The 124,968-nt window shown below is 31.3% G+C and overlaps 12 protein-coding genes and 4 pseudogenes across 24 annotated transcripts; 5 read left to right on the top strand and 11 right to left on the bottom strand.

The window, feature by feature from the left end:
- Positions 1–12,634: 12,634 nt before the first annotated feature.
- On the top strand, positions 12,635–17,583 carry LOC111274700 (linoleate 13S-lipoxygenase 3-1, chloroplastic-like). Its single transcript, XM_022859552.2, has 8 exons — positions 12,635–13,182; positions 13,430–13,710; positions 14,358–14,595; positions 15,025–15,357; positions 15,515–15,708; positions 15,827–16,128; positions 16,226–16,492; positions 16,705–17,583. The coding sequence occupies exons 1-8, from the start codon at positions 12,792–12,794 to the stop codon at positions 17,459–17,461; spliced, it is 2,763 nt and encodes a 920-aa protein (XP_022715287.2). The 5' UTR covers positions 12,635–12,791; the 3' UTR covers positions 17,462–17,583.
- Positions 17,584–27,907: 10,324 nt separating this feature from the next.
- On the top strand, positions 27,908–30,408 carry LOC111274698 (trimethyltridecatetraene synthase-like). The gene is made up of 2 exons (XM_022859551.2): positions 27,908–28,855; positions 29,534–30,408. The coding sequence occupies exons 1-2, from the start codon at positions 27,950–27,952 to the stop codon at positions 30,161–30,163; spliced, it is 1,536 nt and encodes a 511-aa protein (XP_022715286.2). The 5' UTR covers positions 27,908–27,949; the 3' UTR covers positions 30,164–30,408.
- Positions 30,409–34,071: 3,663 nt separating this feature from the next.
- Positions 34,072–36,540, bottom strand: LOC111274697 (EPD1-interacting receptor-like cytoplasmic serine/threonine-protein kinase; annotated as a pseudogene). The gene is made up of 6 exons (XR_016334034.1): positions 36,161–36,540; positions 35,684–36,070; positions 35,456–35,591; positions 35,185–35,321; positions 34,947–35,070; positions 34,072–34,860 (listed from the first exon to the last, which is right to left on the bottom strand). The product of XR_016334034.1 is annotated as an EPD1-interacting receptor-like cytoplasmic serine/threonine-protein kinase (transcript).
- Positions 36,541–39,917: 3,377 nt separating this feature from the next.
- On the bottom strand, positions 39,918–48,704 carry LOC111274696 (exportin-T-like). 8 transcript variants are annotated; one of them, XM_089755353.1, is made up of 15 exons: positions 46,392–48,535; positions 46,171–46,260; positions 45,893–45,982; positions 45,649–45,753; positions 45,156–45,215; positions 44,893–44,955; positions 44,713–44,808; positions 43,983–44,147; positions 43,433–43,606; positions 43,258–43,323; positions 43,075–43,173; positions 42,184–42,330; positions 41,520–41,696; positions 41,389–41,437; positions 39,918–40,151 (listed from the first exon to the last, which is right to left on the bottom strand). In XM_089755353.1, exons 1-13 carry the CDS (start codon positions 48,111–48,113, stop codon positions 41,607–41,609), a joined length of 2,967 nt encoding a protein of 988 aa, XP_089611479.1. In that variant the 5' UTR covers positions 48,114–48,535; the 3' UTR covers positions 39,918–40,151; positions 41,389–41,437; positions 41,520–41,606. The 8 variants fall into 8 exon arrangements, with proteins under 8 accessions (XP_089611479.1, XP_022715275.2, XP_022715276.2 ...); XM_022859540.2 differs by lacking the exon at positions 39,918–40,151 and adding an exon at positions 41,053–41,260 and having other exon boundaries at positions 46,392–48,634; XM_022859541.2 differs by lacking the exon at positions 39,918–40,151 and adding an exon at positions 41,053–41,264.
- A 6,524-nt stretch (positions 48,705–55,228) lies between these two features.
- On the top strand, positions 55,229–59,913 carry LOC111274695 (putative GTP diphosphokinase RSH2, chloroplastic). The gene is made up of 6 exons (XM_022859539.2): positions 55,229–56,575; positions 56,667–56,852; positions 57,437–57,897; positions 58,541–58,699; positions 58,789–59,140; positions 59,431–59,913. Exons 1-6 carry the CDS (start codon positions 55,868–55,870, stop codon positions 59,737–59,739), a joined length of 2,175 nt encoding a protein of 724 aa, XP_022715274.1. The 5' UTR covers positions 55,229–55,867; the 3' UTR covers positions 59,740–59,913.
- Positions 59,914–60,593: 680 nt separating this feature from the next.
- LOC111274693 (transcription initiation factor TFIID subunit 9-like) lies at positions 60,594–62,801 on the bottom strand. Of its 2 annotated transcripts, none has more exons than XM_022859537.2 (3): positions 62,650–62,801; positions 62,211–62,483; positions 60,594–61,079 (listed from the first exon to the last, which is right to left on the bottom strand). In XM_022859537.2, the coding sequence occupies exons 2-3, from the start codon at positions 62,466–62,468 to the stop codon at positions 60,810–60,812; spliced, it is 528 nt and encodes a 175-aa protein (XP_022715272.1). In that variant the 5' UTR covers positions 62,469–62,483; positions 62,650–62,801; the 3' UTR covers positions 60,594–60,809. The 2 variants fall into 2 exon arrangements, with proteins under 2 accessions (XP_022715272.1, XP_022715273.1); XM_022859538.2 differs by having other exon boundaries at positions 62,211–62,472; positions 62,650–62,789.
- A 394-nt stretch (positions 62,802–63,195) lies between these two features.
- On the bottom strand, positions 63,196–63,799 carry LOC149511268 (uncharacterized). The gene has a single exon (XM_089755981.1). It carries the CDS (start codon positions 63,671–63,673, stop codon positions 63,293–63,295), a length of 381 nt encoding a protein of 126 aa, XP_089612107.1. The 5' UTR covers positions 63,674–63,799; the 3' UTR covers positions 63,196–63,292.
- Positions 63,800–65,500: 1,701 nt separating this feature from the next.
- On the top strand, positions 65,501–68,486 carry LOC111274692 (E3 ubiquitin-protein ligase SPL2-like; annotated as a pseudogene). Its single transcript, XR_016334147.1, has 6 exons — positions 65,501–66,199; positions 66,284–66,373; positions 66,561–66,728; positions 66,864–66,985; positions 67,441–67,560; positions 67,767–68,486. The product of XR_016334147.1 is annotated as an E3 ubiquitin-protein ligase SPL2-like (transcript).
- Positions 68,487–69,630: 1,144 nt separating this feature from the next.
- On the bottom strand, positions 69,631–71,822 carry LOC111318621 (protein NODULATION SIGNALING PATHWAY 1-like; annotated as a pseudogene).
- Positions 71,823–73,386: 1,564 nt separating this feature from the next.
- On the bottom strand, positions 73,387–76,622 carry LOC111274182 (uncharacterized). The gene is made up of 4 exons (XM_089755371.1): positions 76,518–76,622; positions 76,295–76,373; positions 76,093–76,212; positions 73,387–75,822 (listed from the first exon to the last, which is right to left on the bottom strand). Exons 3-4 carry the CDS (start codon positions 76,103–76,105, stop codon positions 73,730–73,732), a joined length of 2,106 nt encoding a protein of 701 aa, XP_089611497.1. The 5' UTR covers positions 76,106–76,212; positions 76,295–76,373; positions 76,518–76,622; the 3' UTR covers positions 73,387–73,729.
- Positions 76,623–83,031: 6,409 nt separating this feature from the next.
- LOC111274181 (uncharacterized) lies at positions 83,032–85,568 on the bottom strand. The gene has a single exon (XM_022858812.2). It carries the CDS (start codon positions 85,419–85,421, stop codon positions 83,196–83,198), a length of 2,226 nt encoding a protein of 741 aa, XP_022714547.2. The 5' UTR covers positions 85,422–85,568; the 3' UTR covers positions 83,032–83,195.
- Positions 85,569–90,053: 4,485 nt separating this feature from the next.
- On the top strand, positions 90,054–93,871 carry LOC149511267 (uncharacterized). Of its 2 annotated transcripts, none has more exons than XR_016334398.1 (2): positions 90,054–92,301; positions 92,395–93,871. XR_016334398.1 is itself a non-coding variant. In XM_089755965.1 (2 exons), exons 1-2 carry the CDS (start codon positions 92,066–92,068, stop codon positions 92,576–92,578), a joined length of 315 nt encoding a protein of 104 aa, XP_089612091.1. In that variant the 5' UTR covers positions 90,054–92,065; the 3' UTR covers positions 92,579–93,871. The 2 variants fall into 2 exon arrangements, 1 of the variants encoding a protein (XP_089612091.1); XM_089755965.1 differs by having other exon boundaries at positions 92,500–93,871.
- A 1,364-nt stretch (positions 93,872–95,235) lies between these two features.
- Positions 95,236–99,012, bottom strand: LOC149511266 (uncharacterized). Its single transcript, XM_089755569.1, has 2 exons — positions 98,655–99,012; positions 95,236–97,850 (listed from the first exon to the last, which is right to left on the bottom strand). The coding sequence occupies exons 1-2, from the start codon at positions 98,665–98,667 to the stop codon at positions 95,752–95,754; spliced, it is 2,112 nt and encodes a 703-aa protein (XP_089611695.1). The 5' UTR covers positions 98,668–99,012; the 3' UTR covers positions 95,236–95,751.
- Positions 99,013–106,725: 7,713 nt separating this feature from the next.
- Positions 106,726–110,330, bottom strand: LOC149511265 (uncharacterized; annotated as a pseudogene). The gene is made up of 3 exons (XR_016334208.1): positions 110,201–110,330; positions 109,776–109,922; positions 106,726–108,979 (listed from the first exon to the last, which is right to left on the bottom strand). The product of XR_016334208.1 is annotated as an uncharacterized LOC149511265 (transcript).
- Positions 110,331–114,669: 4,339 nt separating this feature from the next.
- On the bottom strand, positions 114,670–119,804 carry LOC111274178 (uncharacterized). The gene is made up of 3 exons (XM_022858809.2): positions 119,688–119,804; positions 117,935–118,016; positions 114,670–116,951 (listed from the first exon to the last, which is right to left on the bottom strand). Exons 2-3 carry the CDS (start codon positions 117,945–117,947, stop codon positions 114,733–114,735), a joined length of 2,232 nt encoding a protein of 743 aa, XP_022714544.2. The 5' UTR covers positions 117,948–118,016; positions 119,688–119,804; the 3' UTR covers positions 114,670–114,732.
- Positions 119,805–123,515: 3,711 nt separating this feature from the next.
- LOC111318620 (auxin-binding protein ABP19a-like) lies at positions 123,516–124,334 on the bottom strand. Its single transcript, XM_022921495.2, has one exon. The coding sequence runs from the start codon at positions 124,262–124,264 to the stop codon at positions 123,635–123,637; it is 630 nt and encodes a 209-aa protein (XP_022777230.1). The 5' UTR covers positions 124,265–124,334; the 3' UTR covers positions 123,516–123,634.
- Positions 124,335–124,968: the final 634 nt, after the last annotated feature.

The raw sequence follows: 124,968 nt of genomic DNA, 5'->3' as shown, positions 1-124,968 counted from the left end.
GAAACTATAAAAAAAAAATTGATAATTAAAAAAAAAATGTAACTAAAAGTTAATAATGAAGCCGATTAAAAAAATAAAAAAATTTTAAATTTAAGATAAAAATGTGATTTAAGAAGTCGAACCAAGAAAAATTTGTCAGATTCTAAACCATTCCTCAATCCCCTAAACATTTTATTTTTTCCATGTGTACATACATTTTTCATTCATTAAAAACAATAATGATAAGAAAACTTCAATTTAAAATTTTTATCACCATAATAGAATAGAGTTTAGAGTAACAGTAATAGAATTGATATATATTAACAAAAAATCATATGAAAATAAAAAAAAATGAAAACCTTTAAAATATAAAAGCACATACTCAAGGAAACAAAAAAAAAAAAAGCTTTTTTTATGAAACATCCATTATTTATTTTTATTGATCGTATAAATTATTGTAAAAAGAAAATAAGAATAGGAAAAATTAAGGGAGAAAATAGAGTTTAAAAAAAATATGAATGAAAAAAATACTTTTAGATAAAGAGTTTGAAGAAATCTAAAATGGAAGGAGTAAAGAAAAGAGTTTTAGATAGATAAAATTTACGTAAGTAAATTTTATCAAATTTGTATATATGTTACAATATAATATTATATGATTATCTTTTATGATTTTTTTATTTTTGACATTAAAAAATATAAAATCTTAATTTTATAAAAATTTTAATTTTAATATTAAATATATTAAAATTAAAGTTTTTTTTTTAATTCCTTGAAAGTCAATAAATCATAAATAAATTAGGATGGAAGGAATATGAGATATTAAATGCTATAGTTTTTAATATTCCCTTTAAAAAAAAACAACAACAACAACGACGACATAAAAAAAAACAATTGATAGACCTGTTTGTGACCTAATTCGCCCTAAGAATAAGTGTCAAAAGAAACGAGGGCCACCCTCTATTTCCACCACTCATTTATTTAAATTTTTGAATGGTTACATTAAATGGTATAGTTTCACCGACTAAGAATATTTTACCGAGAGATTTCTACAACCACGTTATATTACCAAAAATAGATTAATATATCATTTTTTTATTTAATGATTAATTATTAAGAAAACAATAATTTTTTTATAAGATAGAATGTTACGATCCAAACCTAAAATCTTTATCTTAATATCAATGAATACTTATCACTCGATGTAAATTAAATGGTTAAATAATTCGAATTTATCATTGAATTATTATTATTATTTTTTAAATATATTTATTCTTTTAATATAGCATAAGCTTACAATCATCGTGATACTTATTTTGACGAATATGAAAAAGAGAATATTGATGGTCTTGGTCACGGGAGATATCATATAATAAGGAATGATATATATTGATTACCAAATGATATGGATTTTGGATTTGTACAATATTTAGCCAACATAATTTAATGATGAATGCATTCTTTTTTCTGTTCAAATTAAGAATTGCTTCAAATATTTTATGATTGATGTATTTTTTTTTCAAATAATTGAATTTAAATTCTTTAATATAATAATTATAGAAAAAAAAGGATAAAAAATATTTTTTTTGAATTTATTGTGCACCTAATAAAATTCAAAAAAAAAAAATCAACTAGAAAGCAACACAAAAAACAAAAAAAAAAAAAAGATTAACAATCAAGGAGAACAACAATTTCAAAATCAACACAATACACAATTCGGCAAAATACAAAATTTCAACAACACAATCAACAGATTTGAATTTAACAATTCATTCAGCAATTCTCAATGCTAGCAAACACAATGAAAATTTTCAGCAACCACACACATCAACAGAAGCAATAAAAAAAAGATATTAAAAAATGGAAATGGGATTTTAGTTTCCCTAAAGCTTAGACTTGTGGGCTTTGAGGATTTCATTTGGGAAATTGAAGTAAAAAAGAGACAAAAAAGAAGAGAGGCAGCTAAATCAATAATGGTGGACGATGACACACGACGATCGAAAAACTTTTGAACTTCTAAGTTTAAGTGAATCGTAGTGGTAGAACTATAAGTTTTAGAGTTTTAAATCGCAAACTGTTTTTACAGATTTAAAAAAATCTACGAAAATTTAACTTGACAAAAAAAAAAAAAGAAGAGGAACATTTGGACGAAATTTGAAAGCAAACCAATTTCAGGGAAGGGCAATGGACAGCGTCGATAACGCCCGACACGGTGGCCAATCGTCGAAATCTAGGTAAAGTTGACATTTTTTACGGGTTTTGATTTTTGGAGAGAGAAAATCAAACGTGTAGAGAGAGAATAATGAAAGGAAAAGCTTGTAAATGGGTATTTATATGATTATACCCGATCCAAAATGACATTACTTTGATAGTTTTAAGTTTAATTATGTGGATTTTTTTTGTTTGTTATGTGTTTCTTTTATTTAATTATTCTAAATAATTTAATTTAATTTGTTTAATTTTATTCGTATTTAATTCTTAAAATATAAATGAATAATTATTATTTAATATCATTTAAATAAATTAATATTACTTAATTTAAAATTCATTTTAAAACTAAATTAATAAAATAATTTTAAAATATTAAAAAAGAAAAAAGAAGCAACATATTGAAACTGGACGGTGAGAGAGAGATGATGAATTTGATTATCACATCAATCATTGTAGGGCCGTAAAACCGTTGTGGCTGCTTCTGGACAAGAAAGGCCTTAGGCCGGTGGTCTAATCAACTTTCGATGTAGTGGACCGTATCGAAGAGCGGCCCTCGTACGAGAGCAATTCGGTCATTCTAGTAGACAGTTGTGACATCGGGTAGCCGGTTTTTATTTTTTTTGGTCATTCCCACGGCTTTATTGGACGGTAGTGTTTGGTATTAGTTTGACTTTTCTGGGTTCTGTACAGAATTTGTCAACTTCATTAAAATAAGACCTGAATTGGTCGTTTTGCACAAGAGTTTTCACGGCGATTTTATTTTGACGAATAAATGGGAGGCAGCCACACCATTAAATAAATGAAAATCTGTCATTGACTCATTGGAAATCAAATTATATGGTCCAAATTTTTGAATTGTCGTTTTTTTTTTTTTGCCTATGAACATCAATTTAAAAAATAAATTTTAATCTTCAACATGGAAGAGGTTGACAGAATTGCAAACATTCCTAAACCACAAATTTCATCATAAATATATTTATTATTTTTTAATTATATTTATAAAATGCATTATACTAACATAAAATTAACATTTTATACGTGTGCAATGTGAATGAAATATCTTGACATCTTGGTGATGATGACTTTATCAGAATGACCAGATGAAAATTTGAAGACAAATATTCCAAGAAAAAAAATAAAGAAAAGAAAAGTAATATCAAATTTGACCATAAATAATTTTTGGTCCAAAAGTCAAGAATACCTAATGATTATATTAATGAAGATTAATTAGTCAAATACCTTTGGTTATTTGTTTGCACGGCGTTAGGTTTCTGCTTCATTTGTGCCGTACAAACTATTGATCTTGTGCTACACGCTGCGACCAAGATGGCATCTTGACAGCAAATATAGAAATCACGTACGGTTGCCGATTGGGCAAGCTAATTAAAGAAACTAAGTCAAAATTTTAATTTGAATATTAAGAGAAAAACTGAAGATGTTATTTTTTTATATACTTTAAACTATAAAAAATTAAATTTTAATTACAGTAAAAAATTGAGTTCAATATTTTACCAATAATTCATTCGATGATTCTCCGTTACTTTCCTCCTTGATTCTTTTTGTTAGCCAATTTATAATTAGTAACAGGATTAATTGGAAAGGAAACAAACATTAGTTAGGTTTCCTTGTACAATATCTGTGGACGGCGGTCGGTAATCAGTGGATGGATATGTATGCTGTGTTCTGTCAAACCTCTTTAGTTAATATCAGTCAAAGGGAATTTATAGCAATAGACCAATAGCATATTAGTCGACTATTCTGTGGGGAAGTTATTAATTAATTAATACAGCAAAAGATTTGTTGGGTAATTGAATTTTATATATCCACATACGTGAGAAAACCAGTGGATTGAGTCCAACAGATTTTCTAGTTTATTTGCTTCATACCGGGTCCAAATCAAAGATTTGCAACCTGTCTCCTTCAGATCTTAACCGGGACCGGGTGCCTGCCTAATATGTTACCACTTAATAGGTAAACCAAAAATACTTAAAAAGTAAAATATCTACAAAAAGCCGAGACTTAATTCTTCTTAGTTGTTCGAACGAATAATTAATTATCAATTCATTAGTTAAAAAAAATTATATTATCTTGTTAATTAAAAAAATAAAAAATCTCACTCTATATCATAATTTAAGGTATTATAATATTAAATTTGATTATATAATTATATAATACTATAAAATATTACTTTAATATGATTCACGTATTAATTTTTATAAAAAATAGTACATGATAAATTTGATATTCAAATCATATCTTTTTTATATATTTTAAATTACGAAATTTTTTATATAAAAAATATTTATATTTTTTTCATTATTGTTTTTTAAATTTAAATGTTCTTTTATCTCTAGCGAAATGTTCTAATTTGGTTATGGAAGGGAGGAAGATGATCTAGGATCGAACAGACATTTAAAGCTGGCAATTGATCAAATTATGAAAGAAGATTCTCGTTGGGGATTGAGATAGTCGAAGGACTAAAGACATTGAAAAGAAAAATAAAGTAGGAAATAAGGAATTGCATGTTTTAATGGTGCCTCCTATCAGCCACACATAGCATCTAGCTTCTAACAAATTTTTTATTATTTTATATCATGCGCCATTAATTTGTTTGGGTTTTTTTTTTTTTTTTTTTTTTTTTTTGTCGTTTAGAATAGGCCTTACCTTTTTTTTGTTTACTTTAAAGATTTGAAGCAAAAATTATAGGCTTCCTCAATAAATTATTATAGTTATTTTTATATGATACTATATATAATTTACAAAATTATAAATAGAATCGAATCAACACATTAGTGAAACTTGAAATGCAAATATGAATGAGAAAAGATTATGATAAATATTTAAAATATAATGAATTGAAACATTCCGTTTTATATATATTAGATATACAAATAAACATAACAAAACTCCCACTTAATTTACAAGATATTAACATGATTATATTTGCAATTAAAAGTTACTAAAACACTAAATCAAAAATAATTTTTATTTTATTTAATTTTATATACAACTTATCCTTTTGTTTGAAATTGTATATACATACTAATTTTAAACTCGTACAATGCATGAAAATATATTCATATATGAATAAATCTTATATAAATATAATTTTTTAAAATAATAATATAATTTATGAAGTTTACGAACAACTCATAATTTATATAATCATTTTTATTTAAATTTATATATTTTAATATAATAAAATAAATTAATTACATATTGAATATACTTATACAATTGTCATCAGTTCTAAAAAAAATTAAAACTATAATTTATTAAATCCAAATAATCTCTAAACAAAAGGTAATAATGTTTTTTACTTCAATAAATTAAAAATTTAAGCCTTAAAATCAATTTCGCACATAAACTTTTTTCATGAGAAATTCTTACATAAGTTGTTGTTAAAGTAAAAATGCAGTAATTGTTTCTCTAGTATTTATTGTTATATTTGAAATATGTGTTATTTTACTTTATGAACCAATAGATTTCACAGATGGAGGTGAAGAGATAGATAAAACAGTAATTTATAATTTGACAATAGTTGAGTTATAATATAACCTATACAACTTTATAACATACATAATCATTATAATAAGTTTATACTTATCTCTTCCAATAATTTTTTTAGATTCAAGCTTAAAATCATAATCATACACCTTATTTATTATAAGTTTGATACTACTTATTTTAAGATTATATTTAGTTACTCTCATCTCGAATACACAAATTTTATTTCAAAGATCTTCAAATATCTCTTGGATTTTATAATCTTCATTTTTCTAAATCATAAATATAAATATATCATTCAATTAATTTGAATATTAAATAATATTAAAATAATTTTAACTCAATACATATTTTATAAAGATTATCAATATTTCTATTAATTAAATCTTTAGCTTCTGTATTGAACTATACTAATATCACCATTTTAGAATTATCATAGACATCAATATTTAACTTGTACCTATAAAAAATGTAAAATTTTACAGTTATAAATATAATATAATAATTTAAAATACTTTTGTTATTATCATGGAATAATAATTTTTTATGTATTAAATATAAAAAATATAAATATAAATTACCTTATAATTAGATTAGGGACGTCAACATTGCATAAATAATATTGAAATTTCTCATCAATTTTAGATAATTTATTGTTACACCCAGGTGACATATAGTACCAACAAAAAGTGATATCAACTTTTATGATAGTGACTCCACTGATTAAAGATTTTCCCCTTATAAGTATAAAAAGAGAATAACATTTAAGTAGCATAGACCAATAAATGATGTAAAGTGAAAATTAGAGAAAAATCGAAGTAGAGTTGAGTAGTAATAAAATATATATAAAATTAATAAAAAATAGTTAAAGATGCATTATACTTAATTTATAGCTTCTTATATAAAAGTTGTATTGTAAGTTAATTAATAAGATAATTTTAAATTATGAAAATTAATATTGAAATATTTTATCATATGAAATCAACCATGCATTACTATTTTTATCAAATGAAATCATATTTAATGAAATATAAATCTATCAATCAAATATAAATTAATAAAATATTTTATTCCATTGATTTAATTATGGAGAATTAATTTGATATATTTGCTTTCTGTATTTACACATAAAATTCATCAATTACTTAAATTGATACTATATTTAATCAAATATAAACATATCAAATAATTAATTAGAGAATTAATTATTTTATAATTGTAATTGTAGTATTTATTAAATTATTAATTAATTATATATTGATTGATTTAATTTGTCAAATTAAGAAAATTTTCAAATTTTAATACTTTTAATATGAATGAAATTGAGAATGATTTAAAGTCAATAATAAAAACATAAATATAGTAAATTAATAAGATAATTTTAAATTATGAAAGTTAATATTGAAATAATAAAAATTATGAGTGAATAATGATCTAAGAATATTTAAATATTTTATTCTGCCGTTAATATTTAAAGAGCTCTTAATTTAGAATAATAAAATAACATAAATTTATTGTATTTAATAATGGCAATGAAACAAATTAAATTTTAATTAAATCAACGTGCATTAATATTAAATAATAAAATTATAAAATGTTACAAATGGAAACAAATTAAATCTGAATTAATATTTTATCAATGAAATCAAATGAAATAATATTTAATGAAATATAAAATGTATCAATTAAATATAAATTCATAAAATATTTTATTCCATTAATTTAATTATGGAGAATTAATTTGATATATTTGCTTTATATATTTACATACATAATGAAATCCATCAATTACTCAAATGAATATTATATTTATTTAAATATAAATGTATCAAAAAATTAATTAATTAGAGAATAAATTATTTTATAATTGTAATTATAATATTCATTAATTTATTAATTATATATTGATTGATTTAATTTTTTAAATTAAGAATATTTTAATACTTTTAATATGAATTGATTGAGAGTTATTTAAAATCAATAATAAAAATAAAAATATAAATGTATTACTGATTACTATATTTAATCAAATATAAATGTATTAAATAATTAATTAGAGAATCAACTATTTTATAATTATAATTATAGTATTTATTAATTTATTAATTTATTAATTATATATTGATTGATTTAATTTGTTAAATTAAGTAATTTTTAAAATTTTAGTACTTTTAATATGAATTGAATTGAAAGTGATTTAAAGTTAATAATAAAAACTTAAATATAATCAATTTATATTTTGAATTATATTTAAATTAAATATGTATTAAATAAAATAAAATGTATTTATTAGATGTCCGGTAATTTTTAAGACTATCCACATCTTAACATTTTAACCCACCTATATATAATTTTTTCATTTTTGCCAAAAGCTTTAGCTTTTATATATTTATATAATAAAATCAAATGAAATCATATTTAATGAAATATAAAGGTATCAATCAAATATAAATTAATAAAATATTTTATTCCATTAATTTACTTATGAAGAATTAATTTGATATATTTGCTTTATATATTTACACATAAAAATACATTATGATATACATCAATTACTCAAATAGATACTATATTTAATCAAATATAAATGTTTCAAATAATTAATTAGAGAATCAACTATTTTATAATTGTAATTGTAGTATTTATTAATTTATTAATTATATATTGATTGATTTAATTTTTTCAATTTAAAAAAATTTAAAATTTTAATATTTTTAATATGAATTGAGTTGAGAGTGATTTAAAATTAATAATAAAAACATAAATATAATGAAGTTGGTTTTTTAAATGATATTTACTTTCTATATTTACACATGAAATGCATTAATTATCGGATACTATATTTAATAAAATATAAATATATCAAATAATTGATTGATTAGATAATCAGCTATTTTATAATTGTAATTGTAGTATTTATTAATTTATTAATTATATATTGATTTATTTAATTTGTCAAATTAAAATTTTTTTAAAATTTTAATAGTTTCAATATGAATTGAATTGAGAGTGATTTAAGGTTAATAATAAAAATATAAATATAATCAATTTATTTTTTTAATTATTTTTAAATTAAAAATATATAAAATAAAATAAAATATATTTATTAGATGTCACGTGGTGATTTTTAAGTCTATCCACATATCAATATTTTAAGGCATCCACATAAGATTTTTTTCATTTTTGCTAAAAGTTTTGGCTTTTATATATTTATAAAATAAAATAAAATGAAATAATATTTAGTAAAATATAAAATGTATCAATCAAATATAAATTAATAAAATATTTTATTTCATAAATTTAATTATGGAGAATTAATTTTATATATTTGTTTTATATATTTACACATGAAATACATCAATTACTTAAATGGATACTACATTTAATCAAATATAAATGTATCAAATAATTAATTAGAGAATCAACTATTTTATTATTGTAATAGTAGTGTTTATTAATTTACTAATTATATATTGATTGATTAAATCTGTTAAATTAAGAAATTTTTAAAATTTTAATACTTTTAATATAAATTGAATTGAGAGTGATTTAAAATAAATAATATAAATATAATCAATTTATTTTTTAAAATTATATTTACTTTATATATTTACATATGAAATACATTAATTACTGGATACTATATTTAATCAAATATAAATATATCAAATAATTGATTAGAGAATCAATTATTTTATAATTGTAATTATAGTATTTATTAATTTATTAATTATATATTGATTGATTTAATTTGTCAAATTTAAAAAATTTTAAAATTTTAATACTTTTAATATGAATTGAATTGAGATTGATTTATGGTTAACAATAAAACTTAAATATAATCAATTTAATTTTTTGAATTATTTTTAAATTAAAAATATATAAAATAAAATAAAATACATTTATTAGATGTCACATGATGATTTTTAAAATTATTTACATGTCAATATTTTAAGCTATCCACATAGATTTTTTTTTTCTTTTTTGTCAAAAACTTTAACTTTTATATATTTATATTAGATATGATATAAATGAATTTTCCTTCCTCTAAAATTGACCAAATAATTTCACCATTTGGGGAAGTTCCTCATTAAATAAGAGAAAACTAGAGTGATATTGACAATTACATAAACACAACTTTTAACATAAAGCATGATCTAATTTGGTAATACAGAATCTCTAAAGAAAAAAAGAAAAAAAATAATTTCTCCCCTAAATTAATTATCTTATAAGTTATACCAATATTCCAACCGACAATGAAAAATAATATTTTATGCTTTCTTATCTTGGATGCGGGCCCAAATCAATCGAATGATGTAGAAGTTGCATATTAGAGAGTTAGACTTAGCTTCTTTTTATTAAATGACACATTCCTATTCCAATAAAAAAATCAGTCACACATATGTACATGAGACATATGAATTATGTTTCAATCTCGACAAATTCGAACCAAACCCCAGAAAGTGTATATATATATATATATATATATATATATATTTAAATCTATCAACATTTTATTTTTTAATAAAACTTATTGATACTTTTTTATTTTTTTTAAACTCATTAACGTATCCAAGAAAAATTTATTTGTTTTTAAAAATTTTTTCTGACAAGTTAATTTTTTATTTATTATATATTCAGAGTTGATTATCAAGCAATATCTTTCAACCAATCAAAATAATGTTTATCTTATCAAAGTTACAGCAAGTCATATCATTTGACCAATCAAAAACTTTTTGTATCTATCTAATAAATATGTTTACTAAATGTGATTACCTAATAATATTATCGAAAAGGGTCTTGAAGATATACTCAAAGTTAAAGATTTTTGTGTATCAAATAAATTTAATTACAACATAAAACTTTGATTATGAAGAATCTATACCGGCCAATCAAAATCCAACTATTTAGATAATATTTTTAGTTAAACCGACAAACCCAAGCTTAACGTTGCTATAAAAGGAGACAAACAGCAACACTTCTTGCAAAGTTATGCGATATTTTTTTCCTTGATTTACACGATGAAGGCTCCAATATTTCTACACAGAGTTGACTCCACTGTGTTATGCGATTCCTGTCCAAATTTGTGTTTCCTCAAGGTAAATTTTATTGTTTCTTACAGTTTTATTAATGTAACTGAAGATTTTCGATCATTGCTCAAATTTGGCTTAATTATTTCATGCTATACTGTATCTAGCATCAGAGTGATAATGCTATCAATTGTCTCTCCTAGCTAGTTGGTAACTTTTCAATAAAATATTAAATTCATCACTTACTCTGTAACGATAAAATCACTCATCAAATTATTATCCAATTATATGTAATAGGTTTTACATTGAATTGTATTAAAATAATTTCCCTTAAATTTATAGGTATAGTTAATATATATATATATATATGATAGTAACAAGCTTTAATGTAATAGAGTTAGCATAAAAAATACTAATTTACCAATTGAGAAAGATACGAATTTTGAAGGCTAAAGTTTAATTGATTATAATGATATACAGATTGCTAGGATTAAAAAAAAAAAAAAACAACTACACATTAGTTATTCAATCATGTAAAATTTAATACTTGAACCATACGTTTTGATACATAGGGTTGTATTTAATGATGATGTTCCAAAAGATAAAAAAAAATAAAAATACTCCTATATATATATTTTATTTTAACCGTTGAGATAACTCAAAACTTCCAAAAAGACAAACCCATGCCATGTCTAGGGGCCAAGGTGTTTGTTAATATTTACGTTATAATAAAAATCAATAAATAAATAAAATTTGCCTGCCTGTAGGGAAATCAAAGGGAACTTACTGAAGGGGGACAAATATCATTATTAAATAATAATAATAATAATAATAATATAACTATAGCCTCTATCACATCATCTATGTCAATGGAAGCTGTTCTTTTTTCCTCTTGAATTGTCAATCTGTAGGTGGGAAAATACTATTTAAGTAGAAACATTTTTTTTTCCAATTATGAAAAATATATAAAAAATAAGTATTAAGTGTAAAAAGTGTTTTTTGATACATTAAAAAAATATATTAAGACAAATAGACTGTATAGTTTTTAGCAATATATTTTTTTAATGCATATAATATTGTTGTTAACAATTTTAGGTTCCGGTTGGTTTGAAAAAAATATTTTTTTGTTTTTAATTTTTTGTTTTATTTTTTAAAAAATATATTTGCTAAGTAAAAATAAAAATTATTTTTAAAAAATGTAAAAATAAATAAATAAAAAATATTTAATGATATTATTATTGATACCATCTAATAATAGATATAATATTCATTTATTAATTAATGATATTAAAAAATATTCAAATATGGTAACTTAAAGAATATAAGGAAAAATAATATACATTCCTTATTTTCATAACTGAAATTTTTTTTTTGTTTTTATATTTTAATTTTTTAAAAATGTATTTTAATTTTTAGTTATTAAAAATATTTTTACATATATTTTTTATTTTAAAAAATAAAAAAATAATTTTGTTTTCTAAATCCAAACATTACTTTATAATTTGCTAATAAAATAGTTTTTATTTTTAATAATTATATGATTTAATATTTGAAATATAAATTTAAAAAATATTATTGTTATTTTTAAACAAGACAACAGGATAAGTGTCCTTTCAGCGACCCCACCTTCACATTGCTTTCTCCCAAGCGCGTCGTTTACGGGTAAAGCTGAAACTCGTTTTGACTCAGTAACCTACTGCCTTTTATTTTCTCTATTAAAAAAAAAAAAAAGGAAAAATCAGTAACTAAATATAGTGTAAAAAAAAAAAAAAGAAGGAAAATAGCAGCAGCTACTGTTAAATTCACAACCAAATAAAAAATTTTAAAAACGTGTGGACGGTGTAATTGTTCAGACACTTTTTCCTCTCTCTTTTTGTATATAAGTAAGAGACTGGTCACAATTTGTTTCTGAAATCTTCAAAGAAGAAAGAGAGGAATCATCACCCTCTTGACAAAAAAAAACCCAATTTCTCGTCTGCAAAAACAAAAACTCTGACAACAGAAAGTAACTGTTTTAGGCAGAGAGACAGAGAGGATTTAAGAGAAAACAAGGCACTAGCTAAAGAAATGATGTGTTGTTCTTTGATTGAGAGATCATCATTTCTATCTTCATCAAAAGTGTTTCTGAATTGTTCCAGTAATAATATTACTTCTTTCCAACTAAAGCAGACCCGGTTCCTGGTTAAACCTGTCTTGGTTCCATTGGAGCAAAGGCGGGTGAATTTGAGGAAATTTGCCAAGGCTCCCGTTGTGGCTGCTGTTAGTGAAGATTTGATAAAGGCTGTGCAGCCTGATCAAAAGGAAAAAACAGTTGAATTTAAGGTCAGAGCTGCTGTAACGGTCAGGAAAAAGAACAAGGAAGATTTTAAAGAGACTTTAGTTAAGCATTTAGATGCTTTCGCTGAAAAGATTGGAAGGAAGGTTGTTTTGGAACTTATTAGCACTGAAGAAGATCCTAGTAAGTCCTTCTGCTTCTTCTAGATTTGTCTTTAATTGTTCATAGTTTTTTTGCTAAAAAAAAGTGAACATTTGTACCGATCTCTGGTTTTTCTTCATTTGTTTGACTCCCCTTTTTCATCTTTCTGATGCTAAATTTGATCCAAAAACCGTCCCTTTCTCTTGTTGTGTTTACTGTAAAAAGATCTGTTGTTTAATGCTGGGTTTTTTTTTTCTTTTTTTTCTGTTTTAATCTTTATAATTTGCAGAAACGAAGGCTCCAAAGAAAAGTAGTGAAGCAGTGCTGAAGGATTGGTCTAAGAAAGCAAACGTTAAAGCTGATAGGGTTCATTACACAGCTGAATTTACTGTGGACTCAAACTTTGGGGTACCAGGGGCAATCACAGTGACAAACAAGCACCAAAAGGAGTTTTTCCTGGAGAGCATCACCATTGAAGGATTTGCATGTGGTCCAGTTCATTTTCCTTGCAACTCCTGGGTACAATCCAAGAAAGATCATCCCGGAAAAAGGATATTCTTCTCTAATCAGGTGTAACGCTCTCTTGCCTTTTTTTCTCGGTAACGCTTGCTTATTTTTTTGTATTCATTAAAATATTTTATTCATTGTTTCCAACTATATCCATATCCCTGTTCATTTTTTTTTCAAATGTTTAGACTTTTTTGTACAATGCCAGCTAGATTATCCTTTTTGTGTTCTTGACAACTGACATTTATTCAAGGAGAAAGTATCCAAAAAGGTCAAAAACGTATGTTCCAGCTTTTGAAACTTTATCAAAATACAAAGTTGAAACAATCAGAGCTAGCTGATATTGAAATTTCATTTCATTCCTTTTTCTTACTTAGATTTTCAATTATTTTTATAAGTCAAAGCAAGGAAATTACTTTTCGAACCAAGAAAATGAACCGTGACTCTTTCATATATATTTACGGTGGTAGAATTGGCAATTGGTTGCAATTGAATATGAGTGTGAATCTGGAACAGAAAGTGAAACAAGAGAATAACAGGTTGACTAATTTCCTTAAAATTTGATGGGCGTCGGAATGGGTCATGGTCCGAAGCCATCAACCAAAAAAATTTAGTCAAATCGTTGGCTTTGACGGGCATGACCGGTTCCATAAATGACCGAAAACCACAGTTCCATGATTTCTGATATTTGATTGCCCTTTTTTGAGCAGCCCTATTTACCGAGCGAGACACCGAAAGGTCTTAAAGCATTGAGAGAAAAGGAACTAAGGGATCTCAGGGGCAATGGCAAAGGAGTCAAAAAACTCTCAGACAGGCATTACGACTTCGATGTATACAATGACTTGGGAAATCCGGACAGGGGAATTGATTTTGCCAGGCCAACGCTCGGAGGTGAAAGCATTCCTTACCCAAGACGGTGTCGCACAGGGCGTGTTCCTACTGAAACCGGTAAATATACATGTATAGTGACCATTTTCATAATCTGATGCCAAATCTAGATAGCTTGTATGCTTTAAGAATTACTATAAAAAATCGAAAAAAGGCACGTGATAAACAAGGCTTCGGATTCTTTAATTACAGGAAGAAAAAAAGTGGTTTCGTTGTGGGAAATTTCTTTATCAATTATAAATGGGAATGGAGCACCATTTTTTTATTGTCTATTTCTGAAAAAAGTTGGTGACCCGAATGAGTGGTCGAGAGTCACAGTTTTTTTCTTCACTTTTTTCTAAAGATTATTTTTTTCCCCTTCGGATATGGAATACATAACTTTTTAATCTCAATATCTTATTTTCAACTAAAATAATTATAATTAAAATTAAAATTTGGGATTTACTGGTATGCCTTTCCTAAACTACTATTCTTCTTTGTAAATGGCAGACATGACAGCAGAGAGCAGAGTTGAGAAGCCATTGCCAATGTATGTGCCAAGAGATGAACAATTTGAGGAGTCAAAGATGAACACTTTCTCTGCGGGGAGGTTTAGAGCAGTGCTTCACAACTTGCTGCCGCAGTTAAAAGCCAGCATTTCAGCCTATAACCGCGATATAAACTCGTTTGCTGACATTGATAGCCTTTACAAAGAAGGGCTCCTCCTCAAATTAGGTTTACAAGAAGAAATCCTGAAGAACCTTCCACTGCCAAAAATAGTCAGCAAAATACAAGAAACTGGTGAAGGACTACTCAAATATGAAACCCCCAAAGTTGTTTCCAGTGAGTAAATTCGTTAACCTATCAAAATTTTTTTTCCATATCCATACAATTTTTTGATGATAGCAAAGTGCACTATAGTACGTACACATTTTACATGTGGGTCAAGAAGTTATTTTGAGAATACTTTGCTAAAGCAACATGTGGGCCACATATGCAGAGGACAAATTTGCTTGGTTGCGAGATGACGAATTTGCCCGTCAAGCATTGGCAGGTGTCAATCCTGTCAACATCGAGACACTTGCAGCTTTTCCACCAGTAAGCAAGCTGGATCCTGAAATCTATGGTCCACAGGAATCTGCCCTCAAAGAAGAGCACATAGCGGGCCAGCTTAATGGCATGACCGTTCAACAGGTAAATTTTACTGGTAATTTAATGAAATCATAGCGTTCTTAATTACCATATATAGTTCACTATCTTTTTCTAATTGCAAAAGCTGTTAATGTTCTTGTATTTGGTGAACTGAATTCAGGCTTTGGAAGAAAACAAGCTGTTTATAGTGGATTATCATGACATTTATATACCATTTCTTGATGGGATCAATGCGCTTGATGGGCGAAAATCATATGCTACTCGTACCATATTTTTCTTGACTCCTACAGGGACTCTCAAGCCAATCGCCATTGAACTAAGCCTTTCACACACTACACCGCGTTCCCGATCCAAGCGTGTAGTCACACCTCCTGTTGATGCAACTACAAATTGGATTTGGCAGCTCGCCAAGGCTCATGTTTGCTCTAATGATGCTGGTGTCCACCAATTGGTTAACCATTGGTAAGCAAAGCTTGAATTTCTTAACATCAAATTATATTGGTTTTTAACTTGTTTCTATTTGTAAGCCAAAATAAGTGAATTGTTTTGATGATAATAGGTTACGTACACATGCAAGCATGGAGCCCTTTATACTGGCGGCACATAGGCAATTGAGTGCAATGCACCCAATTTTTAAGCTTTTGGATCCACATATGAGATATACACTAGAGATCAACGCTCTAGCTCGCCAAAGCTTGATCTGTGCTGATGGTGTTATCGAGTCTTGCTTCACTCCCGGTCGCTACTGCATGGAGATGAGTGCTGCAGCGTATCGGAGCCATTGGCGCTTTGACAAGGAGGGCCTACCTGCTGATCTAATCCGCAGGTAAATACTGAGCAATCTTTAATTTTATGAACATTGAAAATAGGGAAAAGAAAACAAGTAATTCAACTCCAACAGGAGATCAGTTGTAACAAATGGACATTTTTCTACAAGATCATGAGTTCTTTCTTAAGATGGAATTTATTTTTTGCTACATTTGGCACAATAAAATCTTGAAGTGAATCTAACAGAAGAATTGTCCCTTCATTGTACAGGGGAATTGCAGTACCTGACCCAACACAGCCACATGGTCTAAAGCTCCTAATTGAAGACTACCCATACGCCTCGGACGGGCTACTAATATGGGATGCGGTTGAGAATTGGGTTCGAACATACGTAAACCGTTACTACCCAAATTCAAGCGTAATTTGCAATGACAGAGAGCTACAATGCTGGTACCATGAGTCCATCCATGTAGGCCATGCTGATCTCAGCCACGAGGACTGGTGGCCAACATTGAACACCCCGGATGATCTAGTCTCCATCCTCACCACCATCATTTGGCTTGCCTCCGCACAACATGCTGCCCTGAATTTCGGGCAATACCCTTACGGTGGTTACGTGCCTAACCGTCCACCTCTAATGAGAAGATTAATACCCGATGAAATTGACCCTGAGTATGCTAATTTTCTTGCTGATCCACAAAAATATTTCCTATTAGCATTGCCTAGTTTACTCCAAGCTACAAAATTCATGGCCGTGGTTGACAACTTGTCGACGCACTCACCTGATGAGGAGTACCTAGGGGAACGACAGCAACCATCGACTTGGTCGGGTGATGCTGAGATAATTGAGGCATTTTTCGGGTTTTCGGCTGAGATCAGACGGATAGAAAAGGAGATTGACAGAAGGAATGCTGATCCTAGCCTCAAGAACCGATGTGGAGCTGGGGTGTTACCATATGAGCTGCTTGCACCTAGCTCAGACCCTGGGGTAACATGCAGGGGCGTTCCGAACAGTGTCTCAATATGATCCAAAATTGGAATCATGATGCTCAAATTTAAATTTTTTGTAATCAAACTTAGGAATGTAATTTATTAGACCTTTGAGCTGGATCCCAATAGCGGTTGGTAATGGATATAATTATTTTTAAACTAGGTGGTATATAAAATAGAGCTTGTAAGCATACTTTTGCATCATAACATTATAAATATTATGCAATCAAATTAAGGTTTGGCTGGTTCAAACACATTAGTTATCCCTAAAGTTTTAATTTAATTTCAATTTCTCTTCTTTTTTTTTTTTGCAAATGCAATATTTAATTCAATGACTTTTACAAGCATGTCAAGTTCATCTTTTTGTTTGTGACATGTTAGTAGGTAATAGAAATTACAAGGATATTGTTTGAAATGTTTTGGCTTCATTCATTTGATATAAGTGCACGTATTAAAGAAAACAAAATGTATATTTACATTTGATATGGATAAAAAAATCAACACTGTTATCTTTCATAAAATTTAAAATGTGATATGATTAGTTTGAAAATTCAACTTGAATTCGTTTAAATCCAAAAAATTTGACTTTTAAATTATCTAAACCCAAAAATGATATGGCTCAAAATGTTCTAACACAAACCATGCGTTTGTCACCTTAATTGAGACCGACAAGACACCAGGGAGGTAAAGGAAAATCGATTTCCACGTTGGTGCATGTTTTCAAAATATAATCATCCCAAACTTCAAAATTTTTGACATTGCTAAACATATTCCAACCGTTTACTTATGGACACTACTCGATGCTCGATGCTCGTGTTATCGGTGCATTGTTCCACAACGTATTTATTTAGATGAATGATGAAATTAATTATGATGAAATTAAAAATAATAATTAAATTATTATAATTATAATTAAAAATTTTAATAAAAAAATTATGCTGAATGAATTTTATTGAAATTAATATTTAAATTTAATTAATAATATGATAAATTTAATCATATTATATCTAAAATGTGATTAAATCCAAACGATCGCTTAACTAACCCTCACTCAATGAATAATACAAAACAAATCATGCATTAATAAGGTTCGAGACCAAAACCATTTTTCGTTGAATTGGATGATTTTATTGATTGAGCTAACTTGCAGTCAGTTTGTCTGAATAATATGGAAGTTGCAAAGCCCAGGACCATAAGATAAAAGTTGGGCCAGTTTGGGCCAAGATGCTTGGCATTCGGCAAATGGTGAATACTTTTTCCCTCATTTTACCGTTACATCTGTGGAGGATGGAATTGATAAAAGATTTGATTATGTAGATAAATATTTTTTGGAAAGAATAGAAAACAAAAACTTTATAATTAACTTAAAATGCAAAAGTGATTAAAGGTGGATTCATTATATGCAAAAATTTTTAAAATGAAATAGTTAAAATTGAGTTTTTGAATGGAGTTCATTTTTTATAATTTAATAGCAAAATTTTTTTATTTTATAAACAAGATTAAAAAATTATACAATTTTCAGTATATTTTAAAGAATATGTATCACTTATGAGTCTAAAACCTCAATATATGAGATAATGAGATAATTTATAAAAAAAATAAAAGTAGTTCCCAACTTATAATTGATGGCCATGTCATTTATATCATAAAAATAATTAAGAGGAATAATTTAGAAAGAAGGTTACAATATGAATGCAGGGATGTGGGGCTAAAAAGATCTTTTACCTGTGTTTATTATAGTTTTATACTCTCTTTTGGATTTTTACAGCTTTCTTTTCTCTCTTTTGGCTTCTTGGTGTAGTGTCTTTGTATTGTTGTTTCCTTTTTTTTTTTTTTTTTAAGCTGAGTTTATAATTGTTGTTACTTCATTTTACCAATCTGTAACGTTTGAGACGATTGAAATTTTTATTTCTATTTTGCACACGTTTGTTTCATTTGATTTCCAATACTTCATCTACATTTGTTTGGATTTGTTATGGTTTTTAGGTAAGATTTTTTTTTTTTTTCATTTGGTTTACATGCATGAATTTAATTGCATGCATTCGGAAAGAATTATCCAGAAGCTATTGGTTGTGTGAATGTAGTTTTATTTTGGTGTTATATTTTGTTTTTGAGTTTCTACTGTTTTGGTGAATGTAATATCGTAGCTTACAGTATTGAGGTTTACCCCTTTTGATATGTTTTTTTTCAAAACCTTTATTTAAATAGCCATTTCTAAATTAACTATACATCCAACTGCTATAAGGAATGACATCAAAAGCTAGCCTTTCTTTTTTTTTTTTTTAATCCAAGAAACCAAATCACAAAGCTCATTAAATCTACTCAATATATTAAAGTGCTTAACATAGTAGTATAAGTAACAACATTAGACCTTAAAGCTCTTGAATTTTAGCATTTTTTAAAAATCCAAGTGCAACTTCATGTTTCCCAATCTTACCAAAACCAGCAATAAGATTTGGATTTGAATTTGTTTGACTCCAATTAAGAGAAGAGATGGATAACTGAGCTTGTTAAGGTTTATTTGACATTGAAACATTATATTTGATAATTGTGAAGGAAAAAGGGTATTTATGGTTTTCCTCTTTTAAATCTTACTTAGTATCAGGGGATATTAAGGATGCAAATGTTTGTAACGAACTTAATAGGGGAAATTAAAATTAAAAATGGTATTCGCTAGTGCTGTATTTTAATGAACTTGATAGTCAAGAGCAAATTCAAATAAAGTATAGTGGAAATTATGTTTTCACTACCAAATTACAGCAACTAATTTTATCCCAAAGTCTTTGTTTGAGCAGTTTAGAATGGTTTCAAACATATACTTTCTTGATATAGCATGTGTTTCATTTAGTCCATTGGCACCGTACTCAGCACCTTGCATTATTTTGCTCTTGACTGTGGTGATTGGAGCTACAATGGCCAAAGAAGGTGTGGAAAATTGAAAGTGACGCTTGACTTTTTCCTTTTGATGTTATGGCTTTGAGCTTCAACGCCCTTTTCCCTCTTTTTTTTTTTTTTTAATTTATTACTGTTAGTTTGCTTCCTAATGAATGCGTTAAGTTCAAGTTGTATTCAGTAAAAGAAAAACAAAAAAGAAATTGACTCTTTTGTATTGAATGGAAATAATTGAAATAGGAATTAATTTAAAGTAAAACATATGCATTTAATGAATAGGAGAAATTATGCTATAAACTAAGTCAAAAATTTTCACATTGTGATCGGTAAATTTGTTGCATCACATGATATGCCATCAAATTTCATGACTAAGGTCTTGGTCTTTATGTTGTTCCTGAAAATATCTGCTACTATTATTGTCATGGGAATTTTAATTTGCTTTTTCATATTAATAGTGGGAAGATGACTTTGCACTTTTATTTGTTATTAATCTGATTCCAAAGTAGATGCAATATGATTGACTTAAGCACTTTAATTCAACACGTACAATGACTTGATCTATAAATATTAAATTTTAAAAAATAAAAAACAAGTTCAAAGGTATATACATCGAATTTTATCCAAAATAATCCAATATTATTGATCCGAATTTTTTTACCACGAAATCCAATATCTTTATTTTTCGAACCCTTTACACAATTAATTTTACGAAATTCTAATACATAAACCAAAATTCATAATTTAAAGTGGTCCGTTTAAAGCTCAATGGGTAGCTCTTTTGAAAGATCCGTTAAAGGCCTAAACAAAATCCATTTCTTAGCCCGAAATGAGGCCCAAGATATTCTTGGAAGCCCAAACCGAAATTGAAAAAAAAGAAAGGGGAGAGGAAGTCATCTGGTTTCCTTCACGTAGGGGTGTAATCGAGCCGAGTCGAGCCGAATAATGAGAAGCTCGAGCTCGAGCTTGACTCACAACTCGAGGCTCGATACTCGGCTCAAACTCGATCGAGTTTTATTTTTCAAGTTTGACCTCGATTCGTGATCAAATTCGAGCTACTCGAGCTCGCTCGATTAGGCTCGATTAATATGTAAAGATAAGCTCGATTCGTATACTTGACAAGAGTTCAATTATTCATGCTCGAACTCGAACTCGGACTCGAAATATTTTATTAATTAAAATAATAAAAATATATTTAAATATAAAAGCTCGATTAGGCTCGTGAGCTACTCGAATCGAATATAAAAATACTCGAATTCGACTCGATCGATAAGTCGAGCTACTCGAGCTACTCGAGCTCGAGCTTAACTTGATAATAATCGAACCGAATTTAAGTTTTCTTCGAATCGAACCCGAATAACTTGCGAGTATTAATGTATCATTTACAACTCTACCTTCACGTTAACGCATGAGCATGTACGTATGGGTGAGACATCCAGCTAAAGACAAGCTGGTTTGCTGCAGCAGAGGGTAGGACGATCACTCCTGCAACAGACAAAAGACAATGGTCAGTGGGTTGATACAAGTAGTGGAGGAAAGCACACGAGAAAAAAAGCTGTAGTTGTTGGGAGGAATCGGTAAGAAAAGGTAATCCCTCGTGTTTCCTTTCTAGTTTGCTTTCCTACATGTAAACTTTGTCATTTCCGTGAATAATGCTTCTGTGTCCTTTCTATCATTCACAAAGGTTAGGTTTCCGTGATTAGATGCATGTGTTTTGTGTTAAAATGACAAAAAAAACGTACATTTCTTAAAAAAAAAATGATTATCTTCGTGAAACGTTAAATAAAGAAAGGTAAGAACACTTTTGGGGTTCAAAAATCGATTTCTTAGTAAAAGTTTATGAAACAAGAGAAGCCTGAACATCTAACAATGAGGTTTTCTTTTGAAACTGCAAGCCACATGTGGGAGCATTTTTTTTTTTTTAGAAAAGTCTGAAATAATAGGGAGTTCCATCCCAAGTTTGCTAAAAAAAATTTTGTGTTTTCATCTTTGCTAATATGGTTTCGTCTAAAACGTGGAAGCTTTTTTTAGCATCTAAAAACTTCCAATAAATAAAGGGAAAGGTAGGAGTTTTGAAGTCTATGGGCTTGTTTCGGTTATGCATTTCTTTTGGCTGTCCATGTGGGTCCAAGGTTGCAGCTTTGTCTCATGCCTGCTAGTTTTTTTGGATAAAGTGTCTTCGAGCTTACTGTTTTTTTTTTTCTTAAACTGTAATGCATACAAATTACGTCACTCTTGCTTTCTACACGTAATCTATATGCAAAAGCACGACGCTCCGTTATCTTGGTACCTCACTGTTCGTTTTTTTTCCTACAAACGGTCAAAGTTTGTTCCTTTTGTTTCCATGATCACTATTCTTGTAAAAGGGTTTGCTCGCACGAGCCTGAGGCCTCGTTTTGCTTTGGAAAACTTCAACCCTCCCTCTATTCTTGGGTGTGGCATGGCTCTAACTTTCTTTTATTACTTTCGGCTGCTGCAATGTTTTGGTTTTTATAACTCACTTATCAATGTGAATGGTCCAGTGTCAATTGAGTTTGTTTCCTTTTCCTTTACGCGCCATGTCCATTTTTAGCTTGATGCCATGGATATTGTTGTCCATACAGTTCCAAATTTGGTTATTTGATGCTCTATTGTACTGGGTTATTGATCTTTAAATAGTCATTGGTCTACTAGTCCTTGTTGCGCGATAGCTACTTGTGAGAAAACATGAGTGTTTTTTTTTTTTTTTAATAATGCTGTCCCACCTAGTTCAAAGCCATGTCTTATTCTTTTTTTTAGATTGTTCACAACTTTACAAAGGTTTGAAAAGATGATGAAAATTCGTTTATTTACCATATAGCTTATTTCCATGCATGTTTTATATCAACTTCGTATTATTTGCAACTTATTATAGGTTTAATTAAAGTTGAATTCCATGCATTTTTTTATTAATGAGCTGGTTAATTTTCTATAATTACTTTAATTTTTATGTAATTTAATTTCCATACTTTAGTTGATCTTAAATGTAAAATAGTTCCCATGCACTCTTGGTTCATGCATAACAATAATAATAATAGTACTAATAATAATACAAATGAAAATTTTTTAAGATGAGATTTTAAGAAAGTCAAAGTAATGGTTTTTTAAAATCTATAGGTGAGAATATTTTTTTAAAAAAATACTACCAAAGTAATTGAGTATTTAAGAAAATATTCAATACATAAAATTTTCATTATTTTATCTTCCTAAAAATATTTTTTTAGTTAAATGATTTTATAGATAAAAAAAAGAAAGGATAAGGGGAGAATAATAAAGCATAATTATTCTTCTTAATAATGAAATTAATATAACAATGCATGAATGTTATTAACTATTTTTGCTTTTTAAAAAATATTAATCATTAACAATAATAGAAATTAAAAAATTTTAGGATAAATAATAATTAAATAATTACATAAGAAAGGAAAAAGTAAATGCAATATCTGAAAATAGGATTCTAAGGAAGTTTAAATAGATATTCTTAAGAAATCTTTAAGTGAATTTTTTTTTTTAAATACCACCAAAGTATCAAGGTATCTAAAAAAATTTTCAATTAAAAGATTTTCTTTACTTTGTTTCTTTTAAAAATTACTAATAATTAAAAATATTAAAATAAAATTAAAACAAGTAACGAAAAGTGTAACATAAAGAAAAGTAGTATATGTTTTTTTTTCATGTGCATATTCTACTTTATTGTTTTGTAATACATGATTTTAAATGTAGATGAAATTTTTGATGATGAGAATCTAAAAAATACGAGTAGTGGTTTTCATGAATTTTTAATGTGAGAAAAGTCTTTTAAAAATTACTAAAGTATTGACATATTTAGAAATTTCTCTTCAATATGAAAAATCTCTATTTTATTATTATTTTCTTTAATTTGAGTAGCCTTTTTATATAAAACTATGCATTTTTTTAAATAAATTTATTTATGGATAATAATACTATTACATGATTTTTAAATATCAAAGCAAATGAAAAATCTCCAAGGATGATATTCAAAAGAAATCTGAGTAATGATTCTTTAAGAATTTTTAGGTAAAAAAATTTATCTAAAAATTCCAAATAATTAAAACATTTAGATTAATTATTAATAAAGATTTATAGTTTGTTTATAAATGGCATAGAATTGGTTTTTAGAAAATATTATTTGATTTTAAATAATAGAGATTATACTTTAAGAATTTTTTAAAATATAAATAATGAAAATAAATATGAATTGCAGATGATAGAATTTTTAAGAATTTCAAATAACGATTTTTAAATATTCCTTAAGTGAAATGGTTGCTTTTAATATTGTTAGAGTATTTGAATATTTTTAAAAAAATTTTAATATATAAGGTTTCTATTTATTTTTCAAGTATACTAAAAAAATAGAAATATATTTTTAAAGAAAAATAAGGAAATTAAATTTTAAATATCAAAATTAAAACTCTTTTTGTCAAAATTAAAAGATAACTATAATTAATTAATATCATTTTTAATGGGTGCTGTGAGTATGTTAATCATTTCTCGTACGTAATCGATTTTTAAATTCAAATTATTTCATAAATAAAAAAATTATCTTTTTAATAAAATTTAATTAATTTTAAAATTTTTAGTAAAAAAATAAATTTTAATAGGCGATTAATCACATTTACTAAAAAAAATTAATGATGACTTTTTTTATTTTTAAATTTGTTTAATAACTCTCAAAACCTTTGCGATAAAAAAAAATTCACGACAAAAATGCTATATTTGATGGTTTAAACTCTTGAGCTTCTCAATAATAATTAATGTTTTCTTACCTGTAACGAGAAGTTTTTTTTTTTTTTTTTTATGTTTTGTTACGATTATAAAAATGAATATGCATCAATTTTAGAATTTGTGGAAAAAAATAATTTTGGTGTGAAGATCGAGATGGTTTCTTTATTTATTTTTTTTTTTGAAATTGTTTATGAAATGATCATTTGCATTCATGTCAAAATCATGGTTCGGATTTAAGGCATAGCAAAAACACTTTGGCAAGTTGAGGTATCCATATGAATACTTTAAAGTCTTGGTGATCATATTATAATAACTAAATAAATCATTAAATCATTTTTTTTACTTTACATTATTTAATATTTAGATTAACACCAATATTTATTTTACTTCCGTAGTAAAATGGGAACTTAAAACCTAATTTATATTTAAAACACGTCTCTCATTTAACATATTTTCTCTCCAAAATTCAATGATAGAAAATTTTATATAATTTAGAGTTTTCTCCTCAATAGGGACTTGCCCATAAATAAATTATTTCGTTGATGACACAATTAGTTGATGTATCACCATATAGATGCAATATATATATAAAAGTAATGCTATAACATTTTAGTTTTTTTTTTTTTTTAATCTTTTGATGCAGTAACATCTTATATAGTTATTTTTAAATAATGACAGAAAATTTGATATTAAATCAAACAAAACAATCAAATTTGACATAAACAAAAAATTTTAATTAATTAAATTAAACAAGTGATGATGCTATCGTCACCTCCCACATGAATCCAGATGTCAGCAAAAATAATTTTATATACTCCAAGTGGCTTGTTTGATGACAGATTCGGATCAAGTCATTGTCCATATTTCCTTTGTATTATTATGATATCTTTTGAAGAAAGAATAACGCAACGACAACTTGGGCCCGGTATACTTCCACTTAAATTGAATGATTAATCTCTTTTTTTCTTGTGAACGATTTTTTTTTTTTAATTTAAAAAAAATACTGGTATGAGTAGCCTAACGTGAAATAGTAAATATATAAAGTTGAATTTCGAACAATAAATATGTTTATTAATATTTAAATATTTTTGTGGAAAAAAAATTAAGTGCTTTAGATTTTTATAAAATAAATGTAAATATTAAATATTTTATTTATTAAAGAAATTAATTTAAATAAAAAAGAAGAATAAACAAAACAATGGCATTTAATTTCACAAAATAATTATTATTGAAATTATATATTTATTATTAACAAAACGGTAAAATATAAAAAGTTAGAATATTAATTTAATGTTTTCATATTCTATTAATTGATTATTTGAAAAAAAAAAAGGTAAAATATAAAAAACTAACGCATTACATACACACACGTGAAGTTGGGTTTCTACATAATGAATAAAAATTTTGAATATCAACAATAATGTGATTTATTAATAGAATATTAAAATTTTAATTTTAACAAATAAAATTTAATTCATAATAACTTTGCATACAAGAAAATTAAATATTTAGTTTTTTATAAAATATTTTAAATAAAAAATAAAATAAAAAAAATTATCAAATTAATTTTAATATTTTAAAACATTTAATTATTTTTAATTGAAAATTTTTTATTTCTTAGTCGTATTTTTAATTGAAAATTGCCTGAAAGAATACAATTAAGCAAGTATGGTACCATAAATAAAAGGAGTTTATCGAAATAAGTTCCTAACTTAGATGAAATTTCTGATTTATTAATTATAATTTTTTTGGGGTTTTAATCATGTAGAAAAAAAATATGAAAAAAGGAAGTAATTAAAATTTTTAAAAGTCGTGAAACACGTATGTCTATGCTTTTCGAGTGCCACTACTAAACATATGGGGCCATCGAGTGCCCTTTAATTGCTTTAATCATTTCATTAAAACACCAATATCTATTAGGACGAGTGATAAGTAATTTAAATTTTTTAAAATAAAATTTTATTTTTAAGTTTTATAAATAAAAAAATAAATTTAAAAATTTTTTTTTTATAACATTGAATTGACTTTAAATTAATTAAAACTCAAAATAACTACAAGATAAATAAGAAAAAAAATCATTTCATTGAAACTTCCACGAAATTGCAGGCGAAAGCTAGTCAATACGTCAATGCATCAACATTTATACCTAACCAATTCAGGCATTTTTTTTTAATGGAAAGGGGGTTTAGGGCTTAACCTACTCCACTTATCTGAATCCTTTTGAAATTTCATATGTAAATCTTATGGAAAAATTTGCTTGTAAACTAATCGTGACATGTTTATATATTCTGCAAATTCATGAAGTTGACTCATTCTGAAAATGCATTAAAAATTTTCAATGAATTAAATGTTAATTTTTTAGCAATTTAATTTGTTCAATTCATTGCGTTTGATAACCCATAGCAAAAGTCATTTAATAGAATTTTTTTAATATCATCTTGTTTAGTTTTTAATTAATTTTTAAACTTTAATCTTAATTATCTTATATATTTAATTAAATTTAAATTTTAACACACACACACACACACACATATATATATATATATATATATGTCCACGATTAAATCTCACCATTTCCAAGCCTAAGAGGAGAGACAGGACAGTCAATTATTTAGTTCGATAGAAGGATCAATTGGCCATGGGGAACTCCATCCACTTCGATTCAAGCGAGAAACACATACCGTTCCATCCCTTGTCCCCAAACCATACAAAAAACGACAATGTGAAAATAGTTATCCCAAACTTAAAATATAATTTGGCCATAGACTTTGATCCTTTGCTTTGCTTTGCTTTGTTGTCTATAAATACAACTTCATCACACTCGAACCATATAGCTACATCATAATCACCTCCATTACCATCACTATAACTAATGGAAACCCCATCTTGGGCTTCTTACTTAACAGCATGGCTTGCCACTCTAGCCCTCATCCTCCTCTCCCTCCGTCTCCGCCGCCGTCGAAAACTCAACTTGCCCCCTGGACCAAAGCCCTGGCCTATAATCGGCAACCTAAACCTCATCAGCTCTCTTCCCCACCGGTCTATCCATGCCCTCTCCCAAAAATATGGGCCCATCATGCAACTCAAATTCGGGTCATTTCCTGTTGTCGTGGCCTCATCTGTTGAAATGGCCAAAGCCATCCTTAAAACCAATGATGTTATCTTCGCTGGTCGACCCAAAATTGCCGCAGGCAAGTATACTACTTACAATTACTCTGATATTACTTGGTCACCCTACGGTCCATACTGGCGTCAAGCACGAAAAATGTGCCTAACCGAACTTTTTAGTGCAAAACGCCTAGAGTCATACGAGTATATCCGAAGAGAAGAAATGAATTTGTTGCTAAAAGGGTTGTACGAATCATCAGGTACACCAATTCTTTTGAAAGACCATCTTTCGAATTTGAGTCTCAACGTAATTAGTAGGATGGTGTTAGGGAAAAAATACACTGAGGGGAGTGGTGAAAATGAGATTGTGACCCCGAAGGAATTCAAGGAGATGCTCGATGAGTTGTTCCTGCTTAACGGGGTGCTAGACATCGGCGACTCGATTCCATGGCTCAGTTTCCTGGATTTGCAAGGCTATGTTAAGAGAATGAAGGCCCTGAGCAAGAAGTTTGACAGATTCTTGGAGCATGTTTTGGATGAACATAACGCTAGGAGAAGAGGGGTTAAAGATTATGTGGCTAAGGACATGGTGGATGTGCTTTTGCAGCTTGCTGAGGATCCCAATCTTGAAGTCAAGCTTGAAAGACATGGAGTTAAGGCATTTAGTCAGGTGACGATTACTTCTCTCTCTCTCTCTGCTTATGAGCATAATCTAATTTTTTTTCCTTTAGGGGAAAACAATAAAGAATTAAAGATAATCTTGTAGCCAATTGATTTATTTTTATTGAAATTTCTGGTTGTGTACTACAAAATAAACTAAGTACAGACGTTCTTGGATCGTCTGTTCACCTTCTTGGCTGGCTTAAAATGACAGGTGGCTTGCTCAGTCTTGGTCTAAATAAATTTCCTGAATAAGGTCAATAGGTGACATGAGATTCCCCTAGCTGGCCAGTGGGCCTATATTCAATTAACAAAAGGAGGGACTGCCTAATAACGTGGTCTTACTATGAGTGGTTTTCACAGTCGGTAGTCGGTAGATGCAAAACCAAGTGAGGTTTCCTTAAATTATAAGAAGTCATTGTTTATTGCAGTTATTGGAGGAGACGTGGACGAAACATTGATATGATGTCTGTTGTTGTGTTTCTTTGTTAGCTCCTTGCATTCACTCTTTTTTTGTTTTTTTGTGTACTGTTTTTGGCTTGTCGTTATGAAAGTCTTACCTGTCTGCTGATGGACAATGACTTTATACCTACCAGATAATTTTCGTTGACTGTGAGGGGAGTTTTCATTTTGTACAACATTAGCTAATGTTGTCACTTTTCATTGATATGAGTTGATGATATTTCAGGACCTGATAGCTGGTGGAACCGAGAGTTCAGCAGTGACTGTGGAATGGGCGATTTCGGAGCTCTTGAAAAAGCCAGAAATTTTTGCAAAGGCCACGGAAGAACTAGACAGGGTAATTGGAAGGGAAAGATGGGTAGAAGAAAAAGACATTGTGAACCTACCCTACATCAACTCAATTGCTAAAGAGACAATGCGTTTGCACCCTGTGGCACCAATGCTAGTGCCTCGCCTTGCTCGCGAAGACTGTCAAATAGCTGGTTATGACATTCCCAAGGACACTAGAGCTCTTGTAAGCACTTGGACAATCGGGAGAGACCCTACTCTTTGGGATAACCCTAATGAATTTTGCCCCGAAAGATTCATTGGGAAGACTATCGATGTCAAAGGTCATGACTTTGAGCTGTTACCGTTTGGGGCTGGAAGGAGGATGTGCCCTGGATATCCTCTCGGGATTAAGGTCATTCAAGCAAGTTTGGCTAATCTTTTACATGGATTTAATTGGAAATTGCCCAGTAACGTGACAAAAGAAGACCTCAATATGGAGGAAACCTTCGGGCTCTCCACCCCTAAAAAGTACCCACTTATGGCTGTCGTGGAGCCTAGGCTCCTACGTCATGTGTACTCCCAGTGATTATTATTATTATTATACATCTTGATTTCAGTCTCTTGGAAATAAAATCGAGACTCTTAGAGTAGGAAGAAAAAATTAATGGTCATGGGTCTTGTAATAACATCTTTTACTTTTTGATGATGGCAGGCAGTTATGTTATGCGCGCTTGTTGTCTCGTCCCCTTCCAATTTCAAGTCTCTCTTTATCCTTTTTTTACAGTAATAATAAAATCTTCATCAAAATCCAATGATGTTTTCTTTTGCCAATGTTGGGCCAAGTTTGGTGAAATTATTTAGGCCCGGTAAAGTTTGGGGTCCAAACTAGATTTTGAGGTTGGACCTTGCCCCAACCCGAATCACTATTTTAATGATTTAAAATAATAAAATTAATTACAATTTCATAGTATATTTTTATATAAACTGGAAAATCCCCTGACGGTGCCTGGGTTAAAACTTTTTTTTTTTCATAAAATATAAATTTTTAAAATTTTTAGCTTAACAATTATATGAAAATTTAAATTCACACATTCTCAAATAAAATGATAATTGATTAGTAAAATATTTAAATCTTCTTAAATTTTTTAATTATTTGAAATTATAATAATTTTATATAAAATAAAAATTTGATCTAAATATGTTTAATAACATGTGTATATGATTTTCATTTATTTTAAATTTTTTATAATTAATTGAATTTAATTCTCAAGTTAAAATATATATATGCATATATTATTTTCAAAAATTAATATATTATTATATTTAAATTTATTATTTTATTATAATATATAATATTTATTTATTTATTTATTTTTAAGGGTAATAAAAAAATATGTAGATTAAAAAAATAGAGAATGAGATATTTTTTGGTCCAAAACATGATGAAATAAAATTTTCATTTGATTTAAGCTTTTAGCGCAAATAAAATCATTGGATTTGATTTCACTTCTATTCCATTTTCCGTAACAGTTTCAGTTCATTTCACTTCCTGCTCATCTCTCATAATAAATAATGACATTTTTAAAAATTGATTCTCAAATCATTTTTAATGGCAATATTTACGTGACTTTAAAATTTGGAAGAGGGGATAATTTGAATAATTTGTATAGATTTCAATGTATGAGATGAATTTTTTTTTATATTTTTTAAATAAACAAATACTATGTAATATCTTAGCCATTTGGCAAGTTTTACCCATCATTTTTCTTTAATAAAAATTCCTCATTTAAAACCCAAATTGATATGCTAGGTGCTGAAACCCCATTTTTTTTTTTTTCATTTTCTTTAGCCAATTTCTTTTAGTCAAATTTGGGTTTTTCAATTGTTGCTTTTTCATACTTGTTGAGTTACATCTATTTTCTACTTCTTGAAAATTTAAATAAAAAACAATTCATAAATATATGAATACATACATGCACGCATGATGTGTTTGTCAGTTTGTGTGTGTGAATATATAGAATAAGAGTCATAGTAAAAAATGACTCTTTTAGAGTCGATAATTCAATCCGCTCCCAATAAGTTTTGATTAGATCTAACCTCATAAGATTGAATTTTTTTTTTTTAAAAAAATCGAGTTTCGAATTAAATCGGATTAAATCGGATAAGACTAAGAAAAAAAAATAGAATCGAGTCAAATTCAAGTTTTAAACAAATCCAATTCAACATGATATTATATAAAAATTATTTTTAATTATTTAATTAATTATTTATTTATATATTTATATATTTATATAATTATATATTTAAATATTTTATATTTTAAAAAAATAATATTTTATTAATTTCGGATTGAATTGAATTTGAATATGAAAAAATAAAAAAATTTTAAATTAAATCATATTTGAATTTGATAAAATATAAAATCAGTTCGAATTTTGGACGAACAAAAATCCGTCTTTAACTCGACCCGTCCGTTGCCAATATTATCTTTGCATTACTCGTCAAAGCATTAAAGCATGGGCTGGTAATGTGGGCTTGCTACTGCAACTAAAAGGACCAGTTGGTCCAATCACCAGCCAATCCATTGCCCTAATATTTTGTCATGAGAGGGGAGAGGAAAAAATGACCAGGCAGCCATTGCTTTATGCAAGAAATATTCAAAGATTAACCAACCAGTTGATATTTTTAGAAATGAAAAACACAGTCAGTTGTCTCTGATCCGAATAAGAAAATACCCTTTAAGTATTTTTCTAATGGAATCATTCTCAATACTTGCTTCCTCTCTGTATCTGATGATCTGATAATAGAATTTATTTGCAAAAAAATGAATGGAAAAAGTAAGCCCATCAAAGAATCTGCATTAGTCAAATCGAACCCCATAACACGATTTAAGGGGTTCATGGTCATTATTCTTGGGACAAGATTGATGTTCAACTAGTTTCTGAATCACAAGCTTGTTATGCTGGCAGTCCTGTTCCAATATGCAGATCCATATGCCTTAATGGGTATAGCAAAAAGTTCATATTTCCTTTTTGTTACTCATTTAAGAATGAGTTTAGGACATTGATGGATCAAGTTCTTTCTGAAGATTACTTGGTTATCTATCCACAAATTGACTATTTCAACGTTCTTTGCTTGTCAACTGTTTTAAATCCGAACATGCACGTGTTAAGTATCTTGTTAGAAAATTGAGAAATAAAAGAATGTCAAACTATATTGAAAATTTGTTTAATAAGCAAAAGCAAGAGCATACCTGCTTAAAATATGGTTATAAGAATGTCAGCCATACCTCAGAATTACGTCTGCTTTGTAGAAATTTGCAAGAGAACCTTCAACATATGACACATATAGCGTGTTGTAACAGTTTTTAATTTAAAAAATGTTTTCAACTGTGAATCATAGTTTTTCCACCTATCTCATATATATTACTACATTTATCAGCATAAATTGTGCAGTATGAATTCAGCAATGGTTTTTACCAATTCAACACGATTAACAGACTTATTTAATATGCAAAGTGTTCCTTGAGGATTTTTCCTCTTTTATTTCGTTTCATGTTTTGAACATTTCTGCATAGCTTTCCCACATATAGATTTATCGATTCGAAGCCTCCTATACGCAAGTTGTGCAGTATGAACATTAATTAGGCATCTAATGGTTGAATATATATAGTTTTAACTGTTTGATTTTTGTATTGGTTTCACACTAATGCTGGATAACACCTGTCGAGTCATGCCACTAATTCTTATTCCTTGCCTCATTTTTCTACTTGTTGCCAAGAAATTCTTGTACAACTTCTTCTTTTACTAAGAATTATTAACAAAGTTTCCTCAGAAAAAAAAAAAGAACTATTAACAATGAAGAGTTATAAGTTAACTAGAAGGGGAAATGCTAAAAACTGGTGCCGTGCGCGCACTGTATCTGGCTAGAGGGCGAGGATGGGATTGGTGGAGTGGTGGAATTGCAAAGTCTTGTGCGGTAATTAGTATAGCACGAAAGAATTTGTAGCTAAGCTTTTGAAACTCTGAATCAGACTCATGCAAGGAGTCACTACTCACCAACCTCTTGGTTTGTTAACAAGACTTTGAACATCCCACACGCTGGATTTTTCAGTTTATCTGATTATGGAATATTGTTGTCCATTCAAAATTTCACAGCGGAAGCCAATGAAGATTTTGCATACAATCCAGAAGAGTTTTAGGAAAGTTTGCTCTAATGAACATTGTCCCCAAAAAATGAATTTCAGTCATTTGGCTTTCAAGAAGTTTCAGGGAAAGTCAGAAGTTTTGTCATGTTGAAAGGATAGAAACCCTGCCGAAATTATTGCAGAAAATTTTAGTTCATTTGAAAATGTTTGAATCGTACATAATCTATCGTCAAACCTTATCCTTGTCCCACAAGCATGTTTCTGGTAAGGGGATGAAAACAAACGCATAGAATGTGTTTTATAAGTAAAAACAATCATGTTTTTTTCACAGGAAAAGATATGGAAACTCTGGAAAAATTGGATCACCCGTATATCCTACGGCAAAATGCAATAAGTCCACCAACAAACAAAATGGAAACTTCAGTTATTCCATCAGTTTTCCCGACTTTCTAAAGAGATTGACAATGAAAGGGATGGAAAAACAAATATAAAAATAATAAAAATAAAAAAGACACCTCAATGTACAGTGTGATTAAAAGTATGCTTGTCCGCCTCTCTTTAACTAAATCCTAGAGTTTTATACAAAATCAGTGTCCGAATAGACAGCCCGAGACCTTAATGGTTTAACCCGATGTCCATTCCTTCGAGTCTTCGACCTTTTTGGCGCTGCAATCGACATTTATCTTTCTTTTTCTCCTTTTTCCCGCCAATTTTTTCAATTTCTAACTCATCACATTGCTTTTCCTCTGTTTCATCAATCTTCTGAACAATAGGCTCCTTATTGCCTTGAGTTGGAACTATATATACAAAGGGTCCAATTGGGATGTCAGTCAAGTCCAGGAGAGGCTCTAAGGCCTTGACCACATTGCTCATAGTTGGTCTAGATTTGGGGTGGTTGCTCAGACACTGATAAGCTAACGCAGCTGCCTTCCTAGCCCCCTCAGTTGAGTACTGTCCTTCTAGTTTTGGGTCCATTATTCCATCAAGTTTACAAGGGTCCTTCAACAGAGGCCGTGCCCATTCTACAAGGTTCTTCTCTCTACCAGGTAGCTTCTTGTACACGGATGGCCTGCCTGTCAGCAGTTCTAGAAGTACTACTCCAAAGCTGAACACATCGCACATAGTCGTCAAATGCCCTGGAAAACCAGAAATCGCATTAATTCTTGTTAACTATTATTAAATTAAGAATGATATCAGCAAAACTGAGATAAGTTTCTGTTACCAGTCGTTATGTATTCAGGAGCTGCGTAGCCTTCCGTGCCCATAACGCAAGTGGTTACATCAGTTTCTTCTCCTTCTGGACCGTCTGTTGCCAATCCAAAATCAGAGACCTTTGCGTTGTAATCCTGACAATAAAATAAACCGTTTTCCTTTCAGTTCCTGTTCAGTCTTTACTGGTATATAACAACGTATTGGACAATTAATATTCCTTTTTTAATATTAAGCTATGGAAATTTTACCAAATCTAATAAGATGTTTGAAGTTTTGACATCCCGGTTTATGACTGGCTTCTCTTCTTCATGGAGGAAAGCTAGGCCTTTTGCAGTTCCAACAGCGATTTTCAATCTTGTTAGCCAAGGCAATGGTGGACCATATCCTGCATTGAAGGCAACCATTACACAATTTTCAGTCACTGAATACAAGATTAAGATTGTTGATGAATGTTCAAAGTCCTATTGATTCCAATGTTAAAAGCTGATTGCAAATTTGAAAGGGAAGAGGAAAACGAACTTTTAAACAGTTGGTTTTCTAAGCTGCCACGTGCCATGTATTCATACACCAGAAGCCTGTTCTCCTCCTCGTAGCAATATCCAATTAAGTTCACTAGGTGGGGATGCTTTAATTGCCCCAGGAAAATAACTTCAGCCTGTACAAAATCAGAATTACTGGTCATTTTACCATCTTCAAATCAACTTCATCAGGAACAGAATAGAAATGGTAACATGTAAAAATACTTACCAGCCACTCCCTATGCCCCTGAGTGCCATCCAAATCAAGGACTTTCACTGCAACAGATTGAGCCTTCAGGCCAGGCCTGAGTTTGTCATCAATGAACCCCTTGTATACAGGTCCAAACCCACCCTTACCGAGATAATTACTCTTGGAGAAATTGTGTGTTATCACTTCTAGCTCCTTGAGGGTAAAGATATGAAGGCTTATAAGAGAATTTGACAGATCGCTTAATGACAATGGAGAGCCAGGATGGCTGATATCAGAGAGTGATAGCCTCTGGCTAGGACTCTGTTTGGAAGCATGAACTTTAGACCCAGAGGATGGGTCCTTGGGTTTGAAGCAGTTGGGGAGAATATTTTTCCTTGAAAAATACTTTTTGAGGGCCATATTTTACTGGAAATTTTTGTGTTAGGCTTCCAATTCAAGCTCAAAGGTGGCTTAAATAAGGCTGAGCAGGAAAGGAAACAAGAAGTAGAGTAATACCTGATTGGATTAAAAGACTCGAATAAGTCTATGACCTGAGACAATAACCAACCACCTTCTTTTCCTTCTCGCCCAATTCTTATTTAATGTGTCCTGCAAGAATAATTTTATAGTTCTCGTGGTTTGTGAAGTTGTGTTTAAATACTGAATTTGGAATATAAAAGTCTCTATGCTGGCCGGAAAGTAGAATGACTTCGGGGCAGCCTCAAGGCTTGCAAAAAAAGGTTATTTATCAGTAGAAAAACTTTTGGATGGTTCATATTATTTTTTTAGAAAAAAAGGTCATGGGCTTTGTCCTTTTGTCATATGCATAAATTTCAGCTTCTATGTAGTTTCATAGCTGGTTTCTTGGGGAAAGATGAATTACCCAGCTGATGATGAGAACAGTTTTCTGAATGGTTCATATTATAAAATCATGTGTACTAGCTGTTGGCTCTTCTCTGCACTTTCGTGTGTCTGTCGTGTAGGATGAGTAGGAAAAAGAAAGCTGTTTCTCCAATAAGCCAAAATTGATCCCTTCCTTCAGTACAGTCACACGTTATATTGGGTCCGGCGGTCTCCTCTTATCATACTTATTTTATTTTATGAAAGATAAAGTAAAATTGAAAGGGAAAGGCATACATATATATATATATTACAAGCTAGTAATATGCAAACAGATTAGTAGTTGACCTGGTTATTTTCATTTGCACCAAAAATCCAGATTATCACCTTGAAATCCCAATTTTTTCGAATGCCTCCATTTACAATCTCAAATTCAACTCTCAAAAGAAACCCCATTCTCTAAAACCTACAAACCACTCTTCTGATACATGTATAAATATATATATATATATATATATTGATGTTTTTTCACAGACAATTAGGAAAAATAGTTGATGATTAGAATTCTTTAATGTATTGAAGGATGTTTGCATGTGTATGTACACGTTCATATAAATATACATATATATATATATGTACACATAATCCCTGCTATAATATTATTATGAAATTGAAACTGAAGTGCAAATAAATAAAAAAAGAAAATTGTCAAAACTTCTGGTTTTCATAAAAAGTTTAGGATACTAGTAACAGGCATATCAAGATCATCAATATGGTTATATCAGAAGTATGGAAGACTTCCTGCTATTAAAATATTATTAGACATTAGTATTAATTATATGAGAAAGCATGACAGCAGAAGCAAAGGTTGTTTTCAAATTAAACTGGACGCATACATATTTGTCGTTATCAACTACCTAATACTCTACCTAAACACTTGGGATTTTCTATGAAAACCATCAACAAGCACCTTGTAATATTGATGTAATACCCTCAAAATCCAACATATGCTCAAACTAAATAACTGCAGTGGTATATCTAAACCAAGGCCGCAGTTTCAATGAGCATGTTACTATTAGCTGGCCTGGCTATAATATTGAATCAAACTCATTAATTTATAGCCTCTCTCTTGCATCCGTTCGCCTTGAAGAACTACAAATCCCTTGCTTTCATGAGCTGAGACTGCATTAATCCTTAATGAAGCTAATGAACTTCAATAATCCTGGCAATAACAACATAAATAAAGAAGCCCCCCCTCCCCCCTAAGTTCTATCTTCTCCTAATTGGTCAGGTTATTGGTAGATGATATTTTTTTAACGTTCCAACCACTTTCTTTCAATACCTCATCAATGTGTGGACAATATTTTTCAATCCAAGAACTTGACAGCATGCATTCGAGGTTATCCTCCACCCCACCACCAGTTCCTTTACATCAGTATCTTGGGTGGGACGTCTCCTAACTCTTTCTTCCATGAACACCTTTACTGTTGCACGAGGAGAGACGATAGCACTAATAAAGGAAAAAGAATGAATTGACTATTGACTGCTTTTTGGTCTCTTTAGATATGATATTTTACCTTGCGTTCCATTGTTTTTCTTTTTCATCCAACTTTTTCATTTTTTCAGATGAGTGTCTGTACTGCAAGTCAAAATTTTTTTATTTTATAATTCATATTTATTGATTTTATTGTTTAAAAATTTACTCAATTTTTCTAAAAAAAAAAAAAGAGAAAATGGTAAAAGATACAAAAAAAAAAAAAAAGAAAAAAAAACAAACGAGGGTGATATGAGGATACTCAAATTGATTTGATACAGATTTTTTATAAAAATATTCATATTGAACTAAAACAGATAAAAACCTATTGATACTTAATTATTTTATCATCTCTATTAATTAATTTATTTTATTATACAATTAATTTAATTAAAAAATAAAAAATTTAAATTTAAATATGACATCAACACATGTGTTAATATTTTTTTTTAAAAAATCATCAAATTGAAAAAAGAAAATCAAAGAAAGGAAAAATATATATTTTAAATAATTATATCAAATAGTCTCATAATAAAGAAAATTTAAAATTTTTAATATTTAAAAAAAGTAATAGCCAAAAAATAAAAAGGAAAAAAGGAAAAGAACAAAAAAAGAAAAGACGGAGTCAACACATAGCATACTAATATATTAGTGAAATGAAATGGGTCTTAAAAAATATAAAAAGGAAGGAAAAATAACACGTGATATATAATTGGAATCACGTGGATCCGATAAAAATATAAAACCTTAAATATACTTTATTAAATTTTTTTTAATTTAAAAAGCAAAAGTTAAAAAGGATAAAAAAGAAATTTTGATATAAATGGATTTCAAATATAAAAAAATTCTTTTAAAAATATATATATTAAATAATTTACAATAAAAGGTTTAAAACCCCCCCCAAAAAAAAAAAAATCAAAAAATCAAAATGGCGTACATTATTCAAGTGGGTTCTAAAAAGTTTTTAAAAATTTTTTATTTAATGTTTTTTAAAAGGAAAAAATTTTAAAAAGGTTAAAAAGAAAAAGTATATTGGTATTGGTAGGTTCCACTAATAAATAATACAATCTCTTAAAAAATATATTTTTTATAATTTAAAAAAGGAAAAAAATTTTTAAAAAAATACTAAACGTACCACTGATGTTAAGTGTATCCTTTAAAAAATAAAATCTAAAAAAATATTTTTTTAATATTCTTTAAATTTAAAAACAGAAAAAGGTGAAAAAGAAAACAAAAAAAAAAAGCAAAAAGGAAAAAACTAAAAATAACAGGCAATAGATGAAGAAAACGAAACTGTCGACCGTACATCCTTTAAGCGGACATTAAAAAAATAAAATCTAAAAAAAATTAATTAAATATTTTTATTTAAAGAGAGAAATTTTGAAAAAGATAAAAAAAAAAGTTGATATAAGTGAGTGCTATACATAAAAAATAATTTTTTATGATTTAAAAAATATATTTTTAAATATTTTAAAAATAAATAAATAAAACAAAACAAAACGTGACATGTAACAAACTAAAACAAAGCACTGTGCCATACGTTACCCAAATTTAAATACGTTACCCAATGAAGAAACCATTTACAAAATTTTCTTTTTACACTTAACAACCAATTTAATTCTATACACAATACTTCATTATTATTATTATTATTTGTATTATATATAATCCTAAATAATCTTTTTTATGCCGTAAATCTAATCATATTTTTCGATTCCAACTCCAACTTTTATATCAGTTTCAAATTAATAATCGGTCAACTATTTATGGGTCTATTAATTCATACTTGAAGCATAAAGTAGAGCCTAAATATAATAGAAAAAAAATTATATTTATGTGTTGCACGAAAAAGTTAAAAGGGTAGAGCCGCAGACAGAAATTATAGCTTTCATATTAAAATTTGCAAATGAAATTAAAAAAAAATATATTGCTTACCAATGATTGAAAGGGAAAAGATTACAAATATTTTTTGTGATACACATATCTTTGTAAATCATTCTAGTCAAACTGTTTGCACTTCACACTGACGACTCCAACTACTCGTTTCTTAGCATTCTAGCTTTTTGCCTACGTTTTTTACGAGCATTCCTGAAGGAACAGAGCACGCTGCATCTCCTTTAATTTCTATCACTTCTGCACCCAAAAGCAATTTGGTGCAATCTTGTTACCACAAATTTCTTCAAGATTTTAACAAAATTTTCAATGGGTCAAGTCAAATCATGCTGTATGCGTTCAAAAAGGCCATCTTAAAGGTCTAAAACTAGGTAGGTGGCAATGACGAGTTTGAAAGTGCATCATAGTTATTATATGGACCGGGTTCGATTTCTATTCTGAAAATCCTTGATTTAATTGGGATGCTAATGCTATAGCGGTAGATGCCGTGACATTTTTTCTGGGATTGACAATGGAAAGATAGATTAAAAGGATCTTGTAGGTCTCGTCATTTAAAAAAAAAAAAAGGCCATAATAATAAACAAATTTCAATCGTTTTTTCTTATTCTAATGGTCAAAATCTTTGAAGGACGCACTAAGCCTTAAAAAATCCTATATTGAAGAAAATGAAAATAATTTTGATGATTAATATTACATGATGAAACACATTTTTACAATCCTGATTAAAAAAAAAACCACGTTATTACGAATGAGAAACAATGGATGCATGAAGATACTCGCGGTCTGTTTCCCATGAAAACAGTTTCTTTAAAATATTTTTGGCCAACATTTTTAATTTTAAGACATTTCACACGTGACAAAGGAACAGGTAAGTAGATTTTTGGTTTCCTTAAATATCTGAAAAAATGTAAAATATATATTTTATTTAAGTTGACTATGTTCTTTGTTCCTAAATGCTTATGTCCACTGAGTTTATTTTCAAGTCTCTATGTTTAAACATGAAAGAAAACAGGATATCATGCAATCGCAATGCACAATCTTAATATTATTATGACCCTAAAACCAAGCCGACATAACATCTTTGTTCTTATCCTCAAAAAAAAAAAAAAAAAAAAAAAAAAGATTGTTTAAGAACAATGAATAAAAGAAATGGGTGTTGTAGTTTTATTTCGTTGTAATAATCGAGTCACATACACTCAATTGAAGATCTAAATGAACCAAGAAAAATGTATTCAAAAAATTTGTGGGGATAAAAAGAAATTATGAACAGCTCTCACAAAAACTTTCATCCTACTCAGCATGTTGAAACTGAAGGACTAACCAAACTTCATGATTGAAAAAGGAAAAAGCTTGCTTCCAGATATATAGCAATGCAGAATCCATAAAAAAAAATAAATAAATAAATCAGCCATTTATTGCCAAACAAAGAAGAACCATAATTTCAGTAAACTTAAACAGGACTGGGGATTAAATATACCTCTTTGTTCGAGGAATGGGCACACGAATGATATTTACATAAAGGAAACCTGCAATATTAACTTAAGATAATCAATCGCAAGAGAATTTGTCCAAAAGAGTATAACAACACAATAGTAAGATGTTAGAAACCTTGGTGAACAAAAACAGGATCGCCACAAAACCAAAATAAATTATGGAGCATCAAAGATAAATAATCATTTGCCCATCTTGATGCTGCTATCTGAAAACAAGGCTACCATTCTGTTGGAGACGTAAATTTTCAATAAGTGATTGGTAAAATGATCTCAACACCTTGAATTCACCACCCTGCAAATACAATCCATCAATGCATAAAGAAAACTTAGAGCAGCAGCAGCAGCAGCAATATTCATGCAATTTAAGCTTTACAATATCAGCTAGGCATTTTTTAAGTGCCAACAATTAGGGATAATCAAGCCTAGGGCCAGAAAAGCATGGCCTATTAGAGTTAACATTCTACATTTACTACTATAATTTTAAGGTTCAACCCAGTCGGTAACAGAGACAGTTTAGAGAAAAGCAACCGATTAAAGTCATTTTAAGGTCCACATTCTCAGGCTGTTCTAGTGCAGGCTTCAACCTGTTGTAAGCGTCGGTTTCATTATATTATCCAACAATAAATTAAATACAACATAAAATAAAAGATGAAGTGATTAAAAATCCAAAAATATAAAGAGGGGCTATACCTAGTAATAAGCCAGGAAAACAACAAGAATGAAAAATAAATACAAGAAGAATGAAAAATGAAAAATAAATAGATTATATAGAATAGTACCTTCAACTTTTGACAATACTGCTCTGCCAGATTTTGAGGGCAGTGTGCAGATGAAAACGTTTTTGATACAAAATGAACAAGAAAATCATCCCCAAACTTCTCATACATCACCTTCTGAGCCAACACGATTTCTCCAAATAAAATAAGCTGAAGACACAGTAGAAATAACAAGAGTTAGCATGAAGAAAAAAGCATCAATGATCAGCATATCCATATATGTAAGCAACATTGTCTATTCACCAAGCAAAGCAAATAACACTCTTCACAGGCAATGTAGAAAGAAGGTAATGATTTTTCAGCCCACAGAACAGGCAATAAAAGTTTCGTCTATTGTTACTTCACTGCACACGAAACACTAATGCAGCTTTCACTGTTTCAAATCACCATGCACCTAAAAACACTCAATCGAGGATAAGTTCCTGACCACCCGAGAAAGCATGTGCATGCAAAAATGTAATGGACTAGCATAAGAAACTTAATTCTGTAATAAATAAAACCATCAAACCAAGCAAAACTACCATGCTGGAATCATTTTCTGAAATATTCATTTAGATCTCTTTCACAAGATACAACAACACTGCACAATTAATACGCAAAGTACTGCATATCATTTTACAAAGGCAATGAATCTGCATTTCTTAGACAAGAACAATCAGGCATAAGTACTATCTTATTAGTTAAAAAAAAGCAGAACTAATTTGTTATTTCTGTTTCTTTTCTTTGGCCTTAAGCACTTCTACAACAATATAATGAATAACTCCAACTACTACAATACTAGGAGATAAATTAATAAAAGTTATTAATAAAAGTCTGTAACAACAATTCATGCATAACACAAACTATTGCAAAACAAAGACAAAATAAGTTACGAAAAAAAAAGGTTATTCTTACAGTATTTGCATCACAAAACTCGAAGGATTTGTCAAGCACACTGTACAAACAACAGTTTGTCGCAAAGGTCTCTATCATAAAACTTTGGAAACCAGGTACCTATAAATATTTAGCCCTTAGAGCCACAGATATCATTAAATCCACATAACAAAGCTAAGCACAAAATTTTAGCGGATAACAAACCTTTTCTTCACCATAAGGCCCGCCACACCAGTCTTTAATTAATTTTGTAAATATCTGTACACAAGCCTATCTCACAGAAGGCAATAACAGAATTACATCCAGTTCCTGATCATACTAGATTTAAAAACGTCCAATCCTTTAGGTAATGAATAAAACAACAAAGCTATTAACTCACCTTTCTTGTAATAATATCTTTATGATGACAAGATGTATGTAACAGCAAATGCATAATTGAATTCAAGTAACCCCGGCTTCTGGGGGAAAGGAAAATGGAAGAAAGATCATGCATAGTTATCACATGAAGAAAAGTATATAATGTCTTTTGAAGTTCTTGCAATTCACGAATTTCCTACAAGAAAAAGAAGTTTCCATGAACACAGAAAGAAATGCATGTGTAACATAAGCTTGCAGAGACTCATGAGAGGTGCTATTGCAGTGTTTCACAGTTAAACTGGAAAATAATTTTTTTTTTTTTTTTACTAATTGCATAGAGAACTTGTTAACTAAGTTTGGACAACCAACATTGTAGCCGGGAAATATCATGAAATGAAAATGAGTTGAAATCAAATTATAAAGCCATACAATGGATGCAACAGATTATACTAGAGATAAAACTCTAGACAATAAATATTTTAGTTTCACACTACAAAGATAAGTCAGAATTGAGCCAAGGACCCAAAGAATTAATGAAAGTTCAGAAATGGCCACAACTAAAGATTATCTACCTCAGTATTAGCTTCAAGTCCTGAAGAATCAGCAACCCTTCGGATGGAACTTAATATCGTACCAGCAATAGCAGGAAATACTTCGTCCAATATGTCATGGACCAAGGTGCTGAATTTGCATATAAGTTGATTGACCAATAAGAGGAAACCAACCATTTCTTTTGGCTACAAAAGGACATAATCCAGAATCAAATGAATAAATAAGCAACTGAAATATATCAATGTAAATTCCTTTTGAAGCTTCTTTCCAGGTAGCATCAAGGTAAAAGCTATCTCTAAGTGATCTTTTTGTTAAGGCCAAAGGGGCTTATACATACATACATACATACATACAAACATACGTGTCTATGTGTGTGTGTGTACATACATACATACATACATACATACATACATATATATATATATATATATAGAGAGAGAGAGAGAGAGAGAGAGACAGATGCCAAACAAACCCAAGAGTTTAGATGTTTGACAAGTAACTCTCCTACTTAGATCACATTTCTACGTGGTGTTAACCCAACATCAGAAATTAATATCATTTGACGAGAAAATTCTGCACCTATTTCTGCATGCAGCTACTATGATGATTCCAAACACCCATTTGAAATTTTATCTGATTAGTATTAAAAAAGTACCACTTTGAGGATTGTTCTTTAATGGCCCACCTGTTTTCCTTTTAAAACGAGAAGAAAATATATTAAAGAAAAGGCTCAATTTTAAGTATTCTTACCTCACTTTCTGCAAGTAATTGCTCCAATGCCTTTGGAAGGTAAGGAAAAACAGATGTTCCTATAGTGTCCACCATACAGTGTATGAATGATAAAACCTGAATACCAAAAAGATTATTGTAAGGCAATGTGTTAGATATAATAAAACCCAATATGTTCAATATTCAGAATTGAGCTCTTACCTTAGTCCGTAAAGGCTCAACCTTCGGAAATTCAACAAGGATTTGGAGAAGAACATCCAATGTCTGGATCACAAGAGATTAAACAAAATTTAATAAATAATAATAAAAAAGAGATAAAACAATGGCATCGTTTCCTTCCAGCACATCCATATAAACAATGAACTACTGAGGCAATGATAATGATGGAAATTTCTCAACCATAGGTGCAAAAAGAGGCGCAGCAGTTAAGAGTACGAATAAAATCATCCATCTCAAGAACTAACCTGCTTAAACATGTGACCAATTGCAGGGCGACTTCCAGTAACAAGGCGCTCACTGAAACCCTGGATTAGAAATAAAATTATGAGGATAAACTCTAGCAGGATCAAGACTCAAATTAACAATTACAAGATAACTTAAAACTTTAACATGTGAGACATGTTTCTATGTAGCCTAGCAAAAACAGGATGTGAGAGACAAAATCTCAAAGAGAACTTCATATATTTCTTAACAAGAGCATCCCAAATTACAAATGATGAGGCAAATAAGGATTTTTCATGTCGCAATAATGAATTATATGCTATGGTAAATGGTTCTACAATCATCGACTGCGTATAAAATGAAACACAGCAATTTTATAGCATATTAGAAGATCTTAGGACGGTAGTAAAACATAGGCAACTGAAGATTTTATATGAAAGGCAACAATATTTAAGGGAAAAACTCTTCACCATGGTCCACAGAACATATTAGATGGTCAAAGGATAGAAGACTAACCTTGCTTAGAGCATTGATTGCCACGATTATTTGCTGGATGTTAGCAAGTTTTAGAGGAGACTCTTCTGGATTCAAAACTTTTGCATTCATCAGCATCACCTCAACCTGCAACATAAACCATATGAGTAAATAATGCTGAAGATATGTATCAACTATCAATTTGCTCATAAACTGGCCACATGAAACACGTACCAGCAAGAAGACTATCAAAAACAATTAAAGATTTCATGCTACAAATCAAAACCTGTCGACAAAGAGGAGTGAGCAATGAAGAGAGATAATCAGATTGCTTTTCCAGTGGCAGATCTTCCATTCCAATCAACAGTCCAATTGCCTGTGAAAAATCTCAGAAAAAAAAAAAAAGAGAGAGAGAGAAGACAACAAATAAAAGTCATCACTTGCTAACACAGAGGATAAGTATGAACGCTACCCATGTGAAAATAAAGAGTGGAAATACACGAGTAAACACACCAAAACAGGAAAGGCGGGAATCGGGTAGAAACATAAGAATGAGATAAATACCTCAAAAATGTGAGCACCATCTTCAGATCCTGCAGCTTCCTTTGATGCAAAATTCATACTTGTAAATCGAGCAACTATATCTTCCAGGCTCTGACCATCAACAAAAGAATTCAGTAGACAATTTTAGAAAGAAGGTGGCACATACACATTCACAAAGATATACTAGGGAAACAATTAAAAGTTGTAACCAAAATCATGTTGACAAGCAGATACAATGGTACCTGCAAAATTGTCTCTATGAAAGGCACAAGCTTCGATTTCAGCAATTTTACAACCCTCGTGAACAGATAACTTGCCCTACGACTCACATATATGTTTTGATGGTGTATACCTCTTTCATCAAGTAAGGTAGCCAAAACCAAAGGAATATACTGTGTATTCTCCTGGATGAACTTCATATACCTTGTTATTGTCTCCAAATACACAAGGGCAACTAGCCTATTGGAATGGCAACGAAATCTTGTTGATAAAAGATTTGTCACCAGTTCACTCAATAGTCCATTTCCCGCCCTCATTGCCTCATCACTCATAGACTCTCCAAGTGCATAAATAAGGGAAAGGGCAGCTTCTACCTCTTCTACATTCCTGTCCGACGAAGATGCAATAGCACTAGCTAATGAATTTCTGATAAAGATCTGAGTAACTTCAGGTGCTACTCGACCCACATTTCGTAGCAACACGAATAAATCCTTTCTAAATTCCACCATCCTATCTTCTTCCTCCATCCCAATCTTATCCAATATATCAAGATTATTGCGGTACATGGGGTCATAACGAATCTGTGTACGAATGACTTCCAGTATCTGACTTATGTGAAGCATTTGTTTCTCCTGCAAAGGAGAAAACATCTTCATGGTAGCAACATAACTTGAAAGAAATTGGACAATACTAAATGCTGCATCCATCTTGCAATTTTGCATTGCATAGAAAACTGTTGGCAAAACTTCATCTAAGAGCTCCATGGAAACCACCTTAGCATCTTCTGAGTTAACCCGCTTGGAACACTCTAAAACCTCCATGGCATAACCTGTAATTAAGGCTGCTACTCTTGAAACCAAGTCATAATCATTATCATCAGCTATCAAACCAAAAACTCGGCTTAATTGGAGATTCTTCAAAAGAGATAATTTTGACTGTGCATTCATTCGCTTAGAAACTACTGCCAAAACACATCCAGCAGCAGCACCACGAAGTTGTTCTGACAAACCATCAATCAAAATCAACTCAAACAGTAGCAGAATAAATGCATCATTCACAATCAACCCAATGTCAATCCAGGAAACATACCTACTCATACAATCCAAAACAGTAGTACAAATTTCAGGATCGGAATTCCTAAACATAGACACAATGTCATACCATGCTCTAACAATCTGAGGCACACACTGCAGCCTCATTGCATCCTTAACCCTTCCTGCAACTCCCATCTCTTCAGGTGTCCGTGCATAATCCATACTAACCAACTCATCATCTAATGCTTTTAAAAGCCGAGAAAACATATCTATCACCAAAGCCCCTTTACTCAAATGAGGCAGGAAATCAACAAAAATTGATGACCAAATCAAAGGGTACTCAAGGTAAATCAAATTAACCAAAATCTGAGCAAGCTTATTCTTTATAAACGCAGGACTGTCCGAAACAGCACACATTTTATCATCGATACCTTCTAAACACGCCATTGAAAATACGGACTTTCTGACAAAATTCTTCTCTTCCAAGCTCATGGACCCATATTTTACCCTAATAACCTCATGTAAAGTTTGTAAACACCAAAACTGAACCTGAACAAGCTTGCAAAAACACAACTTTTCGATACAAAGGCTACATATTGATGGGGTTTCTTTAATTTGCTGACAAAAGTTCACTGCTTGAGATTTTAACTCTGAATCTATGGCACCTGATTCATCAAAGGTGATCAATATTGCCCTTTCAACATCATCCATACTGATTTTTCTCCTTTAATTTTGTTTTTTTTTCTTGTATAGATGAATTTCCAAAGCCCAGTTTGGAACTTTATTAGATTTTATTTATGGGTTTTTTAAGAGAATTTGGAATATATAAGAACAAAAGAAGGGATTTGGAGATATGGGTTATTGAGAGCTTACCTTAAAGGTGAAGGGATCAAATAAAAAGAGAAGCTCTCTTTATATAATAAATAACGTGAGAGCGAGGCTTTAAGGTTAGGGTTTTTCTTTATTTGCGTGCTGAGCAGAGAAAGAAGAAGAGGAAAACCCTGGGAAGTGTTTGCATTGGCGTTTTCAATTCCTAAGTTTATTTTCTCGCCATAAGAAAATAAACCGTTAAGAAACAGGGTAATTTAGTTGGGGAAGAAGAAGGGTGGTGGTGATTTTTATAAGGGAAGGCTAATTGACTATTTTAACCCTGTTGGTGACAACGAAAAACCGATTTTGACCTTTTTTGAGTCCTGTCTCTTGTTGAAGTTTATGAAATTTTTAGGGTATTTTGGGAAAGAAAGTAGTGGCCTGTGTTTTGACCATAAAAAAATTGGCAGCCCAACGCCCAAAACAAATCATATGAACGGCATGTATAGGCGGCAGGGACTTGCAGTTAGCCCAATAGCAATTAGCCTTTTTTTTTTTTTTGGCAAAAGGATATAAAAAATATTAAGATATTTTTAGACTCGAGGAATTTGTATATCCCATACAGCTATGTAAATTTAAAGAAAAAAAAAAGTTTCCTTTTACGTTTTATATTATTGAAAATTTATGTAAGCAATTAGGTACGCATATCACTTTGATAAATTTATCGTAAAATTAAAGGTATAATTGAATTGAATTGAGTTGATATAGTAAAAAATTTGAGTTCGAATTCGACTCTTAACTCGTAATTTAATATTTGTTTAAAATTCGATCAAATTTTATTTTTTTAATTCGAATTCAATTCGTGATCGAAATCAGTTACTCGAACTCGTTCAATTAAATTTGATTAATATATAAAAATAAGTTCGATTTATATATTCGATAAAAGTTCGATTATTTGTGCTCGAGTTTAAATTCAAATTCGAGATTTGTATTAATTAAAATAATAAAAATATATTTAAATATAAAAATTCGATTAAACTTGTGAATTACTTGAGTCGAGTATAAGAATACTCAAACTCTACTCGATCAATGAATAGAACTATTTGAACTCGAACTCAACTCGATAATAATTAAATCGAATTCGAATTTTATTTGAATCGAATCCGAATAATTTACGAGTACTAATATATCATTTATATTCTCTACACAAAATAAGTCATTACTTTTAATTTTAATAAATAAATTAACAATAACGCATATGATTGTAAATATATATATGCGAAGAATATTGTTGAATCATCAATCTTTAAAAATGATTTTTTGGTATCTGGAAATATTTGGGAAAGTGATTTAGTCCATACGTTGGAAAAGAACAAGTATCCAAACAACAGTCAAGTCGAACAAGGAGCAGAGAAACTCAGCTTCTTGGATTGGGACTTGGGAGTAAATAGAAAAAGTTTTAGACCCATTAGTTAAATTTGGGACTTTTACAGGGTATTATTTCTTGTTAGGGTTAGACCCATAACGTTGAGCACAGAACAGAGCAATGTAGGCGTAGCTTTCTCTACCTTGTGGTGGGACTGTGGGGTGTGGACCATGATTTGGAGGTGGAGCCGTGGTGGGGCACAGCCAATATCGGACATTCCGTCAAGGCAAGGCGTGGCCATGTGGCTGTCTCGAAATTGATTTTGTTTTCGGAGATGATAATGTGGACGCATACACACTTATACCACTTCTTTTTCACTACTTCCCAAAACCAATAAGACTAAACAACCCAAATTTAATTGCGTCGTATATTATCCTCACCGACGGCGATTGATTCAATCTTCATGCCGTTCATCTTGGTAGCAAGATTGGGTCTCTCATTTGATACGAGGAGAGAAAAAAAATTTGTAAATACTTCTTAATATGAATTTTAATTTGGATGACATATAACTTTAGAATATATATTAAATGAATTTTAAAAATTAAATTTCAGTATTTATAATTCTTTTATTTGTTATTCTATAATCTCTTTTGTTAAAAAATAAAATCTCTCCCCAATTTTCACTTTTTATTCTCACTGAATTTTCTTAGTTTCAAAAGATATTTTATTATTTGATTAAATTAAATAGTTTTAGTCATAATTATATGCAACCGTTATGATTATTAAATTTTCACAAGTAAATTTGTACACTTATTCCCATGTTAATTTAACTAAAAACTTTAATTTATATTTTACAAATTCATCGTGGTTTTAGAAAGATGTTTGTTGGGACTAAATCAAAGGTTGCTACTTAGAAGATTGTTAATGATAATGATCATAATGGTCCCCCCTATCACATTTTAGGAGCTACTTAGGGAGTTTTACACTCTTAGCCCACTACTTAATGAGCTACGACATCTAATGTACAATTAATTATGTGCATCAAGACTCTCATCTATAATACTTGAAAAATGCGTGGCTAAGTTTTGATATTCAAGTGATATTAATTCATTTGAAAAAACACGCACAAAATACAATAAAGTAAAATAATTTTTGTCTTTTAATGTTTATATAACTTTAAAGGCAATAAGTGTAAATAAATAATTAATTAAGTTTTTAAACATTTATTTCATCAATTGATTTTTATTAAATAAAAATTGATTAATTATCAAATATCTATTTTTATTCAATTGAGAGCTCAATTATGTGAAAATATATGTTTAAAAGTTTAAATGAATAAAAATAAATATTTAAAAGATAATTAACTTTAATAAAATAATAAAACTTGAATAATTATTTAATTTATATTTAAAGATTTTTTATACTTAAACCATTTTTTTAAAAAATGTTACTATTGGCTATTTCTTCCTAAAACCTTATAGAACGTCTCCTTAAAAAAAATTACCCATAATTAATTTCTTCTCTTTCAATTTTCTTTCTTCCACTCTTATAGTGTGCATGCATATTTCTAGTTAAAGTAAATTTGTTAAATTATAAGCGCATAAATTATCAATGTCCCATTTCAATTTATGTTTATTCTAGAACATCAGATAAAATAATCAAATTTTATTTGATTTTTTTCGGGAAACTAACTAATCACAAACTTAAATTATATATGATCTATTAAAATAATATATATAATTAATATTTATAAATAGTTAAATAATTTTGATTTATGATCTAAACTTGTAATAAAAAAATATAATACTTGAAATACCTCGGATATGAATATGTGTTACCTACAAACATCTTTGGCCTTGGGAAAGCTGGAATACAATTGTTACTGTTGGCAGATAGCTCACAGCTCGGCTATGGTACGGTGCCAATTTGACTTTGTCCACAAGACGAGTTTTCAACCAATCACAAAAGTCCAATACCAAACAAGTTAACGGTCCATGATTGCTGTATTTTTAGCACCGCTCGCCCAAGATACAGACTTTGGACTGCAGCCCCTAAATTCGCGGAGCTAAGTCGACGCACGAGACAGCGCCTTGACAGAGGTAGTGAGTCACGGACCGTGAACGTGCCCCGACCGAAGGCCCAACGTCACCTAAATCGCCATCTGCGCAATTAACACGTGCCGGCCGACTACGCTGAGCATATCCCACGTGCTGCCGACGAACTGTCACGAGATTGTTTTTGTCAATAAAAAAACAAAAAAAAAAGGGAAATTCAAAGGGAATTGTGTGTGGGAAGGAGGGAAGTCGTTATCGTGGACTTGAGTGTGTTCTAGAACTTCTCTTCAAATATGGAGAGAATCATCACCATCACCAACTCCAATTTTCCCGTTATGCCCTTTTTGAAAATCATTAATTTTTTATGATTGTCGATTTTTTTTTATTTGCATCTTGTAAATCTTGCATTATATCCGCTTTAAAACTCTTGCACAAAACCTTAATAAAAAAATCTCAAAGTACAACGTAAAATTTAAAATTTTCACCGATAAATTAAAAGATTATCATATACTTCATATCATATATATTATTGGTATTTACATTTATAAAGGAATAAAACTTAATTATTGAAATAAAAAATTTAATTTTTTTTAATAAATCACATCATTCACTACTTATACATCTCGTATATATAATAATATATTTAGTATTATGTTAACAATTTATAATTATATATTTAGCAATATTAATATATTGTTACGATAAGAAAATAATATATGAAACAAATCTTAATATTATTTATAAAATTTTAAAATTCTTCTCATAATGTATGTATATTCTCACATATATACGTATATTCTAGAAAAATTTGTTATGTACGTATGTTCTTACATATATAATATTGCGAATAGATAAATTTATCCGAAAAAAAAAGAGAGAAGATATCCACTTCACGTGCACGCACGTGATTAGTTGCTAAATGGTGACATCCAACCTTAGCCCTTAAGGCTGAAAAGGAAGGGAACATGTATTTTGAGTCACATTTCTATTCTATGTTTGTGCTGTGTATAATTTCACAGTAAGACGTACTAAAGCGACACAACTCAATAATAAAAATTTATATCAAATAGTTATTATATTATTTTCATTTAAATTGTATTAAAAATTTATTTATTTATTATACATCATATGTTATAATTAAATAGTAAATATATATTTCAATAAATTTATTAATGATTATTATAATAAATAGTTGATTTATTTTAAATGTGATTATTTATCATAACTTTAATGAAAATGATATATCTATTGATATGAAATAATTGTTTTATATAATTTTTTAATTAAATAATTAAATCATGTATTAAAGTTTATCTTTTATATAATTAACTTGCATTTAAGAGGTATTGATAGGATATAACTGATATTTTAAAATTGGTAGACATTTTTTATTCAATAAGCTTTTCATAATTAAAGGATAAAAAGCATTTGTTCACTCATATATTATATATATAATATTTACATTTTACTTAAAAATTAACATTTTCTTTTTGTAATTCTTAATCCATCTCAACCTCAAATTATTATCTAATTAATTCACATGAGGATAGCATTACGCTTTTTAATCCTTTCAAATTATGTAAATTTTAAAAATCTAACCAATGTATATACCTTCTAAACAATACTGAATTAATTTATTAATTTACATTCGAATTAGTAATTTAGTTGTATCTTCCTAATTGTCAAGTTGTCATTCGTGATAATGTTTGTACCAAAATTTATAAAAGTGGTAAAACAAACATAATTTAAAATCTTTTTTAAAAAATTTTAAATTCAAAATTAATCAAATTTAAATCAATAAGATCCAAACTCATAATAACTCCGACTTAATATTAATACTAAAAAAATGAAAAATAACATTTTTAACAAAAATTTAATTATTAATTTTATTCTAACCCATAAAACATAAGCTACTCTTTACCACCTCTAATAATTGGATTTAACCCCTCTTCAAGTGTGGAATCCATTTAATATGGAACGAGGCACCACATCACTCAAATAAAATAGAAGATTCTAAATACAGCATATCAATAGTAAAATTTTTTTTTTAATTTATCCATATAATTACTTTTAAAAAATAAAATTTAATAAATTTAAAAATTAAATATCAGCATGTATAATAGTTTTTTATAAAAAAAGAGGTTAAACATTTCTTTTATGGTTCCCCTAACTTTTGTGTTCTTTTTTTTTTTTCTTTATCTTAAATCAAAATTTTAAGGAGCCAACAGAAGAACTGAAAGTATAGTAAAGGAGCAGAAGAATTTGTAGATGGAGTCCCAATGTTAAAGAAGAAATGGCATCTTCCATGAGTCACGATGAACAATGCCGAGCAAAAATTGTTGGCCGGCGGCCTGGAAGCGACACTCTGCCGTTTGCTCTGCAGGGTTGCAGTTTTTCAATTGGAAGATGCGGTGGGAGAACAAGAAAGCACGCATTGCTTTCAGAAATTCCCGCACCACGACAACGATTCTCGTAAACAAAAATATCAATAAATTGGAGCCCACATCCAAGTTGTTGTACACCTAAAGCAAACATGAATCATGTGGGCGCCTTTGCTTTGCTTTGCTTGTAAAGCAATTGGAACACAACCTTTGAAAAAATTAACAATTAAAGAAAATATCAAAGAGATAAGAACAAAGTGAAGTCTCTTGCATAATTAAAATTAATAAATGTATATTATAAATTTTGTTCATATGGTAAGGTGCTTTTTCCCGATTAAAGAAATCAATCTCCTACTTAGGTATGGGTTTCGATCTAGGATTATAATAGCTCTCTGATTTTTCCTCGAATCTGTTTAACTAATTATTGTTTTTGTCCTTTTTATCCTTATCCTTTTTATTTATGTTTAATTTTATCTTATCAAGAATGGGATATTCCTTTAATTTTTATTTAATAAGAATATTTATTCAGAGAAGGACTTAAGTCACATTAAATTTTTTTTATATATTTATACTTTTTAATTATTAATTTTAATAAATTTAAAAGATAAGAGGGATAAATAAAAAATAATTTAATTTAATTTTTTTTTATTTTTAAAAATTAATAATTAAAAAATAAAATTAAAAAAATCTAAACTAATGTGAATTGATCTCTCTGCATTTATTAAAGTAAGTTTTATCTTAATAAAATTTGAATTGACTCACGTAATTATTTAAAAAATATTATTTAATAAATTTAAAATTTAAAATTTAATTATTATAATCCATCTTTAAATAATATATTAAATTCTTTGTGTTTAGTTTTTTTTTTAATTTAAAAAATAAATAATTAAGTTTTGATCATTAAAATAAAAAATTTAACATTTTTATAAATATATCTTATTGTAATTAAAATCATTTAAATCAGAGCACACTAACATTTTAATGTTATCATTCCTTAATTTTGGTAAAACTCAACTGTAATCATAATTTTGGTAAAAAAATCAGTTCTTAATTGACCAACAAAAAAAAAAAAAGGCAAAATTGGATGGCAACTCAACACGTTTAAAAGTTGGCCTATTCAGTTAATTCTGTTAATCCCCAAGGACACCTCTGTAATTTAACTGTTCCTTCCCTGGCCGCAAACCATTTTCCATGATGAACAACTCCCGAGAAAAAGAAAGAACAAAAATATATTCTCAAAGGAAAAATCAAAGTAGAAACTGGAAACGAAAGCTCTCTCTTTCAAGCTTTCATTTCAACAATCTCAAGCGCCTTGGACTGTCTGTTTTAAGAAAAAAAGAAAAAATTGTAATATTTTCTTATTTTGAGTAAATTGTCAATTTTTTTAAGTAGAAAAATTTCCTATATATTTGTAAATAGTGTAGCTGAAAGTTCTTCTCTTCAAATAATTTCTTCCTTTGGATTCTTTGGTTTTTCTCTTCTTTTTTTAACTATTTAATCAAAGACAGTTCTTTGCTTTATAGTACTTACTCTTCAGATCCCAATTGGGTCTCTTTCAACAAAGTTCATTGGTTCTTCATAGTAGAAAAAACCCTTGTGCTGTGAAAATTGTTGGTTTTTTTTAGAGAAATTTACTGGTTTTTTTTTAATGGAAAAATAAAAATTTATTCTGTCATTTCAGAAATTGTTTGGGTGCTGAGAAAATTTCTGGGTTTTGTTATTTCTCGAGAAAATTTGTGGGTTTGTTCGGTATCTGAGAAAAATCGTTGTTTTCCTGGAGGAAAATACTGGGTTTTGATTGTTAATTAATAAAACCCAATTTGTTTGGGAATCGGTCTGGGTTGCTCGTAAGCCATGGCGGTGTCAACAATAGCTCTTTACGTGAGTCCACCGAGCGGCATGTGCTCAACGCCGCACCAGATCAACATCAATTCTCACGCTTCCTACGATTTCGATTTGAATTCAAGATCTTCGTCTTCAACTTCCTCAACAACGGCTTTCTCTTCTTCCCAGAGACCCATTGTCGGTGGCCTATCACGTCTCTTTTCCTCACCTTCGGTAAAATCAAGCCTTTCTAGCGGTGGAGGAGAGGATTTGGGGCCCTATAGAGGGGAAGAATTGAAGGAATTAAGCAGTTCATTTTGTTATTCATCAAGTAAATTCGGTGGTTCTTCTTTGAAAACCAATCAGAGCCCAGTATCGGTGTTTCAGTGCTCTGTTTCGTGTAGTAGCAGCAGTCCTCCGATGAGAATTGTTCGTGAAAAGGGTGGGGATGGGAATTTTCAGGGCTCGTTCCGTGGTGGGACTAATGGATTGTTGAATGGATTCGTTAGGGGTGCGTTAGGGTCTTGTATTGATTATGATACCCCGAGCTTTAAGGCTCAAAGTACTGGTTGTGTTGATGAATTACCGTTTACTATGGAGGATAATTTCATGCAGGAAGTGAATTCAGATCCTCATGCTAAGGAGTTGCTCTCAGATGCACAAATGAGGCACAAAATCTTTTGTGAAGATTTTGTAATCAAGGCATTTTATGAAGCAGAGAAGGCACATAGAGGGCAGGTACAAACAGAGAAATCACTGTTAATTTTGATTTTAACTTTTTGTTGTTTCAGATCGTTTGAAGGGTAATGTGAAGTTCTTTGTCTTGTAGATGCGTGCGAGTGGTGATCCTTATTTGCAACATTGTGTAGAAACTGGAGTGTTGTTGGCATCCATTGGTGCTAACTCCACGGTAGTTGCTGCAGGGCTTTTACATGATACCCTCGATGATTCATTCTTGAGCTATGACTACATTTTTAGAACATTTGGCGCCGGGGTTGCTGATTTAGTTGAAGGGGTATGAGATATGAATTTCTGTTGTATAATGTGTTACTTGATGTTTATACTAACCCAAATGATTTACTGTTAGGATTTCCTTGTCTTGCTTTGGAATTTTTGGTATATTCAGTTAGCAATCTAATGGTGCATGAATGAAATACTATTTTTGATGCCTTATTTAGTTGATTTCTCATATTATAGGACGTGCATATTATTACCTTTAGTTTATTACCATATTTGAATGAGGCAAATAGCTGTAGCTTTATTATGGCTGCTGTATATAAATGATTGTAGATGAGGTTGTACCGACAAAATACAGGGCTATTGGACAGTCATTGTAGTATATGTTGTTCTTATTCCTTCTCTTTGTAATTAAATTAACATAGACACTGGTGTTCTAGCTTGAACGTCATTTCCTATTTAAAACTAAAAATATCTAGGTATAAGCTTCCTCAATCTTGAGCATTTAGATAGCATTTCATGGCTGCCACTTTGTTGGTTTTAAGTTCCTTGTAATTTTCTTGCTTTGTATCAATCAACATTCTTTCCATTTAGGATGTTAGATTATAAGCTTCTAATTATTCTATTATGGCATTCGCATAGGTCTCCAAGCTTAGCCAACTGAGTAAGCTAGCACGAGAAAATAATACAGCAAGCAAAACTGTTGAAGCAGATCGCCTGCACATAATGTTCCTTGCCATGGCCGATGCAAGAGCTGTTCTTATTAAATTGGCGGATCGGCTGCATAACATGATGACACTGGATGCTTTACCTCCTCTCAAGCAACAGAGGTTTGCTAAGGAGACTTTGGAAATATTTGCACCTTTGGCCAATCGTTTAGGAATCTCTAGTTGGAAGGGGCAACTAGAGAATCTATGTTTCAAGCATCTCAATCCTGATCAGCACAAAGAACTGTCCTCTAGACTCTTGGATTCCTTTGATGAGGCAATGATTAGTTCTGCTATAGAGAAACTTGAGAGAGGTCTTAAGGATAAAGAAATTCCTTATCATGTTCTCTATGGACGACATAAAAGCTTATACAGCATTTATTCGAAGATGTTGAAGTATGTTCTGTCTCTCTCTCTCTCTCTCTCTCTCTCTTACACACACAAACGCCTATGACAGCCAAAGGAGCCTGTGGAGAGATTCATTTACATGCACATTCACTCCCAAGCTTGACTTTCACTGAGAGGCATTCGCACAGACACACACTCACCCCCAAACATTGTTGTGTGCATGTCCAACTACCTGAAAATGTAGTCTTTTCTCGGAAGAAAGACTAGATGTGTTTTAGAAATCTTTCTTTAATTTGGTTGTAGAATTTGATCAGTAACTGATTAAGCAAAGAGTTAAGGAGTAGGCTGTAATACTATCTTGCTAGATGTTAGCGTGAAAGAGAAAGTGATCAATGTTGTTGTGAAGATTAATGCTGGGCGATAGTGGCCTTTTTGAATTGAGACTTACAAAGAAGTTTTGTGGTCCTCCAAGGCTATAAATCAATTTCTGAGTTTATTCCTAATGACGTTTGTTTCTGTATCTAATGAAGTGTTGGTATTGATGTGTATTGATTGTAGCAACATATTTTTGTGTTCTCATCTGGCTGTGATGGGATAATTAAATGATTTTACATCATTTCTTGTTTTTTCTCATGTTCTAAACAAATAAAATTTACATAGTTGATGTGAAATTATTTTGTTTTTTTTGCAGGAAAAAATTGACCATGGATGAAATCCATGATATTCATGGACTACGTGTCATTGTTGAAAACAAAGAAGACTGTTATGGGGCTTTGAGAGTGGTTCACCAGTTATGGTCTGAAGTACCTGGAAAGATGAAGGACTATATAACTCACCCCAAATTTAATGGGTACGTTATAGCTTAATATGCTCTGGCATTGTTCTTAGATGAAAATCTAACAATGCAGAAGTTCCTTCTAACTTCCTTTAAATCTGCAGGTATCAGTCCTTGCACACGGTAGTGATGGGTGAAGGCACAGTTCCACTTGAAGTTCAAATTCGAACAAAGGAGATGCATTTGCAAGCTGAGTTTGGCTTTGCAGCACATTGGAGATATAAGGAGGGTGACTGCAAGCACTCTTCATTTGTACTTCAGATGGTTGAGTGGGCTCGATGGGTTGTGACTTGGCACTGTGAAACAATGAGCAGGGACCAATCTTCAATTGGTTATACTGATTCTCTCAAACCACCCTGCACATTTCCTACCCATTCAGATGATTGCCCATTTTCTTATAAGCCACGCTGCAGCCAGGATGGACCTGTCTTTGTCATCATGATTGAAAATGATAAGGTATGTTTCTTAAATGATGCTTCATTGCTTTCATGTTGGCATGGTCATTGTTTACCACATGCTTGAAGCTTATCTTTCCAATTAAATGGAAGACAAAGATGAAGTGAATCAATGCTTTAACATGGGAGTAAAGCTTGTGCCATTGCCTAATCAAATATGTGTTTTTTCTTTTTTTTTTTTTGGGGGGGGGGGGTCATTTTACTGCAGAAAGAATAATTCATGCGTGAATTTGATATTTTTGCAGTAATCAGAATTTTGGTCTGAATATTTATGGTTTATGAATGTTGCAGATGTCAGTGCAAGAGTTTCCTGCAAACTCAACAATGATGGATTTGCTGGAAAGAGCTGGGCGGGGAAACTCAAGATGGTCTCCATATGGGTTTCCTGTCAAGGAAGAATTGAGGCCAAGGCTGAATCATGCGCCAGTTAGCGATCCTACATGCAGGCTGGAGATGGGTGATGTGGTGGAGCTAACACCAGCCATTCCTGACAAGTCTTTGACAGAGTACAGGGAAGAGATACAGCGCATGTATAACCGAGGCCTACCTGTTTCCAGTGCTGGGCCTCCAGCTAGTAGTATTCTTGCCTCAAGAAGTTGACCCTGTTTTGATTGTTTATGCTAGACCCAGAAAAGGAAAGAAAAAAAAAAGGAATGGGTTTCCTTGTTTATAAATGGTAAATATTTTTACAGAACAAGCAAGCTATATGGTTCTGTTACTGGGAAGCATTGGCTAACTGGATTCAACAAAGAATTAAACCGATTGATTTCTCAATAGTTGCCTCCATTAATGCAATTTTATGTTAGATTTTCATAATCCCAAAACAGAATTTGTTTCGTCCATGTTAAACACTAAAAATCTACTTGGCTGATGGTGACTTCGGGATTCGATTTGAATCTCTCGACAAGAAAATAACAGGATAGAGACCAGACATTGTGTCTGGCAAAGATCTGTATTAAAAAACTTTTTAATATTGTTGGTCGAGGTCGCGTTTGGATGTTCTAAGTCTCTAAAGATTCATTGGATATACAAAATTAAGAAAAGGTAAAATAAAATAAAATTATAAATAAAATTATATTAAATAATGTCAGGATTAAAATAAAATAATTTATTTATTGATTAAAATTATTTTTTTAAAATTTATAAAATTTAAATTATTAATATAATTTTTAAAAATATAATAATATATATAAATTTAATCATTTGAACTAAAAAAAATCATCTTCATTTTTTGAAAAGATTAAAACATTCTATACAAAAAAAATAATTAAATTTTTTTATAATTTTATTATTTTCTTTAAATACAAATAAAATATAATACAAAATAATTATCATTTTATCCTATCTATCATCCTATACTCCAAACATTACCTAAAGGCCTTAATTGCTCAATTCTTCTGAAAATTTTGCTCAACAGCTTTCCCCCACATTCATTTTATAAGCGCACAATAATATACTGCCCAAATTGCCAGTAGGAGTGAATAACATTAACGCGAACACCGGAAGCAGAATTTTGATACGATTACAATGATCCATCACATCTAATCATGATAACAGACGAAACATCAACCTTGTTTTTCTTCATTTTCTTTAATAATGATACAACTTCATGCATATATCCTACATAAAAGGGTTGCTGAAACATCTTACAAAGCTGAGAAAAAGAATCCTCACTTTGAGCGCTTAGTAAGGGGAAATGACACCCTTTGAGAGGTTGGGTGTGGCATATCTGCCTTCTGCTCTTGCGAGGGATTAGGTTCAACACTTTCTTCATCCTCTTCTGTCTCTTCCATTGCCTGAGCAGGTTGCTTCTTAGGGATAGCAAATTGGTAGTTTGTGCTGATCAATGTATCCTGCTCAGGTGGGAGGGGAATGCCAGGTCCTGGTATTGCCTTTGGCAACGGAACTTTATTCCTATTTCTCGCTAACTCCAATAGCACCTAACAAGAGCAAAGATAAAATATTTTCACAATCTGTATTTATATATTGCTTCCGTAGAGAACATGATACACAAAGAAAAACAAACTACCAATGGAAATCTTGTATCTTTCCAACTTTTCTGAAAACAAGTTATCTTTTGGCATAGCTTGCTCATTCTGAATGTGTACTTCCAACGTGGTCAGATGAGACAAATGCAGTAAGTCAACAACGATAGCCTTGCTTCTTGAATTGTCATGTCCTTCAACCTCACATCTATCAAAGCTATTATATAGGTATTGTTCTTCTAATCTAGATATTACTTTAAGATTGTAACAATCACTCACATCTAGCAATTTTAGCTTGGTTATTTCACTCAGCAGCCTTGCAATTCTAGATTTACTGAGGTTAAGGATTTCTAAATTCTTTTAACTCCCCAATGATGACTATATCTTCCAATATGCTATTACACAAGCACAATGTACAAAGAGTTTTTAGGAAGCATTTGGTGATATTACTTTAAGATTGTAACAATCACTCATCCAGCCATTTTAGTTTGGTCAATTGTCCTATTTCACTCGGCAGCCTAGCAATTCTAGATTTACGGAGGTTAAGGATTTCTAGATTCTTTAGCTCTCCAATTATGACTATATCTTCTAATATGCTATTACACAAGCACAATCTACAAAGAGTTTTTAGGAAACTGAAGGAGGAAGGCAAGGATGGAAAACACATTTTGGCAAATCTAAGACTTTAAATCTTTGCATTCCCTTAAAAAGGTTGTTCAGAATTTTCAAAGAAGAATCCTAACTAACCATAGAGAAAAGGGTAAAGTTTGGGCATTCCAACTCATCAGGAAGCTCATAAGATTGCAGTTTTTCATTATTTCCTCGTCTGACCAGTCGTCAAATACATCTTCCCTTCCTAAAGCAAGCCAATGGTAATCCCTTGAAGCAATTTATATTGCAACATCACAAACAATATCATGCATATCATAGCCATTGAAGAAAGAAAGGGAAACGATAGTAAAAAGAAAGGTGGAAGGAATAAAAATACAAGATTTATGTTATTTTGCCACTAAATGGACAAAAAGCTATAGAATTAAAGCTATTTCGTTGAACATCAAGTTGGGAAAAAAGTTAGAACAAAATTACCTCTCTGGGTGGGGGCTGTGAGAAGCTGAAATTGACTTTAGATTGAATCGCAAGCTTGACATCATCGCAGTCGATGGTCTGCTTCCCAGCATGCTCAGAGTAGACCTGTGCATCTGTCAACACATCAACGACATAGCGATACCATAGCTCAAGAAATTGATGGATAACGCGAGGCTCATAGTCTTCAACACCCATTGATTTCAGCAGTGATTTGACAATCTTAGCATCCCTAGGCAAGTCCTCTTCCCCTTCTGCCATTACCCTAGCAAGACCCTTCACCCCATATCAGAAAGCGATAACATTAGAATAATAGCGGATTTGGTTCCCAATCCATCAAACTTTCTCAGCTTTTAAACAAGTGGAATTAACGGATTTCAGAATTCAAAACAAAGGAAAACCCTAGGTGCACTGATGATGGAGAAAGAATCGGTGAAATTACCTTTGCGAAGAGATTGATAGGAACAGAAACTGCAAGTGTTTCCGCCGCGGAGGGTGAGAGATTCGAAAGTCGATTACTTAGGGAGAAATGCAGAGAGGATTTGTTCGGGTCGGGTCTCAAAGAATAACGAGAACTTAAAAGGATTTAGTAATAAAAATGAGATTTTATATGTACCCAAAAAAAAAAAAACTACTATATTAATTAACTATAATAAAAAAAATCCAATAAAAAAAATACTCCCGTGAAACTATGGTATTAATATAAGTATTATAGATCTAAATTTTAAAATAAATACGAATTGTTATTTTATTGCAGAGATCATTGGATTTTTTCTTTTTATTTTTTGCGATAAAACTTGACAGTGGTTCTATCTTAAAGGCTGAAATGTATGCCATTTTTTTTATGGGACTGTTGTTGGATCATGGTGTCAAATATTTTGTTCTTGAATTTAACGCTTTACAAGGCCTAAGGCTTACATTGATTGAGGGTTGTAACCTCTCGTCAACTTAAGAATATACAGAAGAGTACTAGAATTGGCGAGCTTGCTTTAACTAAGCAAATTGCTTCTTTTTTTTATTTAATTTTTATTCTTTTCTTGTCATATTACATAAACTTGGATTATTAGTAGAATTTGACAAGTCATCTATCTCCAAAAGAATTCTTGGACAGACTGTTGCCATGAGAGCACAAGCATGAGCATCACCAAGATACCAGCTAGTCCCCATGACGAACTCCCAATTCTGAGCACCCACGATGGATCTGGAGATGGAATTATCGAAGCTCTACCTCCACTTTGCATTGATGATGAAGAAGAAGAAGAAGATGTAGTCCAGATGGCAACAATAAGCCCTGCTACAACCATTGGAAGAACAAACCCAGAGCTCAATTTCATCTCATAATAACGCGTCTCGCTTTTCCTTCTAACGTACAACGGAGATAGAACAATTGCTGTAATCAGAGCCAATACCATAGCTACCCCTCTTTGCGATGTGTGGTTTCGGCTTACGTAAGTGTAGGTAGCCATTTCTATAGCTAGCTGGACACTGTATCTGATCTCTAGCAAAAGAAATGAACCAAACTTGTAAGATTAATGGGAAGTTGGCGTTGAGTTTATAGGCGGAAGAAGATAAAAGGAATGGAGGAATCTAGTTGGAAAGCTTGTGATTGGATGACAAAAGTGCTAAATTCAGTCAGCCGTCCAAAAAGCGGAAAAAGTAAAAAGGTAAATTATGAGCAAAATTTATGGATGTAAATAAATGAAATATGAATATCATGATAAACTTTGTTTACAAATTGTTTGTTAAGTGTTTTATTCAATTATGTTTTAAATAAATAAATTAAATAAATATATTTTATTATATTTGTAATTTAATTATTTAATTAATAAATATTTAAATTTATTCATGATTATTTATTAAATTTAATAAAAAAATATAAACTGAATTATTTATAAATGATTTATTAAACGTTGTAATTTTTTACCCTCTTTACAAAACTTAAGAAATAGATAAAGAAAAAAAAAAAAAAAGAAGGAAAAAGAAGAAAGGGATTTTAAGGACTTTGGACGCAAGGTATCTTTTTATCTAATATTAAACTGTGTTCATACATGACCATAAGCAATACAGCATAAGCAATGCTAGCTGTATTGCTTAATTTTCATTGGGATGTAGCTGTTTCTGATTCACATGCCTCTCTAACATGAAGCTAGACAATTGAGTTCCTGGGTTGAAGGGTGGGATCTTCCAATAAATTCCAGGGAACCGTCTAATCAAAGGACAGAATCTAATTATTTCCAGTTAAAAAGGTCCAACGAGGGTTTTCCCTTTTGTTTTTTTAGATATGAAAGTGATTCAAGAGTCACACATGAGTTATTACTTTAGAAATTTTTTTTTTTGTCGTTAAGGGGAGAGTCCTACATCAAATTTACTTTAGTAAATTTGAAGTTTATTTCAAGATTAAAAATTTTAAATTCAAATTTTAATAGTAATCTAAATGAAAAAGAAACCCTGAAAGTCCTTAAATTTATGTTTGGATTGAAATAAAGGAAAAGAAATAAAAAATAAATAAAAGAAAATGAGAAAAAAATTTTTCGTTTGTATATTTTATAATTAAATTAAAATAATAAAAAAAATGCTTACCTCTTTTTTATTTCTTCATTTTTTATTTTTTAATTATCTTAAATTACAGAAAAAAGAAAGAAAAGGAAAATAATAAAAATTTTAAAATCTCATTTTTGTTGCTAAATCATTTTAAGAAAAAGTTTATATTTTAAAAATTTTGTTCTTTTCTTTTTCATTCTTTTTTCCTTCGTCTTAAGATAATTAAAAAAAAAAAAAAAAAAGAGAAGGTAAGTATCTCTTCTTTCCTTTTATTTTAATTTATGTTATGTACAAATAAAAGAAAAAAATTCCCCATTTTCTTTTTTTTTTTTCCTTATTTTGATCTTCAATCCAAGCATAGATTTAATTATCTTTTATCTATAAATTACAAAATCAAGTACAAATAGTAAATGATATATATAGTTTTGACAATTTATTTAATGAACTATTTTATTCTTAATTAATTAATTATACTTAAGTAATATATTTATTAATTTTTATTTATTTTCTTATTTATATTAAAGTTCTTGTTAAATTAAATTTCCTTAATTGATAATTTTTATTAAAATTAAATAATGACTAATTTTTCAAAGGAAACCTTAAATAAAATATTAAAATAAAAAGATTATACAAATAAAAGAATAAAATATTTATAGAATATACAAATAAAATAATAAAACATTTATATTAATATATATCATTAGATTATTTATTTTTAATTTAATTTTTGATTTGGGTTGGTTTTAAAATAATACAAATCCAAAGTCCCAAAAACCCTCAGTGATTATCGATTAATTGACCAAACTCCAAACTAAATAGTGTTTAGCCCCCTATTCTCCATTGAAACCGTCATATCACCGCAGTCTCGTTATAATCGATTAATTGACCAAAAAACCCTCAGTGTTGACACAAATTCACCAATCACCCCACCACAACATCTAAAACCGCCACCGAGCCAGCACCCACCTTTCTCTCAGTCACTCTGGGGAGGTCGATCAGGCTCTCTCCTCCGTTTCCCTCCGTTTCCCTCCGTTTCGACACCAATTACTCGACCTCCGATGTAGACGAACAACAAAAAAGGAACATTTACGAATATGTCGTCGGATGAACAAGCCCTAGCGTCCTTGATCTCACGACTCGTCCTATCTTTCGACGGCGCCGTTATAGGCTCAGCCCTAGCCTACGCCGCCTTCCACGCAATCTTCCGGTTCAAGTCAACCTCCACCGCCCTCCGTACCATTCGTGGTTCACCGTCCCTCCGCGTGGCCGACGTTCGTTCCCTCCTCGAAGTAGGCAAGTCGGATTCCACCGAAGAACCTATCGTCGTAATTCTCGGCGCCGTCGATGTAAGACCGGTCTCCGATGGACGGAGCTAGAATGGCCTCAAGAATAACGTTCTCTTCTCTCAGGAGTCCGGTGATAAAGCTGTTATTATCCAAAGAAAACAAACTGTAAGGGCAAACAAAAAAACTATTTTTAAAAGTTTTAATCTGTTATTAATTAATAATTGTATTGCTTTTGTATTTTAAATGAAGTATATCTACGATGAATGGAGGGGGGCTTCTGATTTACTTGCCATTATTGGCAGATCTTGGAATAGAAAAGAGTCAACTTCAATGAGAACGGTAAGTTAAAAGATTTCAACTTTTTCTTTATTTTTTTTATAAATTTTTTTTTGTTTAATTGTTTTAGTTGTGTATTGCTTTCCATTAAACCTTTTTTTTTTTTACATGTGTTTATTATGTTCAAGCATTGGAATTTTTGTTCTGTTTTTGTTATAATAATTCTTTTGGTGTTAATAATGTTTTGCAGGTTCCTTTCAATCTGGTTGAAGGCGGTCAATGGCCACAATCTGATTTTGTCATTGTGAACACGGATGGCTCAAGGCATTCCCTGCCTCTTACTACAGTTTATCATCAATTGCATCCTATCAATGCTCCTTGTACATTCCTTCAGGCTTTGTTTGGTAATAAATACCCTGTGAGTTAAGAAAAACTACAATTTATTTTACTTCTTTGAAGCTAGAAGTTTACATTGCTTATTGATTGTGGTGTTGTCATTTCTCATATAGACATGCTCACCTCTGTTAAAATCATAATTTTATCTGTTTTTGAGGTTGGTCTGCTTGATGAAGAGAAAATTCTTCCCTTAGGAAAGGAAATCAGTGCTGTTGGCATTTGTGGTTTCAATAATGGAGTGCCTGAAATCAAGTCATGCAAGAAACTTCCTTATTTTCTGTAAGGGTTTTGCTATATACAGCATTCTTTTTTTTTGGATAAATTGACAAAATCACCTTTATAGACACCATGTTGTTAGCTTTTTATTTGTTTCTTTTGGAACTTGCAATTTTTCAATCTTGTAATGTGAAATCTAAAAGCCTAGGTGTGCCTTAGAACTTTTGTTTGTTGTTGGACTTGGCTGATTCAAATTTTCATGCTCGAAATGTAAAATAGAAAAGCTTAGTTCTGTCTTGAAATTTTTGTTTTTCTATTAGGACTTTCTTGATACTTGAAGCACTAATTTATTGCTGTTTTCTCAAAGGTTCATGGTGCATTCTCAGTTTCGTTATTTACTTAGCAAGAATAAAAAGAACAATGACTTTTAAAAATGGTCATAGCACAGATTAACCACAGATGGAAATCTCTTGCTTCAAACGTATATCTTACAAACCGCTGCATGGATGCAACTGTAGTACTAACATGACAAAGGATCAGATGTTGTTAGATCTTGCCTTCAAGACAAAAATACTGTTGTGGAGTAGTATCGTCCTTGGTTCACTGTCTATTGGTATCCTTGGCAATGCCTTTGTAAGGTTTTTTTTTTTTTTTTTTTGTCTACTGATATTTTTTTTCCTCTTACTGCTAGATGGTTAATTCTTTGATTTTTCTCCTATAAAAACCTCTAGACCATTTAAAGTGAAGTGCAGTTATGCACACTCTTTTCTAACTTTGTGACTACACAATTGCCTTGTTTACTTTGTTAAAGATAAACATAATTTGGGTAATCAATTGCCTTCAGGAATTGGAATACATGGAGAGAATGGAGGCTAAGACGGTTTCAGCAGTCAACTCATGCCGCCACTGGTGACTCCACCTCTCAGATTGATGTGGATGAGGAGCCAAGTGATGTTCCAGATAGAGAGTTGTGTGTGATCTGCTTGATGAGGAGAAGACGGTGTGCATTTATTCCATGTGGACACCTGGTTTGTTGTCATCGTTGTGCTGTATCAGTTGAATGGGAACTGATGCCAAAATGCCCTATTTGCTGCATGGAAGTCCGTAGTTCAGTGCTAATATATGCATCTTAATAGGAAGAACATGGTTGCTTTATTCAATATTTTTATCATGGCACAAGATATTGGCAGCAGGGTGGCATGAAAAAGCTTCAAGTATAGTTCTAAAGCATTCCTATAATTTAAGCCATAACTATGGCATTGCTAACTGGTTTCCATAGCATTGAAAGGGGTTAGAATGATGCGGAGTTAACTTAGCACTTAGCTCCATAGCATGGTTACAGTGATATGAATGGAATTAAGTCAAACTATAGATACTTGTGCTTAATCTTTTTCCAGAAAAAGCTTCCAACCTTGCTAATTTCTGATTTTGAATTTAATTTCAATCTCTCCACTTTGTGTGGATACTTGAACCAGAGTTTGTGTATATGCCTAGTGAAGCAAAATGTAAATTCCATTTTCCTACTTATGATTAGAGCATTGAGATTGGTGCTAGAATTCTTCCATTTGAGTTATTGGTTTATTATTTGGATGAAAGAATATGATAATATGATGAGATGTTGTGTAGATGAAATGAAGAATTGCCTATAAATGAATATTTTATGATGCTACATGGATTTTTTATGTTGTACCATCAAGGTTGTTGGCTAAGCAGTCAATATTGATCTTATTAGCTTGGATATGAGTTTTTGTTATCATGATTGGTGGGATGAGGATTATGGTAAGATTACGGTATCAGCTTTGATTGATGGGGCATTGCAGAACTCTTGTATGGATTTACCTTGGGATCTCATGATTGATAAGTTTCCAACTGGTATGGAGTTGATGAACTATCTGTTCATACCTTGTCCTTGCCGAAAATTCAAATAGAAAAAAGTGATTGAACTGATAAATTCAATTAGTGAATTGTTTATTAATCTGTAACGTGAAGAGCAAAATTACACCAAGTTGAATTTGGTGCGTTTGAAATCCAAATTTGTAAGTATCATATCGGGATTTTTGTGCTTGTTCATGTTCTTAATAGACCAATTTTCAAGAGAATATAATTTTTTAGAATCTTTAGAAGGTAATATAAAACTGCTTATAATGTTTCTTGAAATCATTGGTGTATCCTTATTTTAAGAGATTAGATATGCTTTGTCAATTGGAATATGAAAAAACTAATTCAATCAAGGCATATTATGCTACTTTATCTGAGTAGGGGTATTTATGAGTCTAAGTTGAATTGAGTTTAGATCAAATTCATATTTGATATTAATAGTTATATATTTATTTAGGCTCGATTTAATTTTTAATTATATATTTTATTCTGATAAACTTGGACTAAGCTTGAGCTTTAAATTTTTTTAATTTAAAATCCGGCTCAAAATTTAAAACGACTTAAAGGATTATGACTAATCTCATTTAACAGGTTTGAGTTTTTATCCAAGCATTTTCTTATGGGGACCTTTAAATTTAGACTATTGTCGACCCTTGAGGAGGTCTATTTTTCAGTGTATCTTCTAATACCCCTTACATCTGCTTCTGCTTGAATAAATTCCTGGCGACAAACTGGGGATCTTTGTGTGGGTGGCTCCCTCGTTTGCCAATGCTTGTCCCTAGGCATGCTTAGAAAATAATTCATTCGACAAAACCAGAGCAAGTCTATTGAGTTTATTTTTTCATCCCAGATTTTTGTGCGTGAGAAAGAAATTTTATAGGAACGAGGAAATTGGCATTGCCTCTGAATTTATAGTGGAGATCTATGGTGTAAACATCGTTTCCATTTTACACTTTACGAATTTACGTAGCAGGGATTATTATCTACAACTGCTTTAAATCTCTCCTCTGCCTTGATATCTGACTTCCACAACAAACAAAAGGAAACAGGCTCCCCTTTCCACCACCATCCAACACAACTGTCTTCCTCTTGAAACCTCATCTCCCAGTTGCTATCATACTTCCTCAACAATGCTCTAGCTCCTTCTATGGCATCTTCTCCGAACACTTCTCCCACAAACCCCACACCTCGCATCCTCTCACACCATTTCTCTTTCCCTTCAATCATCTCCCCTTGGTTGGTTAATTTCTTTGCTGCCTCTCCTTCCATCACTCTTCTTTCTTCGCTGCGCCCTCTGAATTCTGAACTTGTTGAGTCCAAAAACCCCCATAGGTACTCCACTCTCCGTGAGAATCCTGTTGCAAAGTCCCCACAGTTGCTGCAACTACAATCCATGTTGTTCTAGTTTAGAATCACCCCTTTTGGTTCTAAACTTCTTGGTACTTTCAACAACTCCGTTCTTTGATCAGGCCTGTTGTGATTTGGATGATGCAGTCTAAATTGCGCACAAACAATTAAGGTCTCTCCAGGTGAGTGGTCAATAATTTGTGCATTCAGGTTTTCTCATGGGTGGTTCTCGAGTCTATATATTTGTAAATTGATGTTCATAGGCTTGGCAAAACCAGGAAGTCGAGAATAGATATTGTGACCTTGTGGACCAATGGAAAATGGGGTGTCTATGATTTGATTATTTTCAGCTGTGCCTGCAACAACTGTGATGCGAACCAGAGGAGGAGGCCCTCCAGAACGACGAGTCAAGGCCTTCAGAAGCGTAGGCCATCGAACACCATGAGATACCCCAATATCAAGAATATGAAGATTACGCGTCTTACCAGGCTCTTGAGCAAGAATTTGGAGTATGGAAGCGTTTGCTATGTTATTAGGTAATGCAAACCAAGGACTAAACCCATAGAATTTGAGTAAAGATTGTTGAAAGAAATTAGGCTCAATGGAAGCAAAAGTTACAGGCCCTGCGGAAGCAGAAGAGGAGGATAGGTGGTGGGTCAGGGCTCGTAGGCCATGGTCTGCAAGTCGATGGTTAGCATCTCCGGTAGGTGAGGCGAGCTCGTTGAGAACATACAATAGATGTTGCACACGCGAAAGGTTACCGGCAGTTATGGCTGTGGCACAAGGGCTTAGCAGCCGTTCTGCCCATCTTCCTTCCTTGTTATTGCCGTTATTACAATTATTTCCTGAAGACTTGTTTGAATTTTTCTTGTTTCCAGCTGACCTTTTATTTGCCACTTCTCGGGTCCTGCTTTCCCATCCTCGCTTCCATTGATCTTAGTCCTACTGTTTTGATTCCTCTTGTGTTGATGATTCTGAGATATCCTTGGAACCAGGTCATCAGAGGGTTTCCTTCTCTTGGATGAATAGGATAGCAAGGGAGGATTAGGATTGATGGAATTAGACTGTATCAGGCCATTGATGGTAGTATTTGCAGCAGCAGCATTAGTAATTGTGGGGCGATTGATATAAGTTGCTGTAGCACCTATATTAATCAGATCTTGATCTATATCTTGATTCTGATATCACCGTTGGTAGCTATTGATGTTGCCCGTGGTGTACGGATCATCCAAGAAAGACGGAAGGAATGATACCGAACCTTCAAGCCAATCCAAGATATGATCCGGGGTTGGATTTGGTTCTGCTTCTTCAAATGTCATGATTCTTGATTGAAAACTTTGAGTTTTGAAACACAAAAAAGACAAGTTTAGAAAAGGATTTTGAGATATATGTTGTTGTTATGATCATTGACCATAGAAAAGATAGGTCAGTGCTTGTAGACTTTTGTTTTCGTTGTTGAGATTGCTAAAACATAAAGTAATGTATGGGGTAGTGATGCAGCTGTGGAAACAGACGGTAAAGAGCATATTGAAACTACTGGTCTTTTTTTTTTTTTTAAGCTTTTGTCTGTCGCAGGTCTCAAGTATTAACTTCTTCTCTTGGATGTCACCGTTGGTTAAGATCTGCAAGTGACCATTGGAGATAAGTTGTCTCCAAATTTAAGTATGCATTTGAATGAAATAAAAGATTTTTGAAATAAAATTATTTTAAAATGTATTAATTCAAAATATTAGCATTTGTAATTACATTGTTTATTGATGAATATTTTTTAAAATGAAATTTTGAATATTAAATCTCATGAGATAAAAAATAATGATAATAGAGATAAAATAAAAAAAAATTATTGAAAAAATATGTAATTTGAATGTCCGTTAGATTTATCAAAAATTAATAAATATTACTAATAACGTGAAAAAACAAAAAATAAATTTTCAAATGAGCTTTTTTATTTATAATTAAAGAAAATAATTACCTACAAAAGCATAATTAAAAATGATGTTTTGTTAAAATTTTGAAGAATTTTACAAATCTCATCTTTTGTATTAAATTTTCAAAAGAGAATTTAAATTCACTGAAACTCCTCTATCAATTTTAAGTATTTTGTCCTCTACTTTTTGAGATAGTGATTAATAAAATTTTATGAGGATATAAAGATTTTGGTTTCAAGTCAAGATCTTCTTGCTCTTTCTTCTTTGTAAAATTTATACTTTCCTTGAATCAAAAAAATTTTAAAAAATTTTTATTTTTATTTTATCTAACAAAATAATTTTATTTCAAATTTTTAAAAATAATTTAAAAATGAATTCTCTCATTGAAATCCTTTATCCAAATTCATATTTTAAGATGAGTTGAATTTGGGCTTTGAAGAGACGGTAAACTCTGGGTTGGCAATTAAAAAACGTGGGTTTATTTTTTTCTTTGGGTTTGGCTTGGCAATTCCACGTATGGTTGAAAGCTTTTCTTGTTTTTAGTCCCTAGATTTATTCGACCTCACTCACTTTTTTTTTTCTTTTCTTTCCATTCATTTGCTATAAAATTGAATTCTATGGTCAGATGTGCAGTTTCAAACCTCTTATGAGTGAATCTTATGTTTAAGAATTATGTCATTACCCTGACTATCCCTACAACAATTTTATTTTACTCAATCAAAATCTAAAAAAACAAATTTAAATAATTGATTATTTTTTGATTATCGATATGTAAATTCAATATGAATTTTTTTTCATAAAACTTGTGATCTATTTTGATTTTAAAATAAAATAAATCTCACTCTAAATTTTGCCGTATAAACAAACAAAAAAAATTTATTTTAATTTATTCAGAATCAGATTTGATGCTTTGTAATAATGGTACAGTGATTCCAATTGCAATAATGCTAGGTGAAAAAAATACAGAGATAATTTATTTGATCATACTTTAGTTTCATATGATATTTACTACCTTCAATCTTTTTTTTTTTTTTTTTACTGGCAAATATTTAAACAAGTTTACGGTGATCTAAATTTTGTTCATATAAATTCTAAGTCTTTTGTATTTAGCATCAATGGCGAGATGTCATCTTAATTGCAATAACGTGTTCCCTTAGCTCTACACATTATAAGTCCCTTCATCTCCCCTTTTTTTTTTTTTTTTTAATTTTTCATTTGCAATTGTGAATTTTTTATTTTTTATTTTTTTGGCAAAACTTCTATTTCCCCTCTTAAATTATTTTATATTGATCAAATTTCTATAATTTTGTCCATAAAAAATAGTTTTAACTTTTTTTAATTGAAAATAATGTAGTTTTTTTCCATATAAAAAGTTAAAATAAGTAAACAAAACTATAAATACATCAATTATTAAAAAAAAAAACAAAGAATGCTTTTTTATTTTGTATACATCTATATGTTTATTTGAAATAAAAAAGGACAAACAAACGAAGACAAATTAAAATGCTTTTGTTTATTATTATTATTATTTTTTTGGTATGCATCCATATGTTTATTTGAAATTAAAAAGGATAAACAAAGAAAGCCAAATTAAAATCTTGTAAAAATAAGAAGAATACCCAAAGCAAGTCGGGCTTGAGGATGATGGATGAATCTAAGCCAAGTAATAAGCCAACCTGTCAAGTCTATTCCAATCCCAGCTAGGCTTAAATTCAACATCCTTAAGCCTTGGGGGTAATTGCACCAGATTGATTTTCTTACTCAAACCAAGGTGTGCCATGAGAAGGGCGACGTGGGTTAGCAACTCCTCGCCGTGCTGAAGTTGTCTCGCATGCTCCTTCCACGAACATTGACTCGCGGCATAAGTCAGCATCTCCAGCCACACTTGAGCTATCAAATCCCATTTTTCTTGGTGATCCCATTGAAAGTTTGATACTAAAGATTGCAATTGGTAGGCAATCTGACATCCTTCAAAGAATGCCGACTTCCTCCGACTTCCCATCTGGACAAAGAATGATCGAGATTCGATGTCAATTCCAAACAACCCCCTTATAGCTTCCCTGAATCTTAACTTTTCAAGGAAAAATTTCTTTGCTTCAATGCAGGTATCATAGTGCCTTATGTTACCAATACCTTCAGGAAGCATTTCTGGACAGAGAAAGAGGAGATACATCATGTAACCGGATAAGAGCTTACTGATTTGGCACTGTGGACCAAGGCTACCTGCTCGAAAACTATGATGATCATCATGGTAAACAAGATCTGTAGCAATATGCCACAAGAGGACACCGTGGGTAAATTCTGCATCAGATACACTCCAAATAATGTCATCTGTTTTTCCTTTAAGCGCACTGTAGCCTCTCTCATCCAATAACTTTGTGAGAACTTCGAAGTCAAAATTTTCTTCTTTATATTTCCTTTGTTTTTCTATGAGATGAGAGTAGATGATTTCTTGCAAATCAGGATTCACATCCATCCAACTGGTACGGAAATACTTCTCCAAATTGTCCTCAGTGTCAAATATGTTTAACGCTGCAGCCAGCTTCAGTTTCCTAGGCTTGAGACAATAATCTAGTAGGCTGTGTTGTGCCATGGATCGAATTCCCTTGTTGGATTTAGTCAAAAGAACCAACTTAGAACCAATAGCCTTAAGATATCTGTTATTTTGACTAGTCAACCAGAGAATTCCGCGGTCAGAGCTAAGATGTAGAATGGCTGAATAAATTTCAAGAAAGATAGCTCCAACCATTAACAAGTAGGATATGCCAATGTCAACTTTCGAGTAGCCATGCTTACCAACGACGATCAAGAAGGCAATCAGTGTGGAAACGGTGAATGACAAGCAAATGCAGCGGAGAATTACTCCCTGTCGAGTTATAACTATAGGAATCTTTGTATAGAGCATATCATACAGGAAACCAAGTTCAATCTCTACAATTTTGAAGGCCTCTTCTGCTGTCACTTTGGGCATTTCAAATATGTAACTTAAATCGCTGTAAATTCTGAGCTTGAGGTCCGAAAATAGGGGCCTGAACACCTGAAATAAATGAAAAGCTCGATGAAGATACCTGTATTCGTCCTTAATTTGTCTGTGCTGTAAATATTCCTCCAGCGTCATTTTCCCATTTGAAGGCCCCTGTTGAAGGTCAACTTCAAGCTGGAAACTTCTGGTATCCGAGAACACAGACTTCCTAAACCGCATGCTACTAGCTTTGAACAGAGCCCAAACCCTCTCGCCATACTTGATAATTCCAACAATGAATATTGGAATGGCCAAAAAGGTGAGCTCGGTGACTGTTAGTGTCCAAAACTTAACATAGACATAGAGAGCCACTCCAATCTGGAAGCACAGCCCGAAGAAATGTCTAGGCCACAGCTCATTGTCCGATAAGGAGTAAGCAGTGATTGTATCTGGGCCACCAAGATGTAAGAGTAGGAATGGGGTCCAAAATATAACTAGTGGACTGGTTATTTGCTCCCTTCTGCTTCTGAGGAGAGTGCTGAGGGCAACTGTTGCCAACCAGTCTGCAAACAAGTACATCGTCCAAACAAGGAATGAGAAAAACTTTAAATCTTTCCCGCTGAATTTCCGTCGATTCCCATATCTTATCAATATAAGCTGAACGGTTAGGCTGAGCACAACCATTGTACGGAGTTCCCATTTGAGCCAAAGGGATAGCATAACCTCTGACAAGGTTTTCAGAAATGCAGCATCCTTGATCTCTATGAAGAGCAGAGCAGTTGCAACTGGAAATTCAAACATATTGAAAATAAATGATTTTAGAAATAACATGCAACAGAAATTAAATAAATGTTAGAGTTAAAAAGATTTTTGAAATAATGACCTAAATGAAACATCAATTAATTCTAGTAATTAAGAAAAGAATTAGGAAAAAAACATTGATTTGGAGTTACGCGAGCTCTGCAGAGTTCTTGTTTAATATTGATAGAAGCAGCTGATTTGCAACTTGGAATAACTGAATTTGCTCAGATATATGCAATTGCAGTTCTACTTACTTGTAACTATCATAGTGGCGGTGCTTGTTATGCAACCAACAAACACCAAAAGATGTGGAGGATGTCTTTGATGCTCAACACAAAAGCAGCTTGACCCGTCCTTTGAGACCTTGCCTGAAACTGCTTGCAATGTGATCAAATACTAATTCTACATAAATGCAACTTATAACCAATTAATTAAGCAAAAGATAGAGGAAGCAACCTGATCATTCTCTAGGTGATTGCTGGTGGAGATTTGGGTGGAAATGCAATGTTTGAGCTGTTGTTGCTGGAATTTGTACCTTAATTAAAAAAATAAAAACAAAAAGGCAATAGGGGAAAGGGGATGATAGCAACTACCAAAGATGAATATATGAAAATGCTATAAACAATTATTGGGGGGGGGGGGGTTCCAGGGAGATGGATTCATAAGAGGGAATGCAAACCTTACTTATTTGGTTTAAACTTTGGGGCAAGATATGTGATAACCCAGAATAGCTATATGCTATATTTTTCTGAAACATTAATGTAAATGGAACCAAAATTATAACAACAGTCTAGTAATAGAAATGCAGTTGAGGTCTCATAACTGTACTTATAGCTGCAAAGAGAAGGGATCTGACAATCAATGTTCATGATACATGTGGTGCAAGATTTCTCCATGTAATGAAGTAAAGAATCTCCAACGGCTCACAATCTGTTAACTTCTCTGTGACAAATTATAAAAACAATCTTCTGTCAGAAGGTTCTGCATTTCTTATACGGGATTTTACTTGCACATTTGACAAATGCAAATTAAGTAGTAGTAGCAACTTTCTTTTCAAATGTTTATCAGGAGATAAAAGAATAGTAATTTCCCAATTGGACAGATTCACTCAGCAAAAGGACTGGAAAAAATATAAATATAAAAAAATTTATATTTGATGTATTGTCAGTATATAAATTTTATACATTATCAATGAATAGGATGATATCATCTTATTAATAAAATAAATCAGATGATACTACCTCATTAATGAATAAAATTTTTAAAAATATTAATTTTTATATATTTATTTTAAAGATTGATATTTGTTCATTAATGAGATAATATTATTTGATTTAGTGACAATATATAAAATTTATACACTGATAACTTATCAAATACAAACTCATAAAAAATGGTAAAAGTGATCAATTAGCAAAGCAATAGGAGAGGGAATTGGGAAAGTTCCAAAGAAAAGCAAGGAAGAACTTTTACTTTAGTGCACATTACACTAGAATGTTGCATACGCTTGGTCTCGCCACCATGGGTATGTCCGCATTGGAGTTTCAGCAGGGATGATAGAAAGATTGAGTGGTCAAGATCATTGGACCCGGGAATAACTTAATTAACTTTAAAAGTTAATGTACTCAGGACAGCGAGAGAATAATAGCATAACTTGGATTGGCTGATAAGTAATGAATTGATGCAAAGAGTTTTATATATATGCTAAGTTGCTAACGTAAAGGGAATTAAGACTTGTAAATTATAAGCAGAACCCTTTGAAATTTCCCCTTTTTTCAGATTAGTAGAGTTTGGAACTTATTTTCCATTTTCTACGCCACAAATGGGTTTACACAGCATGCATGAGGGGCCGTTAAAACTACAAAATTGTATGTTAAAGGCAGACTTTTCCATGTGTTTTATATCTGACCACAGCCTTTAACAGCATTTTTAGACACGTAATTTATAAAGTTTTTTCCCCCTCTTAAAACTAACTCCCAAAAACAAAAAAGAGAACTTTCGTTTAATATTTTACAATGTTAACATGAGTGTCATCTCTAGCTTGGTGAAAGCTAGCTGCAGATGAATTTATAAGAATAGTGTCTCTATATGTCATGGGGTACAACAGCGTCCAGGACACCAGGTTGACCAGGAGACTCGGTTATGACTTTGGCAGTGTCTTCTTGGGTAACTCTCAGTTTGATCATTGTGCCGATTTTAGCAGCAGCTAACATTGAAATCACGATGACTGGTAAAGCGTCTGAACGACTCAAAGGATTGGCCATGTTGATCAGTATAACAATAATGCAAACCAAGGACTTAAAGATCGTTGAAAGAACTTAGGCTCAATGGAAGCAAAAGTAACAGATCCTGTGGAAGCAGAAGACAGAAGAGGAGGATAGGTTGTCAAGGCTCGCGGCCTCGTAGGCCATGGTCTGCAAGTCGATTGTTGGCATTGTTGGAGATAAAACCCCACTTAGAGCCTATGGAAGTACGTCAGAAAGTTTATATATACATATTAGATACTACTTGAACCCAAAAGCTTAAATTATTAGGTTTTTCGGATTCTTCATATATATATAAAATATTTCATTCAGATTTACTAATGATATGAGATTCTTTACTTACATGTGAACCATATTCTAACAATTTCTCCCATTCATTTGTGAGTTCTAATTAAGTCTCACCTCGACTTTCTTGTGCGATTAAGTTCTATCAACAATTCTTTTAGATCAGACAACCTCATATCTCTAGTGCACTTTTGGACCAAAGCACAGTATTCAACTTGGGTGACTAGGTTATTTCAATGCTCCGTCAAACTTATATTTTAGGTTAACTCAACTAATAGTCCACTTAAGTGTTTTGTTTTTGCATATTATTATATATTTGCTGCATTTAAGTCGAACTTTTAATACCGGTGTTCGAATATATGAGGTTGATGAACGCGGTCAATCTTCGATCTACCAACAATCTCTTTTAATATCGTTATTCGAATACATGGAGTTGATACACGTTGCCAACCTTCGATCTGCCAATAATCTTTCCCAACAATACTACTGAGACTCAAACCCGTGACTTTTGATCTTGATACCACTTATTGAGAGATAAATCACATTTGGAAGTCATGAGAGCATACAGAGAGCCCATATATATATGTTACACATCACTTGAGCTCAAAAGTTTAAGATATTAGGTTCTTGAATCTTTCATGAGTATATAAGACATCTTATTTAAATTTTTTAATGATGTGAGATTTTTTACTAATATGTGAATCATATCTCAACCGACATCCAATAGGTGAGTCAAGCTCGTTGAGAACATACAATAGGTGTTGCACATGAGTCAAGTTACCGGCGGTTATGGCTGTGGCAGAAGGGTTTAGCAACTGTTCTGCCCATCTTCCTTGTTATTGCCGTTGTGACAATTATTTCCTGAAGATTTGTTTGAATTTCTTGTTTCCAGCTGACCTTTTATTTGCCACTTCTTCGGGTCCTGCTTTTCCATCCTCGTTTCCGTTGATCTTACTGCTCTGATTCCTCTTGTGTTGATGATTCTGAGATATCCTTGGAACCAGGTCATCAGAGGGTTTCCTTCTCTTGGATGAATTGGATGGCAAGGGATTATTAGGAATGGTGGAATTAGACTGTATCAGGCTATTGTTGGTAGTATTTGCAGCAGCAGCAAAAGCAATTGTGGGGCTATTGATAGAAGTTGCAGTCGCCTATGTTAATCAGACCTTGACCTATATCTTGATTCTGATCCCACCATTGGTAGCTATTGATGTCGCCCTTGTTGTACGGATCATTCAAGAAAGATGGAAGCAATGATACTGAATCTTCAAGCCAATCCAAGATATGATCTGGGGTTCGATTTGGTTCTGCTTCTTCAAATGTCATGATTATTGATTGAAAACTTTGAGTTTTGAAACAGAGAAGAAAAAACAAGTTTAGAAAAGGATTTCGAGATTCATGTTGCTGTTGTGATCATTGACCAAAGAAAAGATAGGAAAGGACAGTGCTTGTAGACTTTTGTTTTTGTTTTTGAGATTGCTAAAACATAAAATAACGGATGAGGTAGTGATGCAGCTGTGGAAGCAGACGGTAAAGGACATATTGAAACTATTGGTGTGCTGTTTATCTGGAAGACGTGTTGTTTTTATTAAGGTTGTTGTTGTTGTTGTATATATATATATATTTTTTAATTTCTTTAAGCCTGTAACTTCTTTAAGCTTTTGTCTGTCGCAGGTCTTAGGCATTAACTTATTCTCTTAGATGTCTCGTTGGTTGAGACATGCAAATGACTATAGAGAGAAGTTGTTTCGAAATTTAAAGATGCATTTGAATGGAATAAAGGAATTTTTAAATAAAATTATTTTAAAATGCATTAGTTGAAAATATTAGCTTTATAATTGCATTGTTTTTAGATAAATATTTTTTAAAAAGAAAATTTGAATATTAAATTTGATGAAATAAAAAATAATGATAATAGAGATAGAATAAGAAAATTATTGAAAAATATGCAATTTGAATGTCATTAGATTTGTAAAAAAAATGTATAAATATTACTAATAACATGAAAAACAAAAAAAAAAAAAATTTTGAAATGAGTTTTTTTAGTTATAATTGAAAAAAATAAAAATTATGTAAAAAAGCATAATAAATATTGATATTTTATTAAAATTTTAAAAAATTTTACAAATTTCACCTCTTGAATTGAAATTTCAAAAGAAAATTTGAATCCACTAAAACCCCTCTTCCAAATTACAAGTATTTTAATAATTTTAAAATTTATTTTATCAAACAAAATAATTTTATTGTAAAAATCATTTAAAAATGAATTCTCTCTTTAAAATTCTTTATCGAAATTCATCTTTTAAGGTAAGTTGAATTTGGGCTCTGAAGTTTGAAGAGACAGCAAATTAACTCTGGTTTGGTAATTAAAAAACGTGGGTGTTTTTTTTTTTTTTTTTTGGGGGGGGGGGGGGGGGCGGTGGTGGTGGTGGCGGGGAAGTGGTTTGCCTTGGCAATGCCATGGTTGGAAGCTTTTCTTGTTTTAGTCACTAGATTTATTCGACTTCACTCACTTTTTTTTTTTATTCATTTGCTATAAAATTGAATTCTATGATCATATGTGCAATTTCAAACCTCTTATGAGTAAATCTTATGTTTAAGAATTATGTCATTACCCACCCCAATTCTCAAATAATAGGCTATCCCCCTATCCTGTTTACACAATAAATTTATTTTATACTTCTTCAAAATCTTTAAAAAATTTTTTTTAAATAATTGATTATCTTTTAATGGTCAATAAATGTAATATAAGTTTTTTATGAAACCTATGATCTACTTTGATATTAAAAGATAAAAAGATGGTTCATTCTAGATTTTGTTTTATAAAAAAACTATTTTATACTTATTCAAAATTTAAAGGAGCATACTTAAAATAAAAAATGATTTTTTGCAATAATGGTATAGTGGTTCGAATTAGACCTGGTAATTCATATTTTTGTATTATATTTGATATGTGTAATGACATGAATTATTAAAATATGAACACGATACGAATTATAAAATATGTTTAAATCATAAACATAAATATAACATATTTAATATATGGGTTATATGCAACATGATATGATTAATACGTGTATAATTAATTCGTTTAAATATGATACGAATAAATATAAATAATAAAGATATACATGAATAAACATAACTAATATGGATATACATGAATAGATATGATTAACATAAATATATACAAGAACATGATTAAAATAATAAATAATTATAAACTATCAGTCATTTATAACTTATTAAATTTGACATATTAATAATATAAAAAATACTTAAATATAAAAAAAAGTCAGTAGTCATTTAATATGTATTTAATATATATTACATAATTATATTAAATTTTAGTATCAAATTTAAAATGATAAACTATTAAAGATTAAAGAATAAAATAATAATGTATAGTACTAATATTAATATTAATATTGTATTTATATTATTAATATAAAAATAATTTTATAATAATTATTAAATGAATATCATAATTAAATATTTAAAATAATTTTTATATGATATTAAATAGCTAATTAAATATCATAATTAAAAAATTAAAAATTAAAATTAAAATAATCTTTATATGTTTATATTAAATTCAAATAAATATAAAAACTATATTAAACATGTTAAATATATTAAATGTATACTTGTATAACAAAATTAAATTAAAAGTGTTATTTTTATCATGTCACATATTTAGACGAATCAACACATATGCGACATAAATTATATCATGTCAAAATTTTTGTTAATACGAATAAACATAAAACATGTTTATTTAAAATATATATACAAATTTTTTCATATTATTTTTATATAATATTACTATATCATGTCTGAAATTATTAAATTTAATTCGAATTGTAAGGTTTAATTCGAATTGTAGTAATGCTAGATGGAAAAAATATGAAGATAATTTATTTTATGATACTTTATTTTTGTATTATATTTACTAGCTTTAATCATTTTTTTTTTTTGTAAATATTTAAACAAATGAACGATGAGTTTTCTTTTATTATTTCAGGTAAGATTTATTACGAAGTCTTAATAAAATTTTTATTTATATTTAATATTGTTTAAAGTCATTTGCATTTAAATTTGAATTTATGATTTATTCAATTTAATTGAAGAATTTGGGATCTACTTAGGTTGACATGCTTAAATTCTTTTGTTACAACTTTTTCTTATTTCAGTTTCTCAAGTTGTGGTTGCATTTACACCCTATAACTATGTAGCCGAAATTGATTTTGACTCAGATGAAAAAATGAGATGATGGAAAAAAAAAAAAAAACTACAATTATCTGAATCGTATTCGTATAAATTCCAAGTCTTCTGTACTTTGCTTCATTGAAGAGACGTCGTCGTCTTAATTGCAATTGGCTTCACACGTTGCAAGTCCCTTTATCTCTTTTTTTTTAACCTTTTATTTGCAATCGTGAATTTTCAATTTTGTTTCGTTTTTTATTATATGATTTTTTTGGCAAAATTTTCAATTCAGTCTTATTTCCCCTCTTAAACTATTTCATATTGATTAAATTTCTATAATTTTGTCTGTATAAAACAGTTTTAAGTTTTTTTGAATTGAAAATAATATAGTTTTTTCTATATAAAAAGTTAACCAAGTAAAATAAAACTATAAATACATCAATTATTAAAAAAAAAAAGAATCCTTTGGTTTTTTTTTTTTTTGGTATACATCTATATATTTATTTGAAATTAAAAAGGACAAACAAAAAAAGCCAAAATAAAATCTTGTAAAAATAAGAAGAATACCCAAAACAAGTCGGGTTTGAGGATGATGGATGAATCTAAGCCAAGTAATAAGCCAATCGGTCAAGCCTATCCCAATCCCAGCTGGGCTTGAAGGAGACATCCGTAAGTCTTTGGGGCACTGGCACCAGATTGATTTTCTTGCTCAAACCAAGGTGTGCCATGAGAAGGGCGACGTGGGTTAGCAACTCCTCGCCTTGCTGAAGTTGTCTCGCATGCTCCTTCCACGAACATTGACTCGCGGCATAAGTCAGCATCTCCAGCCACACTTCAGCAATCAGTTTCCATTTTTCTTGGTGATCCCAGTGATAGTTTGATATCAAATCTTTCAATTGGTAGGCAATACGACATCCTTCAAAGAATGCTGACTTCCTCCGACTTCCCATCTCGACAAAGAATGATCGAGATTCGATGTCAATTCCAAACAAACCCTCTATAGCTTCCTTGAATCTTAACTTTCTATGGAAAAAATTCTTTGCTTCAATGCAGGTATCCTGGTGCCTTATGTTACCAATACCTTCAGGAAGCATTGCTGGACAGAGAAAGAGAAGATACATCATGTAATCAGACAATCGCTTACTGATATCGCAATGTGGACCAAGGTTACCTGCTCGAAAACTATGATGATCATCACTGTAAACAATATCTGTAGCAATATGCCATAAGAGGACACTGTGGGTAAATTCTGCCTCAGAAACACTCCAATAAGTGTCAGGTAATTTATTGTGTTCCGCAAGCACATTGTATCCTCTCTCATCCAATAACTCTGAGAGATATTTGAAATCAAAACCATTTTCTCGATATTTCTGTCGTTTTTGTAGGAGACGAGAGTAGATGAAATTTTGCAAATCAGGATTCACATCCTCCCAACTGGTACGGAAATACTTCTCCAAATTGTCCTCAGTGTCAAATATGTTTAACACCGCAGCCAGCTTCAGTTTCCTAGGCTGGAGGCAATAATCTAGTAGGCTGTGCTGTGCCATGGATCGAATTCCTTTGTTGGGTTTAGTCAAAAGAACTAACTTGGAACCAATAGCCTTAAGATATCTGTTATTTCGACTAGTCAACCAGAGAATTCCGCGGTCAGAGCAAAGATGTAGAATGGCTGAATAAATTTCAAGAAAGATAGCTCCAACCATTAACAAGTAGGATATGCCAATGTCAACTTTCGAGTAGCCATGCTTACCAATGACGGTCAAGAAGGCAATCAGTGTGGAAACGGTGAATGACAAGCAAATGCAGCGGAGAATTACACCCTGTCGAGTTAAAACTATAGGAATCTTTGTATAGAGCTTATCATACAGGAAACTAAGTTCAATCTCCACAATTTGGAAGGCCTCTTCTGCAGTCACTTCGGGCATTTCAAATATGTAACATAAATCTTTGTAAATTCTGAGCTTGAGGTCCGAAAATAGGGGCCTGAACACCTGAAATAAATGAAAAGCTCGCTGAAGGTACCTGTATTCTTTCTTAATTTGTCTGTGATCTAAATATTCCTCCAGCTTCATCTTCCCATTTGAAAGCCCCTGTTGCAGGTCAACTTCAAGCTGGAAACTTTGGGTATCCAAGAACACAGACTTCCTAAACCGCGTGCTGCAAGCTTTGAAGAGGGCCCAAACCCTCTCTTTCATGTTCCCTTTTGAAGGCCTCTGTTGAAGGTCAAAACTTTGAGTATCCGAGAACACAGACTTCCTAAACCGCTTGCTACTAGCTTTGTAGAGAGCCCAAACCCTCTCCCCGTACTTGATAATTCCAACGATGAATATTGGAATGGCCAAAAAGGTGAGCTTAGTAACTGTTAGCGTCCAAAACTTGACATAGACATAGATAGCCACTCCAATCTGGAAGCACAGCCCGAAGAAATGTCTAGGCCACAGCTCATTGTCCGATAAGGAGTAAGCAGTGATTGTATCTGGGCCACCAAGATGCAAGAGTAAGAATGGGGTCCAAAATATAACTAGTGGACTGGTTATTTGCTCCCTTCTGCTTCTGAGGAGAGTGCTGAGGGCAACTGTTGCCAACCAGGTTGCAAACAGGTACATCGTCCAAACAAGGAATGACAAAAGCTTTATATCTTTCCCGCTGAATTTCCGTCGATTCCCATATCTTATCAGTATAAGCTGAACGGTTAGGCTGAGTACAACCATTGCACGGAGTTCCCATTTGACAAAAAGGGATAGCATAGCCTCTGACAAGGTTTTCAGAAATGCAGCATCCTTGATCTCTACGAAGAGCAGAGCAGTTGCTACTGGAAAGTCAAACATGTTCTAATTAAATGATTTTAGAAAAAACATGCAACAGAATTTAAATAAATGTTAAAGTTAAAAGGATTTTTGAAATAAGAACCTAAATAAAACAGCAATTAATTCTAGTAATTGACAAAAGAATTGGCTAAAAAGCATTGATTTGGAATTAAGCGGGTTCTGCAGAGTTCTTGTCTAATAGTGCTAGAAGCAGCTGATTTGTAACTTGGAATAACTGAATTTGCTTAGATAGATGCAATTGCAGTTCTACTTACTTGTAACTATCATAGCGGCGGGGCTTGTTATGCGACCAACAAACACCAAAAGATGTGGAAGATGTCTCTGATTCTCAACACAAAGGCAGCTTGACCCGCCCTTTGAGACCTTGCCAGAAACTGCTTGCAATGTGACCAATTACTAATTCTGCATAAATGCAACTTATAACTAATTAATTAAGCAAAAAATAGAGAAAGCAACCTGATCTTACTCTAGGTGATTGCTGGTGGCAATTTGGGTGGAAATGCAATGCTTTCGTTGTTGTTGCAGGAATTTGTACCTTATTTAAAAAATAAAAAATAAAAAAGGCAATAGGGGATAAGGGATGATAGCAACTGCCAAAGATGAATATATGAAAATGCTATAAACAGTTATAGCTATATACCATAAGAGGGATGGATCCATAAGAGGGAATGCAAAGCTTACTTGGTCATAAACTTTGGGGCAAGATATGTGATAACCAAGAATAGCTATATACTATATTTTTCTGAAACATTAATGTAAATGGGACCAAAATTATAACAACTGTTCTAGTAATAGAAATGCAGTTGAGGTCTCATAACTGTATTTATAGCTGCAAAGAGAAGGGAGCGGACAATCAATGTTCATGATACATGTGGTGCAAGATTTCTCCATGCAATGAAGTAAAGAATCTCCGACAGCTTACAATCTGTTAACTTTTCTGTGACAGATTACAAAAACAATCTTCTGTCAGAAAGTTCTGAATTTTTTATACGGGATTTTACTTGAACATTTGACAAATGCAAATTAAGTAGTGGTAGCAACTTTCTTTTCAAGTGTTTTCCAGGAGATAAAGAATAGCAATTTCCCAATGGGCAAGTTCACTCAGCAAAAGAACCCGAATATATATATATATATAAAACCAATTAGCAAAGCAATAGGAGAGGGAATTGGGAAAATACCAAAGAGAAGAAATGTGATTCTTCTGCATTAGTGCACATTACACTAGAATGTTGTATAGAAAACCATACTAGTCCAAAAATATCGTATATGTGGGGTATCGCCACCATGGGTGTGCATGCGTTGGAGTTTTTCAGCAGGGATAATACAAAGATTGAGTAGTCAAGGATCATTAGACCGGGGAATAACTGATTAACTTTAAAAGTTAATGTACTGAGGACAGCAAGAGAACAATAACATAACTTGGATTGGCCGATAAGCAATGAATTGATGCAAAGAGTTTTACACATATGCTAACATAAAGGGAATGAAGACTTGCAAATTATAAGCAGAACCCCTTTGAAGGTTCCCCTTTTTTCAGATTAGTAGCGTTTCATGCTTATTTTCCATGTTCGACGCCACAAATGGGTTTACACGGCATGCATGAAGTGCTGTTAAAACTTCAAAAAATATTGTTGTATGGTATAAGCAGCACTTTTCAATGTGTTATCTATTTGACCATAGCCTTTTCTCTTTAACAGCATTTTTAGACACACAACAGTAGGCAAATATGCTTTTATTTACAAAGTTCTTTTTTCCCTTAAAACTAACTCCCAAGAACAAAAAAGAGAACTTTCATGTAATATTTTACAAAGTTAACATGAATGTCTTATCTAGTTTGGTGAAAGCTGCAGATGAATTTATAAGAATAGTGTTTATATATGCTATCAACAACTAACCAAGTAGAGAACTTTCTTTCCTTTTCTATTCTATGCCTCGGTTGACATCCCCTTGCTAATGCGAGAACCACGTTTAGAAAACAAACAAGTCATTTGCTAAATTCTTTATTCAGAAATTTAACGCCAAAATTAAGTCAGAGGAAGGTAATATTGATATAAATATCTGTGCATATGTATGTATTAGTGATAAGTTCAGAATTTTTTTTTATAATATATATATAAAACACCATTGTTGATGGATTTGCTAATTTTATCAATAGAAAGAAAATTTTAAAAAAAAAATAGAGGTATCCAACCAAAAATTTTCTTTAAATTTTTTATTTTCCAATTTTTAGGGATTTTTAGAAAAAATTTTGAGAGTGTCAAGTAAAAAGTTCTCTTTTAAGTTTTCTTTAAATCAAAGCATTTGATTTAATAACTTTTTTTTTTTCAAGTAGTTGAAGAAATACGAATTTTAAAACAAAATGCAATTTTTATTAAAAAGATGAAAAAATATTTTTCAAAATTTAACGAAACAATATTTTTAAAATAGAAAATACAATCTTTATTTAAAAAGACTATATTTTAATACTATAAATGTCATTTATTATTCATGTATTATCAAACACAATATAATAAAAAATTTTATCAAGTAATCTTATATTTTTGTAAACTAAACACAAAAATTTTACCTTTCCTAAATCAATAAAAACTTTGAAATCACAAATTTTCTTTTAATGTCACTTTTACCTAAATTATTTTTTCTCTCAAAATTTAAAAATTTATGAACCAAAACCCTTGACAAGTATCAACGTTTTTTCTTTTTTTGATAAGTGTTGTTTTCATTTATCTAAAAAAACAATAAATACTGCTACCTTGTACCAAGTACAACAATATCAATTATCAATTTACATTACAAACATGTCTCGAGTAAGCTCCCATTTTTCACACAATGCTTGATTAACTTGATCACATTCAATATTCTTTACTCCAACTAGCCTTAGCCTAATTGCATCTTTAATTCTCCTTACGATCTGTTCTCTCTTGCTTTCTTCTGACTTGTGTAGCCTCTTATTCCTTTCCGTCCACATCAAATATACATAATCTTCCCATGCTAATCTGAGTATTATTGAAACCAGTGCCTTTCCTTTGAGGAGAAGCATCAACGTTGATGTCATGCTCTTAACCTACATTTCTGGGTAATGTGTGAAATTTTTCATTGCCCCTCCTTTCTTAGTCTAGAAATCTAGGACGAAAATCCTAAAGAAACACTACCGAAACTCTAAGAACCAAAGTATCATAATTTTAAGTGTTATTTCTTGCTTTGAAATTGCCTTCTTATTTATGCTCCTTTTGGTGTGTGATTGGAATTATATAGGGACTTTGCTTTCATTAAGATAAAACTCCAGATTAGATGAGGAATGAGCTAAACAACTTTTGAATTTTTATCTTGAGATTTTATTCCTTAAAAGTTGCAAAATTTATCATCTCAACGAATTTTATTTCAAAATTTTCAAAAATTTTATCAAGAATTTCACCTTCTTTTTTTTTTTCTTCTTTTTTATTTGATTCTTCGGAAATAATAAAAACATTTAAAATAATAATACCAATAATAAAATGAAATGATTAAAAAAAAAAAGAGAAGGGGAAATGGGCTTTTTTTTTGGGTTTAAATTCAAATCAAATTCAATTAACGCAGTAGGACCTAAATATTAATATCAATTCAAACTAAAATGGGTCAATTTATAACCCGGAAAAAAAATCTAAAATTTTAATATTATACCAACTACAAATGAATTTCGAAATTCAATAGGACTTCAAATTAAATGGGTTGCCTACGTAAATGATAAAAAAGAATTAACGAGGATGGAAAGGGAAGCGAGATGAAGTCAGGCAGCATTGAAGAATTAGGTAATCTCTATATCCCACAAGATTTTCCTTTTGGTGTTTTAGTGATTTGAGGGACAGAACAAGATGCTCTACGGTGAAGATTAATAATGGAAAAATATGGGAGAGGAGTGATAAACTGGATTCCTTGTGCTACACGGCCTGAAAATATGTCAAATGTGTGGGAAGATATTTTTAATAAAAAAAATGTTGATGGTGTTGATAAACTGATCGGTGTTGGGGGATGTAGATGGATTATTGGTGATGGTTCAAACATTCAGTTTTTGATAGATAAGTGGACTGGAGATAGACCATTGAAAGAAGCCTTCCCTAAGCTATTTTTATTGGCTTCAAATAAGGAGAATACGGGGGTTGATATGATGAATAGTGCAAGGGAATGGAATTTTCAATTTAGAAGACCACTATTTGAATGGGAAGAAGATTTGCTAAAACGTATGAAGCTAGTCGTGAGAGAGATGTTTCCCTCAGGATGAATATAAAAGCTAAATTCATATGGGAACAACATAAAAGAGGCTTATTCCCGGTCAAGCAGTTTGTAACAACCTTGGACCGCCAAAATCTTGACTCTGGTCAGCAGGTATGGTTCGATTCAATGTGGAAATATAACATTCCCCCAAGTGTTCAAAATTTTATTTGGACGGCAACTAAGAATAGTATCTCCTCAAAGAGCTTCCTCAGATCAAGGAACTTTTGAAGAAAGCCGGATGGTATGCATTTGGTGCAGATTGTTTGAGGAAGATTCTGACCATGTTCTGGTGTCATGTCACTACTCCTAGATTTTTGGACTTTGGAGTATGGTGTTTAAGTGGTGGGAGTAGTAATTGTTGGAAATATTGATTCAAATCTCATAAGAGATTTGTTTGAGATTTGTTAGATATTCTTGATGGACAAGAAGACTTGCAAAAGAAGAATTCTAAAAGAAAAAAGATTCTTAATAGGTAAGTTTGACTTGCAAGAGAAGAATTCTAAGGGGAAAGGGATTCTTAATAGGCAAGTTTGACTTATAAGAGAAGAATTCTAAGAGGAAAGGGATTCTTAATGGGCAAGTTTGTATGGTTATAAATAGGTGAAGTCTCTATAGGGTTAGGTATGAGAAAAAGATGTAAGAGAGTTGTAGGGTTTTGTAGGATAGACAACCCATAGGAGTATTGAGGCTCTACGTCTTATGAGTGTGTGTGTTTGTTTGTGAGTGGACTAAAGGAGACTGAGAGGGTCTACATAGGTATGATGTATGGGAACATATGGGTATGTGTTTGGTTGTGTTGAAAGGGTGCACAAAAGTTTGGGTTTGTGTTTGTTTGGGTTGAGAATACTTCATAGGACTAGAGGAGATTGAGAGTGTCTTATGAGTATTGATTGTTGAGTGAGGTTGATGATATGATGTATGTTTGTAATTCTCTACAACTAGTGGATCTTGTTTCTCATCCGTGGATGTAGGTAAGTTGGATCGAACCACGTTAAATTGTTGTCTCTTGTGTGTTTGATTTATTGTTTGATTTCGCTTCCGCTGGTGTGATTGAATTGGAGGCTTTTATCCCAACAAATGGTATCAGAGCTGTGGTGTTCCCCAACAAATGGTATCAGAGCTGTGGTGTTTCACAACAAGTGATATCACAGCTGAAGGTTCGAAACGTGAGAAGAGTTGAAGATTTAAGATATGGGAAGAGCTTGGTTTGAGATATGAGGAGAAGTAAGCTTAAATGAGCTCGATTCAAGAGAAGAGTTCGAGTTTAAGATTGAGGATTGGTTTGTATGAAGCGTGAAGACACAAGAGAAGATGATTGTGAGACTTTCATTGCAGGTGGAGTCAAGCATGTCTAGCATGAAGACAGATGATTAATGGAATTTGAGTCAAGGTAGAGATTGTTGGGAATATTGACTCAAATCCCATAAGAGATTTGTTTGGGATTTATTAGAGATTTGTTTGAGATTTGTCAGATATTGCTTGATGGACAAGAAGACTTGTAAAAGAAGAATTCTAAAAGAAAGAAGATTCTTAATAGGTAAGTTTGACTTGCAAGAGAAGAATTTTAAGGGGAAATGGATTCTTAATAGGCAAGTTTGACTTACAAGAGAAGAATTCTAAGAGGAAAGGAATTCTTAATGGGCAAGTTTGCATGGTTATAAATATGTGAAGTTTCTATAGGGTTAGGTATGAGAAAAAGATGTAAGAGAGTTGTAGGGTTTTGTAGGATAGACAACCCATAGGAGTATTGGGGCTCTACGTCTTATGGGTGTGTGTGTTTGTTTGTAAGTGGACTAGAGGAGACTGAGAGGGTCCACATAGGTATGATGTATGGGAACATATTGGTATGTGTTTGGCTGTGTTGAAAGGGTGCACAAGAGTTTGGGTTTGTGTTTATTTGGGTTGAGAATACTTCATAGGACTAGAGGAGATTGAGAGTGTCTTATGAGTATTGATTGTTGAGTGAGGTTGATGATATGATGTATGTTTGTAATTCTCTACAACTAATGGATCTTGTTTCTTATTCGTGGATGTAGGTAAGTTAGATCGAACCACGTTAAATTGTTGTCTCTTGTGTGTTTGATTTATTGTTTGATTTCATTTACGCTGATGTGATTGAATTGGAGGCTTTTATCCCAACAAATAATATCAGAGTTGTGGTGTTTCACAACAGTAATGAGTGCTTCCAAAGAATGTGGAGGATCTGGTGTCTCAATGTGAAAATGCTCTGTTTGCAGGAGTAATAAAAACAAAGGTGGCTATCAGTACGCGGGGCTACTCTAGTCTTTGGGCATTATGGTTAGCTAGGAATAAGTCTTTAATGGGAGCGGTTGGGATGGGGAAGGAATATTAAGTTGAGAACTTTATTCTCGGGAAAAGCCACAGAAGGGTTTTCAATGTTGACCGAAGATGAATGGTGGTCCTACTCGAGAACTGGTCAGGGTGCAACAAAGACAAATTCAAGAATTAGAGAACAATGGTCTTGTTCAACTGTCAACGTGCTATTTAAGTTCAATATGGATGAGTCTGCTAGGGGAAAACTAGGCCTCTTACTACAGTTTGTCATCAATTGCAGCCTATCAATGCTTCTCCTTATACATTCCTTCAGGCTTTGTTTGGTCATGAATACCCTGTGAGTTAAGAAAAACTACAATTTATTTAACTACTTTGAAGCTAAAAGTTTAAATTGCTTATTGATTGTAGTGTTATGTCATTTCTCATATAGACATGCTCACGTCTGTTAAAAGCTGTATTTAATACTCTAAGACAAGTTGGAGATCAGATATTCATATCTGAAGTGATGTTTTGATGGGACGTCAATGGAATGCAGGGCGAGTTCTTCTCTTGGCCAGGGGCGAGCCGTTTCCTTGGGTATAGACGACGTGACGACGTGGGGGTTCACCATCTGAACGACTCAAAGGGTTGGCCATGTTGATGGCCATGTTGATCAAGTGTTGACCTAGTAAATGGGCATAACAATAATGCAAACCTCATAGAAATTGAGTAAAGATCTTTGAAAGAACTTAGGCTCAATGGAAGCAAAAGTAACAAATCCTGTGGAAGCAGAAGAGGAGGATAGGTGGTGGGTCAAGGCTCGCAGCCTCGTAGGCCTTGGTCTGCAGGTCGATGGTTGGCATCTCCAGTAGGTGAGGCGAGCTCGTTGAGAACATAAAATAGGTGTTGCACACGCGTCAGGTTACCGGCAGTTATGGCTGTGGCACAAGGGTTTAGCAACTGTTCTGCCCATCTTCCTTGTTATTGCCGTTATTACAGTTATTTCCTGAAGATTTGTTTGAATTTTTCTTGTTTCCAGCTGACCTTCTATTTGCCACTTCTTCGGGTCCTACTTTCCCATCCTTGTTTCCGTTGATCTTACTGCTCTGATTCCTCTTGTGTTGATGATTCTGAGATATCCTTAGAACCAGGTCATCAGAGTTTTTCCTTCTCTTGGATGAATTGGATGGCAAGGGAGGATTAGGAATGGTGGAATTAGACTGTATGAGGCCATTGTTGGTAGTATTTGCAGCTGCAGCAATAGAAATGGTGGGGCTATTGATGGACGTTGCAGTATCGCTTATGTTAATCAGATCTTGACCTATATCTCGATTCTGATCCCACCATTGGTAGCTATTGACGTCGCCGTGTTGTACGGATCATCCTAGAAAGATGTAAGGAGTGATACTGAATCTTCAAGCCAATCCAAGATATGATCCGGGGTTGGATTTGGTTATGCTTCTTCAAATGTCATGATTCTTAATTGAAAACTTTGAGTTTTGAAACAGAGAAAAAAAACAAGTTCAGAAAAGGATTTTGAGATATATGTTTTTGTTTTGATCATTGACCAAAGAAAAGATGGGGCAGTGCTTGTAGACTTTTGTTTTGGTTTTTGAGATTGCTAAAACATGAAATAAGGATGGGGTAGTGATGCAGCTGTGGAAGCAGACGGTAAAGGGCACATTGAAACTACTGGTGTGCTGTTTATTTGGAAGATGTGATGTTTTAATTCAGGTTTTTTTTTTTTTTTTTAATTTCTTTAAGCTTTTGTCTGTCGCAGGTCTTAGTATTAACTTATTCTCTTGGATGTCACCGTTGGTTGAGATCTGCAAATTAATGACCATCGGTGATAAGTTGCCTCCAAATTTAAGTATGCAATTGAATGAAATAAAAGATTTTTGAAATAAAATTATTTTAAAGTGTATTAATTTCAAATGTTAGCATTTGTAATTACATTGTTTATTGATAAATATTTTTTAAAATAAAATTTTGAATATTAAATATGATGAGATAAAAAATTATGATAATAGAGATAGAATAAAAAAATTATTGAAAAAATATGTAATTTGAATGTCGTTGGATTTATCAAAAATTAATAAATATTGCTAATAACGTGAAAAAACAAAAAATAAATTCTCAAGTGAGCTTTTTTAGTTATAATTGAAGAAAAAAATTATGTAAAAGAGCATCAATAAAATTGATAGTTTATTAAAATTTTGAAGAATTTTACACATTTCACCTTTTGAATTAAATTTTTAAAAAGAGAATTTAAATTCATTAAAACCTTTCTATCAAATTTTAAGTATTTGTCATCCACTTTTTAATTTAGTGATTAAAAAAATTTTATGATGATAAAGAGATTTTAGTTTCAAGTTAAGATTTTTTAAAAAGGATGTACCTTCTCTTGAATAAAAAAAAATTAAAAATTTTTAATATTTTTTATTTTAAAATTTTAAAAATCATTTAAAAATGAATTCTCTCGTTGAAATCCTTTATCCAAATTCATATTTTAAGATAAGTTGCATTTGAGCTTCGAAGAGACGGCAAACTCTGGGTTGGTAATTAAAAAAAGTGGGTTTTTTTTTTTTATGAAATTTAAAAATAAATAAATTATTCAGTTATTTAAATCAAGATAAGTGGGTTCATTTTTTTTTTTTGGGTTTGGTTGGCAATTCCACATATTGTTGGAGGCTCTTCTTGTTTTTAGTCCCTAATTTTATTCGACTTCACTCACTTTTTTTTTTTTTTCATTCATTTGCTATAAAATTGAATTCCATGATCAGATGTGCAGTTTCAAAGCTCTTATGCGTGAATCTCATGTTTAAGAATTATGTCATTACCCACCGCAGGTCTCAAATAGTTGACTATCCCTACAAAAATTTTATTTTACCCAATCAAAATCTAAAAGAACAAATTTAAATAATTGATTATTTTTTGATGATCGATATATAAATTCAATATGAATTTATTAAAATAAAATAAATCTCACTCTAAACTTTGATGTATAAACGAACAAAAAAAAAACTTATTTTAGACTTATTTAAAATCTAAAAAATCAGACTTATAAAAAATGATGCTTTGTAATAATGTACAGTGATTTTAATTGCAGTAATACTAGGTGGAAAAAAAAAACGAGATAATTAATTTTATCATACTTTATTTTCATATGATATTTACTACCTTCAATCTTTTTTTTTTATTGACAAATATTTAAACAAATTTAAGATGATCTAAATTTTATTCGTATAAATTCTATGTCTTTTGTATTTTGCATCAAATGGCGAGATGTCATCTTAATTGCAATAATGTGTTTCCTTAGCTCCACACATTGGAAGTTCCTTCATCTCCTTTTTTTTTTTAATTTAATTTTTTATTTGCAATCGTGAATTTTCAATTTTATTTTGTTTTTTATTATATTTTTTTTTGGCAAAACTTTTATTTCCCCTCTTAAATTATTTTATATTGATCGAATTCCTATATTTTTGTCTACAAAAAATAGTTTTAAGTTTTTTTTAATTGAAAATTATATAGTTTTGTCTATATAATAAGTAAAATAAAACTATAAATACATCAATTTAAAAAAAAAAAAACAAAGAATGCTTTTATATTTTGTGTACATCTATATGTTTATTCGAAATAAAAATGGACAAAAAAAGGAAGCCAAATTAAAATGCTTTTTTTTTTTTTTTGGTATGCATCCATATGTTTATTTGAAATTAAAAAGGATAAACATAGAAAGCCAAATTAAAATCATGTAAAAATAAGAAGAGTACCCAAAGCAAGACGGGCTTGAGGATGATGGATGAATCTAAGCCAAGTAATACGCCAATCTATCAAGCCTATTCCAATCCCATCTAGGCTTAAATTCAACATCCTCAAGTTTTTTGGGTAATGGCACCAGATTGATTTTCTTACTCAAACCAAGGTGTGCCATGAGAAGGGCGACGTGGGTTAGCAACTCCTCGCCTTGCTGAAGTTGTCTCGCATGCTCCTTCCACGAACATTCACTCGCGGCATAAGTAAGCATCTCTAACCACACTTGAGCTATCAAATCCCATTTTTCTTGGTGATCCCATCGAAAGTTTGATACTAAAGATTGCAATTGGTAGGCAATCTGACATCCTTCAAAGAATGCTGACTTCCTCCGACTTCCCATCTGGACAAAGAATGATCGAGATTCAAAGTCAATTCCAGACAACGCCCCTATAGCTTCCCTGAATCTTAACTTTCTACGGAAGAATTTCTCTGCTTCAATGCAGGTATCATGGTGCCTTATGCTACCGATACCTTCAGGAAGCATTGCTGGACAGAGAAAGAGAAGATACATCATGTAATCAGATAATAGCTTACTGACTTCGCAATGTGGACCAAGGCTACCTGCTCGAAAATTATGATGATCATCATGGTAAACAAAATCTGTAGCAATATGCCATAAGAGGACACTGTGGGTAAATTCTGCATCAGATACACTCCAAGTAGTGTCTGGTAATTTTCCTTCTTCGTTAAGCACCTTGTAACCTCTCTCATCCAATAACTCTGTGAGAACTTTGAAATCAAATTTTTCTTCTTTATATTTCCTTTGTTTTTCTTTGAGATGAGAGTAGATGATTTCTTTCAAATCAGGATTCACATCCATCCAACTGGTATGGATATACTTCTCCAAATTGTCCTCTGGGTCAAATATGTTTAAACCTGCTGCCAGCTTTAGTTTCCTAGGCTGAAGGCAATAAGCTAGTAGGCTGTGCTGTGCCATGGATCGAATTCCCTTGGGATTAGTCAAAAGAACTAACTTAGACCCAATAGCCTCAAGAAACCTGTTATTTTGACTAGTCAACCAGAGAATTCCGCGGTCAGAGCTAAGGTGTAGAATGGCTGAATAAATTTCGAGAAAGATAGCTCCAACCATTAGCAAGTAGGATATGCCAATGTCAACTTTCGAGTAGCCATGCTTACCAACGATAATCAAGAAGGCGATCAGTGTGGAAACGGTGAATGACAAGCAAATGCAGCGGAGAATTACACCCTCTCGAGATAAAACTACAGGAATCTTTGTATAGAGCATATCATACAGGAAACCAAGTTCAATCTCTACAATTTTGAAGGCCTCTTCTGCAGTCACATCGGAACCCATTTCAAATATGTAACTTAAATCATTGTAAATTCTGAGCTTGAGGTCCGAAAATAGGGGCTTGAAGACCTGAAATAAATGAGAAGCTCGCTGAAGATACCAGTATTTGTGCTTAATTTGTCTGTGACCTAAATAATCCTCCAGCTTCATTTTCCCCTCTGAAGACCCCTGTTGAAGGTCAGCTTCAAGCTGGAAACTTTGGGAATCCGAGAACACAGACTTCCTAAACCGCTTGCTACTAGCTTTGAACAGGGCCCAAACCCTCTCCCCATACTTGATAATTCCAACAATGAATATTGGAATGGCCAAAAAGGTGAGCTTAGTAACTGTTAGCGTCCAAAACTTGACATAGACATAGAGAGCCACTCCAATCTGGAAGCACAGACCGAAGAAATGTCTAGGCCACAGCTCATTGTCCGACAAGGAGTAAGCAGTGATTGTGTCTGGGCCACCAAGATGCAACAGTAGGAATGGGGTCCAAAATATAACGAGTGGACTGGTTAGTTGCTCCTTTCTGCTTCTGAGGAGGGTGCTGAGGGCAACTGTTGCCAACCAGTCTGCAAACAGGTACATCGTCCAAACAAGGAATGAGATAAGCTTCGCACCCTTCCCGCTGAATTGCCGTCGATTCCCATATCTTATCAGTATAAGCTGAACGGTTAGGCTGATTACAACCATTGCACGGAGTTCCCATTTGAGCCAAAGGGATAGCATAACTTCTGACAAGGTTTTCAGAAATGCAGCATCCTTGATCTCTACGAAGAGCAGAGCAGTTGCAACTGGAAATTCAATCATGTTCAAATTACATGATTTTATAAGTAACATGCAGCAGAAATTAAACAAATGATAGAGTTAAATGATTTTTGAAATAAGAACCTAAAGGAAACATCAATTAATTCTAGTAGTAACTAACAAAAGAATTAGCTAAAAAGAATTGATTTGGAATTAAGTGATCTCTGCAGAGTTCTTGTCTAATAAGTAGGGCGTTGATTTGGTTAGGTTAATTTTGAATTGAATTATTTAAAATTTAATTACTCAAATTATGTTATTATTTTATTTTTATTAATCAAATTAAATTTTTTAATTTAAAAAATTAACCTACCAAAATTAATTCAATCTATTTGGTTAATTTTTTTGATTAATTAAGTAACAAAAAACATTAAATTAAATTAAATTTTTAATTTTTAATTATTTATATGGGAGTTCAATTAAATAAAATCATCCAACAAAATTATTCAAAAATTAAAATATTAAATTAAAACTCTAATAACTTCAAATTAAATGAGCAATTTCATATTTTTTAATTATATATATATAAGTTTTATTATATTTTAATTAAAATTTTAGATAATTCGATCAATTCAATTTTCAAATTGAATTAATCGAAAATCAAAGTATTTCTAAAATTATTTTCAATAATTGACCAAAACTAATTTGATAATCAATTGAATTAAATCAATTTAGTTGATTAATTTGATTAAAACTGAATTACGAACGCCACTACTAATAATGCAAGAAGCAGCTGATTTGTAACTTGGATTAACTGAATTTGCTCAGATATATGCAATTACAGTTCTACTTACTTGTAACTATCATAGTGGCGGTGCTGTTATGCAACCAAAATACACCAAAAGATGTGGAAGATGTCTCTATGCTCAACACAAAAGTAGCTTGGCCCGCTCTTTGAGACCTTGCCTGAAACTGCTTGCAATGTGATCAAGTACTAATTCTGCAAAAATGCAACTTATAACTAAGCAATTAAGCAAAGATAGAGGAAGCAACCTGATCTTACTCTAGGTGATTGCTGGTGAGGATTTGGGTGGAAATGCAATGTTTGAGCTGTTGTTGCTGGAATTTATACCTTAATTAGAAAAAATAAAATAAAAAAGCAACAGGGGATAGGGGATCATAGCAACTGCCAAAGATGAATATATGAAAATGCTATAAACAGTTATAGCTATATACCATAAGAAGGATGGATTCATAAGAGGGAATGCAAAGCTTACTTGGTCATAAACTTTGGGGCAAGATATGTGATAACCAAGAATAGCTATATACTATATTTTTCTGAAACATTAATGCAAATGGGACCAAAATTATAGCAACTGTCTAGTAATAGAAATGCAGTTAAGGTCTCATAACTGTATTTATAGCTGCAAAGAGAAGGGAGCGGACAATCACTGTTCATGATACATGTGGTGCAAGATTTCTCCATGTAATGAAGTAAAGAATCTCCGACAGCTTACAATCTGTTAACTTTTCTGTGACAGATTACAAAAACAATCTTCTGTCAGAAAGTTCTGCATTTTTTATACGGAATTTTTACTTGCACATTTGACAAAAGCAAATTAAGTAGTGGTAGCAACTTTCTTTTCAAATGTTTTTCAGGAGATAAAGAATAGCAATTTCTCAATGGGCAAGTTCACTCAGCAAAAGAATATATATATATATATATATATATATAAAACAAGGTAAAAGTGATCAATTAGCAAAGCAATAGGAGAGGGAATTGGGAAAATACCAAAGAGAAGAAATGTGATTCTTCTGCATTAGTGCACATTACACTAGAATGTTGTATAGAAAACCATACTAGTCCAAAAATATTGTATATGTGGGGTCTCGCCACCATGGGTGTGCATGCGTTGGAGTTTTTCAGCAGGGATAATACAAAGATTGAGTAGTAAAGGATCATTAGGCCGGGGAATAACTGATTAACTTTAAAAGTTAATGTACTGAGGACAGCAAGAGAACAATAACATAACTTGGATTAGCCGATAAGCAATGAATTGATGCAAAGAGTTTTACACATATGCTAACATAAAGGGAATGAAGACTTGTAAATTATAAGCAGAACCCCTTTGAAGTTTCCCCTCTTTTCAGATTAGTAGCGTTTCATTCTTATTTCCATGTTCGACGCCACAAATGGGTTTACACGGCATGCATGAAGTGCTGTTAAAACTTCAAAAAATATTGTTGTATGGTAAAGGCAGCACTTTTCATTGTGTTTTCTATCTGACCATAGCCTTTTCTCTTTAACAGCATTTTTAGACACATAACAGTAGGCAAATATGCTTTTATTTACAAAGTTTTTTTTTCCCCTTAAAACTAACTTCCAAGAAAAAAAAAGAGAACTTTCATGTAATATTTTTTAAATGTTAAAATGAATGTCTTATCTAGTTTGGTGAAAGCTGCAGATGAATTTATAAGAATAGTGTTTATTTATGCTATCAACAACTAACCAAGTAGAGAACTTTCTTTCCTTTTCTATTCTATGCCTCGGTTGACATCCCCTTGCTAATGCGAGAACCACCTTTAGAAAACAAACAAGTCATTTGCTAAATTCTTTATTCAGAAATTAAACACCAAAATTAAGTCAGAAGAAGGTATTATTTATATAAATATCTGTGCATATATATATGTATCAGTGACAGTTCAGAATTTTTTTTATAATATATATATGAAACACCGTTGTTGACGGATTTACTAATTTTATCAATAGAAAAAAAGTTTAGAAAAAAATTTTAGAGGTATCCAACAATAATTTTTCAAAAATTTTTCTGTAAATTTTAAAATTTCCAATTTTTAGGGATTTCTAGAAAAAATTTTGAGAGTATCAAGTAAAAAATTCTCTTTTAAGTTTTATTTAAATCAATGCATTTGATTTAATAACTTTTTTTTTGACAAATTCTAAAACAGAAAACGCAATTTTTATTAAAAATATGAAAAAAATATTTTTTAGAATTCAACAAAAATAATGTTTTTAAAATAAAAAATACAATCTTTGTTTGAAAAAGTTACATTTTAATGCTATGAATGTCACTTATTATTTATGTGTTATCAAACACAATATAATAAAAAAATTTATTAAATAATTTTGTACTTCTGTGAACTAAACACAAAAATTTTACTTTTTCTAAGTGAACAAAAACTCAAAAATCACAAATTCTTTTTTAATATCACTTTTACCTAAATTATTTTTTCTCTCAAAATTTAAAAATTTATGAACCAAAACCCTTGACAATTACCAAGGTTTTTTCGTGTTTTGATAAGTGGTGTTTTCATTTATCTAAAAAAACAATAAATACTGCTACCTTGTATCAAGTACAACAATATCAATTATCAATTTAAATTACAAACGTGTCTCCAATAAGCTCCCATTTTTCAACCAATGTTTGATCAACATGATCACATTCAATATTCTTTACTCCAACTAACCTTAGCCTAATTGCATCTTTAGTTCCCCTTACGATCTGTTCTCTCTTGCTTTCTTCTGACTTGTATAGCCTCTTATTCCTTTCCGTCCACATCAAATATACATAATCTCCCCATGCTAATCTGAGTATTATTGAAACCAGTGCCTTTCCTTTGAGGAGAAGTATCAACGTTGATGTCATGCTCTTAACCCACATTTCTGGGTAATGTGTGAAATTTTTCATAGCCCCTCCTTTCTTAGTCTAGAAATCTAGGAAGAAAATCCTAAAGAAACACTACTTCCGAAACTCTAAGGACCAAAGTATCATAATTTTAAGTGTTATTTCTTGCTTTGAAATTGCCTTCTTTTTTATGCTCCTTTTGGTGTGTGATCGGGATTATATAGGGACTTTGCTTTCATTAAGATAAAACTCCAGATTAGATGAGGAATGAGCTAAACAACTTTCGAATTTTTATCTTGAGATTTTATTCCTTAAAAGTTGCAAAATTTATCATCTCTTCGAATTTGATTTCAAAATTTTCAAAAATTTTATCAAGAATTTCACCTTCATTTTTTTTTCTTCTTTTTTATTTGATTCTTCGGAAATAATAAAAACATTTAAAATAATAATACTAATAATAAAATGAAATGGTTTAAAAAAAAAAAAGGGCAGGGGAAATGGGCTTTATTTTGGGTCTAAACCCAAATCAAACTCAATTAACCCAGTAGGGCCTAAATATTAATATCAATTTAAACAAAAATGGGTTAATTTATAGCCCAGATAAGAAATCTAAAATTTTAATATTATACCAACTACAGATGAATTTCAAAATTTAATAGACTTCAAATTAAATAGGATGCCTACGTAAATGATAAAAAAGAATTAACGAGGATGGAAAGGGAAGCGAGATGAAGTCAGGCAGCACTGAAGAATTGGGTGATCTCTATATCCCTCAAGATTTTCCTTTTGGTGTCTTAGTGACTTGAGGGACAGAACAGGATGCTCTATGGAGAAGATTAATAATGGAAAAATATGGGAGAGGAGTGATAAACTGGATTCCTTGTGCTACACAGCCTGAAAATTTGTCAAATGTGTGAGAAGACATTGTTAATATAAAAAATGTTAATGTAGTTGATAAACTGATCGGTGTTGGGACAGGCAGATGGATTATTGGTGATGGTTCAAACATTCAGTTTGGATAGATAAGTGGATTGGAGATAGACCATTGAAAGAAGCCTAACCTAAGCTATTTTTATTGACTTCAAATAAGGAGTCTACGGGGGTTGATATGGTGAATAGTGCAAGGGAATGGAATTTTCAATTTAGAAGACCGCTATTTGAATGGAAAGAAGATTTGCTGAGAAGTATGAAGCTAGTCGTGAGAGAGATGTTTCCCTGAGGGTGAATATAAAAGGTAAATTTATATGGGAACCAGATAAAGAGGCTTATTCCCGGTCAAGCAGTTTGTAACAACCTTGGACCGTCAAAATCTTGATTCTGGTCAGCAGGTATGGTTCGATTCAATTTGGAAATATAACATTCCCCCAAGTATTCAAAATTTTATTTGGATGGCAATTGAGAATAGTATCTCGTCTAATAGCTTCCTCAGATCAAGGAACTTTTGAAGAACGCCAGATGGTATGCAATTGGTGCAGATTGGTTGAGGAAGATTATGACCATGTTCTGGTGTTATGTCACTACTCCTGGATTTTTGGGACTTTGGAGTCTGGTGCTTAAGTGGTGGGAGCTGTAATGAGTGCTTCCAAAGAATGTGGAGGATCTGGTGTGTCAATGTGAAAATGCTCTGTTTGCAGGAGTAATTAAAACAAAGGTGGTTATCAGTATGCGGGGCTACTCCAGTCTATGGCATTATGGTTAGCTAGGAATAAGTCTGTCTTTAATGGGAGCAGTTGGGATGGGGAAGGAATATTATTTATGATTAAGTTGAGAACTTTATTCTGGGTAAAAGCCACAGACGGGTTTTCAATGTTGACCGAAGTTGAATGGTGGTCCTACTCGAGAACTCGTAGGGATGCAACAAAGACAAATTAAAGAATTAGAGTGCAATGGTCTTGTTCAACTGTCAACGTGCTATTTTAGTTCAATATGGATGAGTCTGCTAGGGGAAAACTAGGCCTCTCACTAGAGTTTATCATCAATTGCAGCCCCATCGATGCTTCTCCTTATACATTCCTTCAGGCTTTGTTTAGTGATGAATACCCTGTGAGTTAGGAAAAACTACAATTTATTTTACTTCTTTGAAGCTAAAAGTTTAAATTGCTTATTGATTGTAGTGTTATGTCATTTCTCATGTAGACATGCTCACCTCTGTTAGAAGCTGTTTTTAATAGTCTAAGACAAGTTGGAGATCAGATGTTCAAATCTGAAGTGATGCTTTGATGTGACGTCAATGGAATGTTGGGTGAGTTCTTCTCTTCGCCAGGGGCGAGCCGTTTCCTTGGGTATAGATGACGTGACGACATGGGGGTTCACTGTCTGAACAACTCAAAGGGTTGACCATGTTGATCAAGTGTTGACCTAGTGAATGGGTATAACAATAATGCAAACCTCACAGAATTTGAGTAAAGATCGTTGAAAGAACTTAGGCTCAATGGAATCAAAAGTAACAGATCCTGTGGAAGCAGAAGAGGAGGATAGGTGGTGGGTCAAGGCTCGGAGCCTCGTAGGCCTTGGTCTGCAGGTCGATGATTGGATCTCCAGTAGGTGAGGCGAGCTCGTTGAGAACATACAATAGATGTTGCACAAGGTTTTAGCAACGGTTCTGCCCATCTTCCTTGTTATTGCCGTTAATACAGTTATTTCCTGAAGATTTGTTTGAATTTTTCTTGTTTCCAGCATCAAAAGTAACAGATCCTGTGGAAGCAGAAGAGGAGGATAGGTGGTGGGTCAAGGCTCGGAGCCTCGTAGGCCTTGGTCTGCAGGTCGATGATTGGATCTCCAGTAGGTGAGGCGAGCTCGTTGAGAACATACAATAGATGTTGCACAAGGTTTTAGCAACTGTTCTGCCCATCTTCCTTGTTATTGCCGTTAATACAGTTATTTCCTGAAGATTTGTTTGAATTTTTCTTGTTTCCAGCCGACCTTTTATTTGCCACTTCTTCGGGTCCTGCTTTCCCATCCTTGTTTCCATTGATCTTACTGCTCTGATTCCTCGTGTTGATGATTCTGAGATATCCTTGGAACCAGGTCATCAGAGGGTTTCCTTCTCTTGGATAAATTGGATGGCAAGGGAGGATTAGGAATGGTGGAATTAGACTGTATCAGGCCATTGTTGTTAGTATTTGCGGCAGCAGCAGCAGCAATAGCAATTGTGGGGCTATTGATCGACGTTGCAGTATCGCTTATGTTAATCAGATCTTGACCTATATCTTGATTCTGATCCCACCATTGGTAGCTATTGACGTCGCCCGTGTTGTACGGATTATCCACGAAAGATGTAAGGAATGATACTGAATATTCAGGCCAATCCAAGATATGTGCCGGGGTTGGATTCGGTTCTGCTTCTTCAAATGTCATGATTCTTGATTAAAAACTTTGAGTTTTGAAACAGAGGAAAAAAAAAAAGTTTAGATAAGGATTTTGAGATATATGGAGTTGTTTGATCATTGATCAAAGAAAAGATAGGACAGTGCTTGTAGACTTTTTTCTTTTTGAGACTGCTAAAACATAAAATAATGTATGGGGTAGTGATGCAGCTGTGGAGGCGACCTTAAATGGGATATTGAACCTATTGCTGTGCTGTTTATTTGGAAGATGTTATGTTTTGATTAAGCTTTTTTTTTTTTTTCCTTTAATTTTCTTTAAGCTTTTGTCTGTGGCAGGTCTTAGCTATTAACGTATTCTTTTGGATGTCACCGTCGGTTGGGATCTGCAAATTAATGACCATCGGAGAGAAGTTATCTCCAAATGTAAGTATGCATTTGAATGAAACAAAAAACTTTTGAAATAAAATTATTTTAAAATATATTAGTTCAAAATATTAGCATTTGTAATTGCATTGTTCATAGATAAATTTTTTTAAATAGAAATTTTGAATATTAAATTTGATGAAATAAAAAATAATGATAATAGAAATAGAATAAGAAAATTATTGAAAAAAAAAATGTAATTTGAATGTCATTAGATTTGTCAAAAATTAATAAATAGTACTAATAACATGAAAAAACAAAAAATAAAATTTCAAATGAGTTTTTTTAGTTATAATTGAAGAAAAAAAATGCAAAAAAGCATAATTAAAATTCATATTTTATTAAAAATTTGAAGAATTTTACAAATTTCACATTTTGAGTTGAAATTTCAAAAGAGAATTTAAATCCACTAAAACCCTCTTTCCAATTACAAGAATTTTAATAATTTTAAATTTTATTTTATCAAACAAAATAATTTTATTTTAAATTTAAAAAATCATTTAGAAATAAATTCTCTCTTAGAAATCCTTTATCCAAATTCATCTTTAAGGTAAGTTGAATTTGGGCTTTGAAGAGACGGCAAATTAACTCTGGTTTGGTAATTAAAAAAACGTGGGGTTTTTTTTTTTTTTTTTTTGGGAGGGGGGGGGGTTGGGTTTGGCTTGGCAATGCCATGGTTGGAGGCATTTCTTGTTTTTAGTCCCTAGATTTTTTCGACTTTAATCACCTTTTTTTTTTTTCATTTATTTGCTATAAAATTGAATTATATGATCAGATACGCAATTTCAAACCTGTTATTAGTAAATCTTATGTTTAAAAATTATGTCATTACCCACCCTAAGTCTCAAATAATTGACTATCCTCCATATCCTGTTTACACAAAATATTTATTTTAGACTTGTTTAAAATCTAAAAAACAAACTTAAATAATTGATTATATTTTGATGATAGATAAATTTAATATAAGTTTTTGATGAAACCTGCAATCTGTTTTTATTTTAAAAGGTAATGTATAAAGCAAAAAAAAAAAAAAAAACTTATTTTATAGTTATTCAGTATCTAAAAAAAAAAAAACTTAAAAAAATAATGTCTTGCAATAATGGTACAATAGTTCTAATTGCAATAATGCTATGTGAAAAAAGTACGAAGATACTTTATTTTCTTATGATATTTATTACTTTCGATCTTTTTTTTTTTTTACAAATATTTAAACAAATTTACGATGAGTTTTTTTTTTTTTATTATTTCGAGTAAGATTTATTACGAAGTCTTAATAAATTTTTTTCTGTATTTAACATTGTTTACTTTTAAACTATTTCATATTGATCAAATTTTTATAATTTGTCCATATAAAAGCATTTTATGTTTTCTTTTTTTGTTTTTTTTTTTTTTACAATTGAAAATAATATAGTTTTGTGTGTATAAAAAGTTAACTAAGTAAAATAAAACCATACATCAATTATTAAAAAAAAAACAATGAATGCTTTTTTTTTTTTTTTTTGTATTCATCTATATGTTTATTTGAAATTAACAGGGACAAACAAAGAAAGCCAATTAAAATGCTTTTTTATTTTTTGGCATACATCCATATGTTTATTTGAAATTAACAAGGACAAACAAAGAAAGCCAAATTAAAATATTGTAAAAATAAGAAGAATACCCAAAGCAAGTCGGGTTTGAGGATGACGGATGAATCTAAGCCAAGTAATAAGCCAATCGGTCAAGCTTATCCCAATGCCAGCTAGGCTTAAAGGAGGCCTGCTGAAGTCTTTCGGTTAATGGCACCAGATTGATTTTCTTACTCAAACCAAGGTGTGCCATGAGTAGGGCGACCTGGGTTAGCAACTCCTCGCCTTGCTGAAGTTGTCTCACATGCTCCTTCCACGAACATTGACTCGCGGCATAAGTCAGCATCTCCAGCCACACTTGAGCTATCAGATCCCATATTTCTTTGTGATCATAATGAAAATCTGATATCAAACTTTTTAATTGGTTGGCAAGAAGATATCCTTCAAAGAATGCTGACTTCCTCTTATTTCCCATCTCGACAAAGAATGATCGAAAATCAAAGTCAATTCCAGACAACGCCCCTATAGCTTCCCTGAATCTTAAATTGCTACCGAAAAATTTCTTTGCTTCAATGCAGGTATGCTGGTGCCTTATGTTACCGATACCTTCAGGAAGCATTGCTGGACAGAGAAAGAGAAGATACATCATGTAATCAGATAATAGCTTACTGATTTCGCAATGTGGACCAAGGCTACCTGCTCGAAACTTAAGATGATCATCATGGTAAACAAAATCTGTAGCAATATGCCATAAGAGGACACTGTGGGTAAATTCTGCCTCAGAAACACTCCAATAAGTGTCACGTAAATTATTGATTTCCCCAAGCACATTGTATCCTCTCTCATCCAATAACTCTGAGAGACATTTGAAATCAAATTGTTTTTCTTCATATTTCTTTCGTTTTTTTAGGAGATGAGAATACATGATTTTTTGCAAATCAGGATTCACATCCTTCCAACTGGTATGGATATACTTCTCCAAATTGTCCTCTGGGTCAAATATGTTTAACACTGCTGCCAGCTTCAGTTTCCTAGGCTGAAGGCAATAAGCTAGTAGGCTGTGCTGTGCCATGGATCGAATTCCCTTGGGTTTGGTCAAAAGAAACTTAGAACCAATAGCCTCAAGAAACCTGTTATTTTGACTAGTCAACCAGATAATTCCCCGGTCAGAGCTAAGATGTAGAATGGCTGAATAAATTTCAAGAAAGATGGCTCCAACCATTAACAAGTAGGATATGCCAATGTCAACTTTCGAGTAGCCATGCTTACCGACGACCATCAAGAAGGCAATCAGTGTGGAAACGGTGAATGACAAGCAAATGCAGCGGAGAATTACACCGTGTCGAGATAAAACTATAGGAATCTTTGTATAGAGCACATCATATAGGAAACCAAGTTCTATCTCTACAATTTTGAAGGCCTCTTCTGCAGTCACATTGGAACCCATTTCAAATATGTAATGTAAATCATTGTAAATTCTGAGCTTGAGGTCCGAAAATAGGGGCTTGAAGACCTGAAATAAATGAGAAGCTCGCTGAAGATACCAGTATTTGTGCTTATCTGTGACCTAAATAATCCTCCAGCTTCATTTTCCCCTCTGAAGACCCCTGTTCAAGGTCAGCTTCAAGCTGGAAACTTTTGGTATCCGAGAACACAGACTTCCTAAACCGCTTGCTACTAGCTTTGAAGAGGGCCCAAACCCTCTCCCCATACTTGATAATTCCAACAATGAATATTGGAATGGCCAAAAAGGTGAGCTTAGTAACTGTTAGCGTCCAAAACTTTACATAGACATAGAGAGCCACTCCAATCTGGAAGCATAGCCCGAAGAAATGTCTAGGCCACAGCTCATTGTCCGACAAGGAGTAAGCAGTGATTGTGTCTGGGCCACCAAGATGCAAGAGCAGGAATGGAGTCCAAAATATAACTAGTGGACTGGTTATTTGCTCCTTTCTGCTTCTGAGGAGAGTGCTGAGGGCAACTGTTGCCAACCAGTCTGCAAACAGGTACATCGTCCAAACAAGGAATGAGATAAGCTTTACATCCTTCCCGCTGAATTGCCGTCGATTCCCATATCTTATCAGTATAAGCTGAACGGTTAGGCTGATTACAACCATTGCACGGAGTTCCCATTTGAGCCAAAGGGATAGCATAACCTCTGACAAGGTTTTCAGAAATGCAGCATCCTTGATCTCTACGAAGAGCAGAGCAGTTGCAACTGGAAATTCAAACATGTTCAAATTAAATGATTTTAGAAGTAACATGCAGCAGAAATTAATCAAATGTTAAGCGTTAAATGTTTTTTGAAATAAGAACCTAGGGGAAACATCAATTACTTCTAGTAGTAACTAAAAAAGGAATTGGCTAAAAAGCATTGATTTGGAATTAAGTGGGCTCAGCAGAGTTCTTGCCTGATAATTAGGGTGTTCATTTGGTTGGTTAATTTCGAATCGAATTATTCAAATTATGTTATTATTTTATCTTTATTAATCGAATTAATTTTTTTTATTTCAAAAATTAATTTACTAAAATTAATTCAATTTATTCTGTTAATTTTTTTTATTAACCGAATAAAAAAATATACTAAATTAAATTAAATTTTAAATTTTAAATTTTGTACGTGGGAATCAAATTAAATAAAATAATCTAACAAAATTATTCAAACACTAAAATATTAAATTAAAAATTCTAATAACTTCAAATTAAATGAGTAATTTCATATATTTTTAATTTTATATATAGATTTTATTATATTTTGGTTAAAATTTTAATTAATTCAGTTAATTCAGCTTTCAAACCTAATTAATCAAAAACTAAAATTTCTCTAAAATCATTTTGATAATCAATTGAAATTAATTTGGCGATCAATTAATTAATCGAATTAAATCAATTTAATTGATTAATTTGGTTAAAACTAAATTATGAAAACCACTACTAATTATGCTAGAAGCAGCTGATTTGTAACTTAAATTAACTGAATTTGCTCAGATATATGCAATTGCAGTTCTACTTACTTGTAACTATCATAGTGGCGGTGCTTGTTATGCAACCAAAACACACCAAAAGATGTGGAAGATGTCTCTATGCTCAACAAAAAAACAGCTTGACCCGCCCTTTGAGACCGTGCCTGAAACTGCTTGCAATGTGATCGGGTACTAATTCTGCAACAATGCAACTTATAAGTAATTAATTAAGCAAAGATAGAGGAAGCAACCTGATCTTACTCTAGGTGATTGCTGTTGGGGATTTGGGTGGAAATGCAATGTTTGAGCTGTTGTTGCTGGAATTTGTACCTTAATTTGAAAAAATAAAAATAAAAAGGCAACAGGGTATAGGTGATGATAGCAACTGCCAAAGATGAATATATGAAAATGCTATAAACAATTATAGCTATATACTATAAGAGGGATGGATTCATAAGAGGGAATGCAAAGCTTACTTGGTTATAAACTTTGAGGCAAGATATGTGATAACCAAGAATAGCTATATACTATATTTTTCTGAAACATTAATGTAAATGGGACCAAAATTATAACAACAGTCTAGTAATAGAAATGCAGTTGAGGTCTCATAAATGTATTTATAGCTGCAAAGAGAAGGGATCGGACAATCGATGTTCATGTTACATGTGGTGCAAGATTTCTCCATGTAATGAAGTAAAGAATCTCCGACGTCTCACAATCTGTTAACTTCTCTGTGACAAATTATAAAAACAATCTTCTGTCAGAAAGTTCTGCATTGTTCTGCATTTTTTATACGGGATTTACTTGCACATTTAACAAATGCAAATTAAGTAGTAGTAGCAACTTTCTTTTCAAAATGTTTATCAGGAGATAAAGAACAGCAATTTCCCAATGGGCAAGTTCACTCAGCAAAAGGACCGGAAAATATATATATATCTATATATATAAACAAGGTAAAAGTGATCAATTAGCAAAGCAATAGGTGAGTTAATTGGGAAAATACCAAAGAGAAGAAAGGTGATTCTTCTGCTTTAGCGTACATTACACTAGAATCTTGTATGGAAAACCATATTAGTCCAAAAATATCGAATTCGCCGGGTCTCGCCACCATGGGTATGTCTGCTTTGGAGTTTCAGCAGGGATAATAGAAAGATTGAGTGGTCAAGACTCATTTGGCCAGGGAATAACTTGTTAACTTTAAAAGTTAATGTACTGAGGACAGCGAGTGAATAATAACACAACTTGGATCGGCCGATAAGCAATGAATTGATGCAAAGAGTTTTACACATATGCTAACATAAAGGGCATTAAGACTTGTAAATTATAAGCAGAACCCCTTTGAAGTTTCTCCTTTTTTCAAATTAGTAGAGTTTCGTACTTATTTTCCATGTTGGACGCCACAGATGCGTTTACATAGTATGTATGAAGTGCTGTTAAAACTTCAAAAAATATTGTCGTATGGTAAAGGCAGCACTTTCAATGTTTTATATCTGGCCACAGCCTTTCTCTTTAACAGCATTTTTGGACACATAACAGTAGACAAATATGCTTTTATTTACAAAGTTTTTTTTCCCCTTAAAACTAACTCCCAAGAACAAAAAGGAGAACTTTCATGTAATATTTAACAATGAATGTCATCTCTAGTTTGGTGTAAGTTGCAAATGAATTTATGAGAATAGTGTCTATAAATGTACTCAACAATTAACCAGCTCCTCCATCACAGCCTGATTCACCCCTGGTGATGTGACCGCCGGTGTTATAGAAACATCATACTGATGCAAATCTTTATTTACAAATAACTGATTTGTATAATTTTCATCTTGACAAGCACATCTAGCCACGTTTAAGACAAGATGAGATCATGAGAAGCACCCAAACTTTACAACATTGTAAACCTCGCGACCAATCGGCTACAAAAAAGCCATGTTTTGTACTTCAGCAGTCTGTCATGGTGAACAACAGCATCCAGGACAACAGGTTTTCCAGGAGACTCGGTTGTGACTTTAGCAGAGGCTTCTTGGGTAATTCTCAGTTTGACTATTGTGCCGATTTTAACAGCAGCTAACATTGAAATCACGATGATTGGTGAAATATTACAGTAGTCACATCTTGGGAAAGCAATGGCTACAAGAATTCCACCTAACACCGACACCAGGATATTCAATGCTCTAAGAAGTATCGACGTTGAACTCAGGCTCTTAACCCACATTTCTGGGTCTTTTCATTTGTTTTGATTTTTATTTGATTTTTCAGAAATAATAAAAATGTTTAAAATAATAATACTAATAATAAAAAAAAAAAGGAGAAATAAAATGAAATGATTTTAAAAGGAAAAAGAAAAAGCGGGAGAGAAGGGAAAATGGGGTTTGTTTTGGGTTTAAACTCAAATAAAAAAAAAATTAATCCAGTAGGGCCTAAATCCTAATATCAATTCAAATTAAAATGGGTCAATTTATAGCCCAGATAGAAAAATCCAAATTTTTAATCATATATCAACTGCAAATGAATTTGGAAATTTAACAGACTCCAAATTAAATAGGATGTATACATAAATGATAATAAAAGAATTAGCAAGGATGGAAAGGGAAGCGAGATGAAGTCAGGCGGCATTAAAGAATTGGGTAATCTCTATATCCCTCAAGATTTTCCTTTCAGTGTTTTAGTGACTTGAGATAACAAAAAAAAGAGTAAGAAATTTCTGAATGTTAAAAAATGGTGGTGGAGGTACGGGACAGAACAGGATGCTCTATGGAGAAGATTAATAATGGAAAAATATGGGAGAGGAGTGATAAACTGGATTCCTTGTGCTAGACAGCCTGAAAATATATCAAATGTGTGGAATGATACAGTTGACATAAAAAAGGTTGATGGTGTTGGGGGATGTAGATGGATTATTGATGATGGTTCAAACATTCAGGTGGATAGATAAGTGGATTGGAGATAGACCATTGAAAGAGGCCTTTCCTAGGCTATGTTTATTGGCTTCAAATAAGGAGAATACGGTGGTTGACATGGTGATTAGGGCAAGGGAATGGAATTTTCAATTTAGAAGACCGCTATTTGAATGGGAAGAAGATTTGTTGAAAAGTATGAAGCTAATTGTGAGAGAAGTTTCCCAGAGGGTGAATATAAAAGGTAAATGTATATGGGAACCAGATAAAAGAGGCTTGTTCCCGGGTCAACCAGTTTGTAACAACCTTGGACTGTCAAAATCTCGATTCTGATCAGCAGGTATGGTTTAATTCAAATTGGAAATATAACATTCCCCCAAGATTTCAAAATTTTATTTGGATGGCAATTAAGAATAGTATCTCGTCAAAGAAATTCCTCAGATCAAGGAACCTTTGAAGAAAGCCAGATGATATGCAACTGGTGCAGATTGGTTGAGGAAGATTGTGACAAGGTTCTGGCGTCATGTCACTACTCCTGGATTGTTTGGGTTCTGGTGTTTAAGTGGTGGGAGCTGTAAGGGGTGCTTCCAAAGAATGTGGAGCATCTGGTGTGTCAACGTGAAAATGTTTCGTTTGCAGGAGTAAGAAAAAGTGGTGGTTATCAGTGTGCGGGGCTACTCTATAGGCCTTATGGTTAGCGAGGAATGAGTATCTGTAATGGGAGCGGTTGGGATGGGGAAGGAATATTATTTATGATTAAGTTGAGAACTTTACTTTGGTGAAAGCAATAGAAGGGTTTTCAATGTTGACTGAAGCTGAATGGTGGTCCTAACCGAGGAGAACTGGTAGGGTAAGAATTGGAGTGCAATGGTCTTGTTCGAGTGTCATCGTGCTTTATAAGTTCAATGTGGATGGGTTAGCTAGGGGAAACCAGGCTCGATTGGGTGTGGGGGAATCTTAAGGGATTATACATGAAATATTAGAAAATTGTTCTATGGTCCATTGGGGGAATATGATTCAAATAGAGCAGAGAATTGGTCATAAAGACAGCCCTGGAGGTATTTCAGTTATCCCTTGGGTCAAAATAAATGCTTTAATTATTAAGTCTGATTGAAAGGTGGTTGTTAGCTGGTTGTGCAAGAAGAAAACTCGACCGTAGGAGCAATGGAAAATATTTGAAGAAATTGATAAATTCTGTTGAGGTAATTGGAATGGTGGATTTTGTGCACATATGCATGAAAGCAAAAAATGTGGCAGACTCCCCGGCAAGAATGGGTGCGGATAGCGCTTCACCTTTTTCATGCTTGGCTGTAATGAATATTTCTGGCTATGCTGCTTTTGGGGTGATTTTTCTGTTGTTGAGTATTCTTGTATACGTAGAAGAAGCACCTGTCTTATGCAGGAATGTGGTACCTATGTATTGATAATTTTGCATCAGTGAAATCGTTGGCTGAAAAAAAAAATCTAATAGTAATGAAAAATAAATATAAATATAAAAAATATATTATTTTAACGTAATTAATTAAATTAAAAATGCAAAAGAATTGATATTTAAAAATATAAAATTTGTTAATGTAATATTGTGATAATAATTGTAAAATTGATATAATTTATCATAAAATGATTTAGAAGTATCGTAATATTTTAAAAAATGGTTATGATAATTTTAAATATAATGAAAAATAAAAACAAACATCAAAGACATCATTATACTCTAAAAAATTAAATTGTCAATGTAAAAAAAATGATATTCAAAAATTAAAAAAAAAAACTAAATAAAAAATTTATTAACGTAAAATTGTTATCATTTGGTAAAATTAAATTCAAAATATCTTAAAACTCTAAAAAAGAGTTATTATAATAGTGATAAGAAAGAAATTGTCTAGATATTTTAAAAAATTAAAATAAAAGTATTTTAACATGCCTCAATACAAAATATTACTATTTTCTAGTTTTTAGTTTTTATTATTTTTACAAATAAATAAATAGCAAAAGTCTCAGTCAAATTAACAAAATGAAAAGGAGAATAAAATCATCTAAGGAGTATTTTGAGGAATTACAACTTTATTATTTTGTATAATCAATGGAAGCAACACATTAATTAAAACAACCTCTAATTACAAACAGTCTTGTATAAAATAACTAATTAAATAAAGCAAAGCCTGTGATTGGAGGAGAGATTTTATATCTTCAGCGAAGTAATAAGGCAATCGGTCAAGGTTATCCCAATACCAGACTGGCTTAAAGCCGGCATCCTTAAGACGTTCGGGCAAGTCCACAAATTTGATTTTCTTACTTAAACCAAAATGTGCCATGAGAAGGGCTACGTGGGTGAGCAGCTCTTCACCTTGCTTAAGGTGTTTTACGTGCTCTTTCCATTCGCATTTACTTGCAGCATAAGTCAGCATTTCCAGCCATATCTTGCCGATCATTTCCCATTTCTCTTTGTGATCCCAGTGAAAGTCTGACACCAAAGATTGCAAATGACCGGCGAGTTGGCATCCTTCAAAGAATGAAGACTTCCGTTGACTTCCCATCTCGACGAAGAATGATCGAGTTTCGGTGTCAATACCATACATTCCCAGAATTGCTTGATCAAATTTTAGGCCTTTAGGAAAAAATTGTCTTGCTTCAAGGCAGGTATCACGTAGCCTTAACTTAGTAATACTTTCAGGAAGCATGGATGCACGCATACAGAGGAGGTACATCAAATAACCAGATAATTGCTTGCTGATTTGACAATATGAACCAAGGGCCCCAGCTCGATGTTGTAGACGATCTGCATGATAAACAAGGTCCGTCGCAATATGCCAAACGAGGATACTGTTGGTAAATCCCATGCCAGTCAAGATACTGCTTATATCAGAAGTCGGATATTTACTAGCCGCATCACAACCTCTCGCACTCAGTCTTTCACGCAAATACTCGTAATCAAATCCATGTTCTTGATACCCATCGAATACAAGGAGGAGATGACTAAAGATTGTTTCCTTCAAATCACTATCCACTTGCCACCACGTAGTATGCCTATACTTGCCCAAAATATCCTGTTTGTCAAATATGTTCCTAAACTTGGTTTTCCATCTCGAATTGATGCAATAATCTAGCAGGCTAAGCTGTGCCACGGATTCTATTCCTCTCTTGGCCTTGTGACCAAATCTAGAAACAACAGTCGCATACAAAAACCTGGCTACCCTATTTTTGGAAGCGGTCAACCAGACGATTGTGGAGTTAGAGAATACATGAGCAACGAGTGCATATATGTCTGCAAAAATAGCTCCAAACAACAGTGCGTAAGTTATGACAATGTCGATACTTGAGGCATTATCACTATGATGATCAATAAGGTGATTTACTGCAACTGAGAAAGCAATGAGTGCTGAAAGAGAAGAAAATAAGCAGATGGAGCGTAAGGCGAAGCCCAATGAAGGGTTTAATATGGTAGTCTTGGAGTAAAACGCGGAGTGCAAAAATTCCAGTTCAGTGTCTACTATTTTGAAGGCCTCTTCCGCTCTCTGTGACGGATCTAAGCATAAGACGTGAGATAACGGATCTGAGCAGAAAACGTCAGATAATTCTTTGTAAACCCTAAGTTTAAGATCAGCAAAGATGGGCGTGAAGACCTTAAATAGTAACTCCGCCTGATGGAGATATCTGAATTTTGGATCAATCTGTTGGCGCTCAAGATATTTTTCCAGCCTCTCGTTAGACCCCTCAGTAATCATGTCCTGATCAGTAGCTGTTGTAAGCAGTTTTGATTGATTAGCTAACAACATGGAGTCTTTTAGTTGTTTGAAGGTTGAGGACCTAAGAATCCATATCCTTTCTCCACACTTGACGAACCCAGCAATAAATACCAGAATAGCTATATATGTCATGGAACCGGAGCCAGAGTGGAACTTCCAGAACAAATAAATAGCCATCCCAAATTGGATAACTAGGCCGACCAGGTATTTAAACCACAAATCAGAGTCTTCTGTGAAATAGGCAGCAAGGTTTTCAGTGCTGCCAAGGTGCAGGACAAGGAACGGTGCCCAGAATACTTCCATTTCATTCACCTTCAACTGTTCACGCTTCAGAAGGGTAGCTAGTGAAACAGTGGCCACCCAGTCTGCCAATAAATAAATTGGCCGAACAAGGTAGGAACGCCAAAGTGAGCCTTTCCTTGATGATCTTCTTGCATAACCAATTCTTAGGAGAACAAACTGTAGAGAGAGGCTGACTAAAATGAGCGCATACAGCTGGAGCTTTTTCCAGAATTCTTTGTCAGCTTGTGAAAGTTTACTGTTTGATGTGGCTTTGCTAGTTAGATCAGCTAAGATCACACCGCTGGCAACTGGATGCAAATTCATACAAAAAATTTAAAATTTATGGCGAGGAGATAAAAATAAAATTAATGAGGATCAGAAACGTTCATCCACTAACATTTTACTGTATTAGGATTTACTTCATGAATAATAATAGTATCTAAGTAAATTTGTTCAAACTATCCATTAAATCTATAAAACGATGGGTCATAACGAGATTGAATATTTGATGAGAAGTGAGCCAATAATGTTTGATTTTATTTTGAAAGCAAAATATTTAAATACATAATAATGATATGAGAAAATACGAAAGAATTATTTTACAATTTTCCAATAAAATTTGGACACCTGATCATATTAAAAAGAAAAAGTAAGCCAATCATTTGATTAAAAAAAAAAAAGTGAACCAATCAAGCAACACAGCTTCCGTGGCATAAGAAAACATGACGCATCGCTTTCACTGGCTTGAGTTCAACGTTTTTCATTTTTTTCTTTTTTTTTTTTTCACATAGAAATGACTCAACTTTCCACTTTATATCCCTTTGTAATGAAGTTGTAACTTTTTTTTTTTTGTCTTTTGTGTAAAATATCATATTTTCTATCTTCTAACTTTTTTTCTTTTTCGTTAATTCTCATTATTTTTATTTTTTTCTTATTCATTTAATTAACTATTTGTTGTACAATACAATATATTATAAACATCGGTTACGCTCTTATTTATTATTTATTAATACAATCATTACTATTAATATATGTAAGATCTAATTATAAATTATAAAAATCATATTTATGAACGATGTTTAAAATTTCCAATGTTTCCTTACCGCATTATAGGCATTAGATTAAGACCATATGCATTTTGGTCTAGTATTCTTATGCATGCATGCAGGCTAGCCTTAAACGATGATACTTAAACAATTAAGACGTCAAATTCACCCAATTAAAGATAATCCAAATTACCTAATGAACTCTTATAAAAAAATATAAAATGCAAAGGATAAGTCATTCTTACTTTGAAGCAGCATTGTTCGCTCTTCTCGGAACTTGTTTCGCCCTGTTTGATGCTTCTTGCCTTTGGGGACTCCCACTTTAGACTGTGTAATGTATGTAAACTGCTTGGATGCAAATGTGAGTGTACATAAAATGAAAGAAATCCACGTTTTATATTTATTATTAATTTAACATTTAATTTCAGGTGATGTATATGCCTAGATGCCCTCAATTTAATGTAAGTAGATAAAAATAATATATTTTAATCTTTTCGAGATCAGAGCTAGGATTGTATACACATTGGCTTTACTCACTTTTGGGAAAAAAAATAATTAGTTTAAAGTATTTTAATTTTTCAGAAATATAACTATATATCCTATAAACAGATTGTAACCAAATGTATCTGTTTGATTCCCTGATATTTCATATTTGAAGATTTACAATTTTTAATAATATTTTTAATTTATTTACTTAAATTTAAAATTGTACAATATTCAATAAAAAGGCGATTTGTTTTTATTTGAATTATTTCAAAATTTCACTTTATGAATAGACGATTGAACTGGCTAATACGAGAGAAGATAAATTTCATATGTGTTGTAAATGTTACTTGACTTTAGACTTATTTTGTTTCATCTTTTATGATGTGTAACCAAGTGAATAGGATAGAAAATGGATACAATAAATTTTTTATTTGATTTCATTTATTTTACATTAATTAAAATTTTTTATTTGATACATTGACAATGAAATTTTTTTAACTCTACAATCTGAGTTAAGATGGTGACATTTATCCATCTTTTTTAAAATTAGTTTTTATTTAATATATACAAAAAAAGTATAACAATCTTAACCCTGCTTGTGAATTAAAAGATTATATTGTCAATATATTTTATAATTTCTCTTAATGAAAACAAACCTCTAATTAATTTCTTATGAATGAAAAATAATTTTCCTTATACATTATTTTCAACAGGAAATTAAGAAACTTGATCTGAGAATGAAAGAGAAAGAATTTAAACCTTGTAGTATGTTCAAATACATAGAGAGTCTATTGGAATCAATTGTAACAACTTCATTTTTATTTTTGTTCCAAAATATTTTTCAAGCATGATATTCAAATGCCATTGGTCATCTAAATGTCGTAGCATAAAATTGACATGTATAGAAGTTACTTTTCACATGAAATTCAAATTGTCATATATGGGTTTTCTAACTGCCTTATATTATAAGCTTTTCCAATCGATTTTTCTTGTCTTAAATCGATTTCCTTTTTTCGAAACATTTCCAAAACTATTGTATTGTTTCTCAATCATTAGTTTTTTATTCCATTGATTAATACATCATGTTTAATCAATCAACATCAATTCTTTTTATTATATTTTGAAAATATTTTAACATATACTAGATACTGTACACTCACGATGTGCGTGAAAATGATATAAAAAAAAAAGTGAATTGAAAAAACATATGTTTTAAAAAAGAAAATAAAGGGGTATAAGTTGTCAGATGATATTAAACGTGTGGGTAGTTTTTCAAAAAATAAAAGACATATACCCTACATTTTATTATTGTAACTTTAAGTAAATTCATCACACTGAGTTGCTGTGTCCAGTTAACTTGCGACATCAACTTAAGTAGAAGGTTTAATATTAGTATATATATTATATATATATGGATTCATGAGAGGGGATATAGAACTTACTTCGTCAAAAGCTTTTCATATATATAAATATATATATATATGGATTCATGAGAGGGGTTATGGAACTTACTTCGTCAAAAGCTTTTCATCAAGGAGTACTAATCACCAAGAACAGAAGCTATCTGGCAAAGAATTGTAGTTGAAAATTTTAATATAACTGAACTTGGCAAAAAGGATTAAAGGAAAGATATAATTAAGCACTTGATAAGGTCTCATGGCCACAATTCTTTATTTATACGTGTAAAAGGAGTAGGGAGAATAACTTGCAATGCATATATATTCTAGGCACTTTTTTAGATGCTTTTGTTTTTTCTTATACGAAAGTGAATAGCACAAAGAAAAGAAAATTAAAGACGGATTATAGTAAAATGTAAAATCTACTAAAGACAATTATTCCTGTAAGTGAAAAAGGGTACGCGCGAGCAGCGTGTGACATGAAGCTAAGAATAAATCCTCCAATTCCATGATCTCTTTTATAAACCTTCACTGCCAATGTTTAGTAACTTCAATAGAAAAAAATCTTAGCATTTTCTATAATTTCTTAATGAAGATTGAGGTTTAATCAGTTGAAAAATCTGTTGTACTAATGAGTTTGATGGGTGTAAAATGAAAAATCATAATATGAGAGAATATGATTTCAAAATCTATTGCAAATGTCACTTTTTTTTTTTTTTAGATTTATTTCCTCCTCACTCTTATGGTGTGTAATAGGATGAATAGAATAATTATAGCATAAAATTAAGCATGTGTTGTATTTGATTTTTTTTGCATTAATGAAATAAAACCACTAAACATTTCCTAATGCATAAGATGCTTGATCTATTTCACATGAGGTGAGGAAAGTTTGTAGAGTGAATAAATTTTTCATCATATGTTAAGAGTGAATATAAGGCTATAGGATGTTAAAATTTTATTAGATATGGGATAATCCAGACAAAGAAAAAAAAGTCTTGACTCTAATACTATATTAAGCATCTAACTTAAAATCAATTAATAGTAAATGTAAGAGCCTAACCTGAATATAAAACTACAAAACATTAAAAATTTATTAGATGTGAGATAATCCACTTTAACAAATTTAATCAAGATTTGTAACTCTTCGATTATAGTGATCATTTATTCAACCAATTTTTCTATTAATTGAATTCACATCTTTTGAGTTTTGAAACTCAATAAATTTTATTGGCAACACTTTACGAGTGTAGGAATATCTTATAGAGAGGTTTATTACTTATGAAACAAATTAAACTATCCATTTTATCCATTATTACCCAAAAATGTAATTTACACTAGTTTCATGCTTAATCGATTTCTTAATTTTTCTTTTACTTTATTTTAAAAAATCCCCACAAAGTTTGTTCTTTTCCTTAGGTTTACCTCAACTTTTAGAAATGATATGGCAAAGAAGCAAAGAATAAATTATTGTTAGTTTTAAAAGCTAATGTTTCAAAAAAAAAAAAAAAAAAAAGAGTTAATGTGTTTTTGGGCTTAGCCAGAAAAGAATGATTCCTAATTCCTATTGCTTGGCAGCGGAGCAACGAATTGGTGCGAAGGAGAGTTAAGACGAAGTATAAAAAATTTTAATTCCAAATAAATGTTACGATAATTAAAAAAATGTTGGATTATAGGTAAAATGTTAGACTTTTAATTTCAATAATTAATATTTAAATTTTGACAATTTTAAGTACAAAAAAGAAAAAAAAAAAACTCTTTGACAAAAAAATTGCAATTGTTTAAATGAATGGTTACTATATATAGCTAAAATTTAATGTACCATTAACATTTATATATAACTTTTTTTATTCTTTTCATTAACCTTCTATTTAATTCTCGCAAGCATTAACCAAAGTACCCATATAACTAAGGGAATGAAAAGATACCACAATTAAAAGTTGCAAGTTATGTTTTTCTCTTGCATGGTTCCATTTTATTATCTAATATTGCAGGAGTAATTATTCTTTTCTTTTTTTTCGAATAGAAGCCAAAGTCATTTTAGTAGAAGGCAAGCCAAATGGAATTTCACGGTGAAGCTAAACCTACTCCAAGAGGCAATAGGGATGGGTTGTTATTAATACTTTCTATAATAAAAGGGGATTTCATGTCTCTATGTCACGTTTTCTTATAAATTTTTAGAAAGAAAGATTCAAATTCTATTTTTTAAAGGATAAATCATACAACAATCTTCAAATCAAATGATCAAGTGCATGGTTCTCATACTAAATACTTAGAATACCTACATCTCTTATCTTTATACAGGAATTCAAATTATCTTGCTAAAAGGATTTATACATATATATATATATATGTATATATATTGATAAACAATAATTCTCTATTTAAGATGTATAAGTTATATTTAGAAATATTCATGGATTGGATTGAGTTAATTTTAATTGACTTTTTAAAAGCTCTATAGCTCGACTCAATGAGCCTACACATTTAAAAATATATATATATATTAAAATATTAAAATTTAATACTTTAATATAAGTTTTAAAATGAAAATTAAATAAAATTATTTTTTATTAATTAAATAATATTTTAGTCAAATCAAATCAAATTTGAGCTAAAAAATATTGTTTAAGACCCTACCATGGACATATCTAACTATATCCAACCTTAATTACCTCATGATTATAATCGCAAAATTTGATAAGTTAATGCCTACAAATCAAGTAGATAATTAAAGTTTTTTAGGTCGCAATGTAGATCATTAAAGTTTACTAATAAATTAGTGATTATATACGTACCAATCAAAAGTTTAATAAATTAATGACAACTGACAACCAATCAAGGAGATCTCCATCAGTTAATAATTAATAAATTAAAGTAAGTTACAATCAAATTTGATTAATTTATATATATAAGTAACCCAATATTTGTATAGATCATAATTTTTTCAATCTCTAATCAACTAAAATTTAACTAGAAAGATGAGAAAGAATTTGTACATAAAAAAATAAAGTAAATATAAATTATGAGTAAGAATTTGGGTAAATACATAACTATTATTATATTGATAAAGGTTGAATTATATATGAGTAGTCCATAATTCACAAATCTATACACAATGATAGAACTTGACTTTGAAAGCAAATCTTATTAATAAAACATTTTGGTCCAAAATGTATAGTAAAAGGTTGTTATTAATAATATATTAACAAAAAGAAAAGTAATACATGAAAAAATGCCATGAAAATGTATATTTTTGGTGTCTATTTTTCTTTTTCTTTTTTTAATCAAGGAAGTCATAGCATGGGATATATAAGAAATTGAATTGCAAGTATTAATATTTAAATTCTAGATTCATTAAATGTCACTTAAGAATAACTGAATTAAATTTTGGATTCTTGTTATGTGTCTATTTGTTAACATGCAAAAAAAAATTATCTAAGTTTAAAATATAAAATAGATATTTATTACTAAATAAAAGTAAAAAGCAGATATTTAAATTTATAGGCTTTGGAATTTGGCTTTAGCTATAAGAATATAACATACAACTAGTTTCCAACAAGAAGAAAAAAAGGTATCTAGGTAAGTTTTATGTTGACTTGCAAACGCCTCAACCATAGGAAATATAGATAAGATTATCATTTTCTTGAGTAGCCAACTCTGTCGGCAATTATAAGTTTTGTCCTCTTCAAAAAATATAAGAATCCTCCTTTGCTTCCTCCAAAAATATAAACATGGATGCATTTGATTTAATATTTATTTTTTGTTTTGACTTACGATTGAAATTAGAACTCAAGATCTCCTTTGAAAAATTAAATTTGAATTTTCGTTTTAAGAATCTTAGATAGCTTCATTATAGATATGAACTGGGTGCTATATTTCTCCTATACTAATTAATTTTGTGAAATCTTTCTTATTTAATGAATTGAAAATTGAGAATCATGAATTGAAAAACACAACATCGAATTCCATAAAATGACATCGTTAGAAATTTGAAAAAAAAAAAAAAAAACAATAGCAAATACATGAAATAGTAATGAAATATTTAACAGTTCTTCGCTATGCCTAGCCAGAACCACCAAGAACACCCTTAAGCTTCTTCACTTGAGCATCATCAAGGAATGTGGTTTTCTCCACCAAGTCCGAAGGCAAATCATTGGCAAAGAGAGCAAAATCAAGGATTTGGAGACCAGGATTCGGGCTGTTGAAGTTAACAATAGCAAGGGATGGCCTTTTGCCAAAATTTATTTGAAAATGAAACAACCCTTGCGGAAAAACCATAATATCTCCCTTTTTCAGTGTCTGCAAGAAAACAGTATTAGCTGATGAGGAAATGAAGCCAGCAGTAATGTGACCGTGCTCCACGTACAAAAGCTCGGTTGCAGCAGGGTGAGTGTGCATTGGGACTACACCACCTGGAGCCAGGTCCAACCGTGCGGCAGATATGCCTAGCCCATTCAACCCTGGAAATTGACCCACGAATGCAGGGGTCACCGCAGCTTTGATAATGTTCGTGGTGTTTCCTTCCACGCCTAGGCCCGTAAACACGAAGTCTTTGATTGTGACTTTCGATTCCATTTTGCACGAATAACCTGACGGGGTCTGTACTCCTTTCAGGTTTGCAACGCAAAAGTCCTGTGCAAGGACATGAGTGGAAGTAAGGATAAGGGAGAAAAGGAACAGAACGTGTAGCATTTTTTTTTTTTTTGGAGTGGGGAATTGTTTTCTTCTTTTTGGTAGTGTGGTGGTTTGCTTTTTTGAGAGGTTTTGATTGGAATATATAGAAACCGTTAGAGAATTAAGAATAAAGAAAATGGGAAAATTTTATTATTTACTCCCTTCGTCTTATTTTACATGTCTCTTTTTTATTTTTATGTAATTTAAGAAAATTTTTTTATTTTAATATATTTTATGTTACTAAAATTTTTATTATATTGATGTTTTATGATTTTTACTGTTAAAAAGAATTAAAAATACAAAAATAAGAGTTTTAATTATTAAAAAAATAAAACTTAATTTTCAGACGCAAAAACATAGACAAAAATGAGATAAAATGAGTAATATTTTCAGTTTTTCACATAAACATAAAGTTATTATACCTGTAATTAATGCATAGTTAATATTAAATATTTATTAATCCATTATTATTTAATATTTTTGCATCAAGTCGTTACACTTGTAATTAAGTTTTATGAATGCATATTTAATATTAAATATTTCTTAATCCATTATTATTTAATATTTTCACATCAAGTCATTATACTTGTAATTAAGTGTTATGATTATGATTGCATTTTGATATTGAAATTTTTTTATCATTTGCATATGTTCGCAATATCATATTATTATGTGATGTAATTAAGTGTTATGAACATATATTTGATATTAAATATTTATTC

The sequence above is a fragment of the Durio zibethinus genome, chromosome 26, assembly GCF_047325235.1.
Source record: "Durio zibethinus cultivar Kanyao isolate XHJ-2024 chromosome 26, ASM4732523v1, whole genome shotgun sequence".
Lineage (NCBI taxonomy): Eukaryota > Viridiplantae > Streptophyta > Magnoliopsida > Malvales > Malvaceae > Durio > Durio zibethinus.
This window is presented reverse-complemented; position numbering and strand designations above follow the sequence as displayed.

Bases quoted from the DNA above. Each gene is read 5' to 3' on its own strand.
- LOC149511267 (XM_089755965.1), top strand. From the start codon at position 92,066: ATGTTGACCGAAGATGAATGGTGGTCCTACTCGAGAACTGGTCAGGGT. The intron at 92,302-92,499 runs GTGAGTTAAGAA...AATGGAATGCAG, and splicing joins TGTTTGGTCATGAATACCCT to GGCGAGTTCTTCTCTTGGCC.
- LOC111274698 (XM_022859551.2), top strand. From the start codon at position 27,950: ATGGAAACCCCATCTTGGGCTTCTTACTTAACAGCATGGCTTGCCACT. The intron at 28,856-29,533 runs GTGACGATTACT...ATGATATTTCAG, and splicing joins GAGTTAAGGCATTTAGTCAG to GACCTGATAGCTGGTGGAAC.
- LOC111318620 (XM_022921495.2), bottom strand. From the start codon at position 124,264: ATGCTACACGTTCTGTTCCTTTTCTCCCTTATCCTTACTTCCACTCAT.
- LOC111274700 (XM_022859552.2), top strand. From the start codon at position 12,792: ATGATGTGTTGTTCTTTGATTGAGAGATCATCATTTCTATCTTCATCA. The intron at 13,711-14,357 runs GTGTAACGCTCT...TTTTTTGAGCAG, and splicing joins GGATATTCTTCTCTAATCAG to CCCTATTTACCGAGCGAGAC. The intron at 16,129-16,225 runs GTAAGCAAAGCT...TGATGATAATAG, and splicing joins CACCAATTGGTTAACCATTG to GTTACGTACACATGCAAGCA.
- LOC111274695 (XM_022859539.2), top strand. From the start codon at position 55,868: ATGGCGGTGTCAACAATAGCTCTTTACGTGAGTCCACCGAGCGGCATG. The intron at 57,898-58,540 runs GTATGTTCTGTC...TTTTTTTTGCAG, and splicing joins ATTTATTCGAAGATGTTGAA to GAAAAAATTGACCATGGATG. The intron at 59,141-59,430 runs GTATGTTTCTTA...TGAATGTTGCAG, and splicing joins TCATGATTGAAAATGATAAG to ATGTCAGTGCAAGAGTTTCC.
- LOC111274696 (XM_022859540.2), bottom strand. From the start codon at position 48,113: ATGGATGATGTTGAAAGGGCAATATTGATCACCTTTGATGAATCAGGT. The intron at 46,261-46,391 runs GTACCATTGTAT...GTTGATGGTCAG, and splicing joins TCATAGAGACAATTTTGCAG to AGCCTGGAAGATATAGTTGC. The intron at 44,148-44,712 runs GTAAGAATACTT...GTCCTTTTGTAG, and splicing joins AATTACTTGCAGAAAGTGAG to CCAAAAGAAATGGTTGGTTT.
- LOC111274693 (XM_022859537.2), bottom strand. From the start codon at position 62,468: ATGGCAGAAGGGGAAGAGGACTTGCCTAGGGATGCTAAGATTGTCAAA. The intron at 61,080-62,210 runs GTAATTTTGTTC...TGCTCTTGTTAG, and splicing joins CACAGCCCCCACCCAGAGAG to GTGCTATTGGAGTTAGCGAG.
- LOC149511268 (XM_089755981.1), bottom strand. From the start codon at position 63,673: ATGGCTACCTACACTTACGTAAGCCGAAACCACACATCGCAAAGAGGG.
- LOC111274181 (XM_022858812.2), bottom strand. From the start codon at position 85,421: ATGTTTGACTTTCCAGTAGCAACTGCTCTGCTCTTCGTAGAGATCAAG.